Here is a 143,390-nt window from a genome sequence, read left to right as displayed (position 1 = left end):
CTTGGATAACTTGACTTTCTCTTACTATTTGTATTTGGATATTTTTTGCTGTTTCCTCTCCCATTTTAAAATTCACCTGTCCCAAATTGCCAGAACCAACCAAGTGAGAAGAACAAAAGTCATGGGGGAGAGTCCCATACTCTGGCTGTGCCCTCCCCAGGCTGTCCCAGAGTGGGTTTTGGGTGTTCCCATGGATGTGGCACAGCCGACCCAGAAGACCCCAGGCAGCAAACACCACAGTGGAGGAGGTGAAATCAGAGTTTACCCTTCACAAACCTGTGGCGGAATGCTCTGTCAGCTCAGCTGTTCTGTGGAGTAAGGGTTTATGTGAGATTTGGTAATTTTGTGGGTTTGGGAGAGAAAATTAATTGAAGAGTGAGCACTGTGTCTGGCTGATGACACGGTATCAATTTAATCCAGCAGGACTGTGCTGTTGGGAAGTGCTCCAAGCTGGCACCCACAGCAGGAGTCACATGAGTGCCACGTTGGTGAGTGACGTGGAAGGTGGAGCAGTGGCACATGCCACTCCTGGAGTTCAACAGCACAAAGTGGCCTGTGCAGGCAGCCAGCAGCACACGCAATCCCAAAGCTCCCCTTTGACCTCGTGGCTCCACTCTGTGTCTGAGTCACGCACCACAGCACAGTCAGGAGTTTTCCGGGAGAGCGGGGTGGAACAACACTGTGTCATTTCTCAATCCTTTTGCTAATGTCATGAAATCAACAGTCATCCTCTGCTCTGTGCGAAGCCAGAATTGTCACACACCCCCAAAGATCCACATTTTAAATACACCTTGATCTCAAGGTGCCTTGTCAAAGCGAGACAAGCATTTCAATAGAGACCAGCTGGGGAAGTTTCCGGTCACCGTTACCAACCCCTGCCACCTCCACCCTGAACTCATCTCATTGCCCCACGTCTTGCCTTTTATTGCCCCAAGTCTTTTCTCACCCCAGTGCCTATCTCCATTCTTATTCTTATTCTTATTCTTATTCTTATTCTTATTCTTATTCTTATTCTTATTCTTATCCTTATCCTTATCCTTATCCTTATCCTTAATTCTTATTCCCCATTCCCCCCCATTATTCCCATTCACAGGCCCCGCCCCCGACCGTGACTCAGCCGCCCCGCGGCCTCCCATTGGCCGCTGCCCGCGCACGCGGGGCGGGCGGTGGGGGCGGTGGGGCACGCCATTGGCTGTGGCGCTAGTGACGTCACGGGGGCGGGGCGGCGGGAGCGTGACTCAGCAGGTGGCTGCGCTGACTCAGCGCCCCGAGCCCTTAAAGGCGCGGCGGCCGCGCCCGTGCCCGTCCAGGGCTCGGTGTCGGTGTCGGTGTCGGTGTCGGTGTCGGTGTCGGTCTCGGTGTCGGTGTCGGTGTCGGTGTCGGTGTCGGTGTCGGTGTCGGTGTCGGTGTCGCCGTTCCCCGTGTGCCATGGAGCTGCCGTGGCTGGGCGAGCACTGCTCCGAGCGCACCTGCAAACAGCTGGGTGAGTGCGGGTCCCGAGCAGCGCCCGCCCGGGCGGAGCCGTCCCGCAGTGTGCTGCGCACCGGTGCTGTCCCCCCCGAGCTGCTGGGGGTAGTGGCAGACACCAGAGCTGCTGCTGTGGTCCCCCCTCAGTAGGGCTTGGGAAAGAGCGATAGCTGTGGTTCCTGTACGTGTTAAATTGTTAAGGAATGGCTTTTCAAGAATAACGTAATTTTTGAAATTGGGCTTTGCGTTTGTACTTCAGCTCTTAGCTCTTGACTAGTTGCTCACTGAGGTTTCTGCATTCGAGGAGCTCCTGAGGTGCTTATGGCTTGTGTTTGTCTTATGCTGCAGGTAAAAAGAGGAAAACTTTCCACTCGTGCTCTTTTAGTTTTAATATTTGTGAAAAATGATCTAATCTCTATAGAGATAATTGGATTGTGGCTCAACAAAAACTGCTTTAGAATTTATTTGTAGACTTCTGTGAGTACTCTTAGAGTTGTTAGCTTTGTTCCATAAAAATGTTTTCTTTTTTATTCTTCTCCCAGATTTCCTTCCTCTGAAATGTGACGCGTGTGGGGAAGTCTTCTGTAAAGATCACATCCGTTACGATGACCACAAGTGCAGCTGTGCCTACAAGAAAGTGAGTTCTGTATGACGTGAGTCATAATTCTCCCTGCAGAATTGCTAAGTCATTTATAAGGGCTGCTCTGAAACTTCACCTGTGCTTTCAATAAAAGTGGATAGGAGAACCTCAAGATGCAAGTTAATGATGCATCTGGATTTCTAATATATAAAAACATGACATTTCACAGGTCAGAACTGCTAGATTCCAGTTTTTTTCACTTACAGTGCATCTTCCCAGAGAGGAGTGCTTTATATTTCAAGTAATGTATTGTGGTCTAAAATTTTCGGTGGTCCAAGTCCTTTAAGTTGAAGAACAACAAACATGAAACTACAGAAGAAATAAACAGAACAAGTGGGTCCAAACTTTGATCTCTGGCCTCTACTTGGGCTTTGAAGTATTCAAGGGCTGTAATTCCAGAAAAGCCAAAAGTATATTTAAAGTCAACTTACTAAATACATTGCTACAGTTGGTTTGGCAAAGCATTTCTCTGAGGTTTTTGGATGGGGATTTGCAGTTACTGTTGTGAAGTGTATCTTTAAAAGCATTAGCAAATGGGAACACAAAACATTTAGGAATATATTTCTATTATCTATGGGTAAGAGAAGGGGAAGAACATAAAAATAGTGTTTGACTTGTAATGGTCGGACTTGATTATCTTAAAGGTCTATTTCAATCTAAACAATTCTTTAATTCTGTGATGCTGATCTGTGCTGTGTCTTCTCAGAATGTGCAGGTGCCAGTGTGTCCCCTCTGTAACACACCTATCCCAGTGCAGAAGGGAGAAATCCCAGATATTGTGGTTGGAGCCCACATAGATAAGGACTGCAAATACAACCCAGCACAGCAGAAGCAGAAGGTAAGAAAACTGCTGCTGAAGTCTAAGCTGCCTTCCTGTGCCTTCAGCTTGGTCATGGCTCACAGAAAGCCAACATTGCCAACTTCCTGTCCTCTCTTACTCAGATCTTCACAAACAAATGCACAAAGCCAGGCTGCAAAAGGAAAGAGATGATGAAGGTGGTTTGTGAACAGTGTGGTGGCAGCTTCTGCATAAAACATCGGCATCCTCTGGATCATGACTGCAGAGGGAGCAGCCAGCCCATCTCCAAGGCAGGGTGAGCTGGACTTGGGATACTTCAGCTCAAGGCTTGGTGGGGAGCTTGGACAGAAAGGGAATTCTGGAAACTACTGGTCATATCAATAAAATAGCCATGATTTCCTCTTATGTCTCAGGCTGAATTTCTGACATGTCAGCCTTAATTTCTGAGCCAAGAGAAAAAGCTTGTCAAATGTTTTCCTGGATTTTCAAGCTTACCTGGGTCAGTCTCTCCTAACTGAGAATAGGCACTGGCCAACTCAGGCGCCATTTGGGGTCTAGGTCCACATAGTGGAATCCTAAATCTATGTCCAGCACTTGAAGTAACCAAGAATAAATAATACCCTGACAAGCCAAGTTTGAACTTAATAAAAAAATCTGTCTTTTGCAGGCAGACATCCCTTGACTGTTCTGTGCAGTAGGACTGTGAGATTTGTGTGACAGATGCAGATGATTAAACTGGATGGAAGAGTGAAAATACAGAGTGCATAGATGCTGAGCCTGGTTGTGTTTGTTTGTAGATATGCAGCTCTGATGAGAGCATCTCACTCCACCTTCAACTCCCCGGGAGCAATTGGAGTGCCATCTAATGGGAATCGTCAGCACAACAGGTATCAGGAGAAAAGACAAACTAAAACCAGGCTGGTGTCCACACGGTGTGGCAGTGCCACTGTCACACCTCTGACTGCTCTAGAGCTGGTGGCTGATCTGTAAATGGTGTTGGGAGTGCAGCAGAGGGGCTCTGACAGCACGGGTGAATCCCCGCTTCTCTATAGCGGAGTAATTAACGTGGCCTCATAGACACGAGAATTAAGACATGAAATTGTATCTGCAGGCTGGTCTCAGCAGAAAAAGTGGGAGGTTTGGCCAAGTTCTGGGAAAACGGTGTGTCATCAGAGTGAGGAAAGCACAGCAAGCACCTGAATTAAAATAAATGGGCCAAGCCCTTCCCTGGCGTGCTGTAGCTCATGTGACTGAAAGTTCCAGTTGTGCAACCCTTACAGTGCATTCTTATGTCTTACAGGTGCAGATAGTAGAGGCTCTTCACATCTGGATCAAACCTTTAAAATGAAGTTAATATTTTTTTCTCTCTTAAATTTCTATGCAATTAACTTATTTTTGTGTCATAATTTTGTATGCATTTAATAAACCGTTACCCTTTCCAAGCCAATGTTATTTGTTCCTGTATTTTGAATAAGAACTTTAATATTATGAAAAATATTTGATGTAGGAAGTGAGATGATGGTGGTAGGTAGAAGATTACAGTTGGTATGAAATACAGGTAGATTTGCTTAGGTCATGCCAAGCCTGAACTAAGAATCTCCCAAAATGAAAATGTGAAATACAAGCTACTGTCATATGTCTCAATCCTTTTGGAAGTGCTCTGACTCTGCATGACAAACAACATCCATATGGAGCTTCCTCTTGGTTTCTGAATGTCATTGGAAGACCTTTATTTATAAAGCCACACCATCTTTTTTACAGGTGCTTTTTCAGGTCCTGTCTGAAGGCTGGTGCTCACAGAGGCACGTGCAGTATAATTCTTCATCATTTATTGTCCCTTAGACAGAAATCTAGATTTGCAGGAATATATTTTGTGGTTTCAGGGTGAAAAGGAAGCCAGAGAAAGTAGCATTAACTGTATCTTGTGTAATGAGAATAAGGCCAAAATACAGCGTTTTTTAGGGAGGCTGCTCTTGCTGTCTTCCTGAAAAGCTTAAACAAGTGAAGTCATGGTAGATAATGCTCCATCTATTATCCTGACCAGCTCTCTTGGCTCTTTAAAACTGCATGAGCATCCAGCTGCTTAGCTTGAGGCCTGAAATATTACAGGTTGATGAAATGGAAATGTGCTGTTAATGAACAATGCTAATTCCCCAGATGGGATCTAAGTAGACCTCTCATCCAGCTAATTGTGAGAAAAATGCCAGGGCTTTCTGATGGTGTCAGGGGGTCAAGAACTCAATTTCATGTGTCATTGGAGCCATTCCTCTGCATGCTGGGGCTTCTGGGCTGCAGTGTTGGCTTGGGACTACCTGGAGGGAAATTGCAGCTCCTGCAGTGCTGCTGAGGAGGGAGGAGAAGCACTGTGCAGAGCAGTGCTGAGTTCCCTGACCTGGGAAAAACCATCTTTGCTGACACTCTAAGAGATGGGAGTGCAGTTGGTGCATGTGCTTTGTACATCCTCGGGGGTGCTGCAGGTGTGCAAAGACTCTTGTGTCTCTTTTTGAACAGTTGAATCCTTGGAGTGGGAATGCTGCCTGAGGAGGAAGTGTGGAGTTAGGGTCCTTCACAGGGACAGCACGTAAACAATCAACACCTGGAGTCACAGGCCTTTCCTGAGAAAGGACAGATGTCATTTCTGTCCAGCACAGAACAAGTATCTGTGCTATCCCACATTAATGTTTGACCCAGTGTGATTTCTCATCCTGGATAAGTTTTTGGAGAAGTTCACAGCTAGCTGGCCAAACTGAACATGTAACATAGACATGAGTTACACTGATCACTCCACATAATCTAATTTTTTACAATCCTGCAGCCAAAACTGTGATTTGACAGTATCTGTAATACTGTGTTTAACCACAGGATGTCACAATAGGATATGCAATAACACAATCTATTTTAGGAACTCTATAAACATAGAAAATATTTTTTTGTCTATTCATATTGGAGCAAAAGCTCAAATTACAGCTTTAGTTTTAGGTACCACCACCCTGTGATTATCTGTGTGCCAAAACCCTAACTCAGCCCGAGCACGCTGCTGTATCTAACATACATTTTATATTTTTTGTGTATAATTTCTAACCAGCACCCATTCCCAAAGGATGCCATGCACCCCAGTGATGCTTTGGGAAGGGTTCTGGCCGTAGTGTGAGGACAAGGTTCAGGGGACAGAGGCTCTCCCAGCCCAGCAGGGATGCCCGGGGGCAGGAGGGCACCTCGCTGTGGGGAGGAGGAGAACAGAGGTTGTCCCTTCCCATCAGTGCCTGAAACGGGACAGGGATGTGTTTGCCAGCAGCATCTGCTCCCACATCCAGCATCTCAGGGATGCTGGGCTCCAAGCAAAGGGAAACAACAGCCCTGTCTCAGGCTGTCCTGAAAAAGAATGTGTCATCGACGTGTGTGTACGTGGTAAAGATTCTGGCCTTTAAATTACCAAGGGGACTTGGAAAAGTTTGTGCATGGGGTATTTATAGAAAAATGAATGGAAACCAATTTGTTTCCTGGAAATTGTCCTCGGAGGTGTTTTCTCCATCTGTCAAACGACACCCTTGTCCTCTTCCCACGCATTGCACCAGACCCCATCGGGACACGGGCACTGCTGTCTCACACTGCAGGATCTTTTAGGATCTGGAGCCTTTAGGACCCGGGGCTCAAAGGGACCGGAGCCGTTCTGCAGAGAGCCACACCCGAGTGTCCGCAGCGCTCCCGGGCCCGCCTGCTGTCACCGGCAGCACTCGGGAGCGCCGGGCTGGCTCCCACCGGCCGTCCTGCAGGGCGGGGAGGGGCTGCCAGGCCCGGGCATCCCTGCCAGGATTTAGGGGGTCCCCTGCCAGGCCCGGGCATCCCTGCCAGGATTTAGGGGGTCCCCTGCCAGGGCTTGAGGGTCCCTGTCAGGATTTGAGGGGATCCCTGACAGGGCTTGGGGGTCCCCGTCAGGATTTGGGGGGTCCCTAACAGGCCCTGGGGGTTCCAGCAGAGTGCCGGTGGGTCCCTGTCAGGATGCGGGGGATCCCCGCCAGGCCCTGAGGGGTTCCAGGCAGGGCGCGGGCGGGTCCCTGTCAGGATACGGTTGGGCCCCTGCCAGGCCCTGAGGGGTCCCAGCAGGATGAGGGATGGGTCCCAGTAGGGTACAGTTTGGCCCCTGACAGGATGCGGGCGGATCCCGGCCAGGCCCGGCACGGTCCCGATTCCGGGAATCCCCCAGGCTAAAGGGCGGGGCCACAGGGGGAAGCTAGGCGCGGGAAGGTGACGTCACCCACGCCGCCAGAAGCCGGCGGATCGCTCCGCAGCACACGTGTTCCCGATGGGCGCTTTAACTCCGAGTAGGGTTTCCTATTGGCCATGACAGTGATTGACAGATAGACAGCCAACCAGATGCCGCCATTCTCCCCGCGTAGCCAATGAGCGGCAGGGGGCGGGCGGCGGCGCCAAGCGTGGGGCTCAGTTGAATGTGCCGGGGCGGCGGCTGTGGGAGGTGCGTGTGGGGCGGGCGGGGGGCGCAGCCCTGGCTCCCCCCGGGGCGGCGGCGGCTCCTCCGGGGATCCCCCTGCCCGCACGGAGCTGTGGGAGGGGCGGGGAGGCTCGGCCCGGCCTGGCCACATGCGCGGCGGGGTGGCTGAGGGGGCTACGGCTGTGCCGGGGCGTTTGTGTTGGGATGTGAGGGGGGGTTTGTGTTGGGATGTGAAGCGGGGTTTGTGTTGGGATGTGAGGCGGGGTTTATGTTGGGAAGCGAATCCGGGCTGGGGAGCGGGGCCGGGGCCCTGTGCAGGGGCTGGCTGTGGGCTGGGTGCCCTCCCGGGCTGTGCCTCACGCGTGCCAGGCCTGGCTCCGCTGTCCCGGAGCTGCCAAACCTCTCCTTCGGCAGCTCCTGTTCTATCGGAGCCTCCCCACGTGGGTTGTGTTGTATTTCAGTGTGTGTTTCAAGGTAAATGTTTGTGATTGAGCCACTGCTTGCCTGTGTGCTGAAACTGACGCTGAAACTGACGCTGGAAGTGACAGTGTTGGGGCAGCTGGGGAAAGCCGCTTAAATCAGGTGTTCTGGCAAAGAAATAGTGCAGAATTACAACTTGATCTGCTTTCACACCCAGCTGCAGTGTTGTCTGCAACTCCTGCTCATGTTCACCCTTATTTCAGTCTAAAATTAACGATAAAGCTAGCGAGACAACTATCAAGCGTAGCTTTACCATGTTAACCTATATGAAAATAGTAAAACTTGCAGTTTAAGCAGAACTAATGGTTGAAAACTGCTTAGTAATCAAATGGCCTTACATTTTGCTTTGCAGACAACACATGTGCATATTAGTGGGATGGCCAGCAGTCATGTGAGTGTATTCTGGGATGATGGGGTGTTATCTGAGGTGGGCAGTTGATCAGACAGTTCACTGTGGTGCGCTCTAACCTGCAGAAAGCACAGCCTAAGTTATGGGGAATTCCTGCCAGGAATATCACTGAGGCATTTTCCACAACAGGGCCTCAGAGGACAAAAGGTGTGGACATTCCTACAGGGGATTGGTATTTGAGTTTTACAGTGCTTTAAGTACAGTGTATTCCTAAAGGAAACACGAAAATTCTCCAAAATGAATCAAATTTCAGTGCAGACATACATTTCATAGTTAGGGAGTCACAAGTAATTACCATACCAGTGCAATTATAGTATAACTGTCTGTATATGAGACTGATATTTAATATGAAAAAAGGTTCTAGCTGCAGTTTCGTGGTTTCTGTTACAGAACAGCATTTTAGAATGCCAAAAATGGTTGTGGAAAAAAAAGAAAAGAAGGCAGAAAAAAGAAAAAAGCTGAAGGAAGACATGGCCCAAAAGGATGAGCTGGAATTAGAAACCAAACCGAAGAAAAAGAAGAAGCAAAAGCTGCAGGTTTGGCTCTTTAATTCAATACAAAATGGATTTGTTTTGTTGTAGGTTCTGTTCTGAACATGAGCTCGATTCAGTTGCAGTGGTTCCTTGGATGCAGTATATTTAGAGTGAAAGCTAAAAGGAAATGATAAATTAAGCCAGATCTGGGTGCAATCATAGCAGGCAGAGAGGTGATCTCTGTTTGTTTTGGATGTTTTCTGTGAAAAACAGACACTGGGTGTGGGTGAGAGGTGAACCAAGTGAGGAGCTGTCATATGGTAATCCCGGTGCAGCTTCAGTCTTCATGTGATCCTGAGTGCCTGGGAAAACATGAAAGATGTTTTCTTGGAAGTTCTCCTGGTTTTTGGACAGAATGTCAAGTGGCCAGAAGGTGTCAGCAGTCTCTTTGTATTCCTGAACGTTTTATTAATTATTTTATGAGAATAAAATTAACAATCTCAATATGTTACTTAAGTAGGAACTTGGAGCTGTAAGGTTTTTTTTGGTGGTGGAAATGATGCATAATTCAAGGACAATTCAGTTCTGATATTCTTAGTGTTACTGTGGAATGAGGGTCAAAGCACTGTAAAGCAATTCAAGAAGCAGAGAGAGAAAGCAGTTTTTTCCCTCAGGAATTCTTGAAGATCACCTCAAGAAGCCATGGTCTTAATTCTCTTATGTTTCCTGGCCTAACATAAAATACATGTGAAAGCTGCTTGTTACTTCCTTTATCATGACACGTGTAGTTCAGTGGAGCCCATATAACTAAAAATTACTACTTATTTTGTTACTAGATTATTATTTTATTTAAGCTCATTGGCAAGGACATATTTGAAGAACTCTTGCATTCATAAGTGTCTCTAAGTGTTGCATTTAGAGTTTGGGAAGCTTAATATAAAAAAGCCAACCTATTGGCAGAAGCTACTCAGAGGACTGTACAGTTTTGAGCTCAGCAGAAATGTTCCTAAGTAAGAAAAGACTGCATCTTTGTCAAAGCAAAAATAGGAAATTGTCCTTCTAGCTTCATAAGAGGGAATGTTTCTTGTTTCCTTTCTGTTACAGACTGTGGATTTGCTGTGCTGTAATTGAGCGAAAATAATTTTCCAGGACGAAATAGTGTGAAATTGAAATGTCAAAATGAAAATGTTATTGCCTGTGACAATCTATAATTTCATGTAAAACTGCCAAATAGTCGAGGTGGGCTTCAAGCTCCTGGCTAGTGGGGCCTTTTTGGGCCATCTGATGTCCAGTTCTTAGAACACCCAGATGAGTTTTGAGGGCTGTGCAGACTGTAGGACTCTGAAAGAAGGAGCAAAGAGTAATGGAAAGAAGAATCCTTAATACTCTTAGGGAGCACCACTGAGCACAACAGTTCTTGGAATCATAAAAGTTGATGCCAGTGGGTGGCTTGAACATGTATATAGTGAGTTTTAGGGAATGCCATAAAAGGTCTATGACAAGCCACTTCTTGGCATCAGCTTTATAAACTGTAACTGTTGATAGAGGAAAGTCTAAGTTAATAGACCACTTCTTTTTATTTTTAATTTATTTTTGAAATAACTGTTGAGAATGAAAAATGTGAGGCAGATTTTAAACAATTTTACTTCAGAAGTGGCTAAAAAAGTTAATTGCTTGGCAGTTTGGTTGTTGCTCAGAGTAAGTACTCCCAGCTTTGTGTGAAATGCTTGGTGAAGGCACACTGGCATTTATGCTCTAAAGTGCTTTTGGTCATCAAACCTTGTCAGCATGGAAGGTGTAGCAGAGAACAAGGTAAAACTGCTCTGTGTGAACAGGAAGATCAGAGGAGCTCTGGGGCTGTGCTCAATCAGTGAATGGTTCCAAGTAAGAAATTTGTAACCAATGTTAAGCAACTGCTGAGGTTTATTCTGCATCTTTACTTTCCTTAAATTCATTTCTGTTACTTTAAAATGAGCTGAAATTTTGCTAGATCTACAGGAGTTCCTGACTCATGGTGCCTGGATTCTGATGAGCTGTGATTGCTTTTTAATGCAGCAACTGAATTAAAGGAAACTCTTCCTGATATTCTAAAGTAAGGTTGGGTAGGCTCCAGTTTTTCCTAAGGAGTCTCATGTATGGTAGAAAGATGTCAGAGTTTTTGATGGGACAGAGGTTTCACTGGTTCATTAAGTCATGTTTCTGTGATTTACTTTTTTTTTTTCCAATTCTAGTACAGCAAATTTAATCTCCAAAGTGGGAAATACAAATGTCTGATTGATTTTGTTATGGAGCTGGAGGCAAGTTGAGGTGTGTTTTCAGTGACTGGATTTAGTGTACACTGATCATTCCTTCAAGAAATTTATTTCAAAAATTCTTGCCAGCCTTAGACTAAGGCGTTTTTCCTTGGAACAGCTTGACCTTTCAGAGTAATCTTGGTGTTTTATTGATTTTCATCTACTCAGTTTCTTCTGTTTACACTAAATAGTAATAAGCAATTCAAGACCAATATGAATGTTTTCGTGAGTGATCTTAGAACCACACAGCTGTAAATAAGACATCTCTAGAGGAGCTGAGTTTTGAAGTTTAAATAAGTTTAAAAATGTAATTCAGCCTTTCAGGTTTTTCTGACTGATTCGCCTAATGTTACTGTTCTGTTTGCCTTAAAATAATCACACATATTAAACAGATTTTTTTAATCACTAGACGTTAGTTTTACACTTTTTATAATGACTTTTATAGTTTGCTAACATACTTATATATTGAACTATCAGAATGTTTAAATTTTTCCTTTCAAACTAACATGGGTATGAAGAAAAGAGATTTAAAATGTGCCATGTAGGCTGGTGGTTTGAAGCTGACTATTGGCTTCTTAGGTAACAACTTCCTGATGGGTCTTTTCTGACGAGTTAGTTTTGTTTCAGTTCTCTCAAAAAAAAAAATTGCAGTATTGTTAACTTGTCAGCTTGAAATAACAGAACCCCTAGAAGTGTTTCTTTGCAATTACCCCTGTTCTGCTTCTGATTTTGGAATTCTCCAGCTTCCAAATTTTCAGCTGCCTCAACGGCACAAAGCTTTCTGGAGCAGCAGTCCTGCCAGTTGCAGCTCTGTAGGTAAGGAACAACGTGTGGCTGCTTTGTTTCCCAGGGCAGCTTGAGTTCTGCCCAGAACGACCTTACTGTGTCAAAGGATCTTGTCATTTACGGGCAGCTCTCGTTGCTGCAGTGCTCTTTGCAGAGCTGCTGCCTTTCTGCAGAACTGTAGGAAATTCTTTCAGAACAGAACATCTATTAGGCAAGATTCAACATTCATAATCCATAGAAAACAATATTAATTTCCTGTTCCTTCCCAATTTAGTCTGGTGAACATTGTAATTTCAAGGAAAATGACAATGACTAAGGGAAGATCAATCTTTATAAATCAAATCCCCTTGTTCATGGCTGAGGGGTACTTTAGGTAATGCTCATATAGCCAGTGGGTGTTTCCTTGTACTTCCTTGTTATCTCCAGCATTGCAAGTGGTTGGAGGAGGAGGAATCAACATTTTCCTCAGATAAGGGCAGGATCAGTGGGAAAGGAATTTAATTTCTGAGATTCCATACAGATACTACAAACAATGGCAAATAAACAAGTAGCTCATAGTGTTTCTTTCATCAAAGTGTGCAGGTGCCCAAACAGTAAGATCTGTTTACTAAATGGAAAAAGGCAAAATTTGTAAAGAAAGGGGTTTTTTTGTTTGCTTTTTGGAGGTTATCATAAAGAGCAAATAGAATTGTTAAGCTGCAAAGCAAACCACAAAAAAAAATCTTTAAAATCACTGTTTGGTTGGAAAACCCTGTAAAATTATGTTTAAGCTGTGGAGATAAACATTTTGGGCATGAGCTCGGTGGAATAACTGGGAATGCTACTTTGATATGATCTCTAATGCTGCTTGTAATCAGGTAACTGGGGTAGTAATTTGAATGTTTAATGAATGCAAACCAGACATTGGTGCAAACTGATCCAGCAGATACTGTAAAGCTATCATCAAACAGTGTATTTATTTGTTTGACAACCCACTAATTCATCCCAAAGCCTGTTCTTGAAATAATGAGTTGTGGATGATTTGCAAACAAACTCAGTAATCCTTTATTGTTCCCTTAATTTATTTTTCTAATTAATGGGAAGCTTATCTTGTAGCCATCAAAATAACTTGGTTTATATTTTCCCATCCTCAAAAAATGCCATGAACTTAACAACTTAGTGTGATGTTGCAGTATTTGCTTCTGATTACCAGGCTACCAATATTAACTATATTTTATATACATTAAAAGTATATTTTGGAAAATGTTTGCATTGCAATTCTGTTGTCCACTCTTCCTGCACTTGTTTGGTTTTGCTGTACTTGCTTAATCCTCTGTTGTAAGCATTCATGTTACCTGAGGTTATTGATTTTTGTTCAAGGAATATGTAAAAATCTTAAAAGAAAAAAAAAAAGGAAACAAATTCCAAAAAAGTTAATTTTATTTAGCATAACATCCTAAAATAAGTAACTCGTCTCGTACTGGGTTTTTTGGACCAATTTTAAAGTATCTTTAATATGCAAATAGAGTTTTGTCCGTGTTATGAAGAGAAGATGACATAATCTTTCATCTTCCCCCATCCCTCCATCTCCCCCTGTGCCTTGATGGAAAGATACATCAGCAGAAAGCAGTTTCCCAGAGATAAAGGGGGAATGGGAGCTGTTTCTCAAAATGGCCAAGTTAAATGTCAGGATGGATGTTATTGTGCTGGGTTTTGTCAGTCTATAATTAAAATGTTGGGCCTATTTCTCTTTGCTTTGGGCTACCTTTCAGTTGAATGTTTATTTTTGGGTTATTTGTTTGGGGTTTTTTTACTTGCACAAAGAGACAAGTTTGCTGGCCCACTGGCTCTCAGTGCCTCTCTGTATGGTGGCCTTCTGATAGTTTTAGGAAATAACTACAAAGCTCTAAATCCAAAAGCTAAATCTCAAAGCTTACTGTGTGACATCTTGCTAGGTTTATCTGCTTTCTTATCTATGCAATATTTCTCAAATTAGGAAAATTTAAAAAAAACAACCAACCACAAAACAACAAACTTTGAGGGCAGCTGGTTATGGGACTGAAACATTTGTTTCCTGCTAACACTTCTTCATCAGAATATTGATAGAGTTGCTTCAAATTATTTTATTAAATTAACCATACATTTATTTATTTAAAAAAGGGGGTAAATTTAATTGTGACACCCATGTAGTGTTTATAGAGAATAGTAGGCCTTCTGTAAACAAACATGTCTAAGAAGGTACAGGATCATGTCTGAAATATGGATATGCATAGATTAGGCTGAATAATTTTACATTCCTTTGAAAATTATTTTTGTAATGGTACGAATAGATTTCCCAGGAAAGAGTATTCACAGCTGGGAAAACAGTTGCTACTTTGAAGATGGTTTTCCCAGGCAAAAGGCTCACGTCCCCAACTGTGTTTGGTATAAACAATATGTGGTGTGTTTCTTACTTGTGTTTAAAGGAATTGTGCATTCTTCATTACATATTAGCCAACAAGAGTTTCATGCTAATTCTGGGTATTTGCCTTAATCTGTATCCATTCAAAGTTAATTCCCTACTTTTATTAATAAAGCCAGGGTATTAAATTGATGGGGAGTTTGGTGGTGAAACAGAACTGTCCCTTCTTTGCTGTTAAGAGGGGAAATTCTTCCTTCTCTGCTTGGAGCACGTACTTGCTGTTTCCTCTCAGCCCTCATTCTCTGCTTGATGGTGAGACCTTCCCTGATGGCTCCTGTTGGATTTCTAGTATAAATCATTGCTTTCCTGCCTTAAATGCAAATACCTTGACAAAATTGAGATTCAGGACAGCATTCCCACTTGTGGGTTGACTTGGTTGAGTATTCAGTTGTTGAAGAAGCAAAGGCAAGATCTGCTTGACTGTGTCACCCAGCTCCAGTCCAGTGGGAACACTGTTTTCTACCCTTTTCCAATGGTAATTTTATTCTGGTTCTGTATTGATGACTTCTGACTCCTCATAGAGAGAGGCATCATCAATGAAAATTGCCGGAAAAGTCCCAAATTGTTAAATATAGAAAACTTGGCACAAAACCTCAAAATACATGTAACTTTAGTTAAAAAGAAGTCCTGTTAACATGTGTGAATTTGAAGAATACATTCACTTGGCAATAAATTAACTTGTAAGCTTGACAGGATGTTTGCTGCATTCTGATACAGGATAAAGAACAGAGAAATGGGCATTCAAAGGCAATTATTCTTGACAGGGCTTGAAACTTGGAAGTGTGTATAACATAATGTATTAATGTAGGCCTGATTCTTGTGGGTTTGTTGCTTCCTCTTTATTGCTCTTGCTACTGTTTTGTTAATGTTAATTGGCTCAAAAAACCTAAAATGGCACAGATTTGGATATTTAAATTTGCTTATTCTAAAAAGCAGCTCTGTCCTTGATGAAACGCTGCTGCTTGTTTAAACAATGTGGGAGTCTGGTATAATGATTTTTATAAAATATGACTTCGTGTTGATGAAATAGATTCAAAAATTTAAAAAACCCCAATGTTTTGGTGCAGATAAAAGGGGGGTGATGGTTGCTTCTGTAGTATGAATGAGAAATGAGAAGTTTTCTTATTCAAAATGCCTTCTGTGTTTAGATGCAGTATTGTGAACCATGTGGAAGATCAGTGTATATTTATGTATGTTAATAAATTACAGCATAGATAAAATGGCTCTTGGGTATTAGATCAAAGCCACACAGATTAATAAATACTTGGAATATGCTTGTCTGTTACATCCAACAAGTAATTAGAACAGAAAATTAATCTTTTGACTTTTAGAACCTGCCTGAAATATCGAGGGTACAAGCATGAAGGTATTTGACAGGGGAACCAGACTCTGTCTTTGAATGCATTTACCTATTTCTAATTGAATCCCGCAGGAGTTCTGTAGGACATCAAACGGAAGATCATCAACCAGTGTTTTATTAAATTTCTCAATATTATCTTAATAATTTGCATCTGTAAACCAGGCTATTGCAAATAGCACATACATAAGGGCAGACAGCTCTTCCTACCATCTCAGAGTTTGAAAGATGTCAAAGGTGTTCAGAGAATGTACTGAGGGCTTAGAGCTGCATTGCTTAAAAAGGAGCAGAGAGGTTATGTAAAGAGAAGAGAAAATCTAAAGTATCTGTGGAAGATACAGGCTTTTAGTAACTGTCATTCCATCCTACCTTTACACTGTGGACTGAATCCTAAAGGGGAGTTATTCATCCTTACCCGCTTGTAAAATAACAAATTGGTTAGAGAACTGTTGTACTGAACTGTAATAAGAGGTCATTGAAATTGGTCATGGGCTTTTTCTGAGCTTAGGAGCCTTTATGCACCTCACTGGCTAATTCTTTTTTCAAATTATCTTTGTAATACACAAGCTTTTCCTATTTTATTACAGAAGTCCCATCTTTTGTGGCTTTCAAGCCTGTACTCCAAAGACATCTTTTAATAAACTTGTAAAGTTCGGGTCTTTTAAATTATAAAATTTGCCATCCTTTGCTTAAACTATGGTTGGCTGCTTTACATTTATCTAGATTAAGTAATGATCTAGTTTGAGCTTACAATAGGAGTAGCCAACTGTCCTGATCTGATAGGTTTTGAAATAAAATTTCACGGACCCCTTGTTTTGGGCTGAGGATGCTCAGTGGATGTTTGGGTTCTGTGTCAGCTCCATCAGCACCTCTGCCAACAAGGCTGGGCTTCTGATCCCACAACACCCATCATCAGGCAGCTTTAATTAGCATAAGGAAATAACATGTCATGATTCTCACTCTACTAGAGAATGAGCTTGTAATATCAGAAGTAATTATTCTGACTTTGGAAGCCAAGCTAGTTTATAAGTTCAGCTCCCCCACACATCACTGTCTGTGTCTTCTTCCCAGCTTGACACTCAGTTGTCAGGTGGATATTTGGGATATTATCAGTTGTTAAAGTGAGCTGTTTCCTTGGTTTCCTTCTCAGTTTGCTGTATGCACTTCACTCTGGAGCACAAGAATGAAAAGGTTTCTGTAGTCAGGTACAGGCTATTTCTCTTTTGTAGTTCTGAATGGAGAGAGAATGAAAGGAAGAAAATCTTATTTGCCATTATATTACTGTTTCTATTGAGGGAATGCCTGGGAAAGGAAATATTTCTGCTGCTGAGGCAGAAAACAAATCTATCTCCAGCACTATTAGGCAATTCTGCCACTGAGCTCTTTGTGTAAAAATCGCCTTAACTCCAATTCTAAGGATAATTTAACAATATCCTAATAATTTTCCTGTTTCTCTACTATGTCTTTTTTTTCTCTCCAGTTTTTTTTTAAGTCCTTCCAGAAAACTCTGAATGTAATTTGGAAAACCTCTTAAACCTCTTCAGTAGTTTTGCTTGCAGTTCAAGTGAACTGGGACTTGTAAGCAAAGCTGCTGCTTTGGGAAAGCTTACCCTGCTGCATTAAATATTTATTTTGAGAAGATAGGGTTTTACTTTTTGGTAATGATCACCTCAGTAATTTAATTCAGAACTTTGAAATGGCTGTGTATACCTGCAGCAGACTGTTTGAACAATGTGAGAAAACAGGTTGGAAACTTGAAAATGGTTTTTATCATGGGGCTTGAACGGTTTCAAAAGCCATCTTAAACAAGCAGGTGACTGTGTGAAACTCAGACAATCATCTTTATATTTTGTAGAGGCATTTAGTGGACTTCTGCAAAAGAAATTAAGCAGCCTGTAAGAAAGTGAGTTGAAAGTAGAGCTGATCTGCACAGTCTGCAGTCCTGAGGGGGCATTGCTCCTGTGTTGGCACCTGGGGTGGCTCAATATGCAGCTGTTTATTCTTAGCTCCTGCCTGTGTCGTGCTGCTGTGTGATGGAAGTCCAAAAGGAAGCCCAAACCCAAGGGTTAAAAGTTTATTGTAATAAAAGTCACTGTGGAATAGATAGTTTGGACAATACTGTTGATGAAAGGACACCTAAATTATAAATATGACTGGAGGGTGTTCAGATTTTCACATCTGGTGTCTCTCTTTGAAGCATAGCACAGGGCATGTACCACAACCTCCCTGACAGCAGAGCTTAAGGGTGTAGGGGAAAGGTGTTCTCTGTGCATGTCTTAAAAGTGACTTGTTCCCCATCACATGTTGTTCCTGTTTTACCATAAAAAAAGGACAAATAAACAATTTATTTGGCCCTGTGCTCTTCTGTAATGAAAACTTTAAATGTTTGTCTGATGGTCTGAATGGGTAAGTTAAGACTTAGGGTGAAAGGGAAGGATAGATACTGTCCCTTAAATTCAAATCAAGCCCTTATCTTTGTTGTTTTCAATCAAAATCAAATTAATTCATTGCTTCACCCTCATAAGTAGCTATTAAAATTCAAACCTATTTCTTCATACACTCACTTGTTTTTAGTTATGCAGAAACAAGTTCCAATGGAATTAATGATAATCATGGTTGAACTTGACATGCTTTTACTTACGGTAAACCACTCTTTAACACATTTTTTTATGTGACAATCCTAACCATTTAAAATTGTCCAAACAACCTTTTCCCTTTTGCAGTCTTAATAAACAGCTGAGAGAATACAGCAAAATCCTTACAGGGGAAAAAATTCAGTTATACTCTAACACAACTTGATGGCTGGAAAAAAGATTAGAGCCTGAACTGTACAGGCAGTGAATTTTGTTTGAAACACAGATACTTAGTCTGAAATTTTACAGGCATTTTCTTGTAAAACTTTGTGCTCAATTTTTTTTTTTCAAGTTTTTGAAGGGAGAGGTGACTTTTCTTGCATCTTGCCCATATTATGTCAAAGCCTTGCACAGAATCTGGGATCGCCTGACTCATTGATTCAAATTCTCTGTCACATGCCCTCCCATCCTGTAATGCTCTTCATAAATGAATCAAGCTTTATCTTTAGACTGACAGACTTTGCATTTTTGAGAGGTGGATGTTGTGTCTGCACAGTTGGTATTTAGTGTATCTCCCAACACTGTTAAAAGAATGCAAAGTTACAGCATCTCCTTAACATGTTAAAGAGGTCTCACATAATTCTTTTTCTCATCTCTTTTTACACAGCTAAGGGAAGCTTTCAGTTGCATCAGATCCAGATTGGTGCTAGTTTGTGCTGCTTGCATTTATTTTGTTTCTAGATATTCAGTTTTACCCTGTGCATTCAAGGCAGTCTTGTGCTAAAGTATTATTTTCAGAAGCAGTTAATGGTTTCAGGGATTTTTTGATTATTCCCTCTCTCCTATTTTCTGTGAGTTTTTCCTAATACTAGACTTTTCATGTCTGGAAATTTTATATAGACTATTACAGCAAAGATTGTAAGCAACTGTGATACAGGTTTTTAAATCTCATAGTTGTCATCAGTCCACTGTTTTAGAAAGGCATATGGAATATTTTCCTTCAACTCAGCAATGACACAATTTATGAGACCAGAGATAAAAAGTGAAGGAATTGTATAAAAATTCTTGCTCCTATTCTCTTTTTCCTTTACACTCTAGAAAAGGCTTTATTTACTGGTGATTATGGTCTTTGAAATTAAAAAAATAATGACACATCAAGCTGAGATCCTTTTGGTCCATGAATAAACCATAGTAGAGAGTTATTGCAAGATGGTGGCTTGCAGAAAGCATGTTGTGTACATAAACACATGGAAGTTGCATGACATTTCTGTAAATATTACTTTGTACAGAGTTACTGTTTAAAAAAAAAAGCTTTGGGAATAAGTGTGCAGTTTTTTCAGCTGTGAGAGTGCTTTGCATTTAAAGTAAGAAGTATGTTTAAATTTAGTAATTTCAGGCACAGTTCATAAGCCTGTCCCAAAATATCAGCAGTAGGGAACTCATCAGGTATTTTAGGTTTGTAATTTGGTTTTAAACATGCAATAGGTTGTTTCAGGCTGAGTAAATATTGTTTTCTTAATGCTATAGTAATCTGGTCTTTCCTAGATTTCCACTGTATATTACTGAATAAGATCACTTAGAAACAAACTACTTTGGAGGATGCATGAGCAGGCATGTGCTATGACTGTTTGTTTATTATTATAAGCTTCTGCACAAAGACTTTCTTGATTTGTGTTCTGCAGGGGTAGCAGAAAAGCTTCTACCATAGACTTGATCAAAAATGTGATCCCTGTATTGGAAGGAGGGGAAAAGATCTTATTCCTAAAAAACCAAAATATGCAACAACTATGATTGGGAAAGTGTATTCCTGCAACCCCAAATAAGTTATTTATTGATGGCAAGTGTCAGGATTGCACAAACCTAATAATTCTGTAAGCTCAAGATGCGTCTGTCTTCTCAGAACTGCCTTGCTAAAACAATTATCCCTTCCTTCAGCTGGGTGTTGTCTGAAATAGCCATCTTTAATGGTGTGATTAATGTCTATTGGCAGTCCATAGGACCTGAGTAATTGTGGCTGAAAATACTGAGGAAAAAGGGGGGTGTGTGTGATGCTGCACAGTGGTGGGAGATAACTTACTGAGTGTTTGTTAGCAACTCGTGCTATGCTTGCATCTTTCTTGAGAGGAGATCTGCTTGGTGTTCTGCAGAGAGGATGGAACTAAACACATTTTTCATTAGACTGTGATTAGCAATCATTTGCAAATAATTTGCAGTTGCCTCAGACTCCACAGCGCCTTTCCTCTTGGAGCTGCAGGAATATCCAGCTATCTATTTAAAATTCAGCCATCATGGTCTTGTGGCCTTTCTGTTTATAGGTCAAGTCTTTTGTGGCCAAAACTTCCACTAAGAAACTCCAGATATGTCATGAGAAATATGAGTGGAATCATAATTTTCACTGTTTTCTTTATTGCTTTAGTAGCTTTAGTCATTGTTTTAAAGGTCTACATTTAAAAATCCTTTAAAATCTGTTATTGAGCTAATTAATATATCACATTTGAAAATAGGACAGAACATCTTATTCTGCTGAGTTCTGGTGCTTCAGTCAATAAGCACAGAAGTGAAATGAGTTTGTTCACTTGAGAGATGCAGCAAGTGATGTTTTAATGATCTTGCATGCTGATCTCTAGGAACTTTACAGCTTCCTCTGAACAAGTCCAGCAGTAACCTGTGCTAAACATCAATCAGATTTACAACCCAATTATTTGCTAGAAGAAAAGAAACACTGTTGTTTTCCAGTAAGTGGTGCTATCATTTCTTTGCTTAGTCTAATTAATCTTCAAATGATCAAAGCATCTAAAATGAATCTTACAATCTTGAAAGGCTGGGCGTTTCTGGAGGTGGGATAGGTGTGCACGAAGTTCAGATCTGATGATCACTAATCACACTCTTCATTACATATGGTCTTCCTTCCTAAAATTGGAGGTTTCTGTCACTTTCATAAGCAATACCTACACAATATCTTTTGCAGAATGTGACACTTCCCTAAAAATCACAGCATTGTGTTCTGGAATGTGAAGAGATTTTGTGCAATGTGCACTCAAATCTGAAGGCAGGTGTGAATGAGGTGTGAATGTACCCGATGCTGGTGCACTGGCATTTTTGACAAAAAGGCCAATTACGTTTGTTCTGAGAGAGATCATCAGGGTCAATCCTTAAAAGACAGAATGAAGCACTACATTTTGCTTCTGTGAAGTTCTTTGAGATGAGCACCATAGTTACAGATGATTTTGGTTTTGATCAAGTACTGATGTAAACAGTAGATTACATTTAGGAGACAAAAACTCATCACTGTGCTTGATTATATTAAGATTAAAAACTTAATCATGGAAGACATGCTAGAATACAGTGACGATAGTACCATGTATTTCTTGTAAGCAAAGTCATTCATCTTAACATGTTTGGGTGAAAAAAAAATCAATGGTTTCTGCATCTCCACATCAATATGTTGTAATGATTTTTCCTCACTGTTACAGCAGCTTCATTATTTCAGTGGAAGTACCTTATATACACCAGCAAAGTATCATCTCTGATAATCAGATTACATCTAGAGTCTTCCTAAGTTGATAAAATTTTCTCTTATATTGTCATTCATATATGTATAATACAAAATAAAGCTTCTTCAGTGCTCAGCTTTTAATAATCTTGTTCATAATTAAATATAAATCTGACTAAAACATATTCTTCTACATTAAAGTCTTGTCATAAAAACATTTAGAATATAAACCTTCAATACTCAATAGAGTGATACAATATATATATACACACACAAATGCACTTTTTTCTGTTAGTAGCAAGCATTTTGTTCACTATTTGCACAACTTCACAGTCACATGTCTTATACAATGACACTAAATCAGACTTCTGATTGCTCATTACTGTCAGGAATGACAGACGTTAAGGCAGCCTGACAGAAGCGATGCAATGTTGACATTTTTGTTTTCTGTTCAATGTACAGTCGCAGTTTGTCTCTGAAGGTTTCCCCCAGAAAGCTGTAAATTAAGGGGTTCAAGCAGCTATTAGAAAAAGCTGCTAGGTTCACAATGTGTCCTGTTAAAGGATAATCATGCCTGAAGGATGGGCTGTTTGAAGAGACGGGCTCGCTTTTCCTCTGGAGAAGTTGGACGCTAATGAAGACGTTTTCAGGGAGCCAGCAGATAAAGAAAACCAGGACAACAACAAAAATCATGCGCAGAGCCTTCTGTCGCCGCAGCCGGAGACTCCTGTGCTTGTGTGCTTTTATAAGGACTCGAACAATTAATGAGTAACAAAGACCGATGATCACAAAGGGGATAATAAACCCCAGGGTTATCTCTAGCCACTGGATTTCTTTTACATCTGCAAAACAGAAATAGACCTCTCCGGTGTGTTGTAAGTGCACGGCTGTAAATGGGACTAGAGCTGCCGAAATGGATGCCATCCATATGAGCCCACAGCTCAGTCTAGCGTGCTGCATAGTGCGAAAGAGGTTGGACCTCATTACTTTGGCCAGGGCTAGGTATCTGTCAAAACTCATCCATGTCAGAAAGAAAATGCTGCTATACATGTTGATCTGAAGGAACAAAGACATAAAGGTACAGATGATGGTGATATCGTAATATTTCTCGTCAAGATTAAACACCTCAATGAGAGAATCAGCCACTAGAATGAGATCAGCCATTGCCAGGTTTATGAAGTAAAGGTCTGGGATTGTCATTTTTTCCCGAAAGCTAATGTTGACAACCAGTATCAGAATGTTTCCCACAAAACCAATAGGGAAAAGGAATATTGTGTAAAGACATGATAAGAAAAGGCCAATAACATACTGCTGGTGTTCTGATTTATCAGCTAATCTAGAGGATATGCTTTCGTTACACAAATGGGATCCATTCAGGTTAAAAGCTGTGCTGTTACACAGAACAGGTGATACTGAGGCAGAGTAAGTTTCCATGGTTAAAATATCTGCAGAAAATATATTAGTACTCACAGTTTGGTGGCAATACCAAAAAAATCAGATTTTTGGTTGGTTTCAACTGAATTCCTAGTAAGCATTTTCGATTGGAATTGAAAAAGATACAGACTTTTGTATAGGAAATTAAAATTCTTTAAAGTCAGATTAATTAGACTTAAAACTGACTGAAATATAATACTACAAATAGTGAATGTCTTAATTTGTTTTACAGGATACTATATACATTTTAAATGAGAGAATTTGCAGTTCCTGTATGCCTTAAGATCATGTAGGAATCTTTTTACCATGGTGGTACTTGGGTCTCTTTAATAAAAGCTTTTCAGCAGCAGTGTTCCTTCATGCAAGTTGGAAGGCAGTGGGATTTTAGCTCCATTTGTTTTCTTTTAATAATCAATGAACATCCTTGGACCTGCAATTTGCAAATGGAAAACGATTAATCTCATATTCCAGCACTGCTCCATGTGCCATTAGCTTCTGCTAACTTAAATCACAGCTGAGGTTGTGGGAAACATCATGTTCTAATATAAATGCAAAGGTTCACTAAAAAGAATTTAAATTTGTCCTAGATCAAAATGCATTATGAGGGCAGGTCTGTTAAAATTGTGTGTGCCCTTCAGGGGTTCAGTATTAAAAAATGAAGAAATACAGAGAAATCAAATGAGTGACTTTAACCTAATAAAGGAAAACTGTATTTTTAAATATATATGCATATATATTTATTTTGTCATCTTGTAAGACTAATAAATAGCAGAGTCTGTGGCTGAGAAGGCAACAGAGATGAAAAGCAGTTGGTTCCTGCTGCTTTCAGTGGGAGGGAAAGGCAAATTTTAGAAATGAAGGTAATATAAGTAGCATATTGATTTACACCAACATTATTATACTCAATTTGTTTTCTGTTGTGATTTATTATATTTCACTGACTTCCGGGTAGTAATGGAAAATACCCAGTTGTCAGATTTGTTTACTTCTAAATGTTGAATGTTACGCACTTGAAGCATTGCTAGAAGTTTATTTAAAAAAAAGAAAGAGCCAAACAAAAGACACCCCAAACAAATAAAACAGCAAGAAAATTATAAACCAGGATATTTTGGTGCTAAGTATTAAATATTTTTAACTGCTTTAATCTTTGTCTTGCTATCAACCATTGATTTTTATTTACATGAAAATATATTTTTAAAATTGGTTGCTAGTAAAATTAATGCATATTTCCACATTTTAATGACTTAAATTCTGCCAGTGTGCAGTCTAGTGGAGTTAGGAGTGTTAGAATAGTTTCAGTCAGAAATACAGCTCTTAGTTTGCTTAAATGTATTCAAGTCATCAGAAATAGCTACAGATACTTAAATAAAGATACAGGTTCCAGAGCTTCAATTTCTTAATGAAACAGGTATTAGTTCCCAGCACCTGTTGCTGTGTTTTGAATAAGTTTAATAGTGTAAATCTTCATGCTAAAATGTCCATATGAAGTTACACTTATTAGAAGGTTCAGTGTTTGTTTCAAGCAGCTATGAAGTCAGACATAAACGGTTGTCTTTATGTAACAGCCTTTTATTTGTGAATAAGGCAGTAAAACAGATTTAAATACAAGAAAAGATAAGTTAACAGCCTGAGCAATTGATTTTAAAAGGTCCGTAGGTGGTCAGATTTTAATTACATCTGAAAGGCTGCCAAAAGCCAAGCAATTCAAAGCGTTACAGGTAAACTATGTATGTGAAACACTTAATTTTACCTTAATTCCATTTCTCCCGAGCTGGTTTTCCTGCAGACAGTAGCAGGCTGCTCCTTGCTGGATGCACACGTAATGGATGTGCCAACTTCCACTGTCCTCTCGGTAAAAACTTGCTTTTAGGTGTGCAGAGCTGCAGTGGGTGCCACCTGTTGATGATTCAGCAGTAGAAACAAAAATCATATAAAAGTCTTGTTCTGCTTTAAAACTTATTAAATAAAGGAGAGTTTACAAGAGCAAAATGCAGATCTTGCTGCATGTCCTTGGCAATAAAACAAGCTTTATAGATTCCCAGGGTTGTTCTAATTTGTGTGCAGTTGAAGTGCTGCTGAACAGCCTTATAAGGCTAGAATTAACCCTGTTTCTGCTGGTTTCTTTTTTACTAGAAATACTCAAACATCTTTCTCTCATATTTGTCAGTTTTATTTTGCCTAATGTTAATTGCGCCCTCCTTTCTGCCTCTGGTGTTTTTTTAAGTTTTATAGTCCGTTCAAATCTAGAGCTCAGCTGAACAATAACTAAGAGATTTATTTGCAGATTGCAATGCAGCATATTTTACATAGATATAAAGCAATTATTACTGTTATTTGTGCTATATTTTAAAAGCCTCTGGGCAATCTAAAGGGAAATATTGGATTGAAGACATCAAGCATCTGAGAAGGGTCATTTGCTAAACGGAGAAGATAAATTTCAGTTTTCCTACCTTCAAGTCGATCCCATTTTGCCTGCTTGTATTTAAATTTTCAGGTATGTGTTGTCATTCTCTTACTTCTTAGAATTGCTCAGCTTAAAATCACATGGAGGAAATCAGCTTACCCTTCAGAGAATGAGGAGGCTCAGTTTTGCATGAAACACCAGTGTTGCAGGTGGAGTTTTGCATTTCATCCGCAGGGGGTAAAGAAACCTACTTGACGTTTCAAGTAACACCACCTACTGGTGGCCAGAATTCTTGGAATGGGAAGAAAGTCAAACCTTCCTCATGAAAGAGCAATATTTTATTTGTGGCAGTATTTTATTTGTGGTTATGTTGATCTGACACCTGAACATTCAGTGCCCTGAGTGGCTTTGCTGTACACGGATGCAGCATTCTGCTGCTGCTGGAATGAGATGAATGGGATCTCAGCATTTAGGACTTCAGGAAGACAGTGTGACAGTTTCAGAAGTATGGAGTAAGCAATTAACATGTCATTATAATGGATGTATGACACCAATTACAGTGGTTAAATATCTTTAGGTTACAAAGGATCTCTCTGAAGGAAAGTGAAGTAGAGGTTCTTCACTGAGTGGCTTTGGAAGCAGAAGCCCTTTGCCTTCATTGAGGCAAATATTATTTGCTGGTTTTTGTGCAACACATTGTGCCTAGGAATAGAGGATTTTGGCAGCGTTATTTAAAAAGTTTTTAAAGTTCTTGCATGATGGCTCTTGGTAAATAGTTTTGGAATCAGTTGTTATTTAGATCAAAAGAATGTTTGTGCAGATTGGTGCTGGTAAATTTTTTTTGAACAGAAGGTTTCCACTGTGTGTGGAACGGAGTGTTTTAATACAGGGTGATGAGGACAGAGCCTAAAGTGTTTTGCTTTGAGACGTATACAAATATGATTGCATTGTAGGACTGGAATATTGTAAATGTTAGAAAAATCTTGTGATACCAGCTTTGAAGGTCTTAAATTTTTGCTGTCATAAAAGAACAGGATTAAAAAGAGTCTTTATTGTTAATTGTTGATCATGTGGTTTTGCTGTATTTAATTCTGTCCTTCAGAGCTTCCACTGATCTTGCAAGGGCCTGAAGGATTTTTTACTTTTCTTCATGTGTAACGCTCACTTCTGGGTGTCAGTTGTTTGTTATTATGGGGGCCTGGATTTGATAATCAGCTGGTCTGTCTGTCCTTGTTTGTCTAGCTGTGAATATCAGCTGATTTACTATTAAAATGTATAATTCTGAATGATAATTTTCTTGTTTGAATTCACGGTAAGAAATATGTCACTTTGCCATACTTCCAAAGTTGTGAGGAAATTCTCTTTCAAACGACCCATGAAGTAGCTCTTCCGTGCTAGAAGAACTGTGAAGCATAAGAAGTCATATTTAGTGTTGTAGTAATTTGGTATATTATTATATTGTAATTAATGGGTTCTGTATTTATCTAAATATATTATGAGATGATCGCGCAAATCCTCTGAATCCTGTTTCCTAAAACAGATCACAGCATTTTCAGGCTCCTGTTTATGCAGTCAAATTATTGTTACTGATTAACCTGTCTAAATCTCACTGTTTGTCATTTCCATATTCCATAAAATACTTCAAAGTAATTTTAGCAGCAGCTGAACATTGTACTTTTGCTCTTTCCCTGTCAGTATTCCACAGGACTTTACAGTGACTGCCTTAATGATCCATGGTCACAGTTGTGACAGTGTTGAGTCTTAAGCTCCACCTGTTTTACCTTCCTGTGATTGTTGCTGAGAAAATCTGTGAAGGCAACTGGTGCAGTAGCATTTATGTAATGTCAGACCTCAGTAATCCAGCATTTGGAATATTCCTGGTTTGTTTTTAGGTAGCAGTCAATGTGTAAAGCTCTATAAATATCTCAGTAAACACGTCTAACACCAGAGAGACTTTCAGAAGCCCTGATGCAGTTGTGATGTACTTCAGTGCACCAAGGAGCTGAATCTGGGGTATAATAGAGGATATTCTGTGTAATTTAGCAGACTTCAACATATGTGCCTGCTATTGTGCTGCTAAAAGGTGGCAGCTGAGGAGAAAGAAAGTGGGAGGCGTGAGTATGGGAGAGAGCAATGCTGAGAGGTCTGAAGCATCACAGCTCTAGTGCCAGCACTCTGTGGCAGCCTCTCCAGCTGGATAAGCCCTCTGAGATGCAAGAGACTCTTGGATTCTGTCAGAAGTGTGGAAGTGTTTTGGGTATGAAGCTATTGAGTCCTGGAGAAATTAGATCAGGGTAAGGGTATAGAAAGCTGAAGAAAAAGTAAGGCACTGTATTGCATGGAGGGGGAAGGAAGCATAAATTAAAATTGTATTGGAATGTTTACACTGTAATATAACCATTTGCAGAAGAAATAAAATTTGTGATTCTCCAGAAGATAATCTCTTCTGGAGCTATCTCTAGAGGAAATACAGGTGCTGTGGTACTGTTCATGAGGTTTTCCAGGTAGACTGATGTCCAAATCCTCTCTCACCTTTTTCAACCACTGAATGAAATCCACATCCATTACCTTGCTCTAGAGCACCCTCACACTTTATCCTGTCCAGACTCAGTAGCAAATAATTGTTCTTGCAAATAATCAAACTTTGTTTGAGCTGGCATTAATTGTTCCTCTGCCTCCAGAAAACCTTGGATGGAGTGTATTTTGTGTATTTGGGCTTTCCAGTTGCCAGTAATTCTGAGAATGCATTTTTCTTACTAAAAATAATTTTTAAGAGTTCAGCCTTTTCCTTTTGCACGGACAACACCCATTCAATCCATTCAAACTATTCTGGTAAAACCTCTTTATTTTTCTTAAAGCATATATTGCAAAACTCTTAAGGGATAATCTAAAAATTCCACTAAATGGAGCCACAAAATGTTGTCTAGTGAAAGATCACAGAATCCTAGAATGGTTTGGGTTGGAAGGGATCTTAAAGATCATCTAGATCCAAGCCCTCTGCCATGAGCAGGGACACCTTCCACTAAACCAGAGTGCTCAAAGCCCCATCACAGGACTTCAGGCTCTATTCAAATGCTATTTTAAAAAATTCTTGCAAAACATCAATGATTTTTATTTTAGTGGCTGAGTCTGGCAGTCCTTTGCTGGAAACTTTGTACCATGGAAGTGAAATGTATTCTTTCATTCTATCCATTAGTGAATTTATCTGTCGTGCAACATATATGGTGAACACATTTTATACAGTACTTAATTTGGCTGAATTGCTTGAGTTTTCACCATGCCCCAAATCTTCTGCAGCTACCTCAAAATCAAGATAAATAATACTGGTGCATTCAGTTTTTTCAGTGTATTCATCTATTTCAGTGTCTGTAAGTTTAATGTTAGAATGTAACTAAGGGCAGGCTTAGAAATACGTGTAAGGATGTAGCAGCTCAAGTTGTGATTCAAGTGTGCGCATCCAGTCTCTAGCTCAAATGTTGTTTGCAGTGGGATCAGATCAAGTTTGAGCCAGCTGGTTCAGTAATGATGAGTCCTGAGTTCTTTCCCAAAACATGTTACCAACTCAAAAATTCAAGCTTTAATTTCAGCAGCCTGGTTATTTCTCTTCGTCTACTGAACAAAGTGTTTTTTTCAAATGAAGACTGAAGTCGTGGAAAGATACAAATATTACCAAGACAGAAGTAAAATATTCTCCTTTGAACTTTCCAGTATATCCCTTCAGTTAATTTTGACAGCCTGCCTATAAAAATATATGCTGTATTTCTTCTGGAACATTCTGTTCACAACTGGGTGAAGCCTGGGAGAAGTGAGGGTTCAACTGAGCTGCTGCTTGCATAAGAGAAAAAATCTCAGAGCAGGGAGATTTTATTTTGTTCTTAAAAATATACTTTTGATTATTAATTATTTAAAAAATATTACTTCTAATCTTAGCTAAAGCTAAGATTAGAAGTAATATTTTTAAAATAATTAATACATATTAGACTGTATTAGAAGGATTTTTGGAAACTGCTTGTGTTCCTTCCCTGTTGCACATATGAGTGTTTGCTTTCATATTCTAGCTGGATGCAAGTTGATTTTCTCTAGAACCACATGTTCATTGCCCTAAACTTTAATGTAAGCTCTGACTTTATCAAGAATAATTCTATGAAAACATTTTTGTATTGCTAACATTTATATTCATAACTATTTGAGTTACTGTTTTGCATTTTTCAACCTCTTCCCTTCTGTTTACCTTTGTTTTCTCATATTCAGTAGCAAAATCTTTTCATTGTAGAGAGATTTCTTCATGGCAATATAACCAGCCATCCAGAAAATACTCAGATTTTTTCCACGTGGACAGGGAGGAGATCAGAGTACACATACTCACATCTCACAGATGGCAGCCAGGAGCTTTCCCAGGAGTGCTCACAGACTCACACACAGTTGTTCATTCTGCCAAGGTGTGCTCGCTCTCTGATCCTACAGCTGGCAGTAGGTCCCTACAGGTTTTTTTGTCTGTGACACTTGGGTATGGCCCTGCTCTAGCTGTGTACCCTGAAGCACCTTTGTGCCCTGCTCAACCCCGTGGATCCTCACAGGTTTGTTACTGGCATTCACTCACATCACTTTCTAGGTCCCAGCCAACTTTTACTAACTCAATTTTCTTTTAGGCACCTTTCAAAGTAACTCAGAAACAGCACAATATTTATTCTTTTATCCTTAAATATAAAATGTATGGAAGCTGTAAATAAAGTAGAATCATTTGCACATAATTCCCATACTACAAAATATCCTCCTCATCCACAGTGCAGCTGGAACTCTGACTTTCTGAGCTGGGATAAACAGCTTGCATCTTCTGACGTATTCTTTCACTCAGTCTGTCAGCTTTTTCACTGATGTACAGCTCCTAACAACTCATCTCTTCAGACTTCTTTCTGCAAGGCTGATCTTTGGTCTGTGTTGTTTGATCTCTCTCTTCTCAGGTGCAAAACAAAACCTCTGATGCCATCTGAGAATTCCTTTCACAAGTATGAAATTGGCTCTTGTGTTCAAAGAGATGATTCTTATCTGCCTACTTCCTTTCTGACCATGTTCTATAATGGTCTGTTTATATGTAGAGTTCTTTAATTATCCATCTGTTCATGCTGGCAGCAGAACAAAATTGAACAGGGGAACAGGCTGACACAATGTAATGCAGACATCTTACCAGCTTGTGGAAATGTTGGTCCTTACAGTCATAGTGGGATTGCATATTGCCCTTTATTTGCATGTGATACAGTCTTGGTCCATACCTGTCAGGATTGGATGTCCAAGACTAGATCCATATCTCTAGATACTTGACCTGTATTCTGCATGATTATTGTTCTTCATTTCTGCACTTGGCTGTTGGCTTGTGGAAGAGGTTCATCTTGATCAGTCAGTTCCTGCTGTTCCCTCTTAGGCAGCCCATGCTGATTTACACCAGCTCCCCACACAAATCTGGAAGGCCCCATCAGGAAGATCTTTCAAAGGATATAACTGCAAAAACCCCCTCTCAGTTCCATTAGCACCTGGATTTCATACAAAGGTACAGATTTAAGCATCAAAATAACTTTTCTCAGAACTCTTCAAGTTACTTTCTCATCACAGTGCTGTGTTTTTGTAACTTTGCCATCTGAATCTACGTCATTATCCAAGTTTTAGTACAATTCTCTGCTTTTCCTGTTTCCGTTCTCTCAACCTTTGTAAAAAATGATGAAGCCAAAGCCAAATGCCTAAGGTGGCTTCTGGCCAGATTTGGTGGCAGTAATAGTGTGCTCAAAGCAGGCATTTATAGCTTTGCACCTACATCTCAGCCTGCATCAGCTACTGATCCTGCAGGGCTTCATCCCGCACCACAGCTGTTTTATTCTAATTCAGATGTTTTGCTCTTTTTGCACCATTTACCCATCAACTCTCATTTAAATGTACAATGCTTGTCTCTAGCAGAGCCTTGATTCCAGTTAGGAACTGGGGCTTGCGTTTTGTTTGCCTTCTTAAAAATACACCTCAGTTCTACTGTTCTGGTCAGGCTTTTCTCTGTTTTTCAGTTAGTGTGTTACTGAAAATGTGGCTCTTCCAATGCCTTCGTGCTTCTGAATGAACTCATCAGGAATGGCTTAAATCAATTGTTGCTGTAAGTCTAAATGCAAAGTAGAAGCTGAGAGTACATTAACAAAAAGCTTTCATTCTTGCACAAAGTTTTAATTAGCCATCCTATTGATCTTTCCAGTTCAGTGCCTCACAAAGGACCCAAAGCTTTCCTTTATGGACCCGTGTTACCATTAATTTGATTTCTTTCTCTTTTTTTTGGACAGTTTTTTTTGGAAGTTTTCAGACAAAAACTTCACTGCTCCTTTATGGACCCGTGTTACCATTAATTTGATTTCTTTCTCTTTTTTTTGGTGCAGGAATTCAGACAAAAACTTCACTGTTGCTGCCACTAGAATTATATATACCAGTTATATACCAGTGTTATAGAAATAAGTAGTTTGAAGGGTAAGAAGTCAAAGGAGGAAATACACCTGAGAAAATGCTCTGACTACAGATTTTGACCTTTGTTCAAAGTTGCTTCCTGCCACATTTTTGTTTGCAGCTCTGCTAGGGCATTGATATTATTGCAGAAGCACAGTTCTTTGGCAACAGTACTCATCTTTCTACCTGACTTGGAAGCAATGGCTTGCAGAAAAATAGATTATTTAAATATATATGTATATATGAAAAAAAACCCCAAAGAGCCCCAGACCCTGGAAGTTTTCTTACAGATTTCACTGTAAGTACTAGAACTGACCATCTTTTTTCTTCCAGTACTGCTAGCTGTAAGATAGGCCAAGTTTGGGTTCTAAAGAAGGAACACTTGCCCTTTTTTTGAAGAAGTAAAAAACCAAACCAAAACCCACAAGCTAAAAAGCAAAGTGGATTGACAGTTGTTCAGAAGAGCTAGTATTACTGTGACCCCCTTTGATGGGTCGGGGCTGTTTCTGGTATTTCAAGGTGATTGCTGGCACGGGTTCTCCTTCTGCACCTCTGTATGACTTGAAGTACTTCATCCCTGCACGGTTTATGAATACAAAGTATAACTACCAAGCTAGCGCAGCTCTCACAGAACAACACTATTTCTGCAGTGTTCATCACAAGCTCGTTCTTTGCCGTTCCAATGCTCCTCTGTAGTTTCAGTGCTGTCCTGAAGAGAATCATGACGTTATAAAACAGGCGGCAGATGAACATCGTCACGCTGATCACGTACACGGCGGGGTAAGCGCGCATGTGCTGCTGCAAGGCTGGAGCTCCAGCAGGTGCTTCTTTAGCCCACAGAACAGTAAAACAGAGGATTTGGAGCAATGACGGGATTCCAAACCCAAAGGTGAACTTAACAATCTCATATTCGGGCCATGCAAATAATGGATCCAACTGGCAGTGTGCTTCCAGGTGATAATTATCAGTGCCAACCAGCACTGCCTCCGTCAGGGACAAGCAGAAGGTGTATGTGAGTACAAGCCCAACACACAAGATGGGTCTTTGGGTGGCTTTGCAGAGAGCAGTCTGTGGTGGAAATCTCTCCAGTAATAGTGTGAGAAGTGTCAGAATGAAAGCATACTGAGAATTGAAATAACCAAAGTTGAAAAAAAATGACAGTACGCTACAGGCAAGGTGGGTTGCTGTTAAATAGTCAGGTCTAGTGATGACAGTAAAGGAAAAAAAAATCATTATGATATTGCTGATGGTGAAATACAGAAGAAGTAAGTCCAAGCTTGCTCTTTTGTTCTGAAAATAATTCTTTATGAAAATGATCAAAATACATATGCCAGCTATTAATCCTGTGGGTACAAAAAAGGCAATGTAACAGTGCATAACTCTGGATATGATGTTTTGAGAAGCTATGACAGCTTCGATTTCTTCTGGGGAAACAAAAGGCTGGCTCTTGCTTGGGTAGCTGATCCACGTCATGTTGTGAGAAGTCATCCTTCTTTCCACACTGTGCTTATTTCCTGTTCAACGGTGTTTGAAACGGAACTGGAAAAGGAAGATGAAACAAGTTTTAAAGTACAGCTTTAATGCCTATTTTTGCATTGAATATATTATGTGCAGTCAGGCGTATGAACCATTTGTTCAGAATGAATGCAGTAATTTCTTGGTGGATTTTACACTCCTGTGTTACAACCCAAGTTAGCTTGAAATTATTTTTAACCAGAGAAATCTGCTTTTTTATTTTTGATATGGTTTCTGCTCTTACCACTCCTCCCTTTTCCTCGCTTGATGCAGCTCAGCTTTGTGGACAGCCAGGATCCAGCACGCTGATGTTGCCCATGGAATATGTGGAATACTGGCTGTTCAGCGGGTGAGGAGGAGCTGGCTCTGTTTAGGTGGAGCTGCTTTTCCTCCCCATCGGGCCAAAAAAGGCCAAGGCGGTTTGCAGGGCAATCCAGTGTGTGGGCAGCAGCTCCAGCCACAAAAAGCTCTTCTGTACTGTCGCAAGGGTGGGAATTTTGTATCATTTGAACCCAGCTGCAGTCTCACACCACATACTGAGGAAAATGCAGAGATAATCACAATATGAGGCATGAGCCACATTCCTTTCTTTGTTTTAGTTTTGCTTCCTTTCTGTTCTGAAAAAAAGCTTTTCATAGCTGCAGTCTGTGCTGAGGAGCCCGTACAAAATTAATGAGAATGTTTAAGAACTGTTATGAACAAACTGCTTTTATACCAAAACATCTTTATACATTAATAACGCTGTCATTTCTTAGATGTAGCTGTTGCATAAAACAGCAAAAAATAATGCTTTTCTGCATGCTGAACTTTGAGAAAACGATTACTGGTGCATTATAAAGCTGTTGATAAACATTTAGCAAGGACCATTTATTACAGCTACATTATAAATTCCTGGAAATAGGGAATTTTGAGAGTAATACGGTCAGGCTGTTAGCTGTAATGACTCTGTGATATGTTGATACAATGATTTTGTTACTGTATAAACGCTTGGAGGCTCCTTTTCTTTTAAGCCAAAAAGCTTTTATGAGAACATAGTATGTACTTGTGAAAAACTGTAATGGATATGGATATATGCATTTTCCAGACCACCTAAAAGCATAATTAGCTCAACTTCTAAGAGGAAATTTCTGTGCAGCTTGTACTGATTGATACAGAAAATAACATACCTTTTTCAGTTGCAAAGATTAAATATATTTAAACATGAGATAATGAACCCACTGTTCCTAATTAATTTGGAACGTCTGATTAAAGATGTTCCTCAGCACTGGAGAAAGTTAAACAAATAGGCATTTTTACAGTGTAGAGTGTTCTTTGGGAGAAAAAATCTTTTTTATTTGCAAAGATTCCAATTTTGTGTTAGACTTTGGTGTTTTTACTTTGTTCTGTTTTACCTAAAGCTCTTCTGAACAAGCAGGCAAAGACAGGACCATGGAGTTCTCCCTACAGAAGTTTTTATAAGTCACAGTGACAAGAAATTGCATACTTAGTTGTACATAATGCCTTTTCCATAAGGGGATTTTAGTGATGTTAACTCTTAAAATGAAAGTAATGTTAAATTGGTAAAAATTCATAGAGATGCATTAATGTTTTTAAGCAGTGCTCATTATAGATAAATCAGTGTCTTAATACTGTTTGACAGTTAATTTATGGTTGTTACCTCTGACACTACTTCACATTTCTGATGTTTCTAATCTCTCCTCAAAATTGGAATTCTAATACTGGTTTTAATTAGAAAAGTTGACTTATCAAAGTGGCTTTGATTAAATGTGTATGTAATCTTATATAATTATAATTTCATTTATAGAAAAGCGTGGAGTTATGTTTTGATTCAGCAGCGTTCTTTGTCCCTTTTTAAAGACAGAATTTCTTCTTTTGTAGAAAAGGTTATTTTCTGAGAGATTCCACTGTGGGAAGGACTAACACACCCAGGGAAGATGTTTTGTGTTACAGGTGATTTTGCAGAGGCAAGGTTGGCTGGTCAGACTCTGTGCCAGCCTCTGAGCTGGGGTGCACCATGTAGGAAAGAACTGATGGGCAAAACAGGCAAAGGTCTCTGAAGCAAGTTAAGAGGCAATATAGTTTTGAAGCTTAAAAATAGTTTATTAGATATGAAAAATTCTTGTGTGTGAAACTTTAACTTCTGCAAGTCATTTCTTCTTAAATATTTAGGAGGAGTCTCAAGGATGAAGGAAACTCTAAGTCAAAATTTGATCTTTTGTTAGGAGAGAGATTTGAAGCTTAATCTGGTAAAGGATTGTGACCACTTGAGCATCTGAGAAAGTCTCTTATCATCCCACTCTGTAGATTCAAGGTTAGGAAATATTTACATTTAGAGCTGTTCCACCAGAGCCTCCAGTGCTACCTGTAAATTCCTTTTGCAGGGCTGAATGGAAGAATTCAGTTCTGTGAGCATCTCCATTATCTTCTCAACAACTTCTGTGGGCCAACTAACTGTGCTCACTGTCCTTGCAGAGAATCTCAGCATAATTTAGCAACATTCAGCTTTTCTGGTAACATCATTTCAAAGGAAGCAAAGGGCATAGTTTGGGGTTTCACAGGAAATCATGTGGCCTTATATCAAATTACAGGGGGGGAATAAAAAGGATACCAAAACTTGAATAAATTTGCTCAGGACCTGGCCTTGGTACTGATGCTGGGTTCAATTATGACCATAACAATGTATTTTTAATTGTATTTAAATACTCTTTGGGCATTTAAAACAAAGTAAAGCTTAGTGCAGCATGTTCCAGTAACTGCAGCTTACTGTGCAAGCAAGTGCAGCATCTCGGTTTCTCTTCCTGTACCTGCTTGCACACTGTGGTGTGTTACTGGCAGCCCAGCAGTGTTAAACAGAGGCTAAGGATGTTGTGCTCTCATTTGGTGTCAGGATGACTGAAACAGTTTCAGTTACAACCACAGACATGCATATTATTGTTAAATAACTAAAATTGATGTTTCCTCTCCATCTAAATATTATTGTCCTCATCTAAGTGAATGTCTTTTAAATTACCTCTTCTGAGCAAGGGTTTAAATTGAGCAAAAGGAATCTCTTCAGCCTAGAATTAACGTGCTCACTTTGGGGAAATAACAGTGCAACTAAATATTTGTAATTACAATCAGTGTTAAGTATCAGAATTCTGAGCTAAGGAAAAATTTTTAGGTGTGCTGTTTTAAAGGGAACACCTTGGGATTCCCACACAAACAAAATTTTACTAAAAGAGCAAGCTGTTTGCAGCTTTGCTGTGGCTAGTCGGTGTGAGTATAAATCTTTTCTTTGAATTCAATAAAGTGTTTATTACAGAAGAAGAAATATCTCCTAGCAGTTTGTAGCCAATTCTGAAATATTTTTAGTTTGGCAAATAAGATTAAAGTCAATGCTGTAGTTATTAACTTTCCTCCTTAAATTATTCCTAGAAGCTTAAAATAATCACAGTGATAATGTCAGGGACTCTTTTCATATTTGGTTCTGGTGTTTTACTATTAAAAAGAGCAAATGGCAATTTGGAGCTCAGGTTGTGGTAGGAAAGGCTCCTGTGCAGGGGACATGGCCAGTTCTTCCTACAAGCTGAAACACATGTGCATTCTCTCTGAAAGGGTCACCCCCACCTGTACATTTCTGACTTCCTGACAATCTGATTTTTTTTTTCTTTTTAATATTTTATCTCTTCATAATTATTTCAGTGAAAATTGAGGGTACATTGCACTTTCCAAAAAGCGTTGTTCACCACCTCGTGAAGTGGCTGCATCAGGGTTTTCAAGCTGGGGTTATAAATTGGGCCCCACCAGAACAGCCTGACTCCCCTGCAGCCCCTGCAGCTGATGGATTTGGAATGGTCCCAGATGGCACAACCTCTCTGGTTTTTTAGTGTTTTTTTTGTTGTTGTTGTTTGCTTGTTTGTTTGTTTACATCACTCTGAATAGCTTTAGAGATTCCTGTGACTGTGAGGTGCTCATCTATCATGTAAAGCAGCTCTTAGAAATTATCTTTCCACTTTTAAAACATTCCCAAGCATCAAGTTCATGCTTAGAATAACAGTGGGATGAAGGAGCTCACTACTTCTGCTGTAGTAGTATTCATGTTTGTGAATTTTTTCAGACTATTGGTTGTACTAATTTTATTTAATTTAAAATAAAAATATATGTTGCATGGGAGCAGCAAAGGGTGGCTTATTTCTCACATGATGTTTTATTTCAGAATATTCATGCAGCTGGCCACATTTTTTTTTTTTCAAAATACTTAGAGTTTCCATCATAAAAAAAATATAGGGAATTTATTGTCATTTTCCTCTGCTGTGAAAAGATCTCGTATTCCCTCAGTTCTTGTCTGGTTCTTGGATTTACTGCAGGGACATTCTTTTTTTTTTTCCAAATGCACGTCATGTTTATGTTCTGCTGTGGTGTGGGTGGAGGGAGTGACAACAGCAGACAAGTCCTCCACTCTTTTAGTGGAATCTGTCAGCTTACAGTGCAAACACCTCAAGACCTGAATTATTTTTTTTCTCTTACAACATACTATGACATAAACTGACTTCTTTTATTTCCATTTAGTCACGGTAACTACGGCAGAAGCCAGATCTGTTTCTGTGTGTTTTATGATTAGTTATTGGGGGAAATGTGCAATATGCTGCTTGGTTTAACTTTGTGTTGTCATGCTTCAGTATTTTATCCCTTTATCTCAGGTCCCCCTTACTTTAATTTGCCATCAGTCACATCACAGATCCCTTCTTAATTTCATGAGGCCTCACTTTTTTCTTGGATTTTTTTCCCTCTTTCTATCCCTGTTTCCTCCCTATAATTCAGCAGTTAAAGCAAATATGTTTGATTTTCACTTTCTGAAGCACAGTGAATACATTCCTCTTCACTTCCAACACAGTGAGCACAGTGTTCAAAAAGCAGTTTAAAAATAGCAAGTTGTGAAAGGACTTTCATTGCTTTCCTCTAGTCCCTAAGATTCCGTTGGGTTTGGGTTTCCCATCCCCACTGTAATGTTAACTTTTGCAGAAGAGGAGGTTTCAAGGAGACTTGTGTTTATTTAAAGTCTAGAAGGCAGAGCTCCTAAACCAGGGGAGTTTCTCCCTGGCAGCCAGAACTCTTCCTCTATAAAAGGTTTGGCAGGGCAGTCTTTCTGCACTCTGTCACCAGCCTTTAGAAGAAAAATATTATTTCCTCCAGTCATAAAGCAATACACATAACATTGCTTGTGAAAGTCTGCTGTTGGTAGGGATGTCCTGCAGTGACTAGAGATAGCACGTGATCTGGGGAGAGAAGATGTCCTTTCTGTTCACACTGTGTCTGCCAAGTTAAAAGATGGGGGGCAGCTTACAGTATGTGAGACTAAAATATGAAATACTATGTTCATCTTTCTTGTAAGAGCTCAGTTCCTACACTTGGTTAAGTATTTGAAGTGGTAAAGACTTTAGATTCGAAATCCTACCCTTGTGGAAAAGTAGCAGTTCCTGAGAAACCGAAAGCTTTTGTTTTTACTTTTCTAGAATATAAAGGAACTAACAGTGACTTAAACATAATCCCTGAACTGTTTCCTGTCCTATACAATGCCTGTAGTGGGTTAAGATTATCTGACAATGTCCATCCTTTAAAAGATTGGTTTTAGGCAATGGTTGGAGTCGCTTGTCCCCACCACTGAACAGGGTTTCATCATCCGCCTCCCATTGGTTCAGCGGCAGTGAAGTACTTACTGGAAAACAGTCTTCACATTTTCTCTGCTTAATGCCCAGCTTTATCACAAATTTCAGCTTTATTATACATTTCTGCTTTCTGAGGACCTTTCCCAGATACAGTATTTTACTTTGTGTAGTTCAAATGTTGCTAAAAAAGGGAAAACTAAAAACTTTTAATTTAAAGCTAACAACCTTAGCTTCGCTGTTTGAGCCTCTTGAATAAAACATTGCATATTCAAAGTAATATAAATCACTTACCTTTTCAAGGAATTGTTCCACAGAAACAGTAGGCTGAGCCTTCCACTGAGAAATGGCAGATGAAATACAACTATTGTTTGGAGCTTATAGCCCTTTCTATTTCTGTGTGTATATTACAATAACTTCTTCAGCTGCTGTACATCACGGTGAAGAATCCAGGCGCTTGCTGACTGAAAAATATGCAGTTCTGTAGGGGAAACAGGAACTTTGCTGAAGTCATTCAAACCATACACGTTGCATGTTTAGCAAACCTATGGTTTCATCATCATGTGACTTTAAAGTTCAGATTCTCCTCTGCAATGAGATATTTTAGAACAGAAAAGTAGTGTTTGTCCCTGCCATTTCTAAGTATGCGAGGCCATCCAGTGGATTTTTTTTTCCTCTTCATGAAGTAATCCTACGCTCACTGGCCAGCCTTTGCAATTGCATTTTTTCCCAGTGCGCTGTGTGAAGTGCTAGAGGTCTAGAAAAGGAAAAGCCTGTGGAATAAATACCACACCACACCCTTTGCTTAATACAACAAAAGCTCCACTCAAAGCAGGGCATGTCAAACCATGAAGATCCCTGCTTAAAAATAGGTTATTTCTAGGTTTCCAAGGGTCCTGGCTTTTGGAATGTTCCTGTTACTGTGTACGTGCAATAAATTATTTTTCCAGATGCTCTGCAATGACCATGAGGTGTTAAAAGACAAGACTTGGAGTATGAAGGATGTTTTGGGTCTGGCTCAGCATCAGTCAGTGACTGTGTTGATGAATAGTGTTCTTAAAACCTCAGATATAAATAAGCAAGGAAGGGCTGGCTCATGATTTTTTTTTTAGTGCAGCCTGTCTGGCTGGGATGTGTCAGTACCATCATGTTTTCCTACAGCAGCTCATGGGGAAGGGCATTTCTCTTGTAACCTTTCCGTAACCTGCAGTGGGTTTTGTGGGTTGAGAGGGTAGTTTGTGAGCAGTGCATCAGCACTCTGTTTTCTTGGCTTCCCACTTGTTGCACTTCAACAAGGCTCACTGAAAAACACATGGAAACTGCCAAAACACTTCAAAGAAGTGAAATGAGACAAATGTGTATCAGTCTAAATTTCAAAATCAGAGTTGTGGATTACCTGGAGAAGATACTTGCTCTACATTTTCATCTGAAGGTTAGCACTACTGCTCCAAATACTTCTTTGAGATTAGAGGTAGAGTGGATGGAGGGTCTTGGGTTGCAGCAGTAGCTCAGCAACATTTCAGTTTTCAGGTTGAAGGTTCACATTCTTTGTGAAGATACTGTCCTCTCGAGCAGTTCTTCAGTATGTTAGGGGCTCTGTGAAATGTGATTTCCAATGAGCTTTATTCAGAATGTAATTCACATAGAACCTTTGTTTTTGATTATCATATGGAGCAGTTTGTTGGACTGGGTAGGTTGTTTATTTTTTCCCTTTTATTTACAGTATTTCCTCCAAACTGTTACAGAAAACCTTGGGCAAAGTGGCAGTGTAGTGCAGGTGTTTAGTATGTAGCATTTCCCTGTGAGCTGTAGCCTAATCCAGGCTCATTCTGTTGATATTAAATTCTTATAGTTAAGAAAGGTAAAGAAAAAAAAATGCATTGTCTTTACATGCAAATCAGGTGATTCTTTTATTTTTCTGTTGGCTTTTCAGTAAAGATGCAAATTTCAAGTGTCGCCTTATTCTTTCTAGGACTGAGGGCTGTGCAGAGAGCTCACCAAACTATGTAGGTATAGTGAAGTGATTGTTTCTGAAATTGCAGAAAAAATTCAGGAAGGTTTTGGTCATCAACTTAACTTTTTACCTTCCAGAATGGATCACTTGTGCACTCGAGGCAGTGCCGAACAGTTGCAACATGTTTTTGTTGCTGTACTTTCCACTGAAGTGCTTTGAATAGGCCCATTATTGATAACCCTGGGCTCTGCTGGGGGCACGGTGGAGGGGGGACTAAAATTATTTATTGGCTGAGGGCCAGGAGCAAACTGCTGGGGGTTTATACCTTTTTGAATTTGCCTTGGGTGGGTGTACACAAGGATATCTGGCTGTGCCCTTGGTGTTTATTAAAAGAGAGGCAAATCAATAACTGCACGAATGTAAGGAATATTCAAAGCACTCTTGACAAAGGTTTCAGTGACTCTGAGTTAATGAGCAGTCGGTGAGCAAGGAGTCACTCCCGTGCGGGGAGATAAACCCCGACACAGCAGAGCTGAGGCCACATTTCCTGTTACTCAGTAACCTCGGCTCTCACAATGCTTGGGCTGGGCAAGCAGAGCTCCAAGGGAACTTACCCACTAAGACAAAATTGTATAAATAGAACCGGAGAAGGGAAAAGAGAGAAGCTATTTCTTACACCTCCCGTCTTGGAAATGTAATCAAAGAGAAAGCTCCTGTCTTTAAAATGCATTCACCTTTACAGACATTAGTTCATACTTTGTCTGAAACCTGTATTAAACATCATTATTCAGTTGTATTTAGGGAGCAAGAACATGTTTTCCTACTTGGAATCAGGTGCACATAGCACAACACAATTTTGTGAGAGACTCACATAGGAGCTTGAGAGACTCACACATCAGAAAGCATCACAAATTACAGGTGGAGAATCTTGGCTACTGGGAAATTTATTCTTCCAAGGTGATGGAATAAATGGAAAGCCAGAGGAGAAATAGAGGTTAGAAAATATAAGTTTCCCAACTATATTCTTTATTCTGTTTAGACTTTGATGATTCCCATCTTGATAGCTGCAATTCCGCCTCATCTACAGAAACAAAAGAAATTTTGAGGTATGTTAAGAGCTCCCAGGTGGAGTTTCAGCAGCAGCTTGCTGTGCTGTTACTGTCACAGTTAATGTGTTAGTAAACGAAAAGCAAAATATTGCTGTTGTGTGACCAGCTGCATCTTTCCTTAGAAAAATCAATAAACCAGTTTGTTTAATTTGCTTAAATGATCACAGGGTACAAGTCATGTGAGAATAGTGGCAAGCAGACTAGTGCTCAGTTGTATAAAGGTTTCATAAGGCTCCAGAAAATGGATAAGTGATTGTGTTTAGGATTGATGCATTATGTCATAATTATTTTTATTAGTGATTTATGGATTTATGATTTTTTGGTGTAATTTCTTAGCATGTAAGTATTAATTTTTAATTTACTTGCTGTCAGTGGAAAAGGCTGATATGTGATAACGATGTTCTGGATAGGATGGAGGCAGGAAAGGTGAAGTTACAGAAGTGAAATAGTTGTGAGATGCTGTGGCAATATTTAGGGATTGGCTGAAAACATGTACAGCCACTAACCACCTATAGTGTGCTGTGGTGGGCAAAACTCAGGTTTATTTTTGAACACAGCTGTTCATATGGTAAAATAAATATCTCCACTACTGAGTGACAGATGTTGCTATAAAGAAAGCAGATGTGAATTACTTTTTTTTTACTAACACCAATAATTTCTCTTAATTGACCCGTATTACTGATGTGTTTAGCAGAGCACACATCCCTGACAGTAGGCTTAATTTGAACTGAAGGCTCTTTCTGTGTGTGCCAGATGAGAGAAACTTCTCCATCTTGTCTGACAAACACTGCTCAGTGCTTCTGGCTTGTGAGATGCTGCAGCCCTGGAGATTTCAGTCTTTTTATTCTCTGGCTTCAGGCAGATCTATCCTGCAAATACTGTGGAAATGGTGATCCTGTCTTGCTCATCCTCCTTCTGAGCAATTCTGATCAGCTGCAATGCTCAGCTGAGCATTAGAGCTCCTGTTTGCTTGGTGCTGCATCAGACAGCCACAGGGTGATCACAGATCCATCCTGGAGACCAGAGGCTGCAGCAGCTTGCGTTAGTCCAAGGACTGGACTGGATTCTCTGGGGTATTGATTATTGTTTGGGAGCTAATCCTCCATAAGGAGCCCAAAGTTTATTGTCAGACTACATTGTTGTCTTCTTCTCTCAGTTAATGTATCTTTTCTTGCCTTTTGGATGTAATGTTATTAAGAAAACCATCCCTTTTGTAGAATGATAGGATTGTTTTGGAATATTAAATGTCTGTTATTGCCTGTACCCCAGTGTATTATGATGAAAAGCAGTTGCTTTGTTACTGGAATTTTGAATCAGGCAATACACTGCAATTTTGTTTCAAAGATGTTTTTCATCAACTGTCAAGTATTTCCACGTTAATTTTTCCTCATATTGTTCTTGTGTAAGAAAAAAATATCTTGAGTGTGGGGTATAAGCCACTGTGTTAGTCAAAGATTGCTTTGACTCTGTTTGTCTGAGCTTAAATATTGGAATCTTTTCTTTGTGGCATTTTAAGACATTAAAATCACTTACATTAATGCAATACCTCAAAATTCCTGAGGGGGAAAAACCCCCTAATTTTTGAGAGGAATATCTGTTCTAAGGCTTTTGCTGCATTGATGCACAGTTACCAGTCACACTGTAAAACTGTTCTTGTGAAGAGCCTTGCTGTTAATTTTATATAGGTTTAGTCTTACTTGACAGCAAGCAAATTTGTGTCCTTCATTAAAACATTGTAGAACATTAGGCCTATGACATTAAAAAGGACACCCCTCCTCCAAAAAACCCAAACCCACCAAACCCCAAAACATGAGGGAAGTTGTACAGAGAACCAAGAATTGCTAGTTGGAACAAAGTTAAAGGAATCTTGTTTATGGGTTCATTTTAGAACAAAAGAACCTCACATGGCTTTATTGTATTATATTCCCTGCATGTTTGGTTTAGGAAGGGATTTTTCTAAGTGTGGTTTTTAAAATGGAATTCAGATGCTTATGCTTATTTATAAGGTACATGGAGCTATGTGGATTTGTAAAATCTGATGGTCTACTCTCTCTGCTTGGATGGGGTTAAGAAGCCCAGGCTGCTGATGTTTATCCATAAGCCCTGGTTATTAATGATTATCTGCACCTCAGAGGCTGGTTGTAAATCAACATTTCTTCCTTTTTTCTTAGCACAGCCATGCTTGGTGCTATGTGATTGCTGCCTTCACATCTCAGGGTTCCTTGCCTGTGGTTCACTATTAGTGGTTTTATTATTGGCTTATTTGAGCACTGTTTGTAATGTAAGTTGTTTTATAAACAGTGTTTTATTATTATTGCTATACAGTAATGTTTCTCAAAATAAATTCCTCAATACAGGTAAATCATCTGTGTAACTCAGCTACAAGAGCTCAAAAATTGCCTGTATTTCAAAATAATATTCTACTAAAGGGTGGGGAAAAGCTTTTTCTAATAGCAAGTTTCGATAAAAGAGCTGGTCTCTGCATAGCACTGCAGGTGCTGAAATGGTTATTTAATTGCACATAGGCTGGACCTGAAAAATATCAGACTTCTCTCTTAATTAATTTAGAAATCTATTTCACTGTGAACTAGTGAAACCATACTTAATTAGAAAGAATTACAGTGCTCTGGAGCTGAATGGGAATGGCACTTCCTTTGGTCTTTGAGCATCTTGTCAACCACAATGACTAGTAACAGATGTTTCATGAAACAATACAAGGAACATGTGCTTTTTAATAAATATTACTTCTTTGTGAATAGTCAGACCTAGGAGCCTGGTTAAGTATCCTTCTATTAGGTTCAAAACCAAAATTAACCATTGTTGACATTGGTTTCTCGTAGCAGAATTTGCTCTTACCTGCCTTTCCTCACGACAACAGTTGGTTGTCCAAGTTAAGGACAATTTTGTTTCCTCTAAATACTTGTAGCAATACCCTCGCTCCCTGCAGGCAGGACCAGCTGTACAAATCTGTGTTCTACCAGAAACTGATTTTTTTTTCTTGCTAAAGATTAATTTAAATCTAACTGATTTTTCTGATCTTACTGCTCTTGGGAACTACTGCAAGAACATTCTGCCAGTGACCACCAGATGGAGTTTCTAAAACAGCTTTGATAAACCAGAATTCATTTCAAAATGACCTTTTAAAGGTTTTAGCGATAAGAAGCAGTACATAAATTCTTCTGATTTCAAGATCAATTTTAGCTTAAATTTGCAAATTTGGGGGGGGGGGGAGGGGGGGGGGGGCTAAAATTAGGCTTTTCAGTTCAGTTTGTAATCAGTAATTGCATTGGGTTTGCATGGCAAGGTTTGGATAGCAGAGTCAGGGAGGGGCTACAGGGGTGGCCTCTGGGAGAAGCTGCCAGAAACTTCTCCATGTCCAACAGATCCAATTCCAGCAGACCCCAAGGTGGACCTGCCACTGGCCAAGGCTGAGCCCGTCAGCACCAGTGGCAGCACCTCTGGGATAATGTATTTAAGAAAAGGGGAAAAGCGTCCAAGTACTTTTTAAACTGGATAAAAGGGATTCACTTCTGGTTATAAATCTTGCTGTAAAGAACTTTTGATAGAAAGGGTTTTTTAGAGCGTGTTTTTGTACTTAATTCATAAATACTCTGATGTGAATCCTGTGTTTTAAAATCTTTTGCTGCCATATTAGTAATAATGTGGAAAACCTGCCTGCTTCAGATTCTGAATGTTTTTGACAATTCTTGCTATGTAATTAAAAGTGCCAGTTCTTTAGAAGGAAGTAATATAAGGAAATCACATGGAATTTCAAGGTAAGGGAAGGACTTGGTGGGAAGATAGTGGGATGACAAAGGAGATAATAGATCCTCTGCTCTCCTGATGGAAAAAGAATGTAGTCAGCATATGTCAAAGTGTTTTGATATATAATGGAAAACTTAAGGAATTCAACAGAGGAAACATTTCACTCTTCAGATTTGTTGCCATGGCAGTCTGCACAGCTGGGTTTGTACCACTAGATTGCTTTCACTTGGAAAAAGTATTGCACAAGATACTCAAGAAATACACAAGTTTTTGCTAATTAAGAGACTACAGAAATTAATTTAGGAGCAGATGTTTAGGATTCATCAGTGCGTTGAGCATTTCACAGCTGCAGAAACTTAGGCAAGAATCAATTCCTCTCTGAGTCCTCAGCAAACAGTGGAACTGAGAGTGGCACTTGGGCAGGTTCTGCTTTTCTTGGGTCTCACCAGTCCTGTGCTGCTGCAGGGAAGCTCATGAGGTCTCCAGCCCAGACACTGGGCTGCTTTCATTTTTATTAAGCAGTGATAAATGGGGCATTGCTGATGCACACACCCACAGCACAAAACCAATTTAATTGAATCTTAGTTTTAAACAAGGAAAAAAAAGGTGTTACTTCCTTCTGAGGTTTTTGGTAGCATGTTACATTTTCTTCACAACCCTGGGAAAATATTCTATTATATAGTAGTTGAGTATTTTTTTGAGTGCTCAAAAATGTGGTTGACTTCTGTGATGTCTCTGTATTGACAGATAATGGCAGATTCAGGTGCCACGTCAGCCTGGTTTGTACTGGTGTAAACATCTTGACTTTTTTGTACCTGATCAGCCCTTTTTATTTGCATTTATGTAGGTTTTCACTCTTCAAAAACCTGTGAGTCTGTGAACTTGCTGCTTATTAAGTAACTCTGTTCTCACTGAAAATCCTTCAGTCTGTGCTGTATGTGAGGGGTTTTACTAATCCAGCTGAGAAACAGCCTTTTTGTTGGTTGTGTCCAAAAGCTCTGTGGAATGAAGGATCAGAAATCACTGCTCTGCACTTGTTTAGAGATGCTGGCTCTCTTCTTCAAGAAAACACCCTTTAAAGCACTGTGTGGAACTAAGGGCATCCTGTCAGGGACTAGGCTTTGATTAAATGGTGGAATATTGCAACTTCCACTCGGACAGTTGCCATTTTCATTTGTTTATGACTGAGACTTAAAACTTAGAAGTGCCTTGGACTGAGGATTTTTAAAAAAGAGATATTATTTTAAACAGAGTTTGCTGTTACTACTATCTTCCCACACTTCACAGAACACCAAAAGGCAATAAGTGAATAATTTTGAAAGCACAGCCAAGAAAGTATTTTCATATATGTGGGGTAAATGAACTGATCCATGGGGAGTAATCTTTTGGCTATGTGCAGTGGTTACTGCAATGAATGTGTTACAAGATATCTTAGATTCTTAAAAGCTGTGTTTTCTTTGCGATGCCAGAGGTGTGGGTTATTTTATTATGTTGTTCTGAGAACCAAGTGAATTTCTGCAGGAAGCTGATTGTGGCAGCACAAAGGAAAGGAAGTTGTCAGGATGTGGCCAATGTTTGCATTGATCTCCAGGTGCACTGTTACTCTGCCTCATTAATTGCAGGATTCTTTATTCTGAAAAAAGTCAGGCGGGGTATGTGCCTTTTACCTTTCATTCCCAGCCAACTTCATGCTGATGAAAAATGAGATTTTAATAATGTCAAATTAAGGCCTGGAAGTTTCACATGCAAGTCGTGCAATTTGTTATGCTTTGATTCAGTGAAGCCACATAGGTTTAACTTTGTCTACAACAGGTTTTTATCAAGAAAGCGAATTAAAAAAAAAAATCACACATTTTATTGACCATGTACACTTGAACATTTTTTATTGAGAATGTATTATGAGTCCATACTTCCTTTATGAAGCTTTCCAGACAGTCCATTTCTGTAGTATTTTAAAATGAATTGGAGTCCACATCTCTTCGTTGTAATAGAACCAGGAATTTTCTAGTGGATGATCACCTTCTTTCATTAACTGAAATTAAATCTTCAGAGACCAACAAAATTTGATTCTGAAATGTAAACTTTTGAAATTAGGACCTCTACTAAGTTGGTCAACAAGGACCTGTCGTGAGCCAACTGTGTTAATAACTCAGAAGCAGAGCATGACATTTTTGTTAGTTCATTGATTTGACTTAATTAGTGGTTCAGCAAGAGGGCTGTAAGCCATAAATCAATTCAAATATTAAGTTTAATTTTGTGAGAAAATAACACTGTTAATAATGGCTTACTTTCTAGTACACATTATATACATACAGAAGAATACAGTACACCTTCCTGTTCAGAGGTTTACATTTAAATGATACACTTTTAGAAATAATTTAATAAACTCTTTGCAGATTCTTTTTACATCAGTAGGCTGATTTTTATCTTGCATATATACAGTATTTTTATTCATATCTATTTAAATGTGTAATAGATAAGCCCCTATTTACAGTCACCAGAAACCTTCAGGTATTTGAAATAGAAAGGCCCCATTCTCAAGAACTTTGTGTATTAAACATTTGTCCATAAAAGTTCTTCCTAATTTGTGATACCTTGTATTTCCTTAAGTATTTTACAGCACTTGCTCCTCTACTGTTCTTTATATAATAAATACCGCAAAGCTCTCTCTTTTTGGGGCGCTCCAATTAAGTTCAGAATTCCCTTAGGAGAACAGCAGCAAGGCAGATCCACAGCACAGTTTCTTTGAGGCAACTAATAAATCAAATTAACTTTTCTAAGAGGTTGAGTGGATAGCAGTCTTGTTCATTAAATTATCCACGTTTTTGTATCTATGATTGCCATCACATTTAGTGTTTATCAAGGATACAGACAAACATCCGTAGCTCTGTTGCAGTAAAAAAGATTAGGAAAAAATCAGATTGGATACCCCACAGGTAAGTTCCATAAAAATCTGTCTTTCTACATCTCTTAAATAGCAGCTTCCATTTTACTACACAAATTTGTAATGTTGAATCACTGAGTAAGGTTTGGAGCATCATAAGGAGTCAGTGTGATGAAGTAAACATGAGTATTGAATGGTACCAGGTGTGCAAGACAAGCAGGGATGGGAGAGAAATGAAAGTTAAATAAATTGTGCAGAGAAGTGAAAAACGATAAAGAGAAATGACACAAGGGCCACGATCTGAAACTGAGAATTTAACACTGAGAGAAAGGAACAGAAATAAAGGCAGCAGTTCTTTTAGAGACAGAGAATAACATGTCTTAAGAGAAGGAGGAAATGGAAGTAAGGAAGCAACATGGAAGTTGAAATTGCACTTAAAGTTGCCTGCTCAGCTGCACTGTTCTGGCAGTGTCCCAGTTCTGAAAGCCTCTATTCACACCAGATAAGCCAGTTCCTCCCTGCTGGAACTCCTCCTGCATAATGGCACAGAATTTCTTTAACAGATTCTACGTGAGAGATTTCATGTGGTGCATTAAGAAACCTAATTTTCCTCAGATGGGAGGAAGGAGTCTGTTTGCTTGACAGTTGCAAGGAAAGATTTTGTTCCTAAGCACTTCTGTGTGGAAGTGAGCTTGAGTGCTCAAGATGTGTAGAAATTCATAGAAAATCTCTCAAGGTGGGCAAAACCAAGAAAGCAGCCAGTATGATGTATGTCAGCAGAGAGACACTAAATGAGTGAGTTGGACACAGCAGTAAGGAACAGCTTCAGTCCTTAACATGGTTTTCATCAACAGGCTAAAACTGAAAACACTACAGAAATAGATTATTTACTCTGTAGGCTTTAAGGGTTAAAAATATTCAATAAAATACGAAAAGCTCTTAAAAAAAGTAAAGATTAATGGAAAATCTTCCCCCAGGATGTTGATAAGTTGGAGATGGTTGCATATAAAGAAGATAAGCAAAGATGACTAAGGGAAGAAATTTCTTGATGGAAAAAGATTTGAAAGGTCTGTTCCTCAGAAAGTTCTTTTCACATAGAACTTCAGTATGTGTCTCTGCTGACAGACTAGGACCAGTTATCAGACAAGATTGTGCTCTAAGCAATGGAAAGGGTTCAGTTATGGTCTTGCTCCATTTTTTTTTTCTATACCAGAAGCTTGAAAAGTCACATTTTTGTAATGACGTCATGTGGAATTTGAGTTGTGCTGTCACAGATTAAGCAATAAAATGATGCTGTAGCATGTATCAAGTGACAAAATGTCTTGGGGCCCCACACCAGTGGGAGAATATCAGCTCCACTTGCACCCCCTCCTGTCCCCTCCTGTCATTAATGCAACAGTAGCACAGGAACAGGTAGTTTTTGGGTCAGTGTTTTGTATCTTGTTGTTGTAGCTGTTTATGTGCTTCCTGCAGCATGTCTGTGTTTCTCATGTATTTCATATAATCAGTAAAATTCTTTACTGTGTATCCAAGAATCCCAGTGGAAGGCTTTTTTTGAGAGGTCAGCAAAGAGCTGATGCTGACTGGAATTCCTATATTAAGGAATTTTATATGGTTTCCAAACCTCCAGTGATGTCCTAGATTAAAGAGAGTTTATTTGTTGCAAACATATCCCTTGAAAATACAAAATGTTAATCATAAACATATTTATTTTTTAAGATAATTACTCTTGTTACATGAACATATGTGGACCATAACACTTAGCAAGACAATCTTTGCTAGTTAAATTCTGTTTTAACTTTGTAAACCACTGTGTCCTTCATTTTAGTATGTGGAACAAACATCTCTGAGTTCCGTCAGAATTAGTTAATAAATATTTCTGAATTCCTGAAATGTTTTAGGATACAAACAAAGCACTGGAAAATTAAAACATGTTTTTGTTATTTGTTGTAGCTAAAAGAAAAATTAGTTTGCCATAAATGTTAAAACAGGTTAGTTTGTGTGAGAAAACAATTTCTGGAAAAAGTAAATTAGGCTCCTTTTAGAGGGGAATCAGTGATGGAGAAAGAAATTAAATAATTTAATTTATAATTAACATCTACTATTTGGACATGTATAATTGGGTAATGTGATCTTCAGTAAAGATCAACTATATAATCTTCATTGAAAAATGCTATTTACTTCATCAAGGATAGCACTATCACTTCTTTGTACAGAAAACAAGGTAATACCTTTTTCTATACAAGATACAAGGTGCTGTGTCTTCAGTCAAGACTTCAATAAACTGCTTAGCGATTTCTTCAGACAGGAAGATCAGAGCCATGAAAACAGAGATTATCCTCTGTCAGCAGTTCAGTGCACTGAAGGTATCTGATGTCACAGGTAATGCAGCACACAGGCCAGAGCCTCACACCACTTCAGCAAACAACTACTGGAAAATTAAGACTGTTGCATTCAGCTGCAATGGAAGCTCCTTCCAGCCTCTTGGCTGGGACTCTCACACGTCTCTGAGTGCCACCACAGCAGCGTCACAGTCCCAGCACTGAGCACCAGGGGTTGTGTCACACCTATGTCATGACCTGCTGGACCACTGTGCGCTCGTGAGAACACCCCTGGTTCCCACAGTGTATCTTTTTAAGCAAACGTCGTAATTTGTTGGGAAAGTTTTTGTTAATGTATCTGTAGAGCAGAGGCATGACGAAGCTGCTGGAGAAAGCCAGGAATTTTGACAAAATCGTAGCAAAGTGTAATATTTGAACGGAATTTACATCTGGAATTCTTCCTCGTAGGTTAGTAAACGTGCTTACCAAGAGAATAATGTAATAGGGTGTCCACAGGGTGAACTGTGTGCAGACTGTGGCAATCAGAAGCCTGTGCACTGATGGATCCAAGCGCCCAGTGTCCTGATCCAGTGGCGTGGCCTCCTTGCGTATCCGCAGGATCAGCGTCAGCGCGTAGAGAACGGCGACGGCGGGAACAACGTACCCGATGAACACCATGATGGCATCTGCCGCTTCCTGGTTCTGCATCTTGGAACACTCGATTATTTTGGTGGACACGTGGTTGCAGACGTAGAACAGGAGAGATGAAAAGCTTGTGAGCATGGCCCCGCCCCAGATGAACCCGCAGACGTGCTTGGTGTTGTACACACTGGACATGTAAGTCCTGGGCAGGGCACGTTCGATGTAGTAGTCCAGACTGAGCAGCGTGGTAGAGTACATGGTAACTAAGGAGGAGACGTTGAATAAAATAAGGAAGGTAATATAAACTTCATTGCTGGAATTCCAGATGGCCCATTTTGTATTGGCAAGACCCAGCAGGTACATTGGTGCCAGAGTGTTGATGATGAGGCCGGCAATGGCGATGTTGACAAAGTAAACATCTGGCATAGTCATAGTAGCTTTGTTGTAGAGGTTAACTAGGACCAGCAGGCCATTGTAACAAAGGCCAATTGGGAAACATATAATGAGGTAGAGAAGGGAAAAGATGGAAAGCACAAGGTCGAAGTCATGGCAGAGATGCTGGTCCTCACTGTTGTCAGTACTGTTGATTAAGGCTTCACAGCTCCACATAGTGATTTTAGCTTTTGTGTCTTCTTTGCTGGTTACCAGCTTTTCTGTAGAGAGAGAAATAATGAAAGTGTTGCTAAAATATTACATTGGAAATTAAATGGAAAGTACCATGAGGAAAACATTTTGAACTTCAAGATTATACACATCACGTAACTGATGTTAGTCTAGAAGAAAGTAAACAGTTGTTCAAAATTTCATTAGACTGATAGTTTTGAATTAAATGAAACTAGTGGCAAATTAGTTGATAAAGGACACTCAACAGAAGTAAATTGTAAACTGTCATTAAGTACTGATGTATATATGAATAATTTGAAAATTGTCAAACAGTACCTTGTATATAGCTAAAAATACATAAGGGTAACTACTGAAGAGTGGAAGGATATAAACTGAAGCACAAATCTTCACAGTATGATGGGAAATAGAGATCTCCTAACATCTTAAATAAGCTTTACCTTAAAAAAAAAGTTTCTTGGGAGGCATATCCAAGGCACTATGGTGGATGTGTATTGGATCACTGATAAAACTGACAAAGACTAGAGGTTACTGGGAAATGAGGTGTAAGGGGGGGTTGGTTTTGTTGTGGGTTTTGTTGTTTTTTTTTTTTTTTTTTAAATAGGTCAGTTTGTATTCAGACTTCCAACCTTTACAACCATTTCATTTCAAAAAAAACAATGGACCTCTGTAGTCCAGGGAACCTAATATCAGGGCAGCCTGACTTTCCAAAAGGCCAGAATCAGCTATCATTTCCTCTCAAAATAGCTCGAATTCTTTAAAAAGTATGCTACTATCAGCAGTTGTGGCCCAGCCATCTTTGCTTTATCGTCAGCACAGATAGCATTTTAACTGAAACCAAGTGAACTTCAAAGCAGTTGTGTAAAGTCGCTTTCCAAAATGCAGGAACGAGAAATAATCTCTGAAGTACAACTCAAAACAGGCAGAGCCTTAAAATCGTGGCTGTTGTGGATGGCAGCCCTTTTCAGGGGCAGTGCCGAGCTGGTGCAGCAGGTGACTGCCCATGTCACCTACTCTGCCTGTCACACACTCCCGTGGTTTTCTGTGCTCCTCTGTCAGCACCTATAGCAAAGTGTAAGTGCACATATCTGGATTCTTTCCAGAGGGAGAGCAAGATTTAATCAATCCACAATAAACATTGTGCAATGAAAATGAATGCTACTAGACAACATGCTGTACTCCATGAACCAGATGGCTAAATTATACCGTGTGGGGTCTGTGAGCATTCGGGTACGTGACTGCATCTCCCTGGTGCTAATCCTTTGACTCTTCAGCCATAGTACAAAATTGGTCCCAAAATTGCGTCAACTTCCATGTTTTATTTCTCACTGCAGTTGTTTTGTGTGCATTTTTCTTCTAAATAACATAAGCTGAGCCAAAAATCAGACTAAAAATACAGTAATTTTAGCTGGGCAAACAAATTTTTATTCCACTGTCCCATGTTGGATTTCCTCAGAGAAGTGGCTTCTGTGGCAGCACCAGAATTCCTGTTGTTTTCAAAGGCTGTTTTCACCTTTAAGGGAGAATTTGACTTCTTTTGGTTCATTTTCTCACATCACTTCTTCAGTATACTGTTGTGTTGAGTGGACCACATCATATCTTTATGTTGTTTTTCTATCCTCATTCTATTTTCGAGCACTGAGAACAACCCCATTTGTTTTCAGGAAGCATCTGTTTGGTTTAGGATTTTAAGAAAGAAAAAGAAAAGCTGTTTTTTTCGCAATTGAAGGGAACCAAAACTACATCTCATTGAACTGTTATGACTCGATTCAAGCCAAGCAGCAGACTGGAACTAGATATTGCAAATATATGCATTCTGGTGAGTGCAGAGGTGACTAAGCACAGGCATGGGTACAATCACGTAATTCCATTATGTAGGTTTATCCTTAAGCATGTAGCTTTGATTACTCCAGACTGAATTACATCAGCCACTGAATAACTTGCCTGTATATTGTCTCAGAAGATCAACAGTCTTTGCTACTAGGCTTTGTATTTTACAGAGCAGGGGGATGTCTGGTTTCACAAATGGTTTTAGTCATTACCCTTATTCTTTCTTTATGTCCTCCAAGTGCGGTTAAACACAACAATTCTGTTTTAATGATAGAAATGGCAGGCGATTCATTCTGTTAAACAGTAATCTTAGGAAAGTGACAATATTTACCTCTGAAATGAGCAAAAACAAACCCCAAAATTAAAATATTTCCTCGGAATAAAAAAAAAAAAAATCTTCTTGATGACTTTCAAGTTCCCAGGTGAGGGAGGCATTTCTGCGGCTGAAGCCGCAATCCCCCGTGCTGCATGCTGAAGGCACTGAACCTGTTCTGTGTGCGGTGCAGGCCCCGCTCAGCATTCCCTGCCTGCCGTGGGAGGCTCAGCATTCCCTGCCTGCCGTGGGAGGCTCAGCATTCCCTGCCTGCCGTGGGAGGCTCAGCATTCCCTGCCCGCCGTGCCTTTTGCCGTCCCCAGGGCGGCTGTGCCGTGTCCGGCTCTCTCCTCCGAGTGGCCGCTCAGCAGCGCGGCTCGCCCGGCCCGCGCTGGCCCCAGCCCCGCAGCCCCAGCTCGCCTCTGCTGCATAAGTGCAGGCTGCAGCAGCCTCTCGTTTACGGTGCCCCGGCCCCGGCGGCCCCGGCGCTGCCCGGATCCTCCGTTCTCAGCCCGGGATCGCGCAGCCCCCGCCTGCCGGGCAGCGGCACGGCGCGTCCCGCCCGCCGCGCTCCGCAGCCTCTCACCTTTAATTGCCGTGTGCCGCTGCCCCGGGCCGCCCTGCCGAGGCACCGAGGCGGCCGGCAGGCCCCGGCGTGGCTCTCCCGGGGGTCATGGTGCTGGCCCGGCGAGCGCCCGGCTCCGCGCTGGGAGCCGCTGCCTGCGCTGCACTTGTTTTGCCTCTCTAAGTTACTCACAAGTTTCTGCTTGGCTTGGCAGGCGCCTGGCCCCTCCCTTCCCCTGTTTACAGCCAGTTTCAAGAAGTGAGAGGTTGTGCTCGGAGCTGTTGGATTCAGCTCGTTTTGTAGTCCCCTGGGTTTCGGATTTACTGCTTAAAATCCATGGGCGTGCAGGTTTGTTATGGTTTTGCCATCGGTGCTGGGGTTCTGCAGGGCTGCTGCAGAGCCCGTGCCATTCCCTGCAAGTGCTGTCAACAGCCTCCACTCAAGAGCGTGGGTTTTATTTTGAACTCGGGATGAGAATATGTAGCTTTGAGGTTTCATTTTCATAGGCCATATATCCTGAACAATCAGTATTTAAAAATTCCCTTACTACAAAGTGCACAGGTGCTTGTGGTGCTGGCAAACATAAGCCAGCTTTTAAAACGAGGTAGGAAGAAAAGTTTCTGAGCATTTACTTTGAATTTGGAGATTGTTTCGATGTTGTAAAAAGATGTTACAACATAATCCTAATTTTGTGATGGTGCTTTGAGTTCCCTTCTGCTTACTTTTAAAAAAAGTTGATTAATCTCAAGGATATTTGCATGTCACTTGCAGTTAATGGATGAGAATGTTTATATTTTCCACAACTTTAGAATGGATCACTTCTTGAAAGAGCTTTTGAACTGCAGATTGATAATTTATCCCATAATGAATTTTTTCCTGTGGTTGTTCTGTTGTTTATATGGAAACTCCTCAGACTAATGAAAAGGGACTACCTTTGAAGTATGTTTCCAACTGATACCACCAAGCAAAACAGAGAGCTGCCTTTTTCAAAATAATTTGTCTTATATTTAGAAATTCTGACGCTTTATTCCATAGCAAATAAACACCAATGTAGCATCCCTTATTGGAAAAATAAGCAGCTGTATATGAAATAAATACCGGAAAAACGCCAAATCTGAAATTAGCTCAGTTGTTTAGAGCACAATGCCTAACACCAACGTTGTGGTTTGATCTCCATATGGGCCATTTATTTGGACTAGATCCTTGTGGGTCCCTTCCAGCTCCGAGTGTTCTGTGAAGTCTAAAAGTGGTCATCCCATTTGTCTTGAGTTACTCTATCTGACCACAGCTTGTATTTACATGTTCATTACAAATATTGTAAAACCACTGCAGCTCCAAAAAGCAGAAGATTCCCCCGTTCCTGTTTGATAGATAGTCCACAGACAACTGTGTGTGCGCTGTGGATAACTCCATGTTACAAACGGTGGCATCACATTTTTGGTGCTTCAGAACTTTAGAAGGACTTTAATCATCCTAAATTCACCAGGGAAACAGCAAAGTAGGAAAGGTATTCATGTAGAAGCACTTTTAGAGTGCTGATACTTGGCCAAAAGCCAAGTCCCTTACACTCCATTAAAGCTGAAGGCGGTTTTATTTTGATAACAATGTCCGTGAAGTACTTGAGAAAAAACTTCTTGCAACACAGCACAAGAAGTTGACAGCACTTGGTGGCAAAGATTATTTTAGAAAAGAGCCATAAAATGAACTCTAAATAATGAGAAAAAAATGAAGTTCTGCTCAGTTGTATTATAGAGTCCATAGCTGCAGTCAGGCTTTTTCAGGCATTTCCATTCATAATGCAGCACTAAGTTGCAGAGCAGGTTGGGTAAGAGTTAGAAGCGTGACCATTCTACGCTCGGATTATTTTATTTGACTTAAAAACCAACCCTTCATCCAGCTGCAGCACCGTCTCTTTTCTCTGCAGATTTTTCTGTTTATACAGCACATGGTTTTCCTACTTGCTCTATTATCATCTGTCTGTGACGTAGCTCTTACCTGGTTTTTCTGACCTCTCAGTGTGTTTTCACAAGCTGTGGTATCATTATAAACTAATAGCTGGTAAAATCCATAGCTAATAAAGCTGTTGCCAACAAGGTAAGTCTCTAAACATGCCAAACACTTGTACCTTTGTCACGTCCGCTTGAGTTCCCACAGGATCTCAAATCCTACAGACTGAAACCTGGTGCTGCCTAGGGGAAGACTGGGCCCTACACAGAGCTTTGCTGGGCAGCACAGATTTGCTTCAGATCTAGACTGAGCAAACTAAAAATCATGGCCAGAAGTGCTGTATGTGTATACAAACCATGACTTAGTAGACTGTCAACTCCTCATCAGGGCTTGAAAGGTGCTTTTTGAAAGGGACAAGCTGAATATTACTTATGGATTAATTCCTAAAACTATAAATAATGGATAATCAATATTTTTGGAAAATTAGAAACCTACAATTAGTTGTACATCAAGGGGAACACACTGAATTCTCAAGTGCTGGAGAGTGAAGTGTCACATTGCTGTTCCCTCTCAGGCTGGGTAACATGACATTTCTTTAGGCTTACTAGCTTATATACATACCATAGGGATTAGCAAATGACTTCTAGGCTGGCTATACAGAAAAGTAAAACTAAATAGCTCAGGTTAGATGTGAGAGGGGAAAAATGCAGCAGTGCAAGCAAGTAGGTTTTGGAATATACTTCCCTCATGCGGTTGCTGAGTTGCTGCTGTACATAATGTAATGATACAGCTCAGATAAAATGCTTTTAACATGAGTGGAGAAGAAAATCCTGCTTGATACTGGGGGCTGGGCTGAAAAACAGGCCCCTTCCAACCCTGTCATTTATGTCTTTGTGGTGCAACCATTGACCAGTTTGGCAGGGGAAGTTCATAATTGATACTGGTTCCATTTATAATGTGGTTAATTCAGTGCAATGTAAGGTGAAAGCAGGCACGATCAAACAACAGGGACGACTGATACAAAGTAGCATTGAATGTAATAAGCCTATGTTGGATATTTTAAAAAGTACAAATCAAAAAGCAAGAGTAGGTCAGTTGAAAGAGAGCGAACAAGGGGTTTGCCACTCATGGCAAGTCAGCTCCTGGAAGAGCAGTCACCCAACCTTCTGGTCGTGGTGATTTCACCTTTCATTAGGCTCAGGTTTTGGTTTCCTAAACCTTTTCCCTTTGCTAAACAACTTGCTTTAGTAGCAGCATAACAATAATTAATAATTAAAATAAACCCAGGATTTTTCACTTACATAACCCAACTCCTGCCTACTCCCACTTGATTCTGCACAATTTGAGTGCTGTGAACCCATTTCCAGCTCTATAGGCAATTGCCTTCCCTTGAACCAATGTTCTTCCTTTAACATTTCTTCTGTCCATGCATAAATTCTTATGTACATTTCCTGATTTCTTAAAATACTCCTTGAGTTTCCTATCTGCTTGGCCAATGTTTTCCTCTTTATCTCTCCCTGATGACTCCCTTACAATTAACATTGCATCTCCCATCATTATTTGCTCATATGACACACACACAGTATCGCATCCAAATGATGACAGGGCTTCCATGCATGACACACTTTCACTTCTACTTTGTGATTCTCCTGTGGGATATCTCAGGCTGTTCTTTGGTATTTTGAATCAGCAATAAAGATTACATTCTCAAGAACTGTAAGGGTGCATTTCTGTTTCATGTGGCACGAGTACAGAGATATCCGTGTTCCTGAAATTGATCTTTGCATTTTGCATTGGTCGCCTTTTGAGGTTGCTCACTCTGCTTTCCCAGAAATTCTGAATATACGTTATCTTCAGAGTTCCTTCCTGTGGGTGGGTGACCTTTGTTACTGTTCCACAGATGTTGGCAATCCCTGTCTCATTTGTTTATCCTCTCATTCTGTAAGCAGCACCATATTTGTGGTGAATCATTTGCTTAGCAGCTACCTGGTGATTCAGATCCCACTTGTGCCATGATAATCTGCTTACTGCCCTGGCCTCTTGGCAACCTGCTAAATAGATGCTTTTCCCCTCCTGTTTTGACCTTTTGTTGTCGTTATTTATCATTGTTATTATTAAATGTATAAATAATATGTAAAATTATTAATGTATCGTTAGCAATGTCAGCTGCACATTTGATTTCTGTTTAGATTGTTCAGCTCTTTGGGAATCTGAGTTCATATAAGCCATATCAAAAGTAAGCCTGCAAATTGCTGCCATGGGAAACTAAGCATCAAGAAATGAGTTCAGATGGGCTTTTTGCTTGGAAGGAGGAAAACTGGATTTTAGGGTATGGCAACATTTTTTTAGAATGTGCATATTCTCTAATAGGCTAGAACTGCAGAACTTTCTCCTGTTTTTAGAGTTCATAGAAGGCTGCTCAGAACAATGTGTGTATCCATCAGAAATGAATAATTGTATTTGCTTTAGTTTCTCTTTCTCCCTCTCAATTTCTAAGCAGCTTAAAGCTTATGAGACAATTTACTCCAATAAAGGAAGACAAAAAAGATCAGCTACTCTGGAAACAAGGATCAAAACTGCTAAATGGTGTGTTTAAGAGCCCTTTAGATCTGCTGGAGAGTGGCAGTGTCATGGTGCTCTGGAAGGTTGTAATAACCAACTACAATGGGGCAGAAGTTCTGTGGAGAGGAGACAGCCCAGCACTGCAGCCCCTAAAGATTTGTGTGGAAGGAGTCCCTTGTTGAGACACAGATGCTATCTGCCAGGCACATCTGCCTCTCCAGATAAACCCTGCCTTTCTGTGCTGTTCATTTCTTTGCAGTGCAGCCTCTGTGGGAGCTGGGTTGCCAGGGGCTGTGCCCTCCTGGCAGCTGCTGGGGAACAGCTGCACCAGGGGCTCTGCACGGGTTAACTCCATAAACTCAGCCTTGTTTGGTTAAGCTCTCCCTGTCCCAGCATGGATGAGCGGCACTGATGGTGCTGCTCCACCCCTTCCTGACTTAGCTTTATCACTGAATTCTGTAACAGTTTCTATATGGAAAACATGACATATCGTTTCTTTTTAAATGTTTCTGTGCAGCGAGAAAGAATTCACTACAGAGTGAACAGTGCAGCTTTTAATACTTAAAGATTTCATCACTGCAAAAAGTGAAACACCTTACTTTTGGGCGGTTCTAAAGGTGAGGATTTCATCAGGCAGAATAATATATACAGTGATTACCTGTTTCATCTACCTACAGGCCTTTGCTGCCAGGGATCCTGACATGAGATACAATTTGGAGATGCTCTAATACCCACTAAATAATACTTTTAAAATAGATTAAGTTATATGCAAAACAAAACCCGAGTAATTTTCCTAGTATTCACATTAACTTCCAGGAACTTATGGTGTATTAAATAACAGGAATAATTAGAATGAATGTAGTATTAGAAAATCAGCTTACGTAAGGTACTTCCAGTTCTGGATTTTATAAAGTTGACCAGTTGGAATACAAGAAGTGACAGCTTTTAAGCATCAGCAGAGTAGATGGCGCCATTCAGAGTGCTGAACAGCCAGTTAGCACTGCTGCAGCTCTGCTCCGTGGTTTCAGAGCACTTGGAAGCTGATTTTCATGTAGCTATCCCACTTTAAAACTATGTAGCAGCAACCTTAAATAGCATTCAGTGTCAAGATGACTGAAAGTTGTTATGTATATGTATTATTCTTTTAACTGCTTCACTGAAAGCAAACTTCTAAAAAAATATATAACCTTTGTGAGAATTTTCAGTGTGCTTGTAACTTATTCTTTTAACTGCTTCACTGAAAGCAAACTTCTAAAAAAAAAATATAACCTTTGTGAGGATTTTCAGTGTGCTTGTAAGTGGTGAGCCACAGAAACCTAAAGAATTAATTTAAAAATACAGAAATTTTCAGTTTCTGGGAGAGCACACAAGCAAATAATTTACTTCAGTTTAAAACTGAATATAAGTTGCAGATTATTTCGTATGAAGTATTACAACTCAGTAGATTTAACAAGGGTTGTAGACACCTTCAGAAGGCACCTTTGCTGTTGTGATGTTGATGTTCAGAGCAGCTGGGATTTAGCAGACACTTTATCCCACTGTTTTTATTGAAAATATTTCATTCATTTATTCTGACTTCAGGAACTTAATAGACTCAGTGGGTGATTCCTTTAATAAATTTTTCCTAACTTGCAGTCATCAGTGTTTAAATACAAGGAGTTTTGCCCCAGTACCTACAGCCACTTAAACTGTAGAGCAACAGGTCAGTTAAGACTGGTTTGGGGGAAAAAATTAATGAAACTTACTTGTGCCTGTTTTTTTATGTAAAGATCATCATATCGTAGAAACTTCTGCTGAAGCCTTTTTAATATTTGAGATAATCTAAAAGACAGTTTTATGATAAAATTCCTTGTTTAGGTGATGTCTTTAATAAGTGCAAACAAGTCATTTGCACCTTACAAGATAGCAGGTGCCTGCTGCATTTCCAGCATTTTGGAATTGCCCAGGTTCCAGGTAAGGAATGTTTGTACTTCTGGTTCATGTAAATCAGCATCACTCCAGGAAAGAAGGCAGATTCTCGCCAATCAAAATTAATTCAAATTATGGCAATTCTGGGCTTTGCTGACTGAATTCATTCCAGGAAGAGAGTGTCAAAGGTGCATGGACTGTGCTGGAATTACTGTGTAAATGAGTTGGCCGGGTGAGCTGGCAGGGTGGAAACACCAGCTCTTATCTTCCCCTGCTGTTTGTCAGCTTCACCCATGCTCAGGGCTTGTGGCAGGGAACTCTGCTGAAATTTGGCAGCACAGAAACATTCCCCAGAGATCTTTTGGTGCCAGTTGCAGAGACTGGCAGGAGGCACAGATGGTACTTTTCCTGGAAACTATAACATAATGCTGTTTCCTATTAGAAACACTGGTGAAAGCTGACTCGGTGACTTAATCAACCAGACCATCACGTTGGCTGGGGAGGAAACTCTTGTGGAACAGACCCTGACCGCAGGGACCAGGTTTCCAGTAAAAGCAGAAATACTGACATAGTTCTTTATCAGATGGCATATAGAAGAATTATAAAACTAGTTTGAGTTTGAAGGGAAAAATCAGCCCTCAGCAGAGTTGTACTAAGGCTGAAATGACTTCAAAATTTGTCACATCCGCTGGAGATAAACATATCTTTCTGTTAATTTCTGGCAAGTCTGAGACATCTTGTTCCTGACACTCCTGTGGTTTTTAATTTTCACTGCTTGGTGAAGGAAATAGCATTTTCTAGCTGCCTTCTGGATGAACTTGCATAATTACTGATTTCATCTTATTCCATTTATATTGTCTGAATAAAGTACTATAAATTTACATTCTAGGTGGTCTAGTATAATATTAATGCTGATCTAAAATTGGTTATTATTAGATGGTAAGATTTAGAATAAGAATTTTCATTTACCAGGGGCTTGAGGCATCTTTCTGACATGAATGTGTCTGATTTGTCTATCTATTGCTTGCCATGTGCCCCTCCCCACTCCACTTTATCAGGGACAGGGAATTTTTGTCCCTTAGTCATCAAAATGTTCTACCAATAAACTCTATTTCTTCTAAGACTCCCTACTACAGCTGTATATATATATATATATATATATATCTCAGACTTAAAAATAACCCTTAAGCACGTTCTGTTCTGGGATGCTGATCAAGAGTTTGACAGGTTTAAGTATTTGATGATTTCATTTAAGTCCTTGATCATCCTTCCACAGACCTGTGGGTGGGGATGCTTCCTCAGGTACTCTTAATGGGTATTGTTTTTCCAGGGCAACATGAGGCTGGACAAATATTTCCAAGGGCAAAAAAAACCTCCAAAGTAATTTTGTGGGAAGAAATGTGTAAAGGAGTCTGAGACCTCTGTATACCTGGACTCGTTACACCTAAAGCCTCCCATTACAAAAACATCTGTGAAGTCACACCTGGAGTCTACTACCTGCTGCTCACATTGCATCCATTCCCTGGTATTTTGGAAAGCCATGGTTAAGATTTGTACAAATTCCTGGAACTACAGCCACATTAATGGCATGGAAATAAATACTAGTGCTTACTAACTGCAGTGTATCCATTCACGTGCCAGACAGCAATTAACTCTAAAAATCTGAACAGACTTTTTGTAGAGATTTCTTAGTGTCCTTCATAGGTAACATGCTGTTTTTAATAAGTCTTGACTGCTTCAGGAAGCAAAAACGATTTCTGTAGCACCTTTGTTACTGCAGGAGCCCTGATATATTGGGTTTGCATGGCAAGCTTTTGGGAAGGTGTTCAGTTTTGTTTCTCATTATCCTACTCCAATTTGATGGTTAATGAATTAATTTTTCTGTAAGTTGAGTCTGTTTTGTTCAGGATGGTAATGGGTGAGTGATCTCTCCCTCTCCTCCTCTCAACCCACAAGCCTTGAGTTCTATTTTCTCTCCCTGTCCAGCCGTGGAGGGGAGTGAGAGAGTGGCTTTGCTGGGTACCTGGTGCCCCAGCTGAGGTCAGCACACCACAAAAATAAATGTATAATCTGCTTCCTCCTGTGCTAATGGGTGGAAGCCTGAGGAGTAATTAGTTTGTCAGAGAGCCAGTTTCTTACTAATGATTGATAAATGGTTGTTTTGACAGAGGCCACACAGGCACCGGCTGCTGAGAACAGTAAAGCACAGTTTGTAGGGGGGGCACTGGAGCCTGCTGGTCTGTCTTCACCTAAATGAGCTCTACTTGTTGTGGCTGTTGTGGAAAATATGCAGAATATTCTGATACCCTCTTATCTGATCTTCAGATCTTGCATGCAGGAATTCAGCCTGATCAGTCTGATGTGCTAATCACAAACATTGATGTTTACATGAATCACTTTGACCCAACATTTGATTAACTTTGCTGCATCATTTCAGAATCAGTCTGACTTGTGTAGAAATCCATGGAATTCTGCTTAGACTTAAATGATGGAGCCAATCAAACCCTTGCCAGCTGTGATGCTGGCATGACAAATAGGGTGCTGCTTTTTATGCTGCTTTAGCATTTCTATCAGAACAAAGTTAAGTTCAGCTGACAGAACCCTAAGGGAAAGTAGGTGTTCTGCTACATACAGTAGAAAACAGATTTGCAAAAATCACAGTGATTAGTGTAGTTAAAAATGCTTATGGAGGCTAAAAGGACAGCAGTCATTCTGCTTATTTAAAGCTTCTGAGGAAAGCAGTTAGGAAATTTTTGGTGCTTTGAAGTTTGCCTTTGGCTCACCTGCTCTTATAATATAAATGAAAATGCAACTTAATTGTGATTAATTAGTTAATTAGTTACTGCTGTGTCTATCTGCTCTGCAGTAATATTTCACAGTATGGTTTGCTGCATGTTTCTTACTATCCTATGAATAAAAGGCTTTTAAGGATCTCACTTTCACTGAGAACTTTTTTCTCTCTTAAAGACTAATTGGATTAACTTTTGATCAATTCCTCTGCTATACTTCTCTTCTGTAATACTTCTAGATTTAATATACAGAAACATAGAGATCTTATATATTCAGAGCAATAAGAAAAAAAAATTAAAGCACATAGTTATTGCCTAAAGCAACAGTGAGAAATCTAGCCTAATGTGCATGAAAATTGATATGCACAAGAAAAGCAACTATAACTTTGTTTTGGCCAACCAGATAAAAGTGGGAGTGTGACAAATTCAAACAGTGATGTTTTCCCTAAAGAACTGTTATCTAAAACCCAAACACTGTTTTCTAATGACGGCACTATTCATTTCTACTGATGCAAGGCTTAGATGCATTTATGTAAATTCTTTCCAGGCTCTTAAAAACCTAAAGCAATCTAAAACTGCTTAAAATCTCACCTGGGAGGCACTGCCTCGCTGTCCCTTGATGGCTGGCAGAAACATTTTGCCCCTGAAGGCAGACCCCTCTGTGAGCGAGCTCAGCAGAGAGCGCAGTGTCTCATTTCTGTGGCACAGCAAACCCTGGCAGCGCTGTGGCCGCGGTGCCCTCGGCGTGGCACTGGGCACTGCGGGCTCTTGTGCCTGCCCTGCACATACATAATCCCCTAAGCTGCAGCCACACGCTCTCATTGGAGCTGCAGGGCCTGATCCTGCCCTAGGCACGGTGCTGTGTACCCTGCCCCTGGTTGTGAAAGGGCTCGGAGAGGTCTTTTTTTGGAAAGGACAGAGGGAAAGGACACGCTGCGGTTCGGGGAACAGTTCAGCCTTTGGTGTTCTTGCATAACAGGAGACAAACAGCGGCTGCATCAAACCCAGAGAGCTTTGGTGCAGGAAAATAATTTGACCATCGGAGCTGCTACTCTGTGTACATTAACAGAGTCATGGCCACAATGAGCCAAGCTGACAAAAATATTATGTTAGTGAGATGTGATTTTCTTCAGAGCTGCTCATCGCAGCTGGGAATGCCCAGAGTCACATCCCCCCACCTCAGAAACTCAATGCTGTTACCAAAACCCTGCAACATCCACTTGGCCTCTGGAGATTTAGACAATAACCAACATTAGGCTTGAAAAAGAGCCAATGCGAGCTTTAAAAAAACTGTAAACCTCAGAATTCTTTTAAGCATTCAGAAGAAACATTTTAATTGGGGAGGGGAAAATCATGTAAGGAAAATTGTGCTGCTCTATCATCTGACTTTAATGAGGTGGTAGGTAAATGTAAATTCTTTTCATTTGAATAAAAAGCCTGTAACATCATGATTCCATCTATTTAGGTTGAATACAAATAGTTCTTAAATAATTTGCCTTTTTAAACTGTGATGAAAAAATAATTTATGTGTTTTCCTTCCTCCACAAAGAAGTAAGGTTTAATACATGATTTTACTACCCAACCATAAAGGAGTTGGCCCATAAAATGAATGAAGAACTTGTTTGTCATGCTAGCATGTGAATCTTCTTTAGTGTACGTAATATAAATGTGTTTTGTTATTTTATACCTTTAGTTGCTTGTTTTTAATTTTGCAGTTTCTTAGAAGCTAAAACTTCACAACAGGACTCTGAGATAGACTCTAAGGTTAACACCTGAGAACTTTCTGAGTGTTGGTATTTACGATCTAAGTATTGTCTTAGTTCAGTTATTTTTTGTTCCCTTTGGCTAAGTTTCTATTGTTTATATTAAAGTTAAACCCCCCCCCCCAAGTCTCTATTTACAATGTCTATCACACAGCAGCTCTCCTTGTAAGTCCCTTCTAAGTATTTTCCATTAGATTTTCTATTGCTGGGGATTGGTCAAATTGTTAAATAAACAAGCACTTCTTTAATCTCTGAAGTAATATTTCTTTGAGGAGACAGTGTGGGGCAGCCCAGGATTATTACTTTTCCTTTTTTTATGGTTTGTAATATTTCATACTTATCACTCATTTGGTTAAGCCATTATGTATGGTTTGTATTTTGAAACACAGAGAAAACCCAAGCTGTGTTGTTGATTTATATTTGATAATACCAGTGACAGTTGGGCATGGAATTGAAGGGGAAGTGTGTTTTCCTTTTGAAATTCAGACCTCATAAACTTTAGTGTATCAGCTTTTTGCAGGGAAAAAAATGCAGAGACTGGGAGATGGAATAGCACTCCTTTGGTCTCCAGGGAGAGCAGGAGGTAATAACGTGGCTCCTTTGAGTCTGCTGCTCTCCTGGTTTTATAGAGGCAACTGCTTGCTCTCACAGGCCCTGCCAGTCCATCACTTCTTTCAGGCTGTAGTGCCCATAACCTAATACTTTTTCCATTTTCCTGGTTGGGTTTGTCCAGCAGACTTTCTGCAAGGTTTGTTTGAGTGTGGAGATACGGAATCCCTGGCACAGTGATGTAACTACAGCTTGTAGTAACAAGTGGTAGTTGATCACCTGGAGCTACTTGGGGAACTTGTGGGACAGAGGACATTTCTGTGCTTTGACCATAGAGCACATTTCAACAATGCCCATACTTACAGAACTTTTCCATATATTTCTTGTGTTTTCTGGCCTCCCCAGAGCAGTGAAGTTTCAGATATGGTTCTACTTATCAGCCATAAAGGAGATTAACCCTAAAATGAATGAAGGATCCATGGGCAGATCTATGGATGGGGCTTTGTGCTGAGACTTGGTCCTGGCCACACAGCTGCAAGGGGACTGAGGGAAATGTTGAGGCTTACTTTAGTGACTTATTTTTTGACTCTGCCTCATTGTAAAGTCAGAAAGCACAAACCTCAGTGAAGGTGGAGCCTCTTCCATGACCTGCCAGATAAACTAGCCCAGACCTAAAACACTTTTAAGTACAAGCCAGATATTTTTGCTGTGCTCATGATAGAGGTGCAGCTGGACAGGTGTCTGGTGTGAGTGTGAAACACACAAAGAGAACATAATGCAGGTTTTTTTGGTCACCACTAAGCAGCAGTGATCACAGAAGCCTTGGAGGCCTCCTCACAAGATTAATTTTCAGATGCAGTGTACTGTTGAATGCTTTTTGGTTGATTCATGCACTGAATTAAATATGGCAGTTCCCTGTCCATCTTACCCCAATTATGTCTCTCATGGCTGGTGGTTCTATAAAGTTAATGCACAGCCCTGAAGTTCATAATTACAGGCAACTTTGTTAATATGAAAATGGGATATGAACAGTGCAGGTTTTTGTTTACAGGATAATCTGTAGTGATTCAGATATTTAAGTCATTATATGTTTAAGGAGCTGATGTCCCTAACATGCTGCTACATCTAACTGATAGACAATTCTAGCAGTATTTTTTACTTAGAGAAGTTAAATAAGACCAAAACCAAAGTTCTGTTCAATTTTGTTCTACATTAAAATGACTTCTAGAAGTTCATCTTCCAGGAGTGCTCTGTGCAGTAACTTAGGCAGAGTCAGTGATTCAGGTGGATTAAACAAATCACAAGGTTAAAGTAAAAGTAGTTATTCAGGACTGTGGTTGCCAGAGTGTTATTTTTATGAGCTGAAGTGGTTTCATTGGAGCATCACTATAATATTAGTGAATTAGTGTGTGCGTTTCAGCCCTTCATACCCATGTGCAGAGTGTCTATAAAGAGTGGTTATTCATCTAAAGGATTATCAGAAATATTCCTCAGTATACTTTTATCTTAAGTTGGTGCCTTCAAAGGAATGCAAGGAGTTGGTGGTTCATGATAGAGAGACTGAGCTAAGGTCTCCTGGTTCATTGCACAGAATGAAGCCAAGCCCCACTGACATTCCTTCTCATTTCCAGTTACTGTTTTAAGTGTAAAGCAAGGTGTAGTATTAATGGGATTCATTCAAGACTGTTTATTTCTGTTTCATCTTGGTGTGAATATTCAGCAAGTTCATATTTGGTCATAACAAGTCTGAAAATGCTTTGGTAATTACATAAAAAATGAAAGTGAATGTGCAAATCAGCTGAGGTAAGCAAGACTTATTTGCACATTTTAGATTAGTTGCTTTAGCACTGCCTTTTATATGGGCACAGCTTTGAGTCCCTTTCATTTTTCATCTGCTACAGTATTTCAGGTTGCAAGAACTTTGATGGAAAGCTTTAAAAAAGCAACCACAAATGTACCAGTGCTGCAACCCCATTAATCATACATTCATTCCTCAGAACCAGCGTCTCTGGTTTGAGGAATTCACCCAGCTCTCCCTGAGGGCCGTTCCAGATGAGCTCTGGTGAAACTGGCTGCGGAAGCTGGATGTGTCACAGCCCTGGCACAGCCTCTTTTCTGCTGAGGGCCACCAGAAAGCGAGTGGCACCTGCTTGGTGTCCAGGTGGGACAAGAGAGGAGCAAGGGGCACTGCAGTGCACTGAGCAGCTGGGGCAGCTCAGGGTTGCCCTCCTTGTGCCAGCTCCATCATTACAGGAGTGGGAACCTCATCCAGCACAGCTCCTTCCTCTGCTGATGTGACCCAGGATCCTCGTGTGATTTTTAGTGAAAATCCCTCAGACCTGCTAACCCTGCTAATTCATAGAAGCTCTCCCAAAGTATTCCAAGCTTGTGGTTCATGTCAGCAGCATGCCTTTCATTTTGTTTCAAAAAGACCATGATTCTGTTTCAAAAACATGGTTCTGTGCCAAAAACCTGATAATTGCATATCAGTAGGAGTGGTAATAATGGGCAAGGCAGGAGTATCTGTCTTTTCAGTTCTTGAGTTCCTTTATATTTGACCCTGATTGGTGTGGTCAAACTGCTGAAATTCCATTAGGTCACTGCTTGTGTGGATGCATTAGAGATGTTCTTTGGTGTGTCTGTGTGCATCTTTTGTCTCTGCATACTTTGGCTAATTTTATTAGCTACTGTTTGAAAATGTCATTAGACATCAGATCAGTTTATTTAGCTACTGTGGGCTAATCCAAACATACAGGATATAATACACAGCTCCTGACCTTTTCCTGTTACCAGGCTTGCAGCAGCTCTTTCCTTTGCAGACCTCAGGTGGTGGGGAGGGAGGAAGGGCTTTAACCCTCTGGGTGTGTTTTGTGAAGCTTACAGGACAGGCTGAAGGCACTACAGCTCACTTTGCAGCACAGGACAAAGCACAAGGAAAGGAAAAAGTCCAGGGTATTAATAAATGCTTTGCTTCCTTAGTAAATGCTTGGCTCCAGTCTCCCCACCCTACAAGCCTTTAAAAAAGTTGTAAAGCACAAAGTTTGCAAGCTCCAGACTGTGGTAGTGAGTAGGATTTCACAGTCAGCTGACCATGAAGTGCTACCAGCTTCTAAAATCTGCTTGACTGCACATTACTTCTTGAAGCCTTCCAGATTTTGGAGAAAATTGTTGCACAAAAACCTTTGAAGATGAGGTTGAAGATTGAGGAGTTAAAACATCATTTCTTCTAGCTGTTCATTTTACTATTGCCACTTTTGATCTATGTTCATGTGAAAAAACAATTTATGAATAAATCTCAACCCCAAGAGGTATTTTGATGGCATAAATCTGTTCTATTTATTGTTCATAGCAAATTTTAAAGGGAAGAAAAAAAACAGAGGAAGAAAATAATGAAAATGTTGACCTTAATGAATGAAAATTGGACTGTTTGTACTATGACAAAATAAGATAATTATGGCTATAAAATCCCATGCTCAAAGAATGAAAATAAACAACATACACAGTGTGTGGAAATGGGAGTGAGCCATTATGGTAAGATGGATTCACTGAGATCTTTTCTCCCTAGTAATTCTTAATAATGTGGGATTTTTTTTTTTTTTTTTTAAATTTAAGGACTAAAACCATCCTAGAGAATGTTCCTGGAGTTTGGCACCAGTGCAAGAGATTGGCGTACAAACATTTCACACCAGGAAAATATTTGGAAACCAGTAATGTGGTGTTTGGCCACTACAATTATAAGCAGCAATAGATGCAATTTTGGTTGCACTAGAGCCATTTGGCATGTTAGTGGTTCATTTATCTGTTACCCAACATTTCCTAGCCAGGAAATCTACTTTGTATGAATTCCATATTTTATGCTAAGTCTTCTTTTGATGGAGAAAAAGTGATTAAAAAATAGTATGTCAAAACAAAGGGTTAAATCATCAGTTAAATACAGCGCAGTAACACTGCAAAGTTTGACTCTGTTTCTGGATTTTAGAATGAATTTTCCTTTGAGCAGTAGCTAAATGGTTTCCTTAGATTGTTCCTGTGTTGCACGAACCAGATCAGATCAGTCTTAAAGTTCATAATTTTCCCCAGAGTGTCTGAAATCCTACTACAAAGAGTCCTTTCGTCTTAAGAGTCTGACACCAAGTAGAAATAAAAGGCTGAAATAATAACACCACTAACTTGGCTTAATTAATTGTATGTCTGTACTTAAGCTTGAAGGGTGGAAAGCATTGCTTTAAAGGCTACCTACAAAACTAGTGAATGAGCAGCCACTCAGGGTGCCACTTCAAAGAGAAACACCCAAAAGAGCAACACAAGGGAAGCTGCTTTTGAATTCTCTCAGCTCCTCCTGGCAGCCCAGGGCTTGCAAAGGAAAACAACCCAGAAATGGTTATTTTCTTTTGTGTTAGTTACATAACCAGCTCCCAGCAAATAAAGCTGGAGGTGGAGCAGCCATACAAAGCCCCACTTTGTAACCTGTGTCTGCCATAGCTGCACAAAAGAATCTCACCTGAATTTAGGTGTTTTTCCTTCCTGGCTAATGGACATTCCTTACACTGTCTGCAGCCAATTTGATAAAATTCAGGAGCCATGTGTAACTCTTGGTTGCACTTATGGATATTTTGTAATTTGAGCCTTCACGGTTAGTCCAGATTTGTACCTTATTGCTGAAGCTGTCAAACAAATCTTTGTTTCTACCATTTTGTATTTTTCAGGTTTCTCTGTATGCAATGTTGTAATAAATTAAAGTAGGGGAAGGTAACTGCAAAAGGGAAAGCTGGTTTATACAAGAGTGCTTAGTCTTCCCTTTGGGATTAGTTGAAGTTCCAAAAATTGTGCTTTCATGTTAACCATCCTGTGGCACTTTTAAACTGCCTTTTCAGCTGTGCTGTGACTGCCATAAAGCAGCATTTGGGATGTAGCTGGTGCTTCACTGCTGCAGAGGACAGCCCTGGCTGGCCAGCAGCCTTTGTTCTGGTCTTTGTCCCTGCTTGTCCTGCATCCCCCGACTGTCAGCCGGGGGATCCTGGCTCTGCCTCCCTCGCTGTTTCCTTCCCACAGCTCTGTAACGTCCTGCTCTTGGGTTTGGGACTTCTGTTTGTGATTTACTAGTTATAAAATCCCAGGATTACAGGTGTGCTCCTTTACTGTCCTCAGGTGTCAGCTGTAATGCTGCTGCCAAGATGTCCTGGTGCCCTCATTTTTAAAGGGTGATTAGGAGACCAGTCTGAGAATAGCCATAACTGATGAAAGGATTGAGAGAATTTATACATCTGGCAGTTCTAACCATTTTTTACACTTACTTTATAGACCTGGAAAGGAGGGACTTGCAATAAATACAAAATTCTAAAATGTCAACTGTGCCCAACTTCTACAAACTTTATTATCCTTACCTCTGTAAGAATTAAAAGTCAGTTCATGTACTCCAGAGCAGCAAATATTGTCAGACAATGTGTAATGGAAATTTCTGAGAGCCAATATTTAACATCTTGAAATGAGAAGCATCCAGGATAACTTCTGAAATCACTTGAATTCACTATATATTACAACAAAATATGAAGGTAAATATTAAGGTATTTTCATCAGATGGCTTTAAATTAATCTTTGGATTTTCCTTTAAAAAAAGAAATGAAGAATTTTTGAGTAATGGAGAAACAGGGTGCCCTTCATATTGCTCTCACTCTGAAGTATGACATAGAGAAAAATTACTTGGAAGTAGTTCCATTTCTATGTTTGAACTCTTGTTATTTGAGTCCAGAATGCTCTTAAATTATCGTGTTTAGGCCTTGATACTGCAAATTAACTCTGGGTAGTTAGATGCATAAACAGAGGCAGAGCAAAACCCCACTGAAATTAATACATCTTGTGTGGCCCAGGGCTCTGTCTCATGGGGCTGTTTGCTGGGGGTTTGTTTATTTTTTAAGTGCTCTAAAATGTTTCCCAAGTAAGTATGTGACGTTCCATAAATGACAGATCAGTAGCAGCAAACTTCAAACCCTCCTAAAAAGTAGCTTTTCTTGGCTTTGCTTAGGAAAGTCTGTTTGATTCTGCTTGTATTTAATGTGCTGCTGGGTAACTCTGGAACATACATCTTAAACCAAATTCAGAGAGTACCATGAACTGACACCTGCTTAAGTCTTTAATTAAAAGTGGTTTAATCTCTAACAATCTCTATGTACATAAGCAGAAAGTATCTGTGTTTCATGTGTACTTTGAACTGCCATTCATTTAGAAATCAAAGATTTGTAAATGAAACACAGTATGCCAGACATGATGATGTTTGACTGGAATCTCTTCTTGTTGGCATAGCCTGGATTTCCTGGTGCTGTCAGCCCCCAGGAATACATTCTTATTAAAAATTACGGAGAGAGGGAAAAAGATAGAAGGAAGGCTGTCTTAAAAAAGTGTGTGTATCAACTATATAAAAATATATATTTAAAGCAGGCACACACATACAGTGGGATGTGTAGTGGAGACTTGCCAGTGGGATCAACTTTTGTAGCTGAGTACTCTTGCAGGTGAGTATGTTGGAGGAGCCTTTTCTACACCAACTCTAGGTTTTAGGGTAACAGTTTTGTTGATTTTTTTAAACAATAGCCTCTAAAAGAGTGCTTGCCCATGGAGCTGCATGCATGTAATGGGTTTATGACTGGCCTTCAGTGAAGAATTTAACCTTAAAAGGTTATCTTGCTGTAGCTGATATCTTATTCAATATATCCTTTCTGTTTTTATACACAGTCTCTAAGATTAGTGTGGTTGAGTATATTGAAAGTAATAAAAAACAGACACAGAAAAATTGTTGCATGTTTAAAGAAAAAAAATCATAAAATGAAAGAGGAAGTGCATCATTTATTATAACACCATGTAGACTAATGAAAAACATACTGCAGGCTGGAAATTTGTTAAGAGCTGAACTCAAAAAGTTTCCACTCCCAAAAAGTGCCTTGGGGCCTCCAGCTGTAAGCCTGTGGCTAAAGAGGCCCTATGGTAAACTGACATAAAAAATAAGTACTCCATAAACAGTGAGCTCCTGTTTCACAATAGTTGGAAAGATATTTTTAAGAAGTATTACTATTGATGCTGACTGTACTTTATCAAAGTAAAGGAAGGCAGTGCATTTAACTAGAAAGTTAAATTTGGAGTTGGACACTGGGCACCAAAATGTTTATTGTACATAGGAGAATATGAAAAAGATGAGGTGACCTGCTGAGAGTAACAGAACAGCAGCTGGTACTGGCAGAGCTGGAATTAACATTAAATGATTCCTGCCTTCTCATCCTTTGCTCATTAGACTGGGCTGTCCAAGTCCCCTGTTCCTCTCCACACTGAGCAGGTGCCACCCCTTGTACCCAAGAATGTTCTTTTGTTGGGTGCAAATACCCCCTCAGAGTATTGGTGGTGTTTGCACCATCAGTGCTCACATGAATGGAATTAATTGGCCTCTTGAAGAAGACAAGATGAAGTTTTCTGCCTGTCCTTTAAATCTAGACAGATTAAGTTTGGATTAGCAGTCTTTCCTAAAGGTGCACTTTCCCTGCTGAGCCAACAGGGGCTTGGCTTTGCCTTTCCCCCTCTCCCTGCTCATTGTTAATGACACTCATTCCTGTGGGCTGTGGGCTTCCAAGGCAAGCTGAACTGCCAGGATGCTCTCCCAGGAAGGCATTGCAGCCTCCATTCCTTCTTCACATGGCTTGAGAAGCAGTTTGCAGAAGTGATGCCAATTTAAAACCTTCTGGTGTGCCTCCAGTCTGTTTCTCCAGAGGTTTCCCTGCCTGGTAAAGAGCCCTGGAGTGCATCAAGGATGATGGGACACTTCCACACAGCCCAGATTTCACAAACTTAGAAAGATGTAGTAAATGGAATGTGACTTTATGAGACTGTTTAGGTGGCAGCTCTGGGATCTTTGAGAAGGAAAATCTGAGAGTTAGTATCATTTATCTTAGCTACATCTTCAGTCAGGACTTGGTAATCCAGTACCTTTTTACAGAAGTCAACATCAGGTCTAGAAGTCCCAGTTTTGGTAAATATTTTCACAGTTTTACATTGATGAAATAAGCATGCACGGTAATAATCACACTGTATTGCTACAGCTCTACTTACATGAGGTGCAGCCCAGGAGAATGTCAGTCTGAGATGGAGCCACTGGGAGGAGAAAAGGAAAAAAAAAAAAAAGAAAATATGAAACAGTTACTTCTAGGTGATTGCAAGAAATGAAAACAAAATTTAATCAAATCTGGTAAATATAGATCACTTTCATTTTTTTGTCTTGCAGCTCCCTGCACCATCTCTGTGTAGCATTTACAGTACCCAGTGTTTTAATCCAGTGATTAGAAAATCTGTAACATAATTGTTCATGGTGTTTGATGCTGTGGTGCCTCACAGTGGGGCTGATGGTTTTATTTACACTTGTGATGTGAATTGAAGATCCTAAATAAAAGCTGTAGATTGATCTAAAAATAGAACCATAACTTCCTTCTCCTCATTAAAAACGTCATGCTTGGTTGGTTAAAACCGACATGTAACAGTCTTGATATGAAATATTTGTTCTGTAATGTGAAACCACAATAAATGTCACTTTGGTTTGTTACTGTTAAAAGTAGTGGGTTTGGCACACAGTGTCACATTAATTCACTTTACTGAGTGTGTTTGCTCCTTTGCACGCTGTGGGGAAATATAATTATATAGAGAATTATACAGAGAATTATATTTTATTGCATTATAAGGAGTGTAATATATCTGTCCACTCAAAATTTGTAACCACTATTTCAGTATATATTTAGATAAGAAGCAGCTTATCTAAAGGAGAAGAAAAAATAAATAAAGCACTAATTTCTATATGTATTGTAGTAGGAAAAAAATATAAACAGGCATATGTAAGGAATTAAAGAGGTTTGAGCTGAGATTAATGATTGAACAGTAATATTTGTAGAGAAAGGCAAACTTTAATAAGAGTAGATGAGTTTTCCCCTAAAAAGAAAGATTAACTTGTTCAAGGGTACTTAATTATGACTGAATTTTGAGGTAAGGAGAATGCTTAATCTGGGGAAAAAATGTTTTAAGATAGCTGTCTGTGCCACTTCATTCTTTTTTGTATTAAAGTTTTATTGAGAGATGCAGAGCTGGTCTGTAAAAGAGCTGATCTGTAAAAGAGCTGATCTCATTCTGATGCACTTTTTGTCTACTATTAGCACCAGTTATGGTTGTTACTACCACATTTTCCAGTCAGGGCTCCCCAGCTCCCCTGCTCTCCTTGGCCTCTCTCTGCCCTCTGTTTGACATCTTGTGGTTGGCATTTAAGGGCCCAAGAAAAACAAACAGTGCAACCAGTATTTTGCTTGCAATTTTAGCTTCATAGTTTGATGGAGAATAGTAAATAGAAGGACAAACTGTTACTATTTTTATGTGGTCTTGATCTTAAGAGAAAGGGATTTCCATGGCTAACATGACTTTGTGATGTGCCACACAGGTGGAAATGCCCAACACCAACTCTGGTGGCTGTAAAACCCTGTACCAGTGGCTGGCTCATCACAGTCTGGATGGCCTCACTTCTCAAGAGCAAAAATAAATCTGCCACAAATCAGTGCAAAGAAGGAGCAGCTGTTCTGTTCATACTTCCATGCAAATTTAAGTCACATTCAGGGACGTGGAGGGACAGCTGCCCCATGCTTTAGAGCAGAAACTGATGGTAGAGAGCTTCTCCTGGTGCCTGTCACTGCTGAAGTCCCACCTGGACACAGCTGTGACACATCTGGAGCTCTGGGAGCTCCAGCTGTGTAAGCACAGGCTGCAGGAGATGCCTCCCCCTGGGTAATGCAGTCCTCCAGTGCTTTAGTTGTGTCTGTGGCCTCATCTCCATGTGGGTAAAGGGTATTGCTAGAATTAGACATGGGAATTGTTGGATTCAGCTGGCAAAGTTCCACAAGTTTCTTTATATGCACAGCAAGGTGCAGTGCTGAGATCTGCATTCCAAGGACCACTGCTGCGTGCCCATGGAGCTCTTAGGGCTGGGTTGGAGAAAGGATCTGTGGTCACCCAGCAGCCTCCAAAGAGCAGCTTTGCTACTGCTGACCTGCTGCAGGATAACGTGTGACTGACTCATTGCTTTCCTCCTTCCTTACTCTCAGTAGCCCTTCTGCATTGATTCTTTTGCTTTCTGATCCTTGCTGTTGGAGTACATTTTCTTTTATGTAGTAAATAATGTTTCAGATTAAATCACAACATGAATCATAATGGAAATGCTGAGCTGTACACAGGGTTCTTCACATCTATAAGTCTGTGGAGATGAATAACAAGTTCTGTAGGGACAGCCTTAAAGTGGGTTTGCAGTTTTGCTGGGAGCTGAACTCACTGGTTTTTGTTTTAATGTAGTCAACTTGAGTGGAATGAAAAATGCCGGTTAATCAGTTTGAAATGAAATTGTTGCATGGGCAGAATGAGCATAGTTATTTCTAGATAGCTTAAAGAATGGAGTATGATTTCAAAGGTCATGTGTAATTATACTTTTATTCATGAGGCCTCTGTTTTATATTCTAACAAAAATTATTCATGTATTGTATTAATCATGCAGAATTCTGAATCAGAACATAAAATTCTGCAGTGCTATAATTAAGAGAAATGAAAGTGATAAGAAGTAGCAGCTACATAGCTAATGAGGGAGTTAATTTCCACGTGTGTTTTAGGCCATTAAGTACTACAAAGCAAGAAGTGCTGCTTTGCCAGCACAAACCAAAGGAAGGCAGTTAAGTACCACTCCCTTCCCCAGGCAGCATCGCTGGGAACACTGGAGAGCTCCAGCTGTAGTTCCAGCAGGAGCTTGCACAAGAAATGTGCAAGGAGATATAAATCACTGGTGCAGATTGTCTTTTAGCAAGGAGGATATTTCGTATTCTGCATGTGGACATGAATTTTTCTCTATGCAAATGTTTTTATCCTTCCAGGTTGGACAAAGTTGTACAAAGTTATAAAGCCAAGAGCTCAGGTGTTTTTTTCTGTGTGTCAGGATCTGCAGGTCATCCAGGACATCCTTGTTCACACTGTGCTTTGCTTTTTTTTTTTTCCTAAGAAGTCTGAAGCATTTTCCTTGTGTGGTTTTGCAACCCCATTTTTTTTTTCCAAACAGCAGGAGTCCTATCACTAGATCAAATTTAGAATTCACTGCTTCCAACAATTGTCTAATGGATCCACATGTTTACACAGCATGACACTGGCATCCAGATAGTGTCATGAAAGTCTCAATCAGTACTGCTGTTTCATGCTTCCTCCCTGCTTAAAAAAATAAAAGGGGGGAAAAAAAGGAAGAAAAAAGGGAAAAGCTACAGGGACTTTTTTCCCTGGTACTCACGGGAGCAGTGAATGTTTCAGCCACCAGTACTTTCTGACAAAATTTTGGAAAATACTTTTTCCATCTGCTCTAACTGAAAATGCCAACTCTCAGGTATTTTATCAGTATTTATTGTACCAATAAATAGATCTTAAAATAATAGAATCCCAGAACTGCCTGGGTTTTAAGAGACCTTAAAGATCATTTACTTGGGCCCCACTGCTGTGGACACAGCAGACCAGGGTGCTCAGAGCTCCATCACACCTGGCCTTACTTCCAGGGATGAATGCTACAAAACAGGAGACTGGAAAATAACATTTCCAGACCAAATCCTTTCTTCATTCATGAGACTCCCTGCTGAAGGAAAACTTCATTATCTGTGTAGTGCTGTGCCCCTAACTTGGAGCACTCACACCACTGCCTTGATGAAGCTCCAGCTGCTTCTCCCTGCCACTGACGTGAGCATTTTCATGGCCTTATGGTGAATCAAATCACCCAGAGGATCTTTCTGAAGACCAGAGTACCCAGAGGCAGCCTCAGGCACTTGGCATTTGTGTAGCATGGGAGGACCATTTGTAATTTACTCGCCTGTGTATTTTGCCCAGTGTTTGATTGCTGTTCCCTGTTATTGGATGTAAATAAATCAGTAGCAATTACTTGGCAACAACCTTCCACAGTCATTTGCTCTGAAGAAACTTAGTCCCTGGTAGCATTAAATGAAGGAAGGGGGGTTTGGCTGGGACACCAGAACTTTTCTTTTTTTTAATGTTCCCATGAGATCTTTCACTTCCACACAAGCAACTGCCTGAACTGGCCAAGTGGTCTTGATTTAATGTTGCTTTATGAACACGACTTGTCGCAGCTGCAGGATGTCATAACCTCTATTTCCTTAGCTTAGATTTGAAATCTGGAGCCATATGATTCAGACGAACCACAACTGCCCCTGCTTAATTTAACTTGATGTATTTGTTTTGAAAATGCCGTTGTTCGCTCCAAGTTTTAGCTGCTAAACGAATTAAGCTGATCTGCACTGGTAAATGGGGAATACTGACCAGCTTGATTAAAAAACTCCCTAAAAGCTGCAAAGGAAGCTCCAGTAATCTTTAACTTATCAGTGCCAATGAAAATATTTCATTAGTATAAAGTTAAAAAATCAAAACTTGTTTTAAATACAATAATTAGAGATTTTCCCTGAGATTAATGTAGCTCTGATACAGAAAAAAACCTCCCCAAATTGTTACAAAAATAATATTTTTCAGTATTTCAGGGGAGTACAGTGAGCTCACCAAAAACTGTTGCTGCAGACAGGATTCAGAGTACAAGATGATGAGCAGTACTGGGTTGGCTTTGCATCCAAAATTTGATTTTACAGGGCTCCTGTTCTTGTGCAGCTTAGAAACTTTTGCATTTGAAGTAAAGCCAACTGGATTTGTAAAGATACTTATCTTATTCTCTGGCCCCATTCAAATCACCAGAAAATATTAAGGCTGACAAGCCTAATGCTACTTTATATGCTTCTCAATTAATATTTTTGTGTTAGATTATAGAACACACAGATTTGCACAAGTGCCAGGTTTGAAGTCACTCAGCTGGTTTCCTAGTGGCAGATGCTGCCTTCACTACCGTATGTCTGCTCTCCACAACAGTAAATATTAATGTCAGTTTAGTGTCTTTCTTTGTAACTTGTTGCATTACAGAAATCTTAATTTAGTCCATTTTAATATGAGACTAAACTTTTCAGTTCTAGGCTCACACGTACAGTGTGCATACTGTAACTCCTTGTTATTTTTGGCATTTTGTCTTCTGTTGAAATTTATGTCCTTATAGGTTTTTTTTTGTTGTTTTGTAAATTATTTTTTAAGAGTAACTCATCTAGAGTAAGCAGGCAGAATAAAAGCTGTGCCGTGTCCTTTCTAAGCACACTTGATCGTGTGCTTTAGATGTGTAAAATTAAAAAAAAAAAAAAAAAAGAGAAAGTATTTGCCATGGCTATAGTCCATTAAATACAAAAAAACCCCAAATAATCCCCAGCATTTGCAAACCCACCCTTTTTTTGAAGAGGTTTGAGACACAGCAGAAGTGAAAAATCACCCAAGAGGGTTTGCTTCTGCATCCCAGTCACTGAAGGTCAGTCTCAGTTGCTAATATGTCCTATGAGATTTTTCTTACTACTTGTTACATAAATGAAGATTCATTTACGGGCTCTAATTTTTAGAATTCATTTTTTATTATTAAGTTTATAGATGTCATAATCTAATTACATTCTTAACTTCCACTTTCTACAACTGCTTGTTTGTAGTGGTATTTCTTAAATTTTCTTATTTAATTATTCCTAGATGCTCAGAGAGACTAAACAAAGTCTGGGAGCTGGGATGCTTTCCCAAATGTAGTTTTGGAGCTGTTGGCCAGTCAGTGAACTGCTTGTGCAGTCTGAAATAGAAGTGACCCCAGCAGCACCTGCTGGAACAGCATCTGCAGGATGCTAAGTCTGGCAAACCAACACCTGTGTGTTGGTAACGTGCAGGTGGATCAGTGTGAGGGCACCCGCAGAGTTGCTTTTAATTGTCAGGTGTGTCTTGTGGAGTGGAAAAGTGCAGAGGAAATTGTATTCAAATACTGAAAATTACCTTACAATTAACATGCAATTTTACTTGATGGATTTTGGGCGATTCTACTTCCTGCCAACCTGTGTGGACTGAGTGAGGTTTCTTTTCCTCCTCCTATTTCCTCTCCCTCCCAGGGTATTGCAACAAACTGGTTCTGAGTTTAGTGTAAGGCAGTGGAGCCATTCTGGACTTAAAACTGGTGATGGTGTCTGGGGGCAGTGCTGTGGCCCAGGGACTTGACTGAATTCCTCAGCAGTGGTTCCATGACCAGCTGGAGCAGTTTATTGCACTTCCCCATCCCTTCTTTTTTTTGACATTGTCACTGAAAATTATTTATGCACCCTAAGATGTAATCCATCCCATATTAGACTGTGCAATGTCCCAGCCTTATAGGCTGACCTGACTTTATATTCACACACACACAGAGCTGACATTTCACACATCTCTGTCAGATCTGCAGAGCTGATGGCCAAAGAGCACTTTCTGTACCCTGCTGACAGCTCGATGGCACCATGTGTGGCCAGCCAGCTCCCAGGAGGGGATGTGTTTGCCCCTGGCTCTCCTGGCAAGTTGAACGTGGGCACTTTTCTGCCTGCAGCCGTGTGAATGTCACCACCTCCAGTCACCGGGATACCTGCACTGCCTCATGTGCTGCTCCCTGCCTGATGGCACATGGTTGTCTCTCAGCTGATCTGCTGCTGGGACACAGAGCTTCCTTCCAGTATGTCCTCAGCAGCAGAGGTTACTGATTTGAAGGTGTGCACCTTCCACCAGAGGGGAAGGATTGCAGAAGGGCGTTCGCGGACAGCATGGTGAGTGGTGTAGTGCTGGAGCAGGGAGAAGCTGGAGATGGGCTGAACGTGTTGTTGAGACAGAAAAGAAGAATGGGATTTTGCAACAAGGAGGAAATGGTGTGGTTGATTTGCCCCATCACAGTTCTCAGTGGCCCACCCATTTGTTTTGACATAAATACCTACTCTGGAGCTATGTCGAGGCATGAAGACGACACGTACCCTCACACTTGTGATCTTCGGGGTTTGTTGCTGCTCTTTGAAGAGTGAGCTTGATGTTTTAATGTTTTGTTTGGAGACTCAAGCATTTAGATTTGTAATTCAGCCCTTCTAGCCATTTCCCTGATTTACCTTGCGGAGTAAACATTCTTTTGTTCTATTTTCCAGACTTCCTTTTCCTTGTCTTTGCTGTTGGCTTAATTTTGAGATACGATACTCAAGTCAGAGGTGTCTCCTTGAGAGCAAAAAAAACCCCAACAGCTAAGGGTTTGAGTGAGCTAACTATTTTCTCTGTTTAGAAGCAGCAGCTTACTTTCCAGTATTCTGGAAATCCTCAAACACAGATCCTGCCAAAGGCATCGACTTAAACAGCAGCAGTGCTTAGGAGAACATGCTCAGGTTTTCTGGCAGCTCTCACAAACCACTTTAGAATAAACAGGCACATTGCTTGCAGCGAGTGCCCCATAGTTTGGAAAGCAGTGCTGAAGGCAAATTTGTGAAGAATTCCTTCTTGTGGTTACAGTTCTCAATTTTCATATTTTCTACAGTGGGTCCAGTTTCCTCGGGGTTTGATATCTAGGATCTTAATATCAAACCTGGAATTAATACAGCTGTATTTAGAGACTTAGACATTTGCAGAGTTCATAGCAATAATTCACTGTGTGGCACAGTGGGGAACTCACTGTGTTTTAAACATTCTCCCCCTGTGCTTGTACAGATTTTTATAGTTGAATTGAGAATTTATAACATGCTGGGTCTCATATTCCAGGTCTGTTTGTTTCTAAATCTATGCACAGAACATGGACTAGGTCATAAATTTTTGCAGATGAAATGAAGGCTGATTAGAATTTTAATATTAAGGAAGGAAATGGCCTTGGGTAGTGCACTACAGAGCAGAACAGGCCTTCTGTTAATACACAAGAGTATTACTGTTTTCTTGAACTTTGCCTTCCAATCCAATTACAACTTGTGCCTAGAAATCATAACTCTGGTGCCTTCCAGTTGATAATGTTGAATGTTATCCTTGTCCAAGCTTATATAATTTCCAGTAGTAAAAACAATCTTGATTATAAAACTGCTAGATAATATACTCTTAAAACTGAGTTATGGGCAATAGTACATGGTCTTTGTTGATAAACAAAGCAGTCATGATGGTATATCAAATTGACCCAGTTCTGTCTCATTTTAAATTAAATGAAATCAAGTGTTTTTTCTTGGGACATGCAATTCCTGTGATGACATATTGTGTAACTCACACTTCGTGGTAAGAATGAAGACAAAGCTTTCAGTGTAAATGATTTTTCTTTTTTTTCTGAGTCAAGCAACATAACGGGAATCTCTGTGTTGGCTTTCATTTTAAGCACTTCTGTGATAGCATCATGCTCACAGTATGAAATGAGCTCATCCAAGGAGTACTTCCAGCCAGTTCTCTTATCAGCGTAAGCCATCGTAGCTCAGAACGTGTCCTCCTGAGTCCTCCTCCCCTGCCCTCACTGGCAACTGGCTTGGACCAGATGCTGCATAATTCCCTGGATCTGTATTTACCATCCCTTGGCTGCACACATCTTTGTTGCACATTAACAGCAGAAAATATTATTACTGAAGTGTGGAATCACATTCTGGTATTATTACTTCATGAAAATTGATTCTGATTCCTCGCTACTTCAGAGCATGTTATTAGCATAGTGCAACTAATCATTTTCTTACAAAGGAATGACAGTTGTATCCTTGTTTAGATGCTGCCTGTGTTTTTATAGAATATAAATATAAGTAGCCAAATGTGGTGGCTAAACTTGGCTACGTCTCCTGTTAGTTCTGTGGTTTTGCTTCATTGTCCAGAAAAAGTGACAACATTTTCAACTCTCTTGCATCCATCACCAGGTTTGGTGAGATGTCCACTCTTGGCAGAAAAAGATCAATGCAGATTTGTTTATTTGGGCCTTTGAATTGTATAGCAGACTTCTATCATTTATTATCTATCTCTAAGAAGTTTTGTTTATCATTCTCACACCATTAAAACGTCACATTAGTGGTACAGTCTGAAACATATTTATCCCACTCTAAAATCTCAAGGGGTTGTGCACAGGCTGTTATGCAAGTAGGTTTATTTTAGATTTCTTCCCTTTTTTCTTTAATCACTTGTGTAATGTGTTTGAAATGTATGTCTGATGTTGATTCCTTTTTGTGTTCCTTTGGGGCATTTGATTTTGCAGCTAAAAGGATTGAATACTAAATGTTCTTTTTGCATGGGTACATAAGAGGGTATTTTCTTCTTTCAGGCAGTGAAAGGCAGACCTAGGATTTAAGGCCTGATAAAGTAACAAAAAATACAGAAAATCCAAAAAGGCTAAAATATTAATGTATTTTTATAATTTGGGGGTTTTCTACTGTAAATCAGGGCAGAAAGAACAAACTATATGAGATACCCTTCCAAATGAAGAAATTAAAGTTATTACATTGTGTCATCCACGTTGTGAGAACAGTATGGATGAAGTCTGACTTAAGTGATTTTTTTCTCCCCTACATTAGCCCACAAGTCTTTCAGTAGCCAGAAATACATGGGTTTGTGATGTCTTGGTATAATGAATCTGATGCTGAGAAAGAGAGCATTCAAAGTAAGAAACTATTCAAAGATTTTTGTTTCCCCCTTGTTTCTTAAAGTAGAAAAATGCTAATGTTTCCTTTCTTTTCTGAACTTCCAGACTGGAACTGAATTTGATAATACTGTTCCCAGGGTAAAGTACCTTTCACAGATCTTATTTGTAGAGCTTATGAATTCTTTTGTTAGATTTCTTGCAGTTTTTGGGCACCGCACAGTAAGTTTAGTGTTGGTATCTGCATTAGACTTGGCATTTCAGAAACATTCCAGTTTAAAGGTTCTGTTGTGATTCAGTGCTGAAGGTGCCGTGAGTTGGCAGCTCTGGAGAGACTCGTTTCTTTCTGGTGCCATATGCTATCTTTGATCAGGAAACCATTTGAACGGAGATGCCTTTAGAAAATAACATGAGAAAATATGGAAGTCCAGACCTTATCAGACAGTTCTGCTGCAAGGGAGGATCCAGTTGTGGTTTTGCCTACAAACACTTTTTATTTGTTGAGTTACAGTTCTTAATTACCCACAATTGTGAGGGATTTCATGTCAGTCATGTGAGCTGTATGAGCATACCAAACTGAATTAGCATTACGAGCTTTCCATGTATTTTTAGTTCTTCCCCTTCCTCAATTCAACTCACTCAAGGGCTGAAGAGAAGGGAATGTGACTGAAGGTCACTTTTTTGAGTGGGCCAAAATGCAAAGCCTAAGCCAGTGATCCAGCTGGCACCTTACAGTAGAAGCTCCTCAAATGATCCAGGCATCATACAAAATTCAAAGCAAGCAGTTGGTGACACCCAGTGCTCCAAAACTGACAAGTACTGCTTGTAGTGACAGACATGGGCAAGCAAAGTGCTCCATCATGTTCCAGAAGCAGTGTTCCTGTCACTAACCATGGAGATTTTCCCACCCAAAGTGGTACCTGCCCTGCTCAGTGGTCCTTAAATAACCAACCAGCTGCAGAAGGCAGTGGACACACGTGTGTGTAACCCAGAGTGTCCTCACGAGCACTGAAAGAATTCTGCAGCTTTGTCAGATGTGTCTCCACCTAAGAGTTTCCAGAAGAACTGGTGAGAGTGCAGCTAACACCTTCACCCATCATTCTTCCTGAAGGATGATGCTATATCCAATGCTTGTTCAGGCAAAGACATCTTAATCTTACTGTAATAGGTTCTAATAACTCACTTCTGCAAGATCCCTGCCTGGAAGTCACCACGAGCCAGATACACTCTGTGAACGATTATCCCAAGAAGTTCTTAATTACTGTGGAGTCGCTCCAGCTCTTTAAAATGCATTGCCTGTACTGATACCATAAATCCATTTTCCTCTCCACTTGCTGTGGAGCCCTTTGTACCCTGGCTTCTGTGCTAATGAAGGCCCAGAAGTGCTGCTGTGGCTTATCCCTCAAGCTGCTGTTGTCATCTACAGCTGAGCACGTGCCGTGGGGACAGGGCTGCAAAAGACACTGATAACCCAGCAGGTCAGGTATTATATGGCCTAGTTTTTAAAATTCTGATTATCACTCTGGAGAAAGAGCCACAAAAATGCTATGGAATTGTCTGTCTTTGTAGTGGATTCTGTGGCTTCCTATTTGCAACATTTGTTGCGAATAAATTTTTGCACTTTGGCCAAAACAAGACTGTTTTTATGACTTTACTTCAAAATGTGTTGAAAGCTTATGTTGCTGTGTTATTTATTGTACAGCACTTAAATAACTTTATATACTGAACATATGCTAAAGCAAAATTCACAAATGGCATCTCCCTCAGTGTAACTTCAGAAGAATTTCAGAGAACCTGCAGTTGGTGTCCTACTGCAACCATGTAACTCTGCAAGGAAGACAGACATTCTAGAAGTTTTGGGACAGAATTAGGAAAATTAAAATATTTTAAATTGTGACAGTACCAGGAACATTAAGGCTAATTTGACTGAAATACAAATACAGCCTTAATCTAAGAAGCTAAAATGAAAGTAATGAAAGATACATAAGGGCTTTTACTAGGGATGAAGGATTTCAGAAGCCTTTAGAGGTCTGTGTGCTCTGTTATATGGGTTATGTTTCTGACACCTCCCAATGTGGATCTAAAGTAGTTTTTTATTTAGAAAGGAAAGATATACAGGCAGTTTGGCAGTAGATCTACTCTTTGAATAGATAAAAATGCCTTAAAAACTCTTGACATTTGCTTGTAAGAGGAGCTGTATTAGATACTTTTCTCCTTTTATTTCTAGTAAATTTATTGGCTGAACAGCTGAGGAGGTGTTTCAGGCTAATTATCGATTTTCAAGCAACAACTGTGTCTCAAGTCTTTTGATCATGTGCCAGTTTTAAACTGAAAACAAACCTTGATATGACTGCACTTTTCACTTCTTTAGACTTTGTCTTTTGTAGTTAGTCAGAACTTTTGTATAGGTTTGAATATGCATGCTCCTACTGTCAAATATGTGCTCCTTTTACCTAAATGACACAGACATCCTAAACCAGCTCTGCTGACTTATGTGGTAAAGGAAGAGTGTTTTGCCATATCAGTTCTTACAGCATGTATGTCTTTTCCTGTTAAAGCACTCCTATTCCTAAAACATTTCCCATTATCTCTGGTGTCCTGACAGCAATAATCTCTGTGGAGATCTAATCTGCGACTAGGTTAAAAAAAAATTTTAAAATCCTAAAATCCTGTGAGCTCAATCTAACTTTTGTTCTATGGTGACCAAAGGGTAAAAGAAACCCTTTAAAATAAATTTGTTCGCTTTCTAAATAGATAACTAGCCAAATGCATTTCAAGTATTTGTTCAACTGATCAAATATTGCTTCAGGTTTAGAAAACAAATTAACCAAATGTTTGAAGAATTAGACATTTTGTACCCGAACAATTCTCTGTGTCATTACTTCTGCACTGATGACCTCAAGTACTGTGGTCAAAATAAAAGACCCTTTTCATGAAAATAAGTCAGACAAATGTTTAATTTTTCTTTTTTTTTTTTAGTTCTTAATGAAACAACTGCACTGTGGAAGTTCACACTCTTTTTATTTTATCCTTTTACTTGAGAGAAAGTCACACACCAGTGTGTCAAATTTAAGTCCTTAGTTCACACTCTTTTTATTTTATCCTTTTACTTGAGAGAAAGTCACACCAGTGTGCCAAATTTAAGTCCTTCTTCTGTAGATACACTGATTGGCTGAAGTACATATATATATGTATATACATATATTTGGCAGAAACATAACCTGATAGTTGAACATTAGTTTGAATTTGGGATAAACATTAGTTTGAATTTGAGACAAACACGTTTCTATGTGTGTGAGTTCAGAAAGCAGAACAATATGTCCTGTCACTAAATAAACACAGCTCCCAGGTGGAAATTCTCAATTAAGATGTCTGATTAACTTCTAACTCAATGGCAGTGCTTTAAGATCCTGGCAGTGTTTGAATCATTGATATTAGAGCCCATTCTTCTTTCTGTTATGGAAGTAGAAGCTGTGAACTCCTTTTTCACACTGTTAGGGTAAGATTTTCTAATAATTAGCTAATAGCAGGAGTGGACTCAGAGCCACATAGGCATGTCAAAGACCTTTTTGCATCCTACCTATGACAAAGAGTTTTAAATAGACCAAATTAAAGTTTTGGCAGTAAGATTTCAAAATCTCAGTTGATTCTTACAACTGCTCTGTTCCATTCTGCTGGTAGTACCTCCTGTCATAGTGTGTGAGCTTACAGACTTGAGTGATTATTGGATGTTCTGTGTACGGAATTGTGAGGCTTTTTTAAAGGCTGCAAGATCTTAATTCCTAACAGGTCACTTGCTTTGAGTCATTGCTGAACTGAATGTTGTGATGCAAGTCCAAAAGGAAAAGCAAAGGGAAGGACAGGGGATGGCAACACTTGCTGTTCTTGAACTGCCTTGACCACATTTTGCAGTATGTTTTTATTTGTACAGTATATGAAGATAACCTGTTTTCTTTATTATATTAGCTATCTTAATGAAGTTATGCGTATGAATTATTATTAGATGGCAGCATTTATTTGTTTAATTGGCTAAATGATAGAAGTGAAATTTCATTTTGAACTCAGTCATCATCTGTTAAACTGCTGGAGCAGTTCAATAACTGACTGCTACCATTACCCACTCCAGAATGAGCAGGGAAACCCATGGATTTTTGCCACAGAAGACTTGTTTCTGATGTGTTTATTGAGCACTGATATGTAGGCAGTGAGTGAAGGGGATTTTCATGCTCACTTGACACTTGCAGGAAGCAAACCAGCATCTTCTCACTGGAGCTGTACCTTGAAATGGCTGCAAAACCTTGGCAGCTGCAGTGGGAGCTGCCTGTTTGCTCCCTGGCTGTGCCTCAGAGTTTCTGATGGGCAGGAAACCTGAGTCTGTGCTGGACAGGGGAACACTGCAGCTCAGGGAGTCGCAGCTCCAGCAGCCACAGGAGAAACTAACTGAAGCAGCAGCCCACCTGAGGATGGAGAACAGAGGGGAACTTCCCTTTTATACAAATGCTCCCAGCATTGTGGAAATGTGAGTCCTGTACACTGTAAGACATTTGTTGATTGCTATACTGATTGTCTGTTGCCATTTTTAAAATTTACTTGTTTGCATCTGCAATAAATTACAATTGTATTTTTTTAATAATATGAAGCACCTCAGTTCAGGCCCTTGGAAGCAGAAATGATGCTTTCTGCCTTTACTAGACCTCTACAGTCATTTTGAAGTTAGGGGGAAATAATTGAATGCCCAAAACAGCAATGCATGATGCTACTAAAGAGCAACAAATACGAAATGATCTTTGGTAATTTGAGAGTTGACAAGCTGGAGTTCATCACCCCAATATGTAAAAGGTAGGATACTCATAGCAACATTACGTATTTTACACTTTTATTTTAAGGAATGGTGATTTCAGCCAGAGGGTGCAAAAAATGGGATCTCACAAGCTGCACCTCCACTTGCTTCCACCTTTCTGTCACCTCCTCTTTTTGCTGGCAGAAATGTTCACAGTGAATCAAATTAACAAACTGATTTGGTAATAAAGTAACCTTTGTGAGGGGGCAGAGAGGTAATTTTCACCCAAATGGATTTACAAAACTCTGCGAACACTTGCGCCGAGGAAGAGGTGGGAGATGGAGAGTGTGTCTTTTGGCAGCAGTACTGACTTACACAGGTTTAAATTGGTGCTAAAACTATTACCTGAGACTTTTATTCATAAGTGTAAAGCTTTCTTTAGAGCCTAAACAGCAGCACTTGGTTGTGTAATCTTTCACTGTAAGCAGAATAAGCTCCATCTAATTTATAAGCACCTTGTTTGTTCCACTGCAATCACTATGTGGCTGTATTTCTTCCATTAAGTTAATAATCTCTATTCCATATAACGTGGGTATTCTAGTGTAGGGCAGGCAAGGAGGAAATCAGAGCTCTGTGTAATGACATTAAGCTTTTAGGTTGCAGACAGAGTAAAGAACTCACAGCTGCTTAACATATGCCCTCTGCCTGAACTCGCTTTATCACTTGGTATCTGACTGCTCTCAACATATAAAAAGTTGCTGTGATTGATAGTTGGTTATACAGTATTTGTCAGGGTGAACTGAATCATTATGTGTACAGATTCAGGAATACAGAAAAATAAAGCTGAAAGAAGAACAACAAAAACTCTGACATCTTTCCCATTCATTAAGCTTTCCTAAGGCAACTGTTTTTGTTTGCAGGAGTTAGTGGTTGCTGGTTTTTCTAACTAGCAATTGCTGAGTGATTTAGAGTACATCTCTGCTCTTTTGTTTGGATTTCATTTGCGAAACCATTTAGAGTTATAAAACTGTCAACTTAAGAACATTCTATATATTTTGCCAGTGAGGGCCTCCTGTATGCAGAGTTTATGCATTTCTCTCCATTTTGGGTACTGTTTGAATTCTCAGTATACATCACTGTTCTTTTTCTGATTGTTCAAATAATTCCCACTGCCTTCTTTAGAGCAGCAGAAATCCTTGACGTAATTATGAAATTGCATCTCAGATTAGATTTTGCTAACCACAACATCTCACCCTTGGCCAAACCTAGCCCAGCAATGCAGTAATAGAATGTTCTGCTGATGCTTAAAAGCACTTGAAATTTAGAAACCCTGACTGCAACTAGAATTGAATCATGCACCTAAACATTAGAAAGCATAGACCAGAACTGTTAATTATGTTAATTACAGTTGTTAAACCACGGTATGGTACCTTTCTAAACTCTCAGATGCCCTAAAATAACTACAAGCTGGTTGAAAAATGTTATGCAAACTTTTATTACCAACTACTCGGAGTTTTGCTCACTGTTTGTCTCCTGCAGAATTCCTTTGGTGGCTAGGCTCAGCTTTCCATTCTGTGGAAGCCATGGGGCCCAGGTCTATCATCATTCTGCACAACCTCAATCTCTCCTGGCCTTGCTGCTGGCCCTGTTTCATGCATTTCGTGTATTTATTTCAGATTTTCTATTCCTGTTGTTCATAAGGTATGGCAGACTTAGGTCATCAGGGACTTAAATTATATAAATGTGGCTGTGACAACTTTCTGTGACTTGAAAGTTGGAATCTGTCATGAATTTTCACCACTTACTGTTCCTGGATGCTTTGTTGGTCACATACAATGGGAGAAAAGCCAGTGCTTCAAAACTGCTTTGGAGTTTTTGGAGTCGAAAGTTTTTAAGGTTCAATGACAGATTTTAGGAAAGCCTTTAATAACTGAAGAGTTCACTCAGTGAATCTGGAAGAATCTGTGCAGGAAGTACAATGTTTTGTCTTTGCTATCTTAATAGAAAAACAGGTTCTGATTTTCCTGGCTTCCCTAACTTTTCCAGAGTTCTCTGTTGTCCTTGAATTCACATTTCAGTAACCATGTTTCCTGCATCCCTGGCAGGAGATCTTATCTCCATTTTCCACCTTATGACCTTCCAGTACAATTTTAGCTTCCAGTATTGCAAGGGCAAGTATTATTTTTTAAAGAAAGTTTAAAAAAGGAAAAGATAAGGGAATTTCTTTGTGAAACTTGATTTTTTTCCCCTTTGGAGACTGCAATTTTACTTAACATATTTTAGGAAACATATTGACTTTTACTTCAGTCTTCAACAGAGAAGTATAATATCTGCTTGCTCATTTCACATTCACAATAATGGAATGTTTCTCATTCAGGTAGAATAGTTTCATTTTAATTTTAGTTTAATTTTTCTGTCTCAAAGTATATTTTATTGTTTGCAATTACAAAAAGAAATACGAAGCTTTTCTGTTGCCATTCAACAATGAATTATGACATCTTGGCTTTTTTCCAGACTACTTAATTTTTTTAAATTTTGTTTTGAAGATCAGGATTTCCCTGGAGATGGACCCTCCATTTCCTGTTTCTCTCTCTCTTCCTTTGCTCTTCTTTTTTTCTGCCAGGCACAAACTACTTCTTCCAAAGCTCTGCAGTCTCTAATCGCAGCCATTATCCCTGTGCACTATGGAAATGTTGACTCTTGGTTCAGTAACAACTCAAACATTTACCTTTGACCATCTGTGTTCTCTAATGACCATCTCCAGTCCTGTGCTGCCCTGTGTGCCATGGAGAAGTTCCTTGTTGTTCCTATCTTAAAACTTTCTTTTGATCCCTGCAAAATTACATGATAACAGAACAGGTATGTGACAAACTTAATCCTCCCGTTGCTGAGTCCAGGCTTTCCTGTGTTTCACATATTCTTCCATCTGTGGTGTTCCACTCTGTTTTGTACTCAACTTTAAAATTACGTGGGCAGCTGATGTTTCCTGTTGTATTTATACTTGGTTTATCAAAGATGTAAAATATAAGTTCAGCAGGTAAAGCCTGGGTTTAAAACTATCATAAGTTGTAAATTCTGTCCATGTAAATTCTAGTACTTACTTTATAAATCTGCTTAAGCTACTTATTATCGAAATGCAAATTAATATAAATTTATTTTAGTATAATTTTCTAGATGCCTTAATTCCAAAATAAGCAAACACTACCAACACCTTGTTTTGTGCTGCTTTCACAATGATACTTTTTAGTGTGGTCTGCTGGAATACAAACAGGTTTTATGGACCATTTTTACAAACAGTCAACAGGTTTTAATTTAGCTTCCTAAATCATAATTGTTTTTCAATTTTCTGCTCTGCCTCACAAACGCATAATGAAGGCACACCTGATGCTATAAAAACCAGATGTCATTTCAGTATTTTCAGCTGTGTGATAAATTTGGAGAGCTTAAAAGTTGTTATCATAGATATATAGTTACCAGACAGCTCACAAGAACAGAAAGCATGTAGAGCATGGCTAAATAAATAGGATTTTGGAATGGGTTGCACTTTATTTTCAAAGACTTTGAAAATTATGGATGGAATTTTCTTAAGGAACTTTCAGGAGACCATTTTAAACTTACAAACAAATTCAAATTCTTTCTCCCTACCAGTCATGTTGAGTACCACTTGCACTTGCTCATGGGGATTTGAAGAGCAGCACACAGTCCTGAAGGAAAATTAGATTGTGTAATTCATGCCAGCTCTTAAAAACATTCCTCCTTTACCATTCTGCTTGAGGAAGAACTTCTTAAAACAAGATGTTCAGTGGCAGTTTTGTAGTACTTGTTTCTTTAAACATCTTCAAATCCTGCATACAGGTGTTCAAAGGTCTCTTAGTAGATATTATATATATTTAGAAGAAGGATCATTTCACACAAATTACCTGTCACAATCTCAATCATCCGCCTCTGGTTATCACTAGGCAGGAAGTCAAATGCAAAAATCAGTAATGCCCATCGCATTTCTTCCTTCCTTATTTTGTTTAAAGGTGTCTCTCTTTTCTCAGCCAAACTGAAGGTCCAGTTCTCTGTCTCCCAAACCATTTATCTGATTTTAAAGCAAACCAAGAGGCAAGACTTATGCTGAGGTTTTTGATACCCTCGTGCTCGGGATGAAGGTGCAGGACAGTTGAGAGGCTGCTTGTGTTCCAAGTGTGGAACACTGCTGTGGGTGTCTATTTTAGGGTGACTGAATCATGGAATGATCACATTCTGCTAAAGAAATGAATCCTGCCCCCTCCATTTTCCTGAATATCTTCTCTTGGGTCTTACTCATCACAAATTGAAAGTTGCATGTTCCTGCCTACGTGTGCAGCTGAGTGTATTTAAATGCAGGTATGGATGAAACACATTCTGGAATATTTAGCTTGGTTTTGAAGAAGATCTTGGTATAACTGACTAAAGCATCTGCTGGTTTTTATTAAGAAATTAAAGAAAAAATGTTCTGTTAGGTCTGGGAGAATATGGAGGGTTTGAGAGTAGTGTGCATGTCCCAGGACATTCACTGCCTGTAGCTATACATCCTGTTAACTCTGCAGCTGAAGACAGTGACAGCTTGTTGGTAAGGAGGTACAAAGTTTTTTATGGGTTTTGTTGACCTTGTTTTTAACAAAAATGTCTTCCTAAGTCAAATACAAGGATTCCCATATGAATTGTAGGGAAAGCCACCTTTCCTATGGATCAATAACTATTTCTTTTCTACTTAATATTTCATCTTCAGCTTCACTAATCTTTCCCATAAATGGCAAAAATGTACCTTCTACAGCTGTATGTTAATTATGTTCCATTTTTAAGTCAGAATGGGCACATTACAGAGAAGCTGTCAATTTGAGACTGAGCAAACTAAATATACTCAGCTGAGTGAATCCAGCACTGTGAACATGAACCACTGGTATAAATAGGAAAGGAGACACCTTGAAGCTTTACCATATTCAAGAAGTGTCAGATCATGTTCATTTGAAAGGAACGGTAAGATCTTCTCCCCCCCGTGCAGGCATGAATATTGTTTCACTGAACACAGGCTGTCCAGGTGTTCAGCAGGCTCTGATGTTTGCACCTTTATTGTTGAATTTCAGCATTTTTTGAATGGCCATTCAACTTGTTTTTTATAATCCCAGATCTTTTCCTTCATAAAGACTTAAATGGGGGACATTAAAGTGTTTGTCCTTCCATCTTTAAAATACTTTAATCTACTTTTCTGACTGTTTCAAAACCCTATGGACTGTTTTCAAACAGCTCTTTCACCAACAAGCATTGCTGTAAGGACAATTGCCATGAACTAATAGGAACTGTTGATTATGATAAAGATGTGTTTCATTGTTAAGGACAAAGTACTCCTGATGATATGGGACCTCCAAGACTGGCAGAAACATGAAAAATTGACTCCCAATAGTTATTTTCTTTTGTACCCAACCCAGCAAAGCCACATGGGATTCTTCCAGATCTTCCAGAGGAAGAGTCTGAAGGATAGGTCACTGTGCACAGGATCAGCTTTAATAACATTGACAGGCCTGAAAAACCCTGGTATGATTGCTAGAATATCTGTATTTCATCACAACCTCTGATAGAGAAAATACATTTCTTTCTATGTTGTGTGTTTGAAAAGAAGATATTCTATTAAGAGTGGTCACTCACGCCACTTGGCTTCTAAAAAATGCATTATCATGAGCAAAATTTCCCACACTTTAAAGGTAATATTTCTGTTTTTGCTGAGGGAGTAATGGGGAGGAATATCACTTCAGCTTGAGAATGTCAGTACAAGCAGTATGTGTTGTGTAAGTCCCACCTAAGCTTTCCTTGTCTGAAATGTTAAATAAAGACTTAATGAGTTCCTCTGCATGAGGATAAATTTAGCTCCAAGAGCAGTGCAAAGCAGACTTGTTGATTGGTGTGGGAATGATTGCTTTGATTCCTGAGCTATGAAGGTGCTGTCATTTCTGCAAAGGATCTGTGCAGGGGAGGCAAAAGAGAGAACTGACTCTGCAGAATGAATTGTGGGTCTGTGGGTATGCCCAGAACTTCATGTAGGATCCTATTCTATTATGAATCATAACTTTGCTTTTTTGTTGTAAATGATTGTTCCTTAATTACACCTTCAGCTATAATTTTGTGATCCATTTGTGTGAAAATATAAAAACTCGGTTAATAAATTAGTCTAGAAACTTCTTTCTATTTAAATACTGCCTCAGCTATTTTTATAGCTTTATTGGAACAGCTCATGCTTCAACTTACAGCATTTACTTTTGGTCATGGGGGTGTTCTCCAGGTCATTCTTTAAGTGGGTGAGTCATCCATTTCTGTGTGACGTGCAAATAACATATAAAGTATAAATAACAAATAAAGTGACCCTTTAAAAGTGTGTGTTTCCCAAGGAAAGAGCAGCACTGCACCTGCAGATGCACATCTGCACTTGCTGTACTAAATTCATGCGTTCTGTCTGAGCTGGAGTCTCTTCTCTCTACCTTCAGACTTTGTACCCTACAGGCTGGGGATAAAGAGGTTCTGAAACATTTAAGTGGAGGCATCCAGTCGCTCTCCAGCAGTGAGCATGTGTGTTGCTGTCAACATCTCACGATGACCAGCGTGAAGGGGACAAGCACTGTTGCTCTTGCTCCACAGGCACCTATTTATTATCTGTCCCAGTGAATTCCTGCCTCTGCTGGAGAAGAGATGGAGCTATCATTATTTCTGCTTGCCTTGCAGAAGGCAGGCTTTGATTTCACTCTCTGTGTCTCCACTGAGGTCTAAGTAAATCATCTGAAGTTGGCCAAAAACTTGGGAAGAATGTTGTAATCTACAGCTGTTATCTGTGCCTTCCCCATTTTTATTGGGGATAAAGCCCGTTTGCATTACGGTAACGGCAAATACACACATGCTGCATAAACCTGTGTCGGTCGTTCCTAAACAACGTGCCAGAAATCCCCCTTGGCTGTGTTAACAACTAATTGCCAAGTTCTTTTTGACAAAACAATCAGCCTAGCCCCCGTGCATGCACGCTGCTGTGAGTCGCGGTGCAGAGCAGCACATGGAACTCGGCGCAAGTATGTTCTGTATGTGGCTGCTATGGTGATTAAAATACATAAATAAAATAGATAAATATGGACCATATTAGAAATCCATTACTGGCTCTCTCTCAGATCACAGGCAGCCCCGGCGTGCGGTGTCAGCCGCGCTGCCCTGCTCCGAGCGGGCCCGCGTGGAGCGGCAGCTCCTGGGGGGGCTGCACTTACGCAATGGCCCTGTCCTACCTTGTCAGCTCGCAAACCTAACACAAAACGGGTAAACAAAGGGCTTTTGTGCACGGTTTATAGTTCAGTGAGGATTAGTGGCCTGACACGGTTCTCAGACGGGACAAGCTTAGCGTTAAGTCGCCCGAGGTTAACGAGGGCGGACGTGCGGCAGGCTGGGCAGGCTGGGGCAGAAGGGGCTCTCGCTTTCGGACGCGGGACAGGGGACTGCCAAAAGCAGCTTCTGCTTACCTGGCTTGGCGTGTCCGTCACGTGTTCCCAGCGTTCCAGGTGCCTCAGGATGTGGATGATCTCAGGCACTTGCTCGCAGTCCGTCCCGCAGCTCCAGAGGTCCCGTCCGGCTTGGACATCCTACCCTGTCCGTGGGCTCCGGCTGGATCAGATTCCTGCTTTTCTTCCCCCTCTCACCTTTTAGCATTCTCTGACCGTAAAATCCATCCCTTTCCTGAAATGCAGAACGATGCACTTGTCCAATGAAGTTTTTTCCAGGCGGGATTCAAATTCCAAACAAGCCTTTCATTTCCTTCGCGCTGGGGGGAGAGCGAAGGCAGGGAGGCGAAGGAAAGCGCTCGCTTCCTTTAAATCCCCACCAGCGTCTTCCCAGCGCTGGGAGCGAGGCAGCTTGTCATGGTGATCTTCGGAGTTTAACTTTAGAGGGGGAGGGAGAAAGTGGAAAGCAAACTGAATGCTGTAGTGGAGATTTCTCTCTTCCCCCACTGGGCCCCTTGCCGACTGTTTTTATTGATTTCAATCACTGGAGGCTCGCTGGCTCTCAGAAGAAACACTGTGTAATGTGTTCTTTCCTGGCTTTCATTAAAGAAACTCAATGCAGTGCGGTCACGCTGCCGAGCTCGCCTGGCAACCTGCCTACACCCTGTGGTACCTCTTTCATTGGAGGAGATCGAGCTCGTGGTTTGGGGTTGGTTTATTTATTTTTTTTCTAATTCTCCAGCAAGGATTTCAAAACAGCCTCTGCTCTGCTTCTACCTCCTCTCGCAGCCCAAAGCCTTTTTAAGCCTCAGAAGAAATTGTCAGCACCACTAAAGGGGGCGACTTTGGTGGCAATGCGACAGTCTCGTGCTCCTTCCATTGAAATTCCTCGGCGTTTCTGGGGAGGGGTTAAAAGGGCTGTGTGTAAGCCACAGGGATGTGGATACAAATGATTTCCGAGGGGGAAAAATTTTTCGGGGGGGTTTTTTTTTTTTTTTTTTTTTTTTTTTTTTTTTTTTTTTCAGTTCCATTTTCTCCTGATTGCTTAACAGTGCTTAATTAAGAGTAGGGGAGTAAGCAAAATCCTTCAGCAAATATGTGAAAATTCCTGGCCTCACTGTAGTTGCAAATGAAGCAAAACTGCATTCCTCGGGTCTGCAGTTGTGGTGGTGTCTCAAGTATTTCTGTTGTGCTCAGGGCTGTGATACTGGTGGAGAAAAATGAGAAATACAATACGATCCTAATTTATGCCTCAGAACTTAATCTGTCACAGCGCAGGAGTATGTACTTTATAGGAGTAACAGTCTATAAAGTGGAATTCAACAAGCTGCATTCTTTAAGTTGTGTATTCTGTGTGCCTGTAAATGCTTTCATGCAATTTAGTAAATTGTTCAATTTCTTCTTATTCAGCAGTTGCTAATGATAACACTTTATGTGCTCTTCACAATTGGCTGTAAATCTGAGACATGCAAAGATCACACAGTTGTAAATTAAACCAGGTTTCAAGCTCATCAAGGTGCATCTATTCTAAATTACAGCTGCAAGTTTAGGGTGCTACCTGATCACTTGTGTTCCTGAGATACTGTAGCTGCATACACACGGAGGCTTAAAAAAAAAAAAAAAAAACAACAACAAAACAACAAAAAAAAACCCACCAAACAAAATCCCAACATTTACCTGACCACAAAAAGAATCCTTTCCTGGAACAGAAAGATAAAAAGGCTGTTCCTACTTCAATATGGTTTCCTGCAGAACTTGTTTGAGGCTTCTCTGCCTGAGCTGAATCTACAGAAAGCTTTCCTAATCAACTTAATATAAATTACTGCCAGTGTTTTTGTTGTGAGGAGTTAAGATTCTACAAACACCTAGCTTTTACGAAAAACATTGTATTTTTCTTTGAGCAGTATATCACTTGTAAAAAGTCTTCCTCTGTAAGCACTACAGACATTGTATAGAGTACTTCTACATGTTGCTTTTCATTTAAAATTTGCTTTCTGCATGATAATGAAATTTCACGTGCCCTCTCTGGTCATACCTCTTCTTTTCATGGAATGCTAAATGGTAGAAAATAATTATTTAAATTCAGTATGGCCTTGAACTGTTTTATGCAAATTCTCTAGCTGTAGCTGTAGCACAACTCTTTGGCCAGCCTTGGATAGTAAATAATTTGTCAATCTTTCTTTTATGAACCTTTTGTCTAAGGGTCTGCCAGCCTTTCTTCTCTGTGGGTTTTGATCTGTGTTTATAGATTCCGCTTTTTGTTTTTAGGCTGGCAGATGGCCAGTTATTTATCTGGGTTCATGTGCATTGTGTGAGGCAGAAACAGGACGTTTTGCATGCTGATATCATCCACGGGGCACTTGGGGGGCAAAGGCTGCTCCTAAGCAGAAGCCATTACATGATGTGTCAGTAGCTCTTGGTCAGTGAACAAAGCCCCTTTTGACATTTCTTTATGTTAAAAATTATGAAATAACATGAGCTTCATGAACAAACAAGGTGATACAATGCTCCTTCTATGAAATTAGCCATATAATCCATTTCCCCTCCATTTTGAACTCCCCAGAGTTCAAAAATTTGACACCCTTTTTATATGTTTGTCACTGTTATTTATTCCTTTGAATTTCTGCTGTTGCTTGCTTTGCTGTTGTACAGACTTCTGGTGCTGGGCTGGGAGAAAAGGGTGAAAGGATATTGGTTTTGGAGGAGCTGGATTCACTGGTTCTAATAAATAGTGAATTTGGTGTTGTGGCTTGGTTTGTGGTTCCTTCTATGGGTTTGGCAGCAAAGCCAAAACTCTGATCAGGCAGGAAGTTCAGACCTACAGAGACGAATCCCAAAGGCAACATGTCATAGATGAGTATTCTGTTCACTGTGGCAGTTCCTCAGAGTTTCTGACTCTGCCAACATTATTCTGTGCTGGCAATGGACAGCCAGGGGTGCAAATGTGGGAATTTTGAGGGAATGAGGAGGAGGAACAGAAGTCTTTAGGAGATGTCTTCAGTTCTACTTAAGTGTGAGGCCATCAAGGACTGGAAGCAAATTTAAAAATGCACTTAGTGCTCTATGGAAGCACAACACAATTAGTTTGCTGTTATTAGTGCTGCTATTAGTGCTGTTATTCCCCTCTTGGTGCTGCTTGCTCAGCTGTTGCAGTTCATACTCCCCTGACAGTACAAGCTTTTATGCAGGTACAAAAACTGCCCTCAAAAAACAACACCTGTTTGGTTCTGCCACTCTCATTGCAGCAAAAAAAAAAATCTTCAAGTATCTTCAAGAGAACCTGTACATCTTTTTGCTGGTTTCTCTTGTAGTTCTACTTAGTCTGCCACTCTCATTGCAGCAAAAAAAAAAATCTTCAAGTATCTTCAAGAGAACCTGTACATCTTTTTGCTGGTTTCTCTAAGTAGAACTAGTAGCTAGTTCTACTTAGGTTTCTCTGTTCTGTATTGCTTAGCAGGGCTGCTTTATAGTATTAAACACTTCCTGTCTGTGTGAGCTGGCTCCCCATTTATGATTGTAAGCTCATTTCTAAGGATCCTTTATAAAATATTTCAAATTTGTGCAATATTTCCAGCTTACAAAGAATGATGGAAAACTTTAACTGGTATCTAAAAGTGATACAGCTGAAGCCTCCAGCTATTTTGAGTCAGATGTCTTGGACTATTTAGAGCATATCGCTATATTTACACACAGTTCAGAAAGTTGGAGACTGGCATTGATGAAAGGCAGTGTATTGGCACCCACAGCACTTTGCCAGCAGATGGGCATGGTATGACACAAACTTTGGGAATTTGCTTGCTCATATCTGTGCAAAGCTGACATGGGCTTTTATGAGCGTAAGTGTGAAAGATTTGGGGGTCTGCCTTTCGCTCAAAAAATGGCATCCAGTGGCAATATCCCTTTTAGCACCTTTTCAGGCCTTCTGGAAAGTTTACAAGTGGAAGACTCCCACCTCCTTAATCACAGAAAACACTGGCTCTCCTCTGAATGTCATTCATTCAAGTGTGCTGACCTGGCCTGACCTTGTTTAGGTTGAGATCTAATGAGCCCACAACCCAAGGTGGTGTGGTAGCTCTCAGCAGGCTTTGCAAATAAGCAAGTGCTGTTTTTCTGTGTGCATGTGGTTTAAATTTATCATGTCAATAAACAAGTGTCTCACATGCTCAAATAGGGACTTTACAATGTTGTAGTTAAGGCTAAATTGTAGCGCTACAAATTGTGATGTCACTTTATAAATATAGAAGGAGACAACCTGGAATATTTATGACCTCAAAACAATGAAGTCCTGTTGGTTGGGGTTGTTTAGTTTAAATAATGACATAACACTAAAACTCTTAATCCAAATGGGTCACAAACATCTTCCAGATGAACAGTCACACTAATGGTTTGGGGAAAACAAAATGAAAATCTCAGGCTGTTGGTTTAAGGAAAGGAGAGGCTCACCAATAGATTAATAAATAATAAATACAGCTAGGATTTAAATTCCAGTGGAAGGTTTGTTTTGTTTTCTTTCAAGTCCCCAGGTTTGGGAGAAGGGGTAATTTTTATATAAATTGTGATAAAATTACTCTCTCTGATAAAATTACCCTCAGCTTCAGTAGGGACTATGCAGTAAATGCAGGTATTTTCTGAAGCACATAAAACCTGAGGTTTTCAAATTAAAAACCAGTCTAGGACAGACTGTGGCACATCATACTAAATTAACCAAGTTGACCTGGATGGATGAAAGTATATTTGAAACTGGACAAGTTGTTTGAGCTGTTGTGAGGGCTCTGTCAGTACCTGTGCTGGGAGCCCCAGGCAGAGGCTGATGTATCCAGGTTTCCCTGGATGATGCTGTGGGGCAGCAGAAGGTGCCTCCAGCTGTAAATCCCGACCCTTTCCTGCCAGGACAGCCCTGCAGGAGAACAATGCTCCTGTGTCAGACACCCACAGCCCGTCCATGCTGGAAACAAACGTTGTTAGGGCTTGGTATTTACATTGGGACCTACAGAGAGGGAGCGACTTGTTTTGTTTTTAATGGAGCAGTCAGGGAGAAGGATAAAAAGCTTTTTGATAATGCAAGGAATGTGGTGGGGGGGGGGGGGGGGAGGGAGAATAAACAAAAGAGAGAGCAAGTGCATTCCTGAGGCATTGTTTTTTTATGAGAAGGGGGGGGGGGGGGGGGGGGGGGGGGAAGGGAAGTAACCAAGATATGCATTTACTGTAAGTATGAAGAAGCAGAGGCTTTTTTGTCAGACTGCCTCTAATGATGTGCCACAGTCACTTTATTTGAAAGCTTCATGGCTCACAGAAAAGTAAACAAATTCATTACATTATTTTTAAAAGAAGATTAACTGTAGTGTGTCGTCTGTTGGACAGCTGCTGTAGTAATCTTTTACAAACACTTTATAAATGACCACCCTCAGTGTTTTCTAGGGCTTTGTGTGGCTGGATTGTTATTTTAGTAAGTACCAGGGTGGCTTTTCAAATGAAAACGTTGTTTTCTGTGTAACAATTCAATTCTACCTTCGCCCTAAATATTATTTTGTTCTCAGCATGAACTATAAAATGTCTTCTATACTAATGCAACATATGTTGCTTTTTTGCATGTGTTTGCAATGAATTCTGGCCTTTCCATAAAAGTACTTAAAAAGTATTTTAAACAAGAAAGAGCAACTCCACTTTAGTGTCCTACTTCCATTAGTTCTGATTTCTGCTTTCTTAACCTTTCTTTGGTCTGTGAAAACACCAAGTTGAAAAGATGAGTCAGAGTCAGCTTAGATGATAGGTGAATTGACACTGAACAAATGTTTAAACCCCAACAGGTGTCTTTGGCAAATAAGATTGTGTTCAGGTATTGCCTTGTTTAACATTCTTTGGTTGAATGTCAGCAAGAATAACATTATTTAGCTCTTTGTCTGGATTTGTGTTTGAAAGCCCTTGACTGACACAAATTAGTGTAACACCAAAGATTTGTGAACTTATGAAATGGTTTTAACCAATCTTGCCCTAAAGCAGTAGATCTTCTCATGCATTCAGGTTCCAGTTACAGATTCCTTGAACAGGTGAGGGGGCAGCAGGGAGAGAAGGAAGAGCATTTCTTTCTCACCCAGTTGGCCTCCATGGGTGTCCCAGGCTCTAGCAGAGGACCATACCTGGCGAGTACCTCCCTCAGACATCTGGGAATGCCTGGAATGAATCTCATCTTGCTAAGGAACAGCATTTTATTTCTGCACAGCATAATCTCACACTGGATTTTCCAGGATAAACACAGTGTTTATAGTCAGATAAACTATTTAAAGCTCTTCATCTGTATGTGAAATATTTATTTTCATTTGGGATATACTGATGCATATATTTATAGTAATATGGTTTTAGATGTGAATAATTAACTGTTCTGTCTGCAAACGTAAAAAAATATCAACCTTTGTGAGATATGTGTCTGTATATGTTTATTGAAGATTGTGCATATGTTTCCTCAAGATTGCTAAAGGATCTCCAAGAGGTCTTGGATAAAGGAGGAAGTTGTCACATCTTTGCCCTTGGCATAATCGAGATGAAACCTCTGCGTGGCAGACAGAGGTTTTCTCAGTCCAGGGAAGTGTGTGGTTACAGAGCAAACACAAACTGAGGATCCTCAGGAAACGTTACTTCTCCCACTGAAATGTGTGTGTGCTGAAAAATCATCCAAACCCTCCATCCACTGTGAAACAGCCTCTGCTGTTCACACCCCTCCACAGGATAGAGTATGGGAGAACAAACAGCACAAGAAGTGTTAGAAATGATGTTTAATACATAGATGGAAGGTTCCTGTAGTTCTCAGAGCAGTATCACCATCTGTGGAGGGCAGTTTGACAGATCTCCCTGAGTGCACCATTTTCAGTCCTGGGAGTTGGGCATAGCAGAGACGTGAGGGAAGTACAGTGAGCAGTAAAAATATGAAACCTGAACCTTCTAGTTTTAAATATTACCTGTGCCCTTTAATTACATTTGTGCATATTTTGTTCACTTTCCTATAGAAGGATAAACACTTCATTTAAATGTTAATTATTTCAGGCTACAAAAGAAGAGGAAGAGCTTATTGCAGAGGAAGAGGAAGAACTTACTCCAGAGGAAAAGAGGAAACTGGAAAGAAAATTAAAAAAAGAGCGCAAGAAGAAGGAGAAACAGCTGATGAGGGAAGCTGGAATCCCCGTTAAAAAGGTGGAGCCCCCCAAAAAGCCATCAGGATCTGAGCGGGCTCTGGCCTATTTAACCAGGTAAGAACAGTAAAACCTCTGCAGGTGCTGCCTAGAGAAGTAAGCTGTAAACCAGTAACCCAGAGCAAGCTGTACCAAGCAATAACACATTAAAGGAAATTGCTGCAGTTAAGTACTGAGTTAATGTTTCATCTCAGTTGACACCCTGGAGGACAGTTGATCACCCCATTGTGTTTCTGTTACAGCAACAGCAGAGAGAAGTTAAGTATGGTGCAAACATTTTGTAGAAAGGCAGCTCCTGTTCTGAAGATCTTATGGTTGTTGTATAAATATCATGGGCTTAGCTGCGCTTACAGAGATGAAAGGCACATTGCAAAAAAGATTGTGTTGAGAAAATGAGTTTTGGTTTTTGAGTGTGCTGCTCTAGGCAAAGGACTTCCAGTTGTTCTCTTTATATAAGCAAATTCCATGGAGTGGTTAAGCATTGCAGTCTAAATTCAACCACCTGCAGAATGTTTGGATATTTGTAGATTAAGATGGGATTTTGCCACTATTTAAAGTTAATAATGTACAATGACTGATTTTTGCATACCGAAGTGTACAGCAAGTATAGTGGCTGATTTCAGATTGGAAGCAATCCCTTCACCCAGTTAGCACACTTATTAGAAGACTTAAAATTCCAGCACAAAGCAAAATCTATGGTTAAACTAAAGGACTGCAGCAAAGCACTCAGGGTACCCCACAGACAGTAAAGAGGTCATGTACAAACAGGAAGATAATGTTTATTTTTTTCCAAACTGCAAAATATACCCTGGCTGTAAGACCTCCAGAAGACTGGCATGTTACAAATAGTGGGTTACCACGTGGAATTAATCCAGGGTTGCATCCCTGCCTGTGCTCAAAACTGAAGCATCCAGACTGTCTGAATTGTTACTTACCACTCGCAGTAGGGAGGGAGGAAATTAATTGCATTCCAGGCAGAGGGACATGTGCATTTTTGTTACATAACCCTCAGCATGCAGTGATAGCAAAATGACAATCATATTTTTTGAGCTGGAAAACAGCTGGAGCAGTTCACCACTGTTTTGAACTGCAAATGGATTGACAGTTAGCTTTGAACCATCCGCTCAGCCTGCTCTCTGCTACGTGTGCTCTGGTAAATGGTGGAGCTCCAGATAATGCATTTCAGGTTTGGAAAGTAAAGGAACAAGCTGTAGGGTTTTGCTTGTTATTCCACTGTTATCTGTATGGATTTTTGCCTTGTTACATGAGAGAATATGAAATTATATTTGAGCTAATATTTGAACAAATTTGATTCTAGAGTTTCACTTAACCTGTACCAAATTACCCTGAAATAGAAAACCAGCTCTGTCATTTGGTCTTGTCATACAGAGTCTATGGGTTGTATGTGCAGCAATAAGTTGTGAGGGATTATTTCAGCAACAGACAATTTGAATTTTGCAGACTTAACAGGGGTAGTCATAAGATACTGAACTGCCAGGCAAACAGCCGTAGTCACCATTCCAGCCCCAAATGTACAGCAACAGACAATTTGAATTTTGCAGACTTAACAGGGGTAGTCATAAGATGCTGAACTGTCAGGCAAACATAGCTGTAGTCACCATTCCAGCCCCAAATGTGCCTGGACCATCTTGAACCATTATTAGCTATAGAAAAACAGCTTAGTCCTCTTACACCCCAGACCTTTTTTTCAACCCAGTAAGACTTCAAAAGAAATAACTGGATTTAAATGAATCCAAGAAGTAAAAGACTAGCTGGGGAAGGGAGACAAAATCCAGGTTCTGGAAACCCATTGCAAGCTCTCCAGCATATTGAGTGGGTGAAGGATTTCAGTCTACATGCTTTTGCAGGGCTGCAGGCATGAATAATCTGTGGGAGGATAAGTAAATCTTACAGATGCAAGAAATTAATATAATTGGAGGTAAACAAAAGAGTGGATTTGTGTTTTGCCCCACCCACAATAAAAGCCTTCCATGACAGAAGTGTGGGTAAGTGGAGTGGCATCTGACCTGCCTGATGGCATGTGCATCTCCTGCAGGACAGGTGGGACTCAATGTACCTTGTGCCAACTGGAGCTGTCATTGTTATTTATTGAGGGACTGTTTGCAGCTGTACGAAGCTGTGCCTCGTGCTGTCAGTCGAAGGGAGTTGATGAAGAGAGCATTGGTGGCAGGAATCAGGCACAGCGTGCAGGGCAGGGCTGCTCACTGCATCCTGCTCTTCCTGCTGCCTGCAGAGCAGCCCTGCAGCAGTGCAGCCCTGCAGCAGTGCAGCCAGATTCCAAGGGCTGCACCGAGGCCCTGGCTCCCCTTGGCAGCACTGCCAACCTGTGCCCCTCTGCTGGGGTCCCCACTGCTGGCACAGCGTGCCACAAGCTGAGCAGGTCTTCCAGTTTTCCAAGATTCTAAAAACAAATGGTCCTTGATGCTTTCCAGTCTCCAGAGGGATCAAATTGTCATTTTATTGGAAGGCCATCCTAGCTGGGAGAGGCTTTTTTCACCATGCAGATGGCATGGCCACATGCAGCAGCAGCTGATGCCAGCTCAAACTGCAGCCCCCAGGAGCTGAAGGGTCTCCCCTGTGAGCTGGGTGACTTTGAGAGCCCACACCAGCTCCTTGCTCATTTGAATGAAACCAGGCTCAGCATGAGCAGGTTTATGCTCCTGATGGAGGAAAAGCAGCCAAATTACTCCTGTTTTTTCCCCCCTCTCACTTTCTCTTGGCCTGTGGGAAAAGGAAAGAGGGAGAGAAAAAAAAGTCTTTGCTTCACCAATTTTTATCTCATCTTTTCCTTGGTGAGATGAGTTCAGGTGGTTCCCAGCACAGTTCTCTTCCAAGGCAGCAGTTGGCAGAGAAAAGTTACTGCTGTCAGATCCCCATCTTGCTCAAGGAGCAGACAGGAAGATCTGAAGATAGAGAGAGGATTGAAAGTAGGGAGCTGAAGCAGAAAGGTTATAAAACTCTGGGTTTAAAAAAAAAAAAAAAAAAAAAAAAAAAAAAAAAAAAGGTGAAATAATGGAAAAACCCCAGAGTGGTACTGAACAGAAGAAAAAAACCCCAATTACTTCAGAGGAATAGGGAAAAGCAGGAGTGATGAAGAATTAGTGGCTAAATAAAGTACTCAAATCTCTTCCTTTTAATGACGACATGCCTTCTTCCTTTATGATGGTAAGTGATGATTCAGATTTAAAAGGAATACTGCATTGTCTCATTAATGTGATTCTTGGAAAATCTAGAATAAAAATCCATCCTGTTCTGAGCATTAGATGACTTCAAGTGAAAAGATGTTGCAATTCTAGAGAATGGTAATTAGGTTTAATTATAACCTAACTGACCTTCTGTGGTGTTAAAATGTTGGCAGAACTTGTTTGTCTTGGCAAGCCACCCTCTCCTAGAAGCTGCTGTTCTTGTGTTTGGCTTGGAAGGTTCATTGCCATATGGATCTGCACATATGGATTTCTCCATCACCCATCAAAGGAATAGAGAGAGATCTGAAAAGACCTCACTAAAGGAATGTGAAACTACAAGATTCATATAATCTGAAGTAGAAATAATAGATAATATTATCTGAATGTGTGCTGTGAGTTACCTAAGCCTTGCAGTACTATTTATCATGTACTAAAATATGAAAAATAAGGTGCTGAAGTACAATTATTTTTGAAATTATTTATGCCATACTGTTAGTATATGTCACTTTTCTTTGTACAGATCTTATTTTCCTCATTGCCTAATTTAAATTCAGGCAAGATTCAAAGAATGTCAGAGATTTCTTTAAAGTAAAAAGATGATTCTAGAATAATACAAACCAAGGGCATGTTACAGAAACAGAAAAGTGAGAGACAGGCAGAATTTCCCATGGCGTGAGGAAATTGTCTGACTCTGCAGATCCCAAGGTGGTTTTTGCTGAGTGTGGTGGCAGCACTGCTGACAGCCCTGGACAACCCAGGGCAGTTGTTTATCTGCTGGGTTTGCACAATGGAAACAGATCCTGGTCCTCAGTCAAACTTTATTGCAAACAGTGCCAAACCTGGGAGGTTTTAAAACTGAAATGTTGTTCTCCCTTTCAAAGAATATAGAAATTTGAGGGCTATTGCTGGAAGCATTTTTTTTAATAGTTTGATATTTTTTTAATGTATGTCATATCTTATATAGATGTAGAAATAGAAATAACATGTAGAAAGCATATCAGGTTTTTACTCCTTCTGGAGTAGAGGCTATCTGGAGAAGGGAATCAAGAGGTGGATTAGTGTTCACTCAGAAGTTCCTGACTTTTGAAGGAACCAGGACAGGCTGGTGCTGGGCTGTAAAGTGGGCAGCAACATCTGAGATTTGTGGCCAAACAGCTCAGATGATGGTGGCCCTTCAGGAAATCACAAACCCATTCATCCAACCCCTCCTGGGGCAGGTGACTCCATTGGAGGAGCTTCTGCACAAACACAACCATGCTCATTGATGCTGAAAATCAGCTTCTAATTTTAAAGTACCTCGAGTGGGCTTGTGTCACATTTAGTTTCCTGTGTTGATTCTTAATGTTTTGAAGTTATTTTACTTCTCACAGGTTACTTTTTTAGCCAGGATCAGTGATGGCTTTTGATACTTGATTCTGAAGTCATTCTCACCTCATTGCTGCTGGTCTATATCAGTATTAATTTCGAACTTGGCACTGGTGTTGATGTGTCACCATCAACAGTTTAAGCTTTTAGATACAAAGAATAACTGATAAACTAGAAATCTAAATATACACAGGTCTTTTTTTTTTTCCTTCCAGAGACTGACTCCTTGGGTTGGATAGCAACTAACTTTAGCATTTAATGGCATTTCACCTTCCCCTGCTCTCTAAAACTGAGATCGAGTTTCCTTCCTGATTGCAAGGTGCAGCATATATCTAACCTCATCAGTTATCTTGAATTTCATAAAATATTGGAGAACTGCTCAAGTAATGAATCTCAATTAGCTAGTAACAAAAATAGTGTGTGAACTTAAGAGAAAGTGGTGTAATTAGACACAGCAGTGTTCCTGAATTCCCTTCAACAGTTGGGGCTTTAAGGTGTCTTGAAAGAGCAGCAATTCCTCAAAGATTAGGGGCATAGTGAAGGGGAATAGTTTTACTTTAATAATCCCAGGGTTATTTTTTAAAGGTTCTGGGGCAAGCATTAACTATGGATGTAATTAATCTATTCCTACATGCTTTTAGTCGTTTTGTCATATTCATTAGTTCTGCAAGAAGCCTCATGAATCCAGAGTCAGATACAGGATAAATTTGCATTTGTGGTTGTTCTGTTTTATATGAACTTGGGCAGGCACTTGCTGCTATCTGATTTCAAAGACTTGCACTTTTCCTAATACTCTAGAGATCAGTGAATTTGTTTTAGCACTTTTCCAAGTTTCTATTATTGCTTGATTTCTAATTTTTACCAGGGCCTGACCTGCCTCTAAGTGGGATTCCTCTCTTCAACCTAAGCCAGCATGTGTGTAAAGCTGCAAGTTTTCCATTTGATGTTAAGAAAATGAGATCTTCCTCATTTTAAAGGCAGCCACTGTCTCTGTTGGTGGCAAAGGAGTCTCAGCTTGCTGAGAGTGTTACCTTGTCATTATCCTACACTCCCTTGTGTAACTTCATCTGATGAAGCCACCTCAGTTTGTTTGCAGTTCCCTAGCAGCCCTGACGTTACTCACAAGCTCTGCAAAGCTCTCTGTTGCAATGCCCACACCTTTCCTATTTTTAGGGTGCTGGTATGCCAGCAGTTATTCTGGTGGGGGTAGGTGGAGGGGGTGTATTCACTCCACAGATTTTGTGCTGCTTAGAGCTATCCTGTTATCGTTCTCAAGCACATTATCTTCTGCAGAAGACAAAGCTTGCTGGTAGGGTATATGAAGCAGAAAAATTGTTCTGCTGTGTTGGACCTGTTATTAAGCAAGGTTTTTTAAATCATAGTGTTGCCCCATAGTTTGTAAATAATTTCTCCCATCCTGGTGTTTACATCCTGCTGGTGGCTGGGTGGGTTTCTCAATCTCACTGCCCCTCCAGTGAAGCAGCACATCCATGATCCTTCCTCTGCTACTGCTCCTTCCAGTCCCTGATGTGCTCTGTTGCTCTTCTTTGAACTCCTGTGCCTGTGATCCTTCTGGAATGTGACACCTGGAAACAAATGTGGCTTTACTGGAGCTGCCTTCCCTTGCCACCCAGAAGGGACTGGGGGTCTGTGATGCTCCCTGCTCACTCTCACTCTGGCTTTGCTTTGTGGGCAATAGCATTGGATTCATCTTTGAGCCACAGAGATTTCACATTGAATTTTCTGAACAATAAAAGATTCTTTTTTCTCCCCTCAAACTATTACTGAGTTTTGTGTAAATGACAGTGTTGACATTTAGAATATAGTGGCATTTAGAATATACCACGATAGCTGTAATACATTTTTCAGGGTTTCTCATCCTGCTTCAGCCTCGCTGCAGCAAGTCAGATACACTCCTGTTTCAGAGTTGGCTTTATGATACCCATTTCCAGGTATCAGTGTTCTCATTATCCTTTGATTATTCAAACTGTGCATTTAAGATTCTGTGACTGTCACATTACACTCTCAGTAACAGCACTATTCAGCTTCTGCCTGTTTAATCAAGATGTCTGGTGGCAGCCTGAGTCGATGATTTTCGTTCCCTGTGATAGAGTCATTGACTTCTGGATTCACTTTCCTGTGTCTTGATGGCAAGTGATATGTAGATATGAGTTGGAGACATGCCAGTGTTTTTCTAACCCCCACATGACATCCACAGGATGTCAGATTGTGCAGAAATTGCTTTTAAACTGTTATTAACTTCTTGCTGGGTTAACTGCTTTTTATGGTTCTAATACAACAATTTCACTGCTTTGCAAGAAGCACATGAATATTTTACTTTTGATTTAGTGAGATCATGCAGATTACTGTTCCTTATCTATCTCTCTGGTCTTTTTCCACTTATAAATAATACAGCTCTCCAAAGTGAGTGAGCCAGACTTTGTGTGAGGAGCTCACCAAAAGAAACGTCTTCCATTCAAATCCAATTTTGCAATGCAGATGGTGAAGAGATGCCTGCACTGGCACTGAACACAAGACAGTGCTTGTACTTGGAATACTTGGGTGTGGAAACTGAATAACCAGGTTAACACTCAGATGAGCCTGAATTAAAAAGTTGTGGCTCTCTGCAGATGAGAGGCACTGCATGTTGCTGATTTGTAAGTGACAACACTTCCGAGCCAGAGCGGGCACTGAGGCTTCTTGAGCTACTGCTGAAGATAAACTTGTCAGTTCAAGGTAATGCTGACAAATAATATCATTTACTAAACAGTCTAAAAACAGCAACCAAAAGAAAGAGAAACAACAACAAACCCCTATTAAGTGGCTCAGAGCCAATCTTAGCTATTTTTACCAAGAATTTCTGGGAAGAAAACAAACCTTAGCAATATATTCTGGGTATCTGTAATACTATCCTGGAAATGCTCCAGATGGACAGAATTCCTGTGTAAAATAATTTCATTCTAAAAATCTCTAGCAAGTCCTCTCCACAATCATGCATTGAATTATGAGGATTCTAGGTACTTACAAATGTTTTTGGATTTATTTTGCCATATCCTGCTTGCTGGGTAAGCAGCTCTGGTTTCTAGAGACAAAACAGGTGTTTGGGAGGTTCTGAGATGTCAGGTTCTAAGATTTTATGCTTAGTTATACCTGGAAGTTATGAGATGTTGCAAGCATTTCTGTGGTATTTTCAACTCATTCAGAAGTAAGTTTTAGAAACATCAATGATTGCATGATTTTCCAGCCAAATTAGTAAATGCTTATGATGCAACTCATTCATCTGAGCTTTGGAAGAGCAGCTGGACTAACACAACCGTCCCTGAACCAAACCTTTTATGGCTAAGCTATTAATATTATCCTGGATAAACTTCCTATAGGGAATGGGTTTGGAATAGCTTTCTTACCTTTTGATGAGCACTAATGTGTGGCTTGAGTGGAGAAGGAAAGGGAAGCTCAGGCCCATGGTAGATTTTCCTCAGTTGGAGTCAGTAGCTCTTCCATCTTTCAGAATCTGCTCATTGTCCTATTTAGTTTATGCAGAGGAAAGAGATTTCTTTTCTAATTTCCATAACCATAAATGGTCACTAAATTTAACAAAAGAAAAACTGAATAGGGAACTCTAATCCTGCTTTATGGCTCTAAATCAAATTATTTGTATCTCTAAATCTTTGAATTAATTTTATGGAAGGTCACAAGTACACCTCTCAAAGCATATTTCAGTAAAAGCTGCAGAGTGATTTACTTTGGAACCTTCTGTCTCTTTGCACTTCTGCCATTTTTTCAGTGTGAAACAAAGCTGTCAAAATATTTACTCAGGCATTTTGTTCAAACATTCTCATATGGAAATAGTGTATTTAATAACATCATTAACATGAATTCACAAATCCTTTCATCTGACATCTATCATTTACTGCATCAACTGAAAAATACCTGACTGCTCAGCCCCGTCTTCAAAGAGATTTTTATATTATTTTTTAAACATATTGTCTCTATCTTCTCCCCACCATAATAATGATAATTTGCTTTTCCATCATACCTTTCCTGATAGCATATCACAACTGTGTTTTGATAAATAAATGAGAGGTATTTTGACACTGATTTATTTACTCTCGTTATGACAGCTTTTGAGAAAGTGTTATGTTACCCCATTTTTCAGGTGATAAATTAAACAGTGATGAAGTTCGTGACTCACCAAAGTCCCTGGACTGTCCAAAGGTCTCCTTTCAGAGAAGTGAGATGAGGGAAAGGAGACTTAACTTTCTTCTCATCTGAGCACAGGCTCTGTTTTCTTTGGCCCTGTACCAATGTCTGTCCCAACAGACATGCAGGATTTTTCTCAATTCCTTCTTTTGAAAGTGAAGTTTGCATGGATTTTGTTCTGTAGTGGCATCTCAGGCAGTCCTGAAGGCCACTGGTCTCTGGTGGGTGTGCAGGGTTAATGGAAGAATATTCCAAACCTTTCCATAGCTATCTTGGGAGAGGTTTCTCTCTTCCATGGTTGGGGTGTCCTTTCTGGTATTGCTGCAGGTGACCAGAGCAGCTTTATTCCACTTCACAGCTGCTGATAACACTAGGAACAAAAATTCCTAAGTTTGTCAGGTATGTATGTTGGCCCTTAAAATTACTTACATGCCTGAGGAGGCTTCCAGGGCATTCTTGGTGATTTTTTTTTCCCCCAAAATTTAGTTTGCTTTTATTTAACTATAATTTTATCAATAGGATGGTTAAATCTTCTGAATTTTTTCACATATACATTGTCACAATTATAAGTTGTATAGCAGTACTTAACTGCTGGACTGTAAAGTGCTTCCTCAGATGGGGAAAACTACATTACATGTATTAAATCCACAAATACTTGGATAAAAGTAGTTAAGGTCTCTTTGTCTGATTCTCTTTTCCGTAAAATAGCATCTTGATTTCCAAACCTGGTTAAGAAAAATTAACGTCTCATTTTTTAATAACTCATTTCCAGTAAAATAAAATTTAGTATAAATGAATTTTCTTAGCAGTTTATTAAATGTAGCCATTAGATATTTATTGCTGACATAGCTTTCATCTTTCTGTAGTATTATACAAAAGAGATTGCATCTAATTGAATAATTAAGCAGCTTTAATATATTATTTCATCTGGTATTACTTTCAGAAACCTTGTGAGGTATACAAGGGAGATTCAGGGTCTTTAATAACAAACCAGTCTGCTTCAGGACTGTATCCTGGCAGTAAGGAGACATCACCACTCCTCACTGAAGTGTTCAAAACCTCACACAAGCACTTTGATCTTTGCCATTTGTCTTTGGGGAGAATATGGTTCAGGTCAAATAAAACCAGAATAATTAAAAGAATCCATTTCACATCTAAGTATTACAACAAACTACCTCTTGATATTTTTTAACTAAAAGCAGATGGCAGGGGTTATTTACTTCATTTTGGGAATCTTTCATTTGCAGGGAGGTTGCATTGAAGGAGTGTGAGGCACAGTTTTTCTCCCAGCTTCTGAAGTCTGCTCTCCCCTGGCTCTCCAAACTCCCTGCCTCACTCCTGGCTCCAAGCCCAGGCATCCCATCCTTAACCCTCCTTCTGGCTTTGAGAAAATGCATTTTGTGCTCACCCATCTTCCTCCATTCAGACTAGGTTCTTGACATGGCAGTAGCGCAAAAGGGAGTTTTTATGTTTTCTCTGTGTCATAAAATTCAGATCTGGGAGAATTAACACCGCTACCCACTTCCTCAAACACATTCAAACTATTCATCCAGTGCCCAAATACTCATAGTAGTGGTGAGGAGTTTCGTAGCCCTAGGGAATCATTTAGACTAGTCAGCCAAAGCCAGAATTAAAATTTAAAATGCAGTTGGCAATGATTATTAATCAATTAGCTCCAGGGAGCTGTCAAGGCTTCCTAACCAGAGTTAGAATAACAAGAAGTATTTTTGAAATAATAAAAGTAGATCCTTAATAAAACTTGTCTCCTCCTTCACACATTTATTAATACGATGATGCCTAAAAAGGTGTCAGTAATTACTTTTATATGAATGAAATTGAATTGGAATGAGAGCCATCTGCAGGAAGCAGTAATTGGCAGATCAGTTTCTTTAAGCATAAATGACTTGAAATCTTAGTAGTGCAACACGTCACAGGGTATTAGAAGGGGGGAATCTTACACTGCCCTAAACACCTTGGTGTGACAGGAGATTTTATTATGCAGTGAGAGATAGCTGAATATCTCAGCTAAATCAAAAAATGTGACTGGGCTGTGAACTGCTGAACTTTCTAGGTTGATCTTGATATTGGCCCTTTGTAGAGCTCTTCTGCAAAGAGTAAATCATTCTGTAAGGTTACAACCTGGGAGATTCAGATGCCATGGGGTCTGCAGCACTCCATCCACCTCTGCCATACTTCCTGATGAATGCAGCTGTGAGATGGCCCGGCTGGGATGTAAAAAATGACAGGGATGGCTGACATGTCCTTTTGTTTTGGTTTTTTTAAAAGGTTTCTTTATATTCTTGTTGGTCCAGAATAACTTGAAATGTGGTACTACAGATGCACTGTAATAGCCTCTTGTGGGATGGGTTATTTGAAGAGGGCTACATTTTCCTGTAGCAAAAATGAACTTTGTCTAACTAGCCAGGAATAAAAATACTTGGATTTCATTTAGAAAAAAAACCCAAAAATCTGTGAATGTAATTGCTGCAAGGGTGCATCAAGGGCTGGTATCCAAATAATAAATAGCAGTTTTCCAGTACTGTCCTGAGAGAACTCACTTCAGTAAAGGGGCTCAGTAGGAATTGCTGCAAGGGTGCATCAAGGGCTGGTATCCAAATTAATAAATAGCAGTTCTTCAGTACTGTCCTGAGAGAACTCATTTCAGTAAAGGGACTCAGTAGCAATTTGACAATGCAATATTTGACAGTTCTATACCTACAGGACATTGCCATCAGAACGAGCCAGCTCTGTAGAAGAGTTACAGGGCCAGTCCTGCAGCACAGGCTCAAGGTTCAGCTTCCATTTGAGGGCGGGATTTCTCCTTTCCTGGAGGGTCCCTGGATGCCACCAGGGATGGGATTGATTTGAGGCCAGTTCTTTGTCAGGGCTGTCAGGCAAGGAGAGGACCCTGGTGGTGTCTGTTCACATTTGCTGCTGGCCCCCATCCTGCCTGGCCATCCTCCAGACTGCTGGGCTGGGTTTCACCCCTCACTTCTCTGAGACCATGGTCCACCCTCTGAGCAGCTCCTGTTCCTCAAAGACCTGGGGAAACCCCACTGGGAAAGGTGCAGGAAGGGGATTTGAATCTTGTGGGGAGGAGAGGCCAGCTGGGCTCCCTGTCACTGGGACTGCTGGCTGCTGAGGCAGAAAGGAAAGATGTGCCTGGTTCTGGGATGTGGTGCAGGTCAGATTTGGCACCTCCTCAGCAGAACCACAGCTTTTCCTTCTTACAGTGAAATGCTGCTCTGGACTTAGAAACTGCAGAAATCCCTTGGCTGTGGAAATCCCTCAGGCTTTTGCAAAGCGAAAAACCACACAGAAACACCCAACCTGACAAATTGAAGACATCTGGGTGCAGCAGGGCAGCCCATTTTCAGCAGTGCTGCTGCTCAGTGCCCAGCTGGATTAGGCACCTTCCCAGGGTGCCAGCACCACTTTGCAGCCCCGGGGCTTCCTGAAACAGCCCGTGCAGAACAGAGGAACACAAACCTTCAGCTCAGTGTAACGAGCTCTAAATTGGTTCTTGGGTGACCTGGCTGGTTCAGAGCAAACCACTCAGCCAACATTCTTCAGTATCCAAATCCTCCTCCAAGTGGCCATTTTTTCATCCCTCCTTAGAAACTTTCACGGGGAAAGTTTCACATCAAGTTGGTTTCTCTTCCAGCATTATTTTTAGCATCCCTATATGGAAAACCATGACATTTTCATACATTTCTTGTGTTTTATTAATAAAACACAAAAGTTTGGGTGTTTTTTTGTGGGATTTGTTGGTGTGGATTTTTTGGGTTTTTTTGGTTTTTTTTTTTTGTGATGGTGTATTTTTTGTTTGTTTTGTTGTTTGTTTGGATATTTAAAGTTTTAGAAGCTGATTTAAAATTTAAAAAGCAATGAAATGAGCTCCTTAGCTTGAATCCGTGCCCTTGCAGGAGTGTTCTGTACCACAGTTGGACATTTTTTGGTGTAACAGTAAGGGAGAAGAGAATTGACCGTATTTGTTTTTTCTGGGTCTGGTAGCATATCACTCATCTGATCTTCAGAAAGCATTTATATAAATGGACTTGTGCCAGCTTTTGGAAAGGATTTTACGTGCAGCTGGCTCCTTACATGATTTTCATACAGAGTGTGGGGCCCTCTTTATCTGCTCGTACCCCCCAGGATGTTCTTCATGGGAGGGAGCCATAACAGTTGTTTTCATTTTCCCTTTCCCTTATTTCTGGTGCAGGAATCAGTGTGACCAGAATTAAGTGCAAGGAAAGATGGACATCTGGAGAGGAGATGGGGCTTTGGGATAGCACTTGGTTGTATATTCCTTGCAGGAGCAGAACAGATTGGCTCTGAAGGGCTCAAATTCTATTTTTTATTCTTCTTCTGTGATAATTCAACTCCTGCTTTGTGTTCTTTTTCTGAATGTATGTAAAATAAAAAGCACGTTTAGCTTAGAAATACAGTAATAGTAGCTGTGGGCTTTCAAGCCTGACCTTTTTGTTATTACTGAAAACAACAGCAAGTTCTCAGCACATTATTACTTCTATATATATTTTTTAATTTTTTTCTAATCAAAATGCAGTTTTGCTGCAGGTGGGCTAATGTGGATACCAGCAACTAAATAACTATATCAGGAAAATAATTTTCAAAGAAATTGCAAAGGTTGAATGCTGCTGGCATTTGCAGGTGGGTTGGTGCCTGTGAGAAGCTGAAGCACAGGGAGGCACCCCACGTGTATTGTGCCAGATTTAAGAGACAGGAGCTCTCCTCACGACCTGCTGCATGGTTTTGAGGCATTGTTACAATTTTCTGGGTCAACTTTTCTTCCCACCCATCATCTGTCTCATCTGTTTATACTTGAAGATCTTCAAGGGAATGTCTCATGTTGCATTTGAACAGAGCCTGTGGTGGGGGAGGAAGAGGATTTCTAGCTTGGCTGAAGCTGCAGGATGCAAACATAACATAAAACCTTACAAATAATGGCAAGTGATAAAAGTACGTGCAATAAAAGATAAGCTGTGATAAATATTTTGTGTAAATCTAATCAAACTTGGCTTTATGGCACAAAGGCCCCTTCCTTTCACTTTATAAATACTTTCTAAGAAAATCCTGTGACCTCTTTGCTGTACAGATACAATCAGATGCAATCTGTCCTAATACTGGACATCAGGACAAAAATGGGGCACTTGAAAGCACATTTATTTTTTCCTGCATGTGTGATTCCTAAGTTTAAAAAAAGCTTCCTCCCCATGCCTTTTCACAAGTCTATAGTCATTATACTGTGTCTAAACCAGATGGAAGAATATATTAAAAAATGTTTCTAAACCACAGATTGAAAAATGGTGCCAGGATTTTCAACCAAAAATGTGGCACTGATTCTAAAATCTGTTGACAATTTTAGAAAGTTTTCTTTTGGCAAACGAGCTCCATTAGTGTCTTTTCTTTCTTCCAGGAAAATAAGAAAAACCTTTATCTGAGTCATAATTTAGTTAGATTCCAAACTGGATTTGAGAATATCAGCATAAATATATTAGCTTTCCCCAGGAATTGGAGTTGGGACATAAACAGATTGATCCATAACATGAGAAAAACAGTTGAAGCCTATAGTTGTCTCTTATGCCTAATATTGGGTCTTACCACAGGCCTGTGCTTCCAGGATTTTAACTACAGCTGTTCCAGTCCAGTCTCAGAAAATCTATCTAGAATTTAAATTTTGGCTGCTCTTTCCAAATGAGGACAGTCAGCATCACACACACTTGAATTGAAATTTCTTCTTACATTGGATTGAGCAATGAAGTTCACCATGAGGCAGCTTTCTGGGCATGCAGTTTTGTGTGGAATACCAGACATTCAAAAACCATCTTTGTAAAAGTAAATCCATTTTAAATACCCCTGAGAGAAATAGAAGAAACTCTGAATACCCCCAATAAAAATAAACACTTTTACATTTCCCTTTAAATAATTGTACGTGTTGTAACTGGAGAAAATATTATTATTCCTACTTCACTATATGCTCTATACGGGCATATGTTAAACTTCCATCCACATCCATATATTTTTTATATATCCATATAAAACCTCCATCCATAAAATGGCTCTTCTCCCACGAGAGTGAACTTATGCCAAATTTTTGCTCCCTCCCTGCTGCTTCCAGGGGTTCCAGGGAGCCTCTTTGAGGTGCAGCATTCCCTGCTCACCTGTTGGCCATATGTGCATTGGGCTCACCTCTGGACTACTCTGATAACAGCATTCAGAGTTTCCAAATTTGGGCCTTATAAGGGCAGTGAGTTGCCTTAAACCCCAGTGCATGGGGTTTTAAAGAGGCTGCTGTTGTATGCATTGCACTGTGAAATATTCCAGCACGTCCCTTGAGTGCCAAGCGTTTCAGCAAGGCTTTAAATATCTGTAAGGGAATTTTTTTGAGTATGGTTGTTCTTTATGAGGAAACACCTGTTATCCACATTTTATGGGTAGGGTGGTGAGCTCAGGAATGATGCTGTTTGCAGAGAGTTGGGGAATAAAGGGTCTAACTTGATTCCTGCAAGCCTTAATCGTGTACCATAACTCCTGTTCAACCTTCCTTGGGGTGGAAGGACACAGATGATCCTTAAGGACAGGTTGCAGAGTGGTGAATAACTATGTAGCAAAACAAAAAAGTACCCAGAGGAAGAATGTGACCACTTCCATGTAGTGTTGTAGACTGCTGCTTTTAATGTTTTCCATAGATCTTTTCAGTGGAGCCCTGACTTTGGTGCAATGGGCCAGACTCGTGGCTCTGTCCCTCCTTTGAGGGAAGCTGGGGATGTCAGACATGGGATAAATCACAGGAGAGCTGCAGGAGCCTGTGCTCTGAGCTGCTCCTCAGGGCTGGAGAAAACTTTCAAGTTAATTCCCTGATGCTAAAACTGGGCTTTATGCTGGAGAAATCCAAATTTGGTGGCAATCTGGGTAGAAACTGAGGCTGAGAGGTGTATGCAGGGTGGGCTGCACTGCCAGGGGCACTCATCTGGAGCAGGGGATGTCGGTGAGGTGTCCTTGCATCTGGCACACAGCAGTGCTCTTGTGTGCTCTGGAAGGTGTCAGCAGGCACATCCCTTTCTGGTTTCTTGAGACTTGTCTCCCACCCAATAATTTTTCAAGCTGAATCAGTAAAATGGTTGATTCTCAGCCCTGAGCTTTTCTGCACTCAGTGATTATTTGCCGGTTGTGACAGCTCTGTAGAGTTTTGTCCTGGCCAGTAGTCCCAGCAGATGCATTGTGTTGACTTCCTGAATCCAATTTGTAACAATAATGTTTTTCTCATACTGTGTTTCTGGAACCAATTTGCCTGCTTTGCCTTCCCCATCTCCTTCTCCCGGGACACCCCGGCGAGAGCTCTGCCCTGCACACTTCAGTCGCCTTCTGTTTGCCTCCTTCCACTGCCTGAATTCCCGTGTTTTGGGGGTGAATTTATGGGAGATGACTGTAGACACACTAAAAGTCATTTATGAGATAGACCAGTGAGAATCTTGGGTAGTTTTTCTACATGAGACTCTCCTGCAAAAAAAAACTAAAGCCCAAATGTAAAATTTCCTAAGCTGCTTGATTTATTTGATTCATTTCCTCTGTCTATTCATTTTCAAAGCCATTTAGGAAGATCATTTGCACAAACATTTAAGTTCTCTTTAACTAAAGTCAACCAATGTGTTTTTTCAATGAGCTGGAGCTCATAAGGAAGTTTCAAACATTAGCTGTGTAAAGAAGGCAATTAGTGTTTGTACAATATATTGAAAATTAGCCCGAGGCACACTGGAAAAATACATGTTTTGCACATGTATACTTTTCAACCAATTCCATAGTTTGTGCTAGATCCTCACAGAGATCATTCCAGAAGCTACCAAATTAATTCAAACTGAAAGAGGTTGCAATTGTCTATAAAAAGAGGGGATTTAAGTGTAATGTGGTTGGTTTTGTTCTGTATATTTGATCGCATGAAGGAAAAGCCTTTTCTCCTGCTGTAGTATGTCAAGGAAGTTTATCTGCATGTAAACAGCAAACTGAAATCTCTCTTGTGTTGTAAGGGTTGAAGTTTTCTAGTTTAGAAGTTGAGCATTTCTAAAAATGTACTAATGATGTCATACTGATAACAGGAGATACTCCTCTCACTTCGTCATGGAGTGATACTGTTACATGGAGTGATAGATTTTAAAGCTGTCATAATCATAGGAATTAGTGGAGAAGTTTTATTTTAATAACTGTTGGGGGTGCAGCTGTCATGTTATCTGCATTAAAGATTGTGCACCCATTATCAGGAGTGTTTTGCCCACAGTTTGGTAGGAATTTGGGTCAAGAGAAGGACCCTTCCTGAAGGGGAAGGAACAGGCATTGTTGATTCAACCATGGAGGGAGTACCAGTTAAAAACTTTGGAGTATTTTCTGAAAATAGGAGTACACCTATAGCTATTAAGGAAAATACTATTTTTTCTTGTTGTAATAATGTAGTGGTTAATTCTAATAGGACAGATCACAAAACAAAAGAAATGGCTTGTGAGGCTCTGGTGCTGTAATGGACACAAATGTATTTTCTGCAGTTGATTATGTTAAAGTATTTGTTGTTTATATGAATTATTGTGGTGTATATAGAGCAGAAACTTTCAGGAAGACAAACTAAGACTTTTGTTTGTTTCTGCAAGAGAATTCACAGGAGTGAAAGTCCATATGGAGTCTTGGATGCAGGAGTACAGCAACTCGCCTTCACTTGTAGAAGAGAGCATATGGTTTTGGTAATAGGTTAATAAGAGCAATTAACCTTATAGTGCACTCATTTGTTGGTCTCAGTTGTTTATAAACTAGGTAATAAAGATATTTTAACATCCTATAGTTTTATAGGAGATTAAGTGAAATCAGGCTGTATTTTTTAAGTTTCAATGCCAACAGTACTCAGGCGATACTGTGATGGAAACATAAAATTAGCAGAGTAGAAGATTCAGAGTACTCCGTGGTGTGTCCAACCAATGGGTATCATCACAAATGTTGAAATTAGAGAAATACAAGCATATGTTAAAGGCTTTCATTAGCAGAGGAACTGTTTTCCTGTGATGCAGTCACAGATCTGTCACTCACTTGTTCTTGTCACCTTGCAAAGACTCTAATGTGAACTGTTTCCAGCCTTTATTTATGTAGAAAAGAATTCTAAACTTACCTTCTTCTTCTTGAGGATGAGCCTCCTAGAAGAACAGGCTAAACAAGCACTGTCATTGCTTTATTTTGTTTGTTTTGAAGGACTTCCTGCAGAAGTCCCAGTTTCTCTGCTGGGAGCTGCTGTGTTTGCCTGGCAAACAGAATCAGTGGGTACAGATGAGCAGGTTGCTGTTGACCCCACAAACTGCACCCACAAGAAAAGCCATTTTTACTTCATTCTCTGTTGGCTCCTCACACTTCAGCTTGTGTCATTTGTTGTCCAGCTGGGCCTCTTGCTGCAAAGACAAGTGACACCAAGGGCTGTGTGATTTTCTTTTACAAGTACTTTGGGTTCTAGGCTGGTGATGATGGGAGAAGGGATGGTTTCACCATAATAATAGTTTTTAATTTAATTCTGTAACTTGTATCAGTCAGCTTTTAGCCTCCTGCTTTTGTGAAATACCCATTTTGCAAATTCTGCCTACTTATTTGGCTACTATATTATTATTCCAAAAGAAGCCTCTAAATCAACTTATCTGTAGAATTTAACTCAAGCACATAAAGGATGATATATTGGGTTATTGATTTTCTCTGTCCTTTCTGATTTACTGCTAATTGTCTGATTTTTACCTTATATTTTGGTAATAAGCTCTTTTAATATATTTAGCTGATGATAACCCTAATGAGCTGTGATTCTTTTTCTTTATTCTGAATTTGAACATCAAGACAATAATTTCTTTCTTTAGGTTTTCTTCAGAGGCTTCCATGAAACCTTTCTATACAAATTTGTGGTCTCATTTTTTTCTCTTTCATTGAATTGACTGAACAATGTATTTGCTGGTGCAGCATTCACCAAAGATGAAGACTCTTTTGCTTTATTAGACTTGACAGTGTTTAAACAATACTAATTCTCATACCCAGCTGGCTTTTCAACTGATTTCTGTGCTCTCTATTGCTGTGTAAAACAAGCTGGAACATTAATGGCATCTTGCATGCTACCCTCTGGAGACCTACTTTTCTTTAGAGAAAAATCAAATAAATGTGAAAGTTTCTGCGTTTTCTCCTTATAATTTTTTCCTTTTTTTTTTTTTCAAATGATACTTTAGTGTACTGTCAGATTTTGTATGTGTTACAATACTAATTTTCCAGCACATAATTTTAAAAAGTAGTCTTCATTTTATAGATAGATTTACTGATTTGCTCATTTTTAATAGAAAGAGATGCCTTTATCTAAGTCAGAATATACCAGCTTTAAAAACATGTTCAAGATGCACATGAATGTGCTATTTTAGCTAAAATTTTGTGTATTGAAAATGTGTTTGCCAAACAGCCAACAAACATTAGCAGATGTTAATCATTTGTTCAGCCTCTCACTTTTAACAGTATTTAGTGTTCTTCATGAAAGAGAGAGACATAAAAAACCCATTTTTCTAGCCTATAAATATAAATATTTAAGTCATACATTTAGACAAGCCCAAGCCTTAAAATGTTTGCTCCTGAAGGATGAATTTTGTCTGTTTAGAACAACCATCTGTGATGGGCTGAGGTGACCATTGTAGCACAAATTTCTCCTTCCAGTCCTTCAGAGGCTGCTTAATTTCATATAAAATTCAGTTAATTGTGAAATAGAAACTTTCTGAAACCCAAGCTTGATTCTTGTCCCCTGCACCTCCCCAAATTCTCAGTTAGCCCTGCAGCAGGGGTAAGGATTTGGGGTGCTCACTTGTCCTGGTAAAATGGTCTGTCGTAAGGGACTGGCCAAAGCTGCGGGGTGGGATTTGATATTTAACTAAAAGGAATCAATGCTTTCTGAAGAAAATTTCTAACCTTCTTGGCTGTAATATCTCCTACAACTTTTTGCAGAGAAGCCAGGTGGCCCTGTACAAAATGTGTGCCAGTATCTGTGTCCCACAGTGCCATGACACTCCGTGCATGCACAGTCACTTGGAGGCCTTGTAGGGAATATTTTCTAAATAAAGAATGTTTTGATATCACAGTATTCCATTTAAGCAATTTTTCCCCCTAATTTTCTACAGCTGGTCTAAAACCCCAGAAGAATGGAAGTTTCAGAAGACAAGACAGACGTGGCTCCTCCTGCACATGTATGATAAAGAGAAGGTTTGTATTCATGCTGCTTTTTCTCAGAACAAATATGATACAGTCTTATACATTAGTTATAGTTATTCTTTATTAACCAAAACTTCCTAATACTGCATGCATTTGTCTCATAATTCTTAATTACTTACAAATTACTTTGTTTTTAACCAAGATGCTGAAGCATTTTAATTGCTTGTCATTGATCTTTTTATTTTGTAGGTGGTCATTGTCCTGTGCATGCTAGATTTTTATACCTGATGTATAGCAAGCATAGAGAGAGCAGATTAATGATTTAGTTAAATCTGGAGTTTGCTGAGAATTTGAGTCATATCCTTAATTTGAATTTCCTAATATGGAACCCAATACTGCAAACCACAGTTCTCATATTGTTTCAGATATCTCTGGGCTCCATGGAAGATGTACAACCATATTGCCAAGATGTTAAAATAGCTCTCTCATTTAAATATAAGTGAAACCTGATGTTGGTTGTGAAAAGCTTAAAGTATAACCAGAAACCAGGCTTGAATCCATACAGAAATCCTTTCATTTCATAACTTAAAAAACAACATAAATTTGAATTTCCAATAAGCATCTGACCATCGTGGTATCAAATGAGGGTGTCAGGTCATTCATTTTGTTGTGCAATAGAACAAACCTCTGCCCATTTGCACAGTGCCTCACTTATTGGTTCATTTTGTTGACACTCAGTTAAGTTTTGCTGATTTTCTGTGTGCACTTGAACATTTACTCATACCAATCGTCCTGACCCAAATTAGTCAGCAGCTCTAAAGCCAATCACCTGACATTGGGTGTTACCTTTTTAGACAGCCAGATAATTAACAGCAGAGTTTCATGAGGGCAAAAATGTTCACATGGTGAAAATACTTTAAAAAGATTGGTTGCAGAATACAAATTTGATTTTGGATTCTGGATTGTTTGCTCTATCTTCTGTTTTCTAAGTTTCTCTCTTTAAAGTCTTTATCAACCTTTCAAAATCAGTGTATACTCTTCAAAGCTACCTAGAAATTGGCAGGCAGAAGGATGTTTTTACTTTTTTTACCTGTTTACTTTGGGGTTTGTGTTAAAATATGCTGGGACACAATGAACTGTGAGTAGCATTTGTTTTATGTATCAAAACACAGTTTAACTCCTTATTTCTCAACACTGAAATGAAACTTCCTTTTTCTTAAAATTCTGATGGAAGTGCTCTGATTTATTTAAATTCACATATTTTGTAGTTTAATAATCAGAGGAGCATTGAATATGAGCTTTAGGGAATGATTAACATCTGCATCCAGATCCAGTGAAGTTAGTAGAACTGCTCAAGTGCTTATAATTAAGCATATGATGAAGTCTCTTTCTTCATCAGGACCATAGGGAGGGCACACTCATCTTCTTTTGAATATTTTTTATACCCAAATTCAACTTCCTGTCCATTACAGAATGAAATCTGTTGGTAATCCAAGCATGACTAACATACAAAAGGAGACAGAAGTTTCTTTCCTTCCTAAGCCACATCTTTGATCTCATGGTGTCACTTGGATGCCTACTGAAGAGCCATGCAAAGGCCTGAATCGAGTTTCCTGTACTGATAGGCCTCTTTCTGAGGTTTTTAAATTGTTTGCTAGATAAATGGTGTTTTAAGCTCCTTTAAAATCCATCTGGTGGCTGGCTGACAGCTTCCAAGCCAGGCCTGTGTACCTATGGTGTGCATATTTCTGCAGCACCCAGGAATAAATAAACACTAGGTTATTTGTTGGTCTTTATCATCTGGCACAGCATTTTTTGGAAGTTACTAGATCAGTCTTCAGCTTCTGGATTTCAGGGCGTGGTGATGTGGCTGAAGTTTCATTGGAAGGTGACCCAAAATGCAGTCTGGCAGCAATGAGCTGAGCTTCTCTCTGCTGGTTTTTGCTTTGCAAAATACATGGGTGTCTGCAGGTCTCCAGGTCTGAAAATACAGAGTTGCAGAGGATAATTTAAAAGTGAGAACTGTTCTTTTCCTGGTACTCTTTCCTAGTGTTTCCCTCCTTTTCCCAAAGACAGGAATTATTTCACTTGGGATTATTTCCATATTAATCAGCTCCAGTGTATATTAGGAAGTTAAGACAGAGGCAAAATTGGTGTGTGAGAGAGAAAAAGAAACAAGAAAAAGGTCAAAACAGTTTAACAAAAGAATAATAACAAAATCCCATAAGCCTGGCTTTGACTTCCAGAGCCGTGCTGGGAGATCTTGATCTCCAATTTCAAACCAGCCTTGAACTGACCTTGGAAGAAGGATTGTGTTCCTCCTTGGAAAACCTCACCAAGACCTCTGAAATTACTGCTTTTGTACTACTGTATTTGAAGAATTAAAATTTGGATTTCATTAACTTTCTTTGTGCGTTCCAGTCCTTGCTATGGCTCTGCTGTCTGTGTAAGTCAGGAGGAAATATGATCTTACCTTGCCCACAGGGTGCTGTGTTGTGAGCTCCTGATGAAGTAAACCTCAGAGCTGTGTTATGTTAAAGGAAAAAAATCAGACTTTTTGAACACTTGAACACCCTTAGGGCCAAATGCTTCAGGCAGCCTCGTGTTAAGTCTGCACACTTAGGATTTCTAAATTTAGAGCAGGCTTTCAATTGCCCCCTCAAGCAGTTTGCTTAAATGATATAATAATAACTGTACTTGCACGGGTATGTCTGTGCCATGAGCTCTGAGAACAAGAGTTGTAGATTATAGAGATAATTTGGCTAAGGTTTGAAACATGGAAATGTTGCTGACTTTGAAAGGTCAGTACTGAGTATCTACAGTAAAGGAACACTGTCACACTGGAATTGTTTGTGTCCAAATGGGTTCATCTATTATTAGTGCCAGCTTCTTATGAGTGAAAACTTACAAAAATATAGATATTTTTCATTGTGTTTGATTTGTATAGTATAGCAACGCTTCATATATCATCCATTTCAGTGTTAGTCATTGTAAAATTAATATTTCTTTTGTAACTGCATTGTTTCTTTAATGCAAGAGTGTTTGTGTGAAGAATTAGAAGGTTTTCCATAGTGTACAAGTTACGAGGCTGAACGCAGGCTTAAGTTTTGATTTATTACTTTGTAATACCCCTGATTGATGAAGGCAGTGTTGGAATATTCTTTCTTCCTCTTCTTTTGGAGTGATAGAAGTTTTAGTGATCAAAGTTCGGCTGCCAAATGTCCATGGAGAAATAAGTTGTAAATTAAGTGTCTGTTGAAGCTCTGTCTGCTCTGAAATGTTGATACTTTGCAGAATCGAAACCGCCCTCGAATAATTAGTCTCGAATCCTTTAAATACTTACGTATGTGTTTAACTTAACTCATGTCAAGTTATATGTGTAAAGTTAAACATGGAGAAACATATTTGCAGGGTGAGATCATTTTAACATCTCATGATTCACAGCAAAAAATATCCTGTTATTGGCTGAAACCTGCTCCACAGATACACAACATGAAGTTAAGATCAGCGTAGCTCTGTGCACATATTCCTTTTGAAAGTACTTCAGTATGAAGTACTGCATAAATCCTTCCAAAGTCCTTGCTAAGTTATTGTCAAGATTAATATAATGATCATTTAAATTGCATGTTATACCAGATAAGCTAAAACTTAATCTCTGACTAGTTAATTAGAAAGGGAGTGAAACGTGGATAATGCAACTGTAGATGACTAAAGTGCTTTTAATGTTAGACATGTTGGTAGAGCCTATCAGTTTTAGTCAGCATGATTTAAAAATTATTTCCATATGTCTGAATTTGAGTTTGTTTTTCAAATTAAATTCGAGTCCTTTATGTAAGCATTCTGTCAAATTGTGCAGTGGTGGGTGGTATCTCATGTTAGGAATCAATTTTTGGGTAAGGGCGAGGGGAATTCCAGCAAAATTCTTCCCTCAGACATATGCATACAATTCTCACTGAAATTAGCAAGATTTACATGTGTGTTTCCAAAAGGAGGGTTTGGCTAACATGTTCTGTTTTTTTCTTCCACCAACCCTCAGAGCCTTGGGCTCCCTGTCAGGCAGTGTTTGCTTTTGCTGATCAGCGCTTCCACATCTGCTGAGCATTTCCTCTCAGATGCTTTGCCCATCCGAGCACATGACACTCCTCTCACCAGGCTCCATCCATCCCTCCTGGCAGCTTGAACCTTGGAAGAGGAAACATTTCCACTTGGATTTCCATTTGCAGTTGGACTTTGGCAAACACCAAAGCCTGTGCCATTCTCCTAATTGTCTTTCAGGTGGTGCTGTGACGTGATTGTGAATACATATTGAGAGGGGAGATAATAAACCTGTTTTTCCGTCCTTCTGTTTTTTCTTTCAAGGTTCCAGACAAGTATTTCACCATTTTACTGGATTATCTACAAGGGCTTAAGGGCAATGCACGAGACAAAACTGTGCAGAAAGCTGAAGCTTTTATGAAGGAATTTGATGGTTCTGATGGAGAAGACCCAAACCTGCTGGGGAAGTGCGAGCGCATCAGACAAGTTCTACAACTGCTGTCCTGAGAATATTTCTGTGTCATAATTGTTGTCTGGTGGAGGGAAGGAGAGATTTCACACACTGAGGCTGTAAAGGATTTGTAAAGATAATACTAAATTTTATACTCGTAATTTTTCCATTGGAAAATATTTATCGTGTTTTGAGGTGATGAAATAAAAATAACATATATAGCCCATAGTCTTGTTATTAATCTTATTGCACCTCTTATTGGAAGAATAAACCTCTCCCTCTCATTAATTTTTCTCCATCTCCCCCTCTAATTATTGTTAAATATGAGGAACATACTTCTCTCCCTCTCATTAATTTTTCTCCATCTCCCCCTCTAATTAATGAGGAACATTGCAGCTCTTAATAAGAAGTGCAAAGGAACCAACATAAAGCCTGGAGGGTCTTTTACAATGGCAGCTTTTAAAATGAGTGTACTGTACAGTGCGTGCTCAGCCAGCTGTAATCTCTCACTTTCAGCTTCAGAAGGATGTCACTTGGATTTGGGAGAGATCATTTTCAGTCTGCTGAACACAGGTTGTATAACACAGTTGCTTATTAGTACTTCACACGGTGATCTGGAGATACCACCAGCTTTGTTGGCTTTCTTTTTACATTTTAAAGTTTTCAAATGCATTAGGGCAATTGTTTAGATATTCTGATAATGCACAACTAGGAACAGATCAAATCCTTTACTACATGTTGTGAAATTATCAAATTGTAGCTAAACTTAGCCTACAATCAAAAGTGCTGTGCTGTATCCAACCTGCCAATATTGCATTTTTCTCTTCCTCCTGCAACTGGCATCCAGAAGAGTTAATTCATGTTCATTCCTTTTGGCTTGGGACATTTGCCTCTTATGAACATGCTGAAAGTGAGGCTTTCAAGTAAAAACCAAGGACATTAATTACTCAAAGTTGGATGATTGGCTTATTTAATAACACTGGTATTCAGACAGAGTTCTTGACCTGATTCTTTAATGTTTCTGCAAACATTGTTCATACTTTATTAATAACAACTATATGAAATGTGTGGTGGTGTAGAAGAGTGGCTGTCTTTGGGAATTACAGCTTTAATTTGGGTGGGTGAAGGAGGGGAGGATCTGTGGATATGCAGGCCTGATTTTCCAATAAGAAGCATTTGAGTGGATTTGACAGCCTTCATCGTCATGACTTAGTACAAATCTTTGGAAGTATGAAAGGTATTACTAATAATAAATAACTTATGATTTCTGACTTACTGAGGAGGATGTTTTCAGCCAAAAAAGACTAGAAACCAGCATGCTCTCCTCTAAAAGAATAACTGGGATGGAGTTTGGCACAAGAATGGACAGAATTGAGCAGCAGTGTCCAGGTTCTTCACTGAGCTGCTGACAGTGCCTTGGGGCACAGCTGGGTGAGGGTGCAGAGGAGACAGAGCCAAAGCTTTTCTGAGCTGTATAGCACTGATCTTCCAGTGAGAAACCTGGTGAAAAGGATCTGTAATAAAAAGAAGTGATCTGACATTCAGTGAACTCATAAAGATCATTTGGGTCATATATTTTACATGTGAGAATATGCAGCTGTGAAAAGCTGCTGTCACTCCAAGCAGAAGCTGATACTTGTTTCTTTCCATGAGGGAAAATAGGAATTTCTTAGGGATGAAGTTTTCAAAGTATCTTTTTGTGAGTTTATCATTGCGTGTTAGATGTCAGAGAAGAATTTTTTGTTCTCCCTCAAGACATTTGAACATCATCACTTTTGATTTTTCTGTCACACAAAAATGTGAGTCCTCATTGTGCACTTAACGTAACTCCTAGCTTAAAAGCACAAGCACATTGCAACTGCTCTTTGGAAAAGAATTGTAAAAAAGATGATGAAGGTAAGATCTGGGCAAAAATATTGGAACCTTTTATGATTTTGACATATTTGGCAAGATTTGCCTTTCTTGGACCTTAGTTCTGACCATGTGTAAATGCTGACAAATCTGTAAGAAGAGAAGCTGTGTAGATCAAGAATGTCAGGTTTCATTTTATATCAATTAATATTAAAAGCACACAAGGCCTGTCAGTCTGGAGGCCATGTGAACAGTACTATTTGCAAAAAAAAAAAATTGGAGCCTCTCTCCAGCACGTAATAGACCCCTGGGAGTAGGTCCTGCTCTGCTCTCCTCTTCCTCAGCTGCAGTTCCAGCTTTCCCTTCAGTCCCACTGATTGCTGGAGGAAGGTCATGGTCCTGGGGCTCTGCTTCTTGCAGTTATGGAAAATTCAGAAGCTGCAGTTGAAGGTAATTGTTGCTTTGGTTGTGTTTGGCAGAGAAAGCAAAGCATGGTGCTTCCTGCCACGTGCCTTTTGCTGTAGGTACTGCCCAATGTTCAAAGGGGTCTTGAAATTGGGTAAAAGATTTGTAAAACTGCTGCTTGTGGTGCTTTGTCTTGCATATCAGAGCTCAACATGAAATATTCTAAGGGTTGTCTAATACCAGTGCAAATAGAAAAGGACACTTTAATTGCATTTCATTTTTTTACTTTGCACCTTTCTTCAAGAATCTTGACATTTTTTTTGGCAAACATGTCATCCTCACAACAGCCAGGAAATGCAAGAGGACTCATTTTTTGGAGATCTGTATTGCTAGGCCTGTTTAAAAGACAACATTGTGAAGACCCATAGAGCTTATCCCACAAACAGCAAATGCTGTGGTGCCTCTGGCAAGCAAATCTTGCCTTGGCCATGTGCTATCCACCACTCCAGCCTCTGCTTCCTGCTCCCTGGCATTTTCATCCCTGGATTTACATTATGTGATGAGTAAATCTAGAAAAATCTCCTCCATTGTGCATTTTAAATTATTTATCTTAAATTATTAAGTGTGCAGTCAGTTGCTGAATTCCTGGAGCTGGTTGGAGCTGTGTGGGGAGATGTCATCTGGCACTTTATTCCCTTGTTGTCACTTGGTCATGTACAGTTTTCAAATCTCAGCGTTGCTTGTATCTTAGGCAATCACATGGGCACAGATAGGACAAAATTGTGTCTTTGCCTCTGTTTGAATCTGTCTGCTGTGTTAATAAAAATGGCATCCCAGGCTAGAAGTAGCAGTGCATACAGAATGACAAATTACATCTTCATCTGCCTGCACTAATCTCCTTCTAGTCGAGTTAATCTGCATTGTGTAGCTCTGGCTAGCAGAATGCATGTCCTAAGAGAACGCTGAAGTCAGGACTTCCAGGCAAAATAAAGGAACACTAATTACTTAGAATTGCTTAAAGCTGGAACTGTGCCTCTAATGGAAGTACTAATTACTCAAAATTTGACATGGAAGAATTTCCCTTTAATTTGGCTGATCCTTGCTATGGGTAGTTTATCTATTTGGTTCTCCACTGTCTGCCCATAATTTTAATTTGTTATCACCATTGTAAAATTACTGTGTAAATGAATTGTGTTTGTATTTGGAATGGGCATCTTGGACTTGTTGAATGTGTAGTTTATTTCCTTATTTCCTGTCACTGGAAAATTGTTCTGCTGTGTTTCTCTTCATTTTAAAGCAAGGTGACTGTTGACTCATCTGCCATTATTTCAAATAGCTTAGAAATGCACATCTTTGGTTTGAGCTTGGAGGTTTTGGTTTTGTTTTGTGGGTTCTTCTAAATTTTGCCATTGAGTAAGACAAAGTAAAAAACCATCAAATTCTACTCCCATTTCTGCAAATCAGTGTCAAAACCAACAATTGTAAAAGAGATTTAAGCTGCAAAATCAAGCACTCAGAAAATTAGAAAACATAAGAATGGAAATTGTCTATGTAATTTAAATTTTACTCCTTCATGCTTATGTGGTAGGATGGAACTTCTTAATTATGTCATCAGGGCTGTTTTCCTTTGTGTGCAACTGGTAACTTATTTATTCAGTGTTTTCCTTGCAGCTCTGCTGCTCTTCTCATTTTCAAAAGGTAGGCCTACAAAGCAGTCCCAAAGCCAGAGAAGTAACTTTGCAGTTGGGCTTTGATCCTGCACAGAAATAAGTAGGAACTTTCCTATTCCTTTGGTGTAGGAACTAGTCATAGATGTTTCATCACAAATGTTCCCTTTAAAACTTGTTTTAATGTTCTGATTCATTTACAGTCAAAATACCGAATTGATGTTACTTAATTTAAATCCGGTTTTGTTGACATAAAACTTTCCAGTGGCTTATTCTGGTTTAGCCTTTGGTTTCCTTTTATGTCTTCCTTTCTGTACAGCTGAATGAGCTTGTTATTTCTGTCCCTGCAAATAGGAATATTAGTTGTTTACAGTGATTCCAGTCATACAAGGACACAATTAAATGTCCTTGCCTGTGCAGGACGAGCTCATTTTCACAGTGATTTATAATTATGTTCTATTTTAAATTCTTCATAAGAACCTACATAGTCAACAACTTAAAGCGGTTTTAAATAATTATTATTTTAAAATAAGGGGTTTTTTCCCCTTCAAGGAGCATGGAATAGCAAACTAAATAAAACACATTAGTAAATATGGGGGGGGGGGGAAGGGCAAAGCAAAACAGTGGTTTATCTTTCTTTGTCAAAACAAAGCTGAATAAGAAGCTTGTGCTACTAAGAAACTGGTGTTGCAGACATAGAGGGAGGGAGGGCCCTCTGGGTACAAACAGAAGAACACTCATACAGTTGCTCTTACTGATTTTTTTCCTTACATGCAGAAAAATTTTGGCATTCCCCAACAAAACCCACAAGAACACCTACGTCAAAAAGTTAAATAGGTTTCAAAATCAAATCCTTAAAGGTCAAGAATGCCACATGTATATAAATGGCCAGAAGAATTAAAATTCTACCTCTCTGTGCCTCCAGCCTGGAGTCTGAATGAAGGGGGATTGTGTTAGAGGCAAACAAGCAAAAACCTCTAAATTATGTGAGCACATAGTTAAAATTGCCAGATACCCTTCTGTTCATAGGAAGGTGGAGCTACATTCCCTATTAGCTTTAGTGATTCAGATTGTTTAATGAATATTTTCTGCTAATTGAAATATCACATCTGTGACAACTTACATCTATTCTCCTCAAGGTCCCATGTGTATTTTATAAAATTGTGAGCCATGGGACACAGGATCTGTCACTCACTTGCTTACAAATAGCCAGACCAGCCGTGGCACTGTGAAAATCATCATTTGCTGTTGAGCTCCTTTGGACCCAAAGGATGTTTGGCACTGTATTGGTCTGGAGGTACAAGAGGCTTTGGCAGCATCCTTTGTACCAGCCAGGCTTGCTTAAGCTCCATGAAATTGCCCAGATCTGGCCCAGGGATGCTGCTGATGGAGTTTGCCAGGCGAGCAGTGCCGTGAGCCCGTGCAGCGGCTGCGGGGTCCCGGCTGCAGGGATGCTCAGCCCATGGCTTAGAGCCCTCCTTGCTGCCTGCTCTCACTCCTGAGCTGCTGGGAGTTGCCACCATTTTATTTGTCTGTTTCCACGGGCTTAACTGGACTAAACAAACTGTTTTAAAGCTGTCTTGAGAAATTGAAAACTTCAGCTACGGCGGTGGTGTTTCTCTGGTAGCATAGATACGTGTAAACAGACTTTATGGATTTCACATAGACAGGACCCTTTATTAGAAGCAGAAGCTCTTGCAGGATCCTGGAAAGGACTGATCAGCATCCTGATTTACCTTGTTAAACAGGACTGGTATTTCCGTGAGCTGTCACAAATAAATGCTCACAGATAGGCACAAGGACGGGCAGCCAGGAAACCATGTATGGGCATCAGCTGTGCCAGAGGGCAGCGTGACAGAGAGGAATGCAACCTCCTGAAGTTCCCTGGTTAAGGCAGAATGCCACCTGGCACAAATCCTGGCTGCCATAAGGTTAAAAATAACAAATAGCATCCCTATTACATAAGGAAATCCTTTGTCCCTGTTTAATGGGGCAGTGTGATATGCTGGAAAGAATAAATATGGAGCTTCTCTGAAGTCTTGTGGTTGTGCTTAGGGCCAAGCCAGCTGAAAATACCAGGGCTGATAGCAAGCAGGACCCTGTGTACAAGCTGCTGGCATTAAACAAGCAAAATCTGGGTGAAATTCCAGTGTCTAAGCATGCTCAGCAGCAGCCTCAGCCCAGTTACTGCACTGGTGGCATCTCCGTGCCAGGAAGGACTTTGGGTCCTGTTTTGTGGTGATGATGTTACTGCAATATAAATACAGAGGATTTGTGTGTCCAGAGCAGCCTCAGAACCCTCTGGAGGGCTGCAGGCCATGAACCACTCTGGGTTCTTGCAGGAAATGGATAATGGAGCAGCTGTGGAAGTTACTGTGGACATTCCTCAAACCCACCCCAGCAGTGCCATCGACCTCACCTGCCTGCGGGTCACTCCCAGCCCCATGAAGGAAGTGCCTGCTTTGGTTTCAGTTGAAGAACGAACCTGAAGTGGTGGCAATGCTCAGGTTTTCCTTTGCATGCCAGGAGACTCTGTCTGTGATCAACCTGCAGCCTGTGTCCAAGCCACAATCTCCTGTTCCAGTGGCAGCTTGCAGGACTGTCGAAGGCAACGCTGATTTCCAGTGTGATTGCTCAGCTCTGCCTGCACCATCCTCTCCTTGGCTGTGATCCCTCTCAGGTCACTGCAGCTGTTACTTGTAACCCTTACCAAAGATTCTTGGCAGCTTTCAGTGCCTGCTGTAAGCAGGAGCATCCGTCAGCAGATGGTCCTCACACTTCCCTTTTAGGTGCCCAGCTGTACCCACACCACCTCCGTGCACCCAACTGTGCTTCCACTTTCTGTCTCTGTGTGAAAATGTGCCTTCAGGGGCTTGGCACTTCAGCTAGGATAGCAGGAAGCATTGAGGATTGAAAGATCTTGATATCGTAGTAAGAATGGAACTATCCTTACAATTTCCCCCACATTCCTTCAAGATGGCTCTGGATTTCCATCCCACCAGCTGCTCCCTGGGGACATGTCCCACCAAATAAATGCAGACCTTGCATCTGGATGTGCTTTTGTTTGGAAGAGAGGAGGCCAGCCTGAACCTCATCCCAGACTGCGTGTCTTGTGGAAATTGAGAGAGGGGGTAGAAGTTATTTAAGCACTTGTAGAGGTGCCTGAGATCATTGAAAAGGAGCCTTCAAACAGAATATTGTCAGTGCCCTGATAGGGCTGGGAGGCTGTGCCTCTTGTTTGGGCAGTGACACTGTGCTGGTGCTTTCCAGCATCCCGTCTGTGCATGTTCCTCCTCTGGCTCTGGATGCAGGTTCCAGGCAGGATCGTGCAGGGTCACTCTCTAGGCTGTCCCTTCGTGGAAACATTCACTGGCCAAATTACAGGGTTGTTCATGAGCCCTCAGCAGTGGGAAGGGTGAGCATGATGAAGGAACAGTGGCAGGGGGATGCTGCTCTTAGAAATTATTAATTCCTTGTAGAGGACGCACACCTCAGAACCCAGACCGCTGCCAGATACTTTTATGATCAAAAAGAAGAAAACACTTTATATAATTTGAATTTCCAGTGCTTCTAACATGGTGTTTAATCTCAGAGATGGACATTCTGCAGTGGGCAGATGGTTGCATTATGAATATTGTACCAGCATCTTTCTTGCCTTCCTGTGCAAATTCCTGAGTAGATTACAACTTAATTTAACTGATAGATGGAAAAGTTCAGCTGGCTGAATTAGCAAAGAAGATGAGAAGGAAGACAGCTCATCAAAGTTAGGAAATGCATAAATTAAAAATAGGCAGGTATTGGTGTCTGGATTCTAGGTCTGATAAAACTCATTCAAAAATTACCACCTGTGCAGCAATATGGCATGAAACAGCTCTCTGCACTTTTTTGTGTTACTCTTCTTTTGAGCAGCCAGGTCTGCCAGCTACAGAGCACAGAATGTGGAAGGAAAACTACAGTGAACTTGACAATTATTTCCAGAGATTGGTTCAGTCCTAGAAAATATTCATTGGCTCGCTAAAAAAACCAGGGGTTCCCCCGTTGTTTTCTAAATCCTTTTTTTATTATTGCAGCTGTCTTTGGACAAAGGGAGGGGAAAAAAGCGACCACAGAGAGCTCAGGAGTACATCTTTGACATTGTTTAGTGAGAAAACAGTGACTGTTGTTAAATCACCCTGCTAACACAGAGCAGACAGAGCATCTCAGTTCATTTTTGTTTGGTTTTTGTTTTGAGGAGTCCCAGCAGAAGCTGAAAGGGTGGCAGGTGAGCCTGGGTTTGTGCTGTTCCCCACACTGCGGGTGGTTGCTGCTCCAAGAGAATGAGGAGAATGTGACCAAGGCTGTCTTTCTGCAGACAGCACATCCTCAGTTTCTGCTCTGCTTGTGACAGTGTCCCCCTCCTTGCTAACGGGATGGGATTGCAGCCAGCAGGATGGATCAATCAGCCTTTATTTGCACCATTGCCGCGGGTCCTGTTGCCCTCATAAAATTGCTTTAATGGTCAAATTAAACTTTTGACTCGCTCTACAGCTGAAGGCACTGGTGGTTTGGATTGTCCACAGGAACACTGCAGAGGGTGCTGGGTGGGCTCCTCACTGCTCCTGGAAATTGCACCTGAGTGCAGGTAATGGGGAACAGAAACTTCACGTTTTAGACAGAAAACCAATTCCACTGTAATGTGCAACTGTGTGCTGACTGAAACTGGCAACAACAGCACACATGCCACAGAAGTTATTGATGCTTGTATTCTTTGGTTTTCTTTTTTTATTTTTTTTTTAGGACTGAAAGGCATTTTCAGTTCAGCCAGTTACAGGAGGGTAATTATCGATCCCATAAAACTTTTTGCCACTGAGATTTGAAAATTACAAAATACCACACACTGGTGCCACAGTCCCATGGATTGAAACATGCTGCAGCATTTCAGAGTGACTTTTTAATATGTGGAAATGATAAAATAATTGTCTCAGAGGAAAACAGACAGATGTCTCAGCTGGCTTATCTAGCAAATCCTGCCATTTCTCTGAGATGTGACCTTTACCTAGGTCATCCTGCCTTTTTTGCAACTCAACTGGATCATTCTGATGAGCACCAGCTTGACATAACCTTGAAATGGGTTCAAAATCTGGCCCAAGCTGTTTTGTGGATAGAAGAAAGTAAAATGCTTGTAGTCCCTTTCTGCTTGTCAGGATGCTAAGGCTGTAATTCAAGTCATTAGGCTTAGTATATAAAGCCCTTCATAATCCAAGACTTAAGAACCTGAAAGGTCGCTTGTGGTCCAATAATCCTGAATAGTAAATGTGATGAGCTGGCAGTGACTGTCCTGATCCTAAAGCATCTCTCCAAATAAATACCGGTCTCTGCCCCAAAAGCATATGCACGTTATTTCCAGATGAGCCAAGAGGCTGGGCAAGGAATAAGCAGCTTGCCTGATGAACAGCTCTGTGCAACACTGATTTGTTTGAAATTATTCCATTAACTGGACTGAAGGAGTAGACAAGAAGATGCTGGAGGTTTTAAAGACACACCCTGCTCTGGCTGCAGTGCTCCACTGGAGAGATCTTTGCTCGTCACCGAGATCCCTCAAATCCTCCCCCAAAATCTGCCGGTGCAGCTGCTCACGTGAATGAAATGAGCAGAGGTTGCTCATGATTGGAATGGCTCATCCCTGGTCTGAGAACGGTGTCAGAGGTTGTTCACGCTCACACAAGTGATGGGGACAGGGAATGTGAAACATCTGGCCAGAGGTGCAGCAGCTGGCATGAAGCAGGCAGGCAGCTGAGGAGATCTGGCAGATCCTGGGTGGCCATATCCCAGCTGTGAGCCCTCTGCAGGGATCCAAAAGGCAGTGGCTTTGTGGAGCAGCACAGAGAGGGGTTTGGTGCCTGGCAGTGCAGGGTGGCAGCGTGCCAGGAGCCCCAGGGTAGTTCTGTGGGAGGCAAGGACAACTGGACAGATGTGGAGGATGCAGGCATGGACTGATGGCATAATTTACAGGGTCAATTAAACATGAGCATTTAAGGAGCTCAGTCCTTTACTCACCTCCTTGATACCTCCTCAGGAAGGTGCCAGAGAGGTAAAGAAATGGAGGACTGGACCTGGGAGCACTTGGTGCCTGACCCTCCTTTTCATGCCTGTTTTTGTGCTGAGGGCAGTTAGATGTCAGCTGGGAGTAGGGCTGCATGACTTTGTTTTTCCTCTTAAATGTCTCCTTGCCTTTCAATTTGTTCAGTATTTGAACTGATTTTCCTCTTTATATTGTATTTATTTAGTGGTGCTCTGGATATGGTTATTTTTGTGCCCTGAAGGGCCTACTTTTCCATTCCATTTTAATATATAATTTCTATTAACATCAAGGCTTGCTGCATGCATAAAGGGGCACTGAATAGCTAAACTGTACTTAAATACCTGTGACCTCTTGGCTCTTCTATATGGAGTGGTTATTAACTCTTTGTCCTTGCTGTGTTTCATCAGAAGATGCTGCCACACCAGGCAGAGCTGGGGAGGTCTGATCATCCCTTTATTACAGATGGGTAAAACAGAGGAAAAGAGATTAAAAGATTTGCCAGGAACACAGAGCAATCAGTGGCTGTGCTGAAAATAGAAACCAGGCTCCTGGTTTCCATTCCCCAAATCTGGCCTCTAGACAACACTATATTAAAAATGTAAATGCAAACATAGACAATCTTTCTTTTTTCAAACCTTTCCTGTGAACATTTTGTGTCCTTTTGACTCTGTTTCACAGAATAACCTGGTAGCATTTGGAGCAGAGAACCAGGAGCTGTCTGGGCTGAGCTCACTGGATGCTGCAAAGGGAACTGGACTGGACCACCAAAACCTCAGAGTGACCAAAGAGCTCATGGCAGAAGGTGGGAGGAGACTTGTGTCTATTTTGAGGCAGAAAAGTATTCAGTAGCTGTAGGCTACTGTTCAAAATACTTTGATTACTGTATTTAAGGAAGCCAAAAGTGATACTGTTGTGACAGCCAGTCCCTCAGCCTTTGTATTCTAGAAAATATTCTCTCTTGTGATGCACCACAGATCCAAGGCTGGCAGCAGAATGACATGCAGGCATTTTAACTGTTTGCTATTAAGTCTGCAGATGATGGGTAAATCAAACACAACTGAGGTTTGAAATGCACAGCCAGAAGGGAAGAGTGGATTGGGTCTCACTGAGGAATGGCACAGCTGCAGGGCCTCCTGCTCTTCATGACAGAGATGCTGGCAGTGCCATTACTGGGCTCATTCCTTTGGGCTTGGCCCAGCTTTATTTCTGTTCCCATATTGTTCCTCCATGCTGTAAACAGGCTTGATGATCAAAAAAAATAAAAATAGCATATGGATGCAACCCAACCAAACAGCCAGAGTAAACTTCATGGGAGAAACTGGATTTAGAAATGCACCCCTGAGTCATGCCAGAGAGTCCACGTTAAAGGCTTTTTAAAGAAGCAATTAGAAAGCAGTCTCCTTTTAAAGATACTTCCCAGAGCTTATTACAGGGACAGAACATGCAAATTAGGGCTAAATTCTGCCTGTCTCCCTCATGTGCATGTCTTTGTGTGAGCAGGGTTCGAGATGTGGCCACACTTCAGGTCCCACAGTGACAGCAGCGTGGGGCTCACTGCTGCATCCAGAGAAACTGGAAATCCAGAGGGAACGTGGCCACATCATCACTGGGACACCTGAAAGGGAAAGTGAGTGTTGTTGGAGCCTGTTAGGGACTGACCCCGCTGATTCAGGTCCTGAATTCCTGCTGCTATTACTGGCAAGCTTAAAATAAACATTGGGAAAACTCAGCTGAAGTCAAAGGGATGAGAGTTGGCCTTGCTGGAGTTGATGCATCCTTCCCTCAGGCATCTCATCCCAGAGCTCAGGACCCTCTGAGTCCCTTTCCACTCCACAGAAGCCCAAAATAAGTGAGATGAGATGAAGCATAAATCAAGATGGCAGGCTGAGGACATCCCCTCTCCCTGGGGCTAGAAGGAGCCTGGATCTGAGGAGTTGTGGGACCAGGGGTTGCTCATCTGCCCAGAGGGTGGGGACATGCTGGGGACATGGGACTGTCTCCTCGGGGCTCACAGGCCTGGGGTGATGGTTCAGCTCACCTGTACAGGTGGGCTCAGCCTTGAATATTTTAGTGTCTGGGAAAAGCCTCTTTAGAAAAGATCTTTTGCTTCATCTTCATGCTCACTGTTGAAATCGTAGCAAGAAAAAAGCAGTTTTCATTAGCAAAACTGTTGCCTTTTGCCATTTCTGCTGGCTTAGGAGAGCAAAGTCTCACTGCTGAAGTCTGAACGCGATGCAGTTTTCAATGTTCAGCCCAGCAGCTTCTGAGATACATCCACAGTTTGTGAGGTTAACAACACTGAAGTCACCAATGCTGAATTTTTTACTGGTTCAGGCCATATGTCTCTGACCTAATTAGACTTTTACTGGCTAATGGTTTATGGAGAAAACCTCTGAGGGTTTTGTGTCTGGCTCCTGAAGAATCAGTCAAGAGGGAAATGCAGCTGCCTGGTGCTGGCTCCTGCTTTGAAATGGGCAAGTGCCTCGTTCCCTCACGGCAGGCTGATGCCTGTCCCTGCTGTTAACCAGGGCAGATAATACTGATACATTTTAACTTAAAATTAGTGACTGGATTAAATATTAATCTGTAACCTCCAAAAGAGCACTGTGCCCCTTTGGCTGGTGATGGTGTGCATGATCCATTAGCATTTCTGAGCCTCACAATTTGGAAATGCCTGAGATGCTTCCAGGGCAGTCAGGGTTTGTTTAAAGCAGCTCTCAGGTGGAGAGGAGCTCATTTCTCAGTATTGCCACTGCTGAGACCACAGGTAAAAAACTACAGGCTGGATTTTGCAACTGCAAGTCATGTTTCAAAGTAACAAAATCTATCAAAATTCAGATATTTTATCTGCTGGGGGCACATTTACTGTGTCGCCCCTTTTGGTGCGCCTTTTAGTGCTGACTGGGTTCTGGTCATGTTTCTATCACTGTCCCATGTGACCTTTGAACCAATCTTTTTTCCATTTGGATTTTTCTTCTCTAAGCCAGGGATAATGGCACTTCTTTAGCTGGAGTGCTCTTCCCATTCGAGCGAAGGGTGCAGTGCTGCTGCTGAAATGTGTCACAGACCCCGTGCAGTGAGAAAGAGGATGGGGCTTTTTAAAGACAATCTACACAGGGCTGCAGAAGCTGGTATCATACTCAACACCATTTGAACACTTTAACTTTCCTTTGACAATTGGCTGACCTTCAGCTCTGGACAGAAAACCCAAAGCCTCCCAAACCCAGTAGGAGCTGGTTCCCCCAAGCTCCGTTCCGAGACCTGAGTCCACGACAGGCAGCTCCAGCCTGGGAGGCAAAGCTTGCGCGTGGATTAATGGCTTGAAGGAGCCTGCTGGGTTCAGGGTCAGCGGCATTTTGGCTGTGGAAGGCTCAGAGGAGTTGGAGGGTGGGTTTGGGGGGTGGATTTGGGCCGGAGCTTGGTCAGGGCTGTCCGTGCTCAGCTGCGCCAGGCGGCCCCGGCTGTCGGCACGTGTTAATTTAGCTGAGGAGAAGGGTCCAGGGCAGCTTGTGCTGCTTCAAAGGGCCCTCCGGGGGAACATCTAAAACACAGCTTGCAAGAAAAATAAATGAAGGAGGGCTCCGTTTTTTCCTGTGGCCGCCTGCAAGCTGTGGCCATGAGCAGGGAGTGCTGCCGGGCCACCCACGCCGGAGCTGCGGCTCCTCCCTGAGCTGTCCAGCAGCCCCCAGGCTCCCAGCAGAGCCCAGGACACAGAACCTGCACCCCTGGGCTTGCTTAGGGGCTGTGCAGGACAGCAGTGGGGAGGGAAAGGCCACTTCCCAGGATGTCACCTGTCAAACCCCAGCTGGTCCTGCCTCACCCTCTCTGCAGTTCGGGGTGCAGCACACGGGGCTGTGCAGCTGGGAGCCTCTGCCTGCTCCTGAATTTGGGTTTCCTGTGGAAGAACTGCCAGTCCCGGGCTCTGTCCATGTCCCCAGCCCCACCTGCTCTTGGCTGGCTCCTCAGTTTCTGCTCTCTGATCCTCTTTGTCCAAGAGTGTCTGATTTGGATGGGCTCAACCTTCAAATAATTTTACACAGCCCAAGGAATAATTTTCTGTCCCAGCGGCAACCCTGGGGGTGGTTCAGTCCCAGAGCTCTCTGTCTTTTCTTCTGGGCTTCCCTTTCTGTTATTTCTCTTGTGACCTGTGACATGACCCTGCCCTGACAGGGGAAGTTTTGATTTTTTTTTTGAGAGATCATTTACTCCTAGATAAACATTAATTTTCATTTTAATTTTTAACCTATGTTTCTGAGGTGACAATGCTTTTGTAGGCCATCTAAGAAGCTGTTATCTTTGCCCACCTTTGCCTCTTTCATTTGCTTCACCCAGCAGGTAATGAGTAACCTGTCCTCCTGAGGGCTGGCAGAGGTGGTCTCCCTGCTTCTTTCTCCATTCTCCTTGGGAACCATAAACACATTTTTAGTGTCGGAGTGACATCTCTCTGCCCCTTGCTGTTGGTAATTCTCACACTGTGTGACAATGCCATGGCTGCAGCGTGCCCTGCTTCACCTCTCCTCTGCACGGACCTCCCAGGAACGCTGGTGGGGAAGGGTGGGAGCTGAGCCAGCCCCCGAGCGGGGCTCCAGGCACAAGGGCTCATTCACACCAGCCTGACACACTGGGGCCACAGCCCTGTCTCCTCAGAGCCACACAGGCAAGTCCTTGTCCAGGCAGGGACGTGGATGGGCACATCCAGACTGCCCGGCTCCTGCTCTCACCACAGATGATGCTGTTTGTGACACACGTGGGTTTGGGGTGCTCCTGGGCGGTGCAAGCTGAGGTCACGTCCTTTCCAGTCAGCCCAGCTCCCTCCTGAGATGGGGAGAGAGAAGAGCTTTAAATGGGGGTGCTGTGTCAGGGCAGGTGTGACCTTCCTGCCCCTTGGAGCAATCCCAAAGCACCCGGAAGGCTGACACCACCTCAGAGCACGGCATGGAGCGGAGCAACACCCTTGGGCTCTGAAAGGACTCAAACAAAACAGAAGTCAAATGCTTTTTTCCTGCTTAGGGGGCATTGTGAGATCAGGGTAGTTTTCCTAAAGTGCCGTGTCTTTCCACTGCCAGGTGCTGCCTCTCTTCACCCACCCAGCAGGACTTGTCACCCCCCTGGTGACCTCCACGCTCTGATTCATTTTTCTCTCCTCAGCCTGGTGTTCACTGTCCTTTCGGGGCTCCCAGGGTGGTGCTGGCTGGCAGGAAGGGCACACAGAGCAGCTGTCTCCACGTCCTGTCACACCCAGCATGGGCATGGTACAGGCTGGACAGATAGGATGTGTTGGCTGTGCTGCTTCTCAGATGTGCTACAACTG

At 40.5% G+C, this 143,390-nt stretch overlaps 5 protein-coding genes across 14 annotated transcripts; 2 read left to right on the top strand and 3 right to left on the bottom strand.

Annotated features, from left to right (window-relative positions):
* The first annotated feature begins 1,258 nt into the window (after window positions 1-1,258).
* On the top strand, window positions 1,259-4,348 carry ZFAND2A (zinc finger AN1-type containing 2A). 8 transcript variants are annotated; one of them, XR_005952459.1, is made up of 7 exons: window positions 1,326-1,483; window positions 2,010-2,104; window positions 2,814-2,945; window positions 3,050-3,201; window positions 3,574-3,608; window positions 3,704-3,793; window positions 4,207-4,348. XR_005952459.1 is itself a non-coding variant. In XM_041401865.1 (6 exons), the coding sequence occupies exons 2-6, from the start codon at window positions 1,429-1,431 to the stop codon at window positions 3,894-3,896; spliced, it is 627 nt and encodes a 208-aa protein (XP_041257799.1). In that variant the 5' UTR covers window positions 1,259-1,325; window positions 1,356-1,428; the 3' UTR covers window positions 3,897-4,348. The 8 variants fall into 8 exon arrangements, 6 of the variants coding, with proteins under 6 accessions (XP_041257799.1, XP_041257800.1, XP_041257802.1 ...); XM_041401865.1 differs by lacking the exon at window positions 3,574-3,608 and adding an exon at window positions 1,259-1,325 and having other exon boundaries at window positions 1,356-1,483; window positions 3,704-4,348; XR_005952458.1 differs by having other exon boundaries at window positions 3,574-3,793.
* A 17,513-nt stretch (window positions 4,349-21,861) lies between these two features.
* On the bottom strand, window positions 21,862-24,953 carry GPER1 (G protein-coupled estrogen receptor 1). The gene is made up of 2 exons (XM_041401838.1): window positions 24,846-24,953; window positions 21,862-23,525 (listed from the first exon to the last, which is right to left on the bottom strand). Exon 2 carries the CDS (start codon window positions 23,093-23,095, stop codon window positions 22,022-22,024), a length of 1,074 nt encoding a protein of 357 aa, XP_041257772.1. The 5' UTR covers window positions 23,096-23,525; window positions 24,846-24,953; the 3' UTR covers window positions 21,862-22,021.
* A 6,934-nt stretch (window positions 24,954-31,887) lies between these two features.
* Window positions 31,888-39,548, bottom strand: LOC121334587. The gene is made up of 2 exons (XM_041401855.1): window positions 39,422-39,548; window positions 31,888-33,509 (listed from the first exon to the last, which is right to left on the bottom strand). The coding sequence occupies exon 2, from the start codon at window positions 33,456-33,458 to the stop codon at window positions 32,442-32,444; it is 1,017 nt and encodes a 338-aa protein (XP_041257789.1). The 5' UTR covers window positions 33,459-33,509; window positions 39,422-39,548; the 3' UTR covers window positions 31,888-32,441.
* An 8,265-nt stretch (window positions 39,549-47,813) lies between these two features.
* GPR146 (G protein-coupled receptor 146) lies at window positions 47,814-96,598 on the bottom strand. 3 transcript variants are annotated; one of them, XR_005952448.1, is made up of 4 exons: window positions 96,465-96,598; window positions 74,741-74,782; window positions 51,071-52,455; window positions 47,814-48,024 (listed from the first exon to the last, which is right to left on the bottom strand). XR_005952448.1 is itself a non-coding variant. In XM_041401666.1 (3 exons), exon 3 carries the CDS (start codon window positions 52,409-52,411, stop codon window positions 51,407-51,409), a length of 1,005 nt encoding a protein of 334 aa, XP_041257600.1. In that variant the 5' UTR covers window positions 52,412-52,455; window positions 74,741-74,782; window positions 96,465-96,598; the 3' UTR covers window positions 47,814-51,406. The 3 variants fall into 3 exon arrangements, 2 of the variants coding, with proteins under 2 accessions (XP_041257600.1, XP_041257601.1); XM_041401666.1 differs by having other exon boundaries at window positions 47,814-52,455; XM_041401667.1 differs by lacking the exons at window positions 74,741-74,782; window positions 96,465-96,598 and adding an exon at window positions 55,153-55,309 and having other exon boundaries at window positions 47,814-52,455.
* Window positions 96,599-97,021: 423 nt separating this feature from the next.
* Window positions 97,022-128,361, top strand: CUNH7orf50 (chromosome unknown C7orf50 homolog). Its single transcript, XM_041401668.1, has 4 exons — window positions 97,022-97,152; window positions 103,482-103,684; window positions 123,579-123,660; window positions 127,969-128,361. The coding sequence occupies exons 1-4, from the start codon at window positions 97,060-97,062 to the stop codon at window positions 128,149-128,151; spliced, it is 561 nt and encodes a 186-aa protein (XP_041257602.1). The 5' UTR covers window positions 97,022-97,059; the 3' UTR covers window positions 128,152-128,361.
* Window positions 128,362-143,390: the final 15,029 nt, after the last annotated feature.

This window comes from Onychostruthus taczanowskii, unplaced genomic scaffold (genome assembly GCF_017590055.1).
Source record: "Onychostruthus taczanowskii isolate IOZ18803 unplaced genomic scaffold, ASM1759005v1 scaffold19, whole genome shotgun sequence".
Lineage (NCBI taxonomy): Eukaryota > Metazoa > Chordata > Aves > Passeriformes > Passeridae > Onychostruthus > Onychostruthus taczanowskii.
This window is presented reverse-complemented; position numbering and strand designations above follow the sequence as displayed.

Coding starts and splice junctions, on each gene's coding strand:
- ZFAND2A (XM_041401865.1), top strand. CDS start 1,429: ATGGAGCTGCCGTGGCTGGGCGAGCACTGCTCCGAGCGCACCTGCAAA. Junction 2,105..2,813: donor GCAGCTGTGCCTACAAGAAA/GTGAGTTCTGTA, acceptor GTGTCTTCTCAG/AATGTGCAGGTGCCAGTGTG. Junction 3,202..3,703: donor CAGCCCATCTCCAAGGCAGG/GTGAGCTGGACT, acceptor GTTTGTTTGTAG/ATATGCAGCTCTGATGAGAG.
- LOC121334587 (XM_041401855.1), bottom strand. CDS start 33,458: ATGACTTCTCACAACATGACGTGGATCAGCTACCCAAGCAAGAGCCAG.
- GPR146 (XM_041401666.1), bottom strand. CDS start 52,411: ATGTGGAGCTGTGAAGCCTTAATCAACAGTACTGACAACAGTGAGGAC.
- CUNH7orf50 (XM_041401668.1), top strand. CDS start 97,060: ATGCAGTGCGGTCACGCTGCCGAGCTCGCCTGGCAACCTGCCTACACC. Junction 97,153..103,481: donor GATCGAGCTCGTGGTTTGGG/GTTGGTTTATTT, acceptor TAATTATTTCAG/GCTACAAAAGAAGAGGAAGA. Junction 123,661..127,968: donor ACATGTATGATAAAGAGAAG/GTTTGTATTCAT, acceptor TTTTCTTTCAAG/GTTCCAGACAAGTATTTCAC.
- GPER1 (XM_041401838.1), bottom strand. CDS start 23,095: ATGGAAACTTACTCTGCCTCAGTATCACCTGTTCTGTGTAACAGCACA.